Source organism: Ambystoma mexicanum, chromosome 13 (assembly GCF_040938575.1).
Source record: "Ambystoma mexicanum isolate Mex_15411 chromosome 13, UKY_AmexF1_1, whole genome shotgun sequence".
NCBI classification, from domain to species: domain Eukaryota; kingdom Metazoa; phylum Chordata; class Amphibia; order Caudata; family Ambystomatidae; genus Ambystoma; species Ambystoma mexicanum.
The window spans coordinates 831520846-831665024 of record NC_090938.1 but is presented as its reverse complement, the minus strand read 5'-3'; the positions used below and the strand labels follow the sequence as shown (position 1 = coordinate 831665024).

Sequence of the window (144179 nt, the reverse complement as noted above, 5' to 3'; positions counted from 1 at the left end):
AACAAAATACATTCAAATCCAAACATTCATACACATCCGACACACCCCCCACCCCCGCATCTCAACATACACACAAAATACATTCAAATCCAAACATTCATACACATCCGACACATCCCCCACCCCCGCATCTCAGCATACACACAAAATACATTCAAATACAAACATTCATACACATCCGACACAACCCCGCATCTCAACATACACACAAAATACATTCAAATCCAAACATTCATACACATCCGACACCCCCCCTCCCAACATACACACACAAACAAATCAAAACAAACCCGACACACAAACACAAACAGACCACTTACCGGAGACGTGCTGGAAGGCAGGCAGGCAGGTAAGCTGGAACGCTGGAATCGTACTACAGCTGGCGTGGTCCAAGGCTGAAATGCCTTCCGGCATCAAGCCTTATGGACCACACCAGCCGTAGTGCTGGCCCTCCATTGGTGCAGCACACATGCATTATGTGGCTCGAAGAGCGACGTGGTGCGTGTGTGTGCTGAGCCAATGAGGGCCAGTGTTTTGTCCGGCCCGGAAGACAACAAAGACTTTCTTAATAGAGGGCGGCTGCGGCCGCCCTCCATTAGGAAAGTCTTTGTGCCTCGCGGGCCGGACAAAAGAGCATGGCGGGCCGCAACTGGCCCGCTGGCCGTATGTTGTGCACCCATGCCATAGAGGGTGGCCAGAGTGAGGGGAAGAAAGATGGAGCAGGAGTCCCAATGGGAAGGATCTCAGTCTTGATGGCATTCAGGCAGAGATCATTGGAGGTACACCAGGACTGGAAGGCAGATAGGAAGTCGGGAATGATGTAGGCAATCAGGAATGATGGAGGATCAGAGGGAAGTATGAAGAAGTGTGTGTCGTCTGCATAACATTGGAACCTAGGGGAGAAGGTGGAAATTAGGTACGCAAGTGGGGCAAGACAGGAAGAGCCAGGGAGAAAGGTTGGAGCCATAGGGGACGCCACAGGTGGAGATAGAAGTGGAGGAGGAGAAAGAGCCCAGAATAAGCTGGGATGGACGGTCACTGAGGAAGGAGGTCAACCAGGCCAGTGCCGCTCCGAATTACCTAAGGTATCTTGGAGCTGTTTTCTGAGGATGGAGTGGTTGACCCTATCAAATGCAGAAGAGAGATCAAGTAGAATGAGAACAGCTGGAGAGTTAAAATCAAGAGATACGAGCAGGTGTTCAGAAGAGCAGTTTCCATGCCTCTGGCTGCTCAGAATCCAGATTGATGGTTGTGCAGGCAGCCAACAAATTCCGTATGCTGGGTCAGTTGGGGGAAGACCAGCTTCTCCAAGATTTTCCCAAGGAAGAGGGTGATAGAGATGGGGAAGTAGTTGGCCAGACAAGACAGGTCTGCAGAAGATTCTTTCAGGAGGGGGCGCACAAGGGAGTGCTTGAGGGAAGAGGGGAAAGATCCAATAGCAAAAGAGTGGTTGCAGAAATCAGCAGAGGCAAGAGAGCCACTGTTTTCCTTAATGGTTCTGGAGGAGCAGGGGGAACCTGTTTGGAGGAGATCTTCATGGAGCGGACCACTCTGGTGACCTGGTCAGGTGTGACAGGAGAGAAAGGCAGAGGGGGGGTGGGAGGCCAGAGGAGTCAGCAGGGTGAGAGAAGGGGAAGGGGTGAGTGAAGCAAGGGTGCTCAGGATGTCCTGAGTTTTTGCAGTGAAGTAAGTGGCCAGTGCGTTGCAGAGGTCCTGGGTTAGAAGAGGTGAGGAGGAGACTGCAGAAGGGTTGGCTTTTTCCTTGCAGATTTCAAAGAGTTCAGGCGTGTTGTTGAATGCACCAGAGACATGATCCTGGATGTGGGCCCTTTTCTTGGTGCAAATGGAGATTCAGTGTTGCCTTTGGAGCAGGCGACAGGCCCTGCCAGAGGCAGGGGGTGAGCCTAAGGTCTGCCACATCCGTTCTGCAGCTCTGCACTTGCGTTTCAGGGCTGGAAGTTTGCAATCGTACCAGGTGTTATGCTTGGAGGCATGTTTCAGGGCAATCCTCGTGACTGGGGCAAGAATGTCAAGATTGTTAGTGATGGCAAGATGGTGGTTGCTGAGAGGGGAGTCAGAGGTGGAGTTTGTAGTGGGAGTAGAGTGGGGATGAAGGTAGATGCGAAGGCAGCAGCTGACACTCCTTTCGTGAATGAGGTTGGCAGAGCTGGGGAGGTGCGGTCAGAGGGTTGAGATTACCCAAGTGAGAGGAGAGGAGAGAATGGTCTAACCAGGAGAGTGGGTTGATCAGTGGGGGGAGGGAGAATGAAACATCAGTGTGGATGATGGCATCGAGAGTGTATCCAGCCAAGTGGGTAGGGGCAGAAGAGAGAATGGAGAACGAGGTGCAGAGGTCATGGAAGAGAGTGGCTGCTGTGATTGAGGAGTCAAGGTGGAGGTTCAAGTCACCCAGGAGAAGGAGTTTAGAGGTGGTTGTGAGGAGAGAGGAGGAGAAATCAGCTCATTTAGAGAGGAACTGGGTGTTAGGGCGAGATGGCCTGTAGATGGTGGCAATGGTCAGAGAGGAGGAAGGAGAGATGACCAGCTTGCAAACCAGGCTCTCGAAGGAAGAGTAAGGCTAGGTGGGTATGAGGGAAGATGGTGCCCACTCAGGGAAGATCAGAGCAACCCCACCGCCAGTACAGTTAGGGCGTGGCTTGGAGATGATCTTATAGCCATCAGGGAGAAAGGAGTAAAAAGCAGTGACTGAGCTGGCCTTGAACCACGTCTCAGTAAGAGAAAGGATATCGAAGTCAAGGTCTTCAAGGAGGCAGATGTCAGCAGAGTGTTTGATGGCAGAACGAGCATTAAACATGGCTAGATGCAAAAGGTAACTCCCTTTGAAGGTTTTCTGAGGAAGGGTACCGGGGCGTGGTACACCAGTCGGGGGAATGGGGATAGACATAGTGGAAGAAGGAGTAGCAGGCGAGGAAGGAAGTTGATGAGGGATGGCAAACACTGGTCAAAGAGGAGGAGGTTGGGTTGAGACGCCTGAACCAAGATAGTGCCATTGTGATAGATATTAATGATACACCTGGATGATGAGAAGCCTGCCAAGAGTACTTCCCATCTAGTGCCACCATTAATGGGTGAAGATGTGAGAGGAGAGAGAGTAGAGATATGAGTCCATAGATCTGGAGAGCGGACAGAGAAGAGGATATCAGTGAAAATCTGTCTGGTAGTTGCGCTGACGTAGGTGTGTGCGATAGGTAGGCCAGGGTTAGTGGTCAGGATTTCTTTTATCATCTTTTTTCTTCCAGACTGTGCGAGAGGGAGGGTAGGTGATAGTATAGCAATTAGAAAAGATAAGGGAGATGGTGAGTGCCATAGGGCTCAACAAAGTCAAAGGGGACTACTTATGGGTATCTCAACTGTGTATTACCAAAAACCGTTTTCACACTGGGGAGGACACAGTTATAACGAGTGAGGAGGAGTTTGCCAAAAAGCCTAATTTGCTAATTGCGCTTTCCAAATAGTCTCTTATGCACATGTGTTGTGCTAAAAAACACATGCTCTACCGCATTGGTTGTTGCATGTGTTAGCTGTCATCCAAATGAAAAATAAACATTAATTTTAATAGGTTTTCTCTGGATGAACAAGTGCAGGTTGAAATTATAAAAACAATGAAGAATTTTTCTTCAACGATCTTCTCTCTGACGGTAGTTACAGGAAAGACCCCTGAATACTTAGGCAGGGGGTCCTTAATCCGAATGAGCATAGCCTGTGTAGTTCATGTTATGCACTAGGTATGATCGTTCTCTAGCCGACCGGTTTCTGTGGAACAAATTAGTGAGCCACATTCATCAGGGCTTTGCAGGGCATCTGGGTATGTGCCTGCTTGGAATCACATCTGTATCTCTTCAAAAACACTCCCTGTAAAGGTGACAAGGAGGAAGGGGAGAGAGAGTGGGCACAGGTAAATATCTAGTGCTATATCTAAGGATTGTCTCGAAACACTACATTAGTATATAATGTGGGGAGAAGGCTTACCCGCTCCGTGTGGTCTGGTAACTTAGCACGGTGGGTGAGACGGCCCGGAACCGGTGGGCCAAAGGACAATGAATACTGTCAATAGTGATGCCTAAGTGCATCGTTTCAGAAAAGCAACAGGTAGCATGATAATTGCTATCTATTTTAACCAAATTGAGTGTGTATCCTGTCTACAGCGACACGCGCTGCGTGGTCACTGATGGTTTAGCAAACATACACAAGAGGACATCCTAAGTCTACATATTGAGTCGCGTGTCTGAGTCAAGGACACCACGCTCGAGGAAAGGGAGTGGGTGGAGGAGGGTGGCAGACCCAGGCAAGCTGCGAGGGGCGGTCGCTTACCTTGGAGCGTTCGTCTCTGTTCGCGTAACGAACCGTTCGCGAGAGATGTATTTCTCAGCGGGCGGCGTTCGCAGACTGTTTATATTTCCATTGTGTGCCGCGCGCGCGCGCCTGGCTCTAACATGGCCGCCCCATCGGAAAGAGGCGGCCATCGCAGAGTCAGGCAACGCGCGTCGCGGGGCGCAGGGACATCGGCCAGCCGCATTGTACCTGGAGGGCACTGGTCACTGAACAGGTATGAAAGTCTGTTTCATTACTGTATGATCAATGGCAATAGCTCACATGACCCCGCAGCTCTCGCACAGCGCGAGCGAATGCGGAAGAATGCAATGAATGAAATCACAACATTATATCACAACATGAAATTAGAGGGATAACCACTGGTCCACTTTCAATCTAGCTCATAAGATTGCCAATGATTGCCAGTGTGTCGCTTCATTCAGCCCAAATTTGTCTGTTTTGAGACGGAAAATCCAAAGTTGTTCCCGTCTAAACAGCAAGTTCTGTATATTCCCCCCTCTGGTGGGGATGGCCATTTTTTCGATTATTGTCCATGTGAAATCTCCCGGGGTGTGCTTTTGGGCTAGGAAATGTTCCACCATAGGTGCCGTAATCTTCTTCGTGCGGATGCATGATCTATGCTCTGCAAGGCGTGTTTTAATAGGACGCGTTGTCATGCCTACGTAGCGTTTGTTGCAGGGGCATGTAATGATGTAAATCACGTTACTGCTGTTGCAGTTCGTGAATGTTTTTTGAATCCACGGGAGATGCCACCCTATATCAATAGAGGTGGTTCTCTTGGTGCTGGAGCAGGCATTACATGTGCCACAAGGAGTGTGGCCAGTTGCTGTATTCTGTCCCCACAGTGTGTTTGGTTTGGGTTCTATTTCTTTGTATGAATGTACAAGGGTGTCACGTAAGTTCTTCCTTCTTTTTAATGCAAACCTTGGGGTTTCTATACTGTGCTGGCCGACGTTGAGGATTGGCCAAAGTTTCACGATTTCTTTCTTGATCTTGTTGATGAGTGGAGAGAAGCTCATTACTGCTGTTATAGTGTTGTTGGCTTCATTCGGCTTGGCATGATGTTCCATAGTGACTTTGCGTGGGATGTTACTGGCTCGTTTGCGTGCCTGTTTGATTATACATTTTGGATACCCCCTATTGTGGAGTTTGGTTGCGAGGTCTGCTGATTGTCGATTGTAATCTAGTAATGTTGAACAGTTTCTCCGGTATCTAAGGAATTGTCCAAACGGTACGTTCCTTCTCAAACTGGTAGGGTGGAAGCTCCCATAGGTGAGTAGTGAGTTTCTATCCGTAGGTTTATTGAACACTGTGCTGTGGATGGTTGCATTCCGTATCTCCAGAGTGAGATCTAGGAAATGTACAGACTCTGTACTATGGGTCTCTGAGAATTTGAGAAAGGGGTTCTGACTGTTGAGCCATGTCATGAACAATACAAGCTCAGGTTCAGTGCCTTTGAAGATGAGTAACACATCGTCAATGATATCTAGACCATAATTCCAATTTGGGTAGCCATGGGTTAGGTGGATTGTAGATTCTTTCTTCTTCAAAGTTGGCTACGTATAAGTTCGCGAGACTCGGGGCGAATGTGGCTCCCATTGCCGTCCCAGAAACTTGTTCATAGAACGAGTTCTCATAGTTGAAGACATTTTTGGTCAAAGCAATCTCCGCCAATTGCATCACTAGGGTAACCGGAGTTTGCATGGGAGGATCTCTTTCTCGTAGTATTTGCTCAATGACTCTCAGTGTGGCCATTTGGGGGATCTTAGTGTAGAGGGATTCGATGTCTAGTGTCACCAGGATATTTTGTGCAGCATTAAAAGGGCGGTCCTTGATGAGTTTTAGAACGGCTGTAGTGTCCTTGAGATATGAATGCATTTTCACCACTTCTGGTTTCAAAAAATAGTCCACAAACTGTGACAGTGGTTCCAGTATAGAGCCTATCCCGGATACAATAGGTCTGCCGGGTGGTGGATTCCTCCCTTTGTGGATTTTTGGTAGAGCATAGAAAGCCGTTTTTTTAGGGTATTTAGGGTTAAGGAATTCATACTCTTTGTTACTGATAAGTTCCTCAGCATTGGCTTCCTCTAGAATGGGTACTATCTGCCGTCTGATAGCTTCAGTGGGGTCCGATCCAAGTTGTCTATAGCTCGCATGGTCTTGTAGGAGTTCCATCACTATTTGGTGGTATGCCATAGTGTCCATTATTACCGTGGCACCCCCTTTGTCGGCTGGTTTTATGGTAATAGCGTCATTGTTGGATAGGGATAGAAGTGCCTGTTTATTCTTCTTGGAAAAATTTTAAAATCCCGGCATACTTTCTGACTCCAGTTCCTCCAGTTTCTTCAGGAGTGCTTTCTCAAACGTGATAGACTCGGGTGTAATGGCATTAGGCGGGGGGTAGAAGGTGGATTTACCTCTCAGGGTGGTAGCCTTGTTTTCTTCTGGGAGCGTAATTTGCCCAAGATATTGTTTCAATCTGATTTTTCTGATGAGTTGGGCAATTTCTATCTTAGTTTGAAATGGGTCATGCTCGGCTGTGGGAACAAATGAAAGTCCCTTCTCGAGTAGATCTTCTTCATCTGGAGATAAGATATATTGTGAAAGATTTATCACTAGGCTTTCTGTTTGAAGTCTGCTCTCCTGTGGTCGTCTTCCAGAGTATCGATTCATTCCAATAGTGGCCCATTAAGATCTTTTTTTCAAAGAGGGCAAGGAAAAGCCAAGAACAAAGGGAGAGGCAAATGGCAACCGCAAGTGCATTGGCAGAATCTACCAACTCGAGTCACCCGCAGCAAAGGTCGCGGTCAAGGACAGGCAACAGCATCGAACGAATGAATCGATACTCTGGAAGACGACCACAGGAGAGCAGACTTCAAACAGAAAGCCTAGTGATAAATCTTTCACAATATATCTTATCTCCAGATGAAGAAGATCTACTCGAGAAGGGACTTTCATTTGTTCCCACAGCCGAGCATGACCCATTTCAAACTAGGATAGAAATTGCCCAACTCATCAGAAAAATCAGATTGAAACAATATCTTGGGCAAATTACCCTCCCAGAAGAAAAGAAGGCTACCACCCTGAGAGGTAAATCCACCTTCTACCCCCCGCCTAATGCCATTACACCCAAGTCTATCACGTTTGAGAAAGCACTCCTGAAGAAACTGGAGGAACTGGAGTCAGAAAGTATGCCGGGATTTAAAAATGTTTCCAAGAAGAATAAACAGGCACTTCTATCCCTATCCAACAATGACGCTATTACCATAAAACCAGCCGACAAAGGGGGTGCCACGGTAATAATGGACACTATGGCATACCACCAAATGGTGATGGAACTCCTACAAGACCATGCGAGCTATAGACAACTTGGATCGGACCCCACTGAAGCTATCAGACGGCAGATAGTACCCATTCTAGAGGAAGCCAATGCTGAGGAACTTATCAGTAACAAAGAGTATGAATTCCTTAACCCTAAATACCCTAAAAAACCGGCTTTCTATGCTCTACCAAAAATCCACAAAGGGAGGAATCCACCACCCGGCAGACCTATTGTATCCGGGATAGGCTCTATACTGGAACCACTGTCACAGTTTGTGGACTATTTTTTGAAACCAGAAGTGGTGAAAATGCATTCATATCTCAAGGACACTACAGCCGTTCTAAAACTCATCAAGGACCGCCCTTTTAATCCTGCACAAAATATCCTGGTGACACTAGACATCGAATCCCTCTACACTAAGATCCCCCAAATGGCCACACTGAGAGTCATTGAACAAATACTACGAGAAAGAGATCCTCCCATGCACACTCCGGTTACCCTAGTGATGCAATTGGCGGAGATTGATTTGACCAAAAATTTCTTCATCTATGAGAACTCGTTCTATGAACAAGTTTCTGGGACGGCAATGGGAGCCACATTCGCCCCGAGTCTCGCAAACTTATACGTAGCCAACTTTGAAGAAGAAAGAATCTACAATCCAGCTAACCCATGGCTACCCAAATTGGAATTATGGTCTAGATACATTGACGATGTGTTACTCATCTTCAAAGGCACTGAACCTGAGCTTGTATTGTTCATGACATGGCTCAACAGTCAGAACCCCTTTCTCAAATTCTCAGAGACCCATAGTACAGAGTCTGTACATTTCCTAGATCTCACTCTGGAGATACGGAATGCAACCATCCACAGCACAGTGTTCAATAAACCTACGGATAGAAACTCACTACTCACCTACGGGAGCTTCCACCCTACCAGTTTGAGAAGGAACTTACCGTTTGGACAATTCCTTAGATACCGGAGAAACTGTTCAACATTACTAGATTACAATCGACAATCAGCAGACCTCGCAACCAAACTCCACAATAGGGGGTATCCAAAATGTATAATCAAACAGGCACGCAAACGAGCCAGTAACATCCCACGCGAAGTCACTATGGAACATCATGCCAAGCCGAATGAAGCCAACAACACTATAACGGCAGTATTGAGCTTCTCTCCACTCATCAACAAGATCAAGAAAGAAATCGTGAAACTTTGGCCAATCCTCAACGTCGGCCAGCACAGTATAGAAACCCCAAGGTTTGCATTAAAAAGAAGGAAGAACTTACGTGACTCCCTTGTACATTCATACAAAGAAATAGAACCCAAACACACTGTGGGGACAGAATCCAGCAACTGGCCACACTCCTTGTGGCACATGTAATGCCTGCTCCAGCACCAAGAAAACCACCTCTATTGATATAGGGTGGCATCTCCCGTGGATTCAAAAAACATTCACGAACTGCAACAGCAGTAACGTGATTTACATCATTACATGCCCCTGCAACAAACGCTACGTAGGCATGACAACACGTCCTATTAAAACACGCCTTGCAGAGCATAGATCCGGCATCCGCACGAGGAAGATTACGGCACCTATGGTGGAACATTTCCTAGCCCAAAAGCACACCCCGGGAGATTTCACATGGACAATAATCGAAAAAATGGCCATCCCCACCAGAGGGGGGAATATACAGAACTTGCTGTTTAGACGGGAACAACTTTGGATTTTCCGTCTCAAAACAGACAAATTTGGGCTGAATGAAGCGACACACTGGCAATCATTGGCAATCTTATGAGCTAGATTGAAAGTGGACCAGTGGTTATCCCTCTAATTTCATGTTGTGATATAATGTTGTGATTTGTGCTTCTCTCTACATTGCATTCTTCCGCATTCGCTTGCGCTGTGCGAGAGCTGCGGGGTCATGTGAGCTATTGCCATTGATCATACAGTAATGAAACAGACTTTCATACCTGTTCAGTGACCAGTGCCCTCCAGGTACAATGCGGCTGGCCGATGTCCCTGCGCCCCGCGACGCGCGTTGCCTGACTCTGCGATGGCCGCCTCTTTCCGATGGGGCGGCCATGTTAGAGCCAGGCGCGCGCGCGCGGCACACAATGGAAATATAAACAGTCTGCGAACGCCGCCCGCTGAGAAATACATCTCTCGCGCGCGGTTCGTTACGCGAACAGAGACGAACGCTCGAAAGGTAAGCGACCGCCCCTGGCAGCTTGCCTCGGTCTGCCACCCTCCTCCACCCACTCCCTTTCCTCGAGCGTGGTGTCCTTGACTCAGACACGCGACTCAATATGTAGACTTAGGATGTTCTCTTGTGCATGTTTGCTAAACCATCAGTGACCACGCAGCGCGTGTCGCTGTAGACAGGATACACACTCAATTTGGTTAAAATAGATAGCAATTATCATGCTACCTGTTGCTTTTCCGAAACGATGCACTTAGGCATCACTATTGACAGTATTCATTGTCCTTTGGCCCACAGGTTCCGGGCCGTCTCACCCACCGTGCTAAGTTACCAGACCACACGGAGCGGGTAAGCCTTCTCCCCACATTATATACTAATGTAGTGTTTCGAGACAATCCTTAGATATAGCACTAGATATTTACCTGTGCCCACTCTCTCTCCCCTTCCTCCTTGTCACCTTTACAGGGAGTGTTTTTGAAGAGATACAGATGTGATTCCAAGCAGGCACATACCCAGATGCCCTGCGAAGCCCTGATGAATGTGGCTCACTAATTTATTCCACAGAAACTGGTCGGCTAGAGAACGATCATACCTAGTGCATAACATGGACTACACAGGCTATGCTCGTTCGGATTAAGGACCCCCTGCCTAAGTATTCAGGGGTCTTTCCTGTAACTACCGTCAGAGAGAACATCGTTGAAGAAAAATTCTTCATTGTTTTTATAATTTCAACCTGCACTTGTTCATCCAGAGAAAACCTATTAAAATTAATGTTTATTTTTCATTTGGATGACAGCTAACACATGCAACAACCAATGCGGTAGAGCATGTGTTTTTTAGCACAACACATGTGCATAAGAGACTATTTGGAAAGCACAATTAGCGAATTAGGCTTTTTGGCGAGTGCCATAGGGCGGCACGGGATAGGAGGAAGATAGAGGCAGGGCTGCACGGCACAGTACAAGCATAAACTCACCAGGCGGCCTAGTAGCCAAGAGAAGTAAATAAAAAACAAATGCAACGTGAACACTTTAGTACCGAACAAGGGTGAAGTGATGCTAAAAAACACATCAGGATTCGAATTACACCTGAAACACAGAATGCAGTGCGTAAGAGGTACAGAGATATGAAAAAACACACCAGGATTCGAATTACACCTGAAACACAGAATGCAGTGCAAAAAGAGGTGCAGAGATGTTACAAAAACACTCTAGGATTCGAATTACACTTGAAATACAGAATGCAGTGCAAAAAGGGGTGCAGAGATGTTCCAAAAACGCACCGGGATTCGAATTACACCTGAAACACAGAATTTAGTGCAAAAAGGGGTGCAGAGATGTTACAAAAACAAACCAGGTTTCGAATTACACCTGAAACACAGAATTCAGTGCAAAAGGGGGGCAGAGATGTCAAAAAACACACCAGGATTCGAATTGCAACTGAAACACAGAAGGCAGTGCCAAAAGGGGTGCAGAGACGTTACAAAAACACACCAGGATTCGAATTACACCTCAAACACAGAATGCAGTGTAAAAAGGGGTGCAGAGATGTTACAAAAACACACCAGGATTCGAATTACGCCTCAAACCCAGAATGCAGTGCAAAAAGGGTTGCAGAGAGGTTACAAAAACACACCAGGATTCGAATTTGCACAAGAGGCACAGAAATGTATGTTAAGAAGGATCAAGTACTGCAGGGAAGGACGCGCCTTGGTTCAAAGCAGTTTAGGTTAGTGGAGAAAGAAAGCGAGATCACAATGTCCAGCCATGACTCACAGGTATTCCTGAGGGGTGTACATAGGTCCAGAGGCCCAAGTTCGTGGGGTATCAGGCTGCAGGCCTGGTGGGTGTCCCTTGAGGTGCAAGATGAGGGGGCACTCCAAGGCCCACACAGGCAAAGACAGGGGCCTAATGTGGGCCTTGAGAGGGGGCCGGCATTCGCCTGCCAGCTCCTGTGATAGGCCAACAAAAGGAAGGGCAAGGCAAATCCTCAAGCAAGGCAGTCAGGCAAGGCATGCACACTGGCACATGCTATTTGGCGGTGGCCATGTTTGAATATGGAAAAAAGGCCAGAGCGAGTGGCCCAGCTGGCCTCTGTGCATGTAACACAGGCAATCTCCCCCAAATGCCTCTGTGGTGCTCCACGTTTGGAAAATGGCAGAGGAGGATAGTGTTAACGAAAATAATTTTGGATTGTTTTTTTTTAGATTTCCTTCTTCTTTTTTCAATATCTGGATCCCACTCGTCTCCTGAGATGATATTAGTGTCAGTAAAACTATTAGGCCATGCCCCAGCGAGGATGACCTAGTAGGTGTATTGGACACACCACTTCCGTGTCCTCGAGGTGGAATGGAGGCTGCTGGTTCTGCTGTGGCTGCCGGCGGAATAGGAATCTTCTTTTTTCAATCTCTGAATCCCAGAGAGCATGTTGTGGATGGTATCCCTCTACCACTGCCTTCTGCCCAAAACTAGTGTCTGGCGCCCATTTCCACTCCTGCGCCGGAATACCTCCTCACCCACCCACGCAAATCTAGCTATCTGACAACACCTGGGTGCTACTAACAGGCATGAGGGGCGAGCAAACGACAGTGGCAGAGCACAGCATATCACCACAGAATTGTACAACATAACATCTCATAGCATGACTTAGTGTGACATAAAAGCACAAGTACAAAGTGCACGCTAATGTGGTAAAACATGGGGGGAGGGCGGTGTTAGAGGTGGCCGGGCCTGTTGAGGCCCAGGCCGGCCCGGGCTCAAACGCGGTCTCCAGCCCGACCCTCATTTTGGGCCAGTACTCCGGTACGCCACGAGCCCCACCATGGCTGGCAAGTATAAGTGTGACTGTGCAGTCACTATCGCTTTGAGCGGAGAAAAAAAGCATTTCTTTCCATTTTGCCGGCGCTGCACGGGCAAAATGGAAAGAAATGCCCAAATATGAAAAACAAAGAAATCTGGGCCGGATGCCAGCTCTGGTGCCGAGAGGGCACCAGGGTCACGTGTATTATTTTCCGTTTTTTGCAATTCTTTCCATTTTGCCCGCGACATGGGCAATATGGACAGAAATGCACAAAACGGGAAAAAATAAATGTGGCCCCGATGGCGGCTCGCCAGGGTCACGTTTATCATTTTTTTCTTTTTCTGGGGGAGGTGGGAATTTCATAGGCTCAGCCCGTGGTGGGCTCCTAGAGCCAGGCGTGAACCCCAGGCTCGGCCCTGCCCATGAAATCCCTGGCTCCCCCAGCTCTAGGTGGTGTGCAAAGAGGCATGGGGTCAGAGGAAATATGGGGCTCAAGTGGAGAGATACCGTGAGACAAAGGACATTGAAGAGACGGGAAGAAGATATGAGGAGTTTAGAGACTGTGTGGGGAAGTCAGCAATGGGGACGCAGGGAGTAGGTGAGGGAAAGGAAATTAGGAACAGGAGTAGAGAAAAGACCACAAAAGAACATAGGAAGCACCTTCTGGGACAGAGAGATACCAAGCTGGGCAGAGAGGGACAGAGGCTGTCATGCTGAGTGAGACTTTGATTAATTGCCACCTGTCAAGGGTGTGGAAGCCCGGGCTTTTCTGATTTTTATTATTTAGTAAAATGATATGGGTAATCCGACCCATGAAACATAAAGTCCATGCCAAAAGCATAGTGTGTACCTGTGTCCCGATACATCAGTATCCTGATTTGCAGCACCTGCTTTAGCACTGACAGAGTAGGTTCAGAGGTCACAGATGCCCATTTGACACCTACAGTGACAGCCAAGCCTCTGCCGCGCGGGGGCTCTATTCAAGACATGCCCTCCTGTGCCAAAACTATGATGATCCTAAGTAACATATGCTGGTGGCAGCGTACAGTCTAAATTTTAATTGTGCCTGGGTTAAGGCATGGTGCATGCCACTAATAATTATTGCAGCCGAATGTATCCAATTTGACTGTGGCACAATTATTTGCGGCCGAATTGACTGTGGTCAATTCGGCCGCGAAGCCAATTTTGCCACGGCCAAATCCGGCCAAACTGAAACTCCTCATCACCCCCTACTTACATTTTCGGTGTCCACTCACTTTCTGACTCTGCGGCATCGGATCCGTCCCTTCGACACGGGTCTGATCTGACGACGCAGGGCCGTTTTTCTTTTTTTTTTCCTTCCCGTCCCCTGCCTCCAAACCTCCAGAAGTGGGGGACACCCCTTCCTCCCCCCAAAGGCCATCACTAACCAACATGGGGAGCGGGGGACACCCCACAACCCCCGCTCCCCATGTTTGGTAGTGATTACCCAAATTGATAATTTCCAAACGATCGAATGGTACTGGCTGAATTTGGCCAGATTTACCACATGGTCAACTGGAAACTATCAATTTGGGTACTACCTTGCAGCCTCATCCAATTTGATATCACCCATTTGTGAGCTCATTTGAGCCAGCTCAGCTGTTGAAGGTGATGTGTTTTCTGGCCGGACAGGCTGAGGCTGCCAAAGTGACAGGACAGGAACCAGAATGGCCATGCCCCCTCCTTGATCTATTTGTGAGGGTAGGCAATACCCTCCTCCAGGGACATACGCACAACAGGCAGCTGTCCTGTGACCAGGCATCAAAAAGAGTGCACCTATTCAGAGGGAGTAGCCTCACCCCAGGTTGCTGCATTTCTAACGGCCTTTGATCCTAGTGAAAAGGGAAGGGGGCGGGGTTAGTGTAGACCAGACCTCACTGTACAGTGACTGAAGACTTCAACTATATTGTTTCTCTCTGCCTCTCCTTTCTGTCCCTTCACTTCCACCTCTTCGAGAGCAATGCACTTTGGGTGTGATATCAGGGCAGGGATTGGACCTCTAATGCAGGCTGGCTCTAGTCAATCATATGTGGGATTTTGCCTTTAAAAGAAGGGGTTTCTCACCACTTCTTTGAATCATCTTTTGGACTTCAGCCCTTGCAGATTTTCTTTGGACCCTGCTGATCCAGAGTCATGTAGTTGAGTTGAAGGGAGGAGTTCCTAGGCAGAGGCGAGCTCTGTCCCCCAACCATTCCCAGGGACAATCGAGGGTGAATCTGCTGGTGTAAGATCTGCTTATCTGCCACAGTGGTACCCAGGAGCTCACCATGTTGAAGGACCCCTGGAGTTGTGTGCCAGCTGCCTGCGTGTTTGGGCGCACAAAGGACTCATCTTGTCCCTGAGCCCCTGGATCGGCACTCTCAGGACCTGTAGTGCCAAGACAGCCGAGAGCCTAGTGTTTTTCGCTGTTGAACTGCTTGGAATCGTGTTTGAAGAACTGTCCAACACATTTGAACAATCAGGATACTCCGATACTGTCTTTTGCACTCTTCCGATCTTCGAATTGCTCACACAGCGGCAAGAAGTCAGATTTGGTGCTGCCGGATCACCAAAAAACAAAATAACAATTGACTGCTGACTGCCTCCCTCGGTCCATTTGTGGGTCCTATAGACTGCTTAGGTCCGTTTTTTTCTTTTTAAAATGGTGGTGTTTAATTGCTTTTTCCCCTGGCATCATTATCCTGAGAGCTGCGTCTGCTCTCTGTGCACAGTATCTGTTCTTTCTACAGGGGCACGGTTTTAGTGTGTTCTAGTTATTTAATACTGTGAATGATTTAAGTAAACATTTTTATAAAACATTGATTGGAAATTCCTTTATTTTAGGGTGACAAGACGTCCCAGTTTTGCCAGGACTGTCCCAGTATTTGGTGCTCTGTCCCCACTTTCTCAAGATTATGTTTCCATTGGAAACTGCAGTGTTGCCTGTGTTTTGCAGTAGGTCTTCATAGCTGGCAGCCAGGAATGCACAATCTCACCTATGGTCACCCATTATTGACACTATTATTGAACTGTCTCTACTGCTAATGCTTTGAAGTGCTCTTAACTGAAAGTACCTTATATTGCTACTGCATTGATGCGTCACAACTGCACCACCTGCCTGATTACGCCGCTTTGACCAGAATTGCATTGATGTGATATAACTGAATAGCCCTGTGTGATGCGTTGTAGCGCTAGGCCTGTATGACTACATTTGCTGATTCTCTCAACAGAATGTATTTACCAGGCATTTACTCAGCCCTGCTGAAAGTAATTCTTCTCCTAATCTACTCATCTAGCTTCTCAAGCCACAGCTTCCGCACTGTCTCTATAGACACCCTACCACCCAACACCATGACTTACACCTATTCACCAACACTACTCACCTACCCATCCACATTACCCTACTTATCTATCCCCTGTAGTCCCTCTGCCAGAAACTCCAGACTACGTGCCAGGCTACCCAAACTATACAAGCCTCGTGCCAGGGACCTCCCTCACCACAAACCGACTAACTGGGCATCTGATTACATAGACTGACCACCCGACCCATGAGCAGACTTACGCAAAACCCAATCAACACTGCGGCCAAGCCCAAGCCTTACAATATAGCCACTCTACCTACCCCTACTAAAACCATTGCCCCTCCCATTAGAGGAGCCTTAATAAATGCATGCTCCCTAGTAGCCTGTGCTACAGACATAACAGACCTCATACTAGATAAAAAAAAAACTGGACTTTCTGGTCATCACTCAGTCCTGGCTCCACGCAGCCGCTGGTCCAGCCCTCACGTTAGCCATCCCAGATGACTACACTATCTTCAGAGCAGACAGAACAGAATCCAGAGGCGGAGGCCTCGCCATAATTGCCAAAACCCACCTCAACACGAGACTTGTTGCCTCAGACAACCCTACATCCTGCGAATCGCTAATAGCCAAATTGCCCCTCACCATTCACCTACTCTACAGACCCCCTATTCCTCTAGGCTCCTTTGAGGAGGACCTCACAACCGTCCTCACCAACAACTTAAAGAACACATCCCAGAGCCTTCTCCTAGGCGACTTTAATTTAGGCTTTATAGACCCCAAAACCCCCAGGCCACCCTTATCGACAACACCTTATCTGAGTTAGGATTTACCCAAAGAGTGACCCTCCCCACCCATAATAAGAGGAGAACCCTTGACTGGGTCGTGGACTATAACTGCTTGGCCTCCATTACAGCCATCTCGCCCCAGCCGTGGACTGACCACCATCTCCTCACTTTCTCCCTCGAGGCCTCAACCCCTACTACCAATAACTCACTAGCCTCAGCCATCCCCACGAGAAATAAAAAAAACATTACAGCTGAAAAACTCATACCCCTCATTCTCCCGACTCTAAACTCACTATCGGCAGCAATCTCCAACCCTCACTCCCTCGTTGATGGCTACAACAAAATCATGAGATCAGCACTAGATTCCATTGCACCTCTAGAACTTAGAAAAAGCAAACCTAAAAAACACCTGAACTCTTGGTTCTCCCCCCATCTGAAATCTCTCAGACTCGAGGAACGCAAAAGTGAACAGGCTTGGAGACAATCACCCTCAAATAATAAGCGGAACCTCAATAAAATTACCGCACTTTACAAAAAGGACATTATAATCGCCAAACAAGAGTCCTACAACTTGAGACTATCACAAGCCAACTCTAGCACTAAAGAATTGTTCACTATCATCAAAGAGCTGGAAACACCCATTCCAGTCCCTGACACCCGCGTGAAAGATAAACAATGGTGCACCAGTGTCCAAAACGCCCTCGCCAATAAAGTCACAGGCTTACAAGTCAAAATTAATAACAAAAAAGAATCTCTCGCCTTCTCAGCCCACGTTTCTAACACCGCCCCTTCTCCCCCACCCCATAACTACACACCTAAACCTTCCTTTCGCTTCAGCTTCTCCAAAGTCTCCACATTAGAGGTGGAAAAATAATTCTTAGCCTCAAACCCTCAAACTGCCAGGGCGACCCCTGCCCCTCACAAATCAAAGATGCTGCCAGAGACCTCTCATCCTTCATTACCAAGCTCATCAATGCCTCCTTCTCCTCAGGGACCATCCCCAGCAAACTCAAAGAGTCTTGGGTCCTGCCCTTACTAAAAAAAAAACCCTCTTTAGACCCATCAATACCTACTAACTACAGACCCATCACCACCGTCCTCTTCCTGCTCATAATACTAGATAAGACAGCATAGCTGCAAATACAACAATACCTAGAAAAAAACATCTCCTGGGAATACGTCAGTCGGACTTTAGACCCCAACACGGGACATAGACCGCACTCATCGACCTTAAAGCTCAAATTGATACCCTTAGAGACAACGGCAAAACGGCTCTACTACTTCTACTTGACCTCTCAGCAGCATTTGACTTAGTAGACCACAAAATTCTTTGCAACCACCTAGACTCGGCAGCCCACTTCTCGCAAGACGCTATCGGCTGGGTTGAATCTTTCCTTAACAACAGGTCAATGCGTGTCTTCTCGACTTGAGCCTCTGCTGACCCTATCCCCATCACATGCCGGGTTCCCCAGGGGTCATGCATCTCTCCTTCGTACAACGTGTTCATGAAGCCTTGATGATCTAGACGGTCTGGGTATCACCTACATAAATTATGCCAATGATACCCAGATCCTCATCCCGCTGACTGGAGATTACGACAAGGATTTGGCCTTGGTGAACAGGGTGTACCTCATCACCCAGACATGGATGGCCTCCCATGGTCTATGCCTGAATGATGACAAGACTGAGCTCATCATCCTTGGTACCACCCCTAACCTAGATAAACTGAATCACAATTACGCCAGCTTTAGTATAGGCAGCAATCCCATTAATGAAGCCAAAGAAGTCAAAACACTAGGGTTCCATCTAGACGCCACCCTATCCATCAGTAAACAGGTTTACTCCATGGCCTCCTCTACAGCCTACAACTGTAAATTAATAAGAGCAGCTAAACCTTTCCTCTCGACCCAGAGTTGCACTACCCTAGCCAGAGCCTTAATCCTATCAAAACTGGATTATTGTAACGCCCTATACATAGGAGCCAATAAATATGTTACAACGAAAATCCAGATTTTGCAAAATAATGTCCTCAGAGCAGCTTTGAGCCATTTCCAAAAAAATAACACTTCGAAGGGATTGTGTCCTCCGACGTATTCCTTATCTTTGATATATGTTTCCAGCTTGCTGGCCTCGGAAATTTTTTCTGTAGAGGGCTCTGCGCGTCGACGTCCGCCGAGTCGATGTCCCTCGACGGCCACCGTATCGGCACCGACGTCACCAAACACAGTTCTCAAGCTGAGTGGGAGGAATTCAGAAAGAAAATGTTAAGCGTCTTTGAGAACGCGGCCTCGACCCCCTCAAAGACAGCTGAGGGTGATACCCCGGGTGAAAAAACCAAAAAATCAAAACGCTGCGAGTCGCAGCACCCGGCGAAACATTCCACCCAAGAGCGCCATGAGCCATCGGGTAAGAAGGCACCCTCTTTGACGCCGTCGTCGAGGGTTCCTTCGACGCCGTCGTCGAAGATTCCTTCGACGCACGGGTCGGCGCCATCAACGCCGTTGTCAAAGGGTTCCTCGACGCATTGGTCGATCGACTTGACGCCATCATCGACGCCGACGAAAGAGAGGACCAGGGCTCCACAGCCAACAGTGTTTTCAAGGGCTTCCGGCACAACGCCGAGACCGTCGTCGATGCCCTCGAGTAGGATCCCGATCCTCTCCAATTCTTCGAGGCCCCTTCCAGTTTTTTCGGCGCCTTCGAGGCAAGTTACATCGGCGTCGACGACTTCGACATTTTCTCGTCCAATAACGACGAGTTTGGCTCCTTCAGCCCTAGAAATGGGCTTTACTCCATTTCAGAGATCAGAATACCCTGGTCTTTCTTCAATTTATGAAGAAAGAGAAGACTCTGACCAAGAAACTTTTGGTTTCCAGAGATCCTCGCTGCCTGCTGCAGAGGATTTCACCTCTGAAGAAAGGAGGCTGAAGGAACTACAAGACTCACTTCATGAGGCCAGTGGACTTGACACTTCCCCAGAAGTGGAATTTGTAAAGCCAGACCTAGGGAAACATGCCGAAACACCATATAGAACCCTGATGGCAAGAATAATTGAGTTTATGGGCTGGTCTGCGCCTTCTCCTGTTTTCCAACAGGATGATCTAACAGTTATATTGGACAAAGGTCCACAGGAGGACCCGGTGGTCCCCTTCCATGCAGCCCTGCAAAGAAAAATTGCATCCAATTGGGAGACTCCCGAAGTCATCCCAGCAGTCAATAAAAGACTGTCGACAAAGTATAGGGTAGCGGCTGCTGACCCTGTCAAAACACCCAACCCCAGAGAGCCTGGTGGTTCAAGCGGCAACTTCATCCAGCAGTAGGACTGCTTACTCTACTGTCCCACAGGACAGGGATGACAAGAGGTACGCCTCTATGGCAAAGAAAGTCTTCTCTGCCTGTAGTATGGCATTGAAGTCCATCAACGCCACCTGTATGCTCGCCAGGTTCAGTCACACATTATGGGAGTGTGCTTCATCAGCGGCTGACTGCATACCCGATGGAGAGGAGAAGGAAGCCTTCCTTAACATCATTCAAGATGGCAAAGATGCCATGTGCGAGTCTCTTCAAACTGGCATCGATTCCGCTGACAGTATCAGCAGGGCCATGGCGGCTAGTACAACAATCCACAGGCATGCGTGGTTGCGAAAGTCTGGCTTTGCTCCAGATGTACAGGCCAGACTTTTGAATATGCCCTTTGACGGCTCTTCGTTATTCGGAAAAAAGGCTGATGACAGTCTGGAAAAGTTACAGACTTCCAAGGCAGCAGCAACATCTTTAGGAGCTGCTATCCGCCAGACTCCTTTTCGCCCCTCAGGAACCTCTGGCAGAGGAAAGTCCTTTCGCTATTATTCCGCGTTCAGAAAAGGCAGAGGACATCTGGCTCAAAGAGGCCAAACAAGAGCCACCCGAGGTGGACGGGTCAAAGGTATTAAGACCGCAGCAGCAGCAGGTGCCTCTTTACCCTCGGCATCTGCATCAGCCGCCCCCAAACCACTCTGAGGCCTTCGCACACAAGACAACTGTGGGGGGCAGGTTAATTCACCATCTGACGGAATGGCAGGGTATAACGTCAGATGCTTGGGCGTTGGAGACAGTTGCCCGAGGTTACTGCCTACCTTTTCTACACATCCCTCAGAGTCATCCACCGGGGAACCGCTCCCGAAAAGTTCCAGATCCGCTCCTTTTGCAGGAAATTATGGACCTGCTAGAGAAAGGTGCCATAGAACCGGTACCTGTAGCGGACAGGAACAAGGGCTGGTACTTCCCCCTACTTTCTCAAACCAAAGAAGGACGGAGGACTAAGACCCATCCTGGACTTAAGAGAATTGAACAAGTTCCTCAGGAAGGACAAGTTCAAGATGGTAACTCTCTCTCAGATCCTTCAGGCCCTCCAGCTCGAGGACTGGCTGGTATCTCTGGACCTTCAGGATGCTTATTTCCATGTGCCAATCCATCTCAAGCACAGGAAATACCTGAGGTTCGCAATTGGCAACTCTCATTATCAATTTCGAGTTCTGCCATTTGGGCTGACCTCCACCCCGAGGGTCTTCACCAAGCTGATGTCGGTAGTGGCGGCGAGTCTAAGGAGCGAAGGGATCCACGTCTATCCCTACCTGGACGATTGGCTGATCAGGGCCGTATCTTCGGAACAGGCCCGGACCCAGCTAGATTATGTCTGCCTCTTCCTTCACAGACTGGGCTTCTCCCTTAATTTAAAGAAGTCACAGATGATACCATCTCAGAGACTACAGTTCATTGGAGCGGTCCTGGACACTTCCCTGGGAAAAGCCTCGCCACTAGAGCTGAGGGCTCAAGATATTCTACAGATGGTCACCAAGTTTCAAAATGCCCAACGTCTCCCAGCCTTCGACTGTTTGAGGTTGCTAGGCCTCATGGCATCCTGCATCTTCCTTGTGCCAGAGGCTCGCCTGAGAATGGGATCTCTTCAGTGGGCACTGAGAAGTCAGTGGTCACAATTCTCGGGGAGAATGTCAGACCTCCTCCGGATTCCGGACAAGGTAGCCCACGACCTTCAGAGGTGGGCCTATTCAGAGAACATCTTGAAAGGAGAACTGTTTTGGCAACCATGGCCGGAGATAACAGTAGTCACAGACGCCTCGCTCACAGGGTGGGGAGCCCATGCCCACGACTTGACCATCAGCGGTCGTTGGTCTCCATCGGAGTCCAGACTACATATCAACCTATTAGAGCTGAGAGCGATCAGACTAGTGCTGAAAGCTTTCCTGCCATCAGTACAGGGGAGAAATGTCCTGATAATGACGGACAACACGGTGGCCATGCACTACCTCAACAAAAGAGGAGGCGTAGGTTCACTACCACTGTGCAGAGAGGCAATGCAGCTCTGGTATTGGGCAATTCGGGAAGGAATCTCTCTATCGGCAGTCCATCTAGCCGGAGAGAAGAATTTGACAGCGGATGCTCTGAGCAGGCAGAGCACAGTCTCCCACGAATGGGAGCTAGCTCAGGAAGTCCTTCAAGAGATCTTCGCTCTTTGGGGAACCCCTCAGGTGGATCTGTTCGCCACAAGCACCAACAGGAAGTGCAATCTGTTCTGTTCAAGGGAATTTCCCCCGAGAGGAGCTCTGGGAGACGTGTTCGTAGTGGACTGGGAGTTTCCACTCCTCTACGCGTTTCCACCAGTCCCTGTTATTCCTCAAATGATCAGGAGGTTGAGAAGATTCCGGAAAACCATGATCCTAATTGCCCCAGACTGGGCCAGGAGAACGTGGTACCCGGACCTTCTAGATATGTCCATCTGTCCTCCAATCCGTCTTCCACCCAAAGAGAATTTTCTCTCGCAGAAGGGAGGTCAGGTTCTCCATCCAGACATCAGAACCCTCAACCTTCACGCTTGGCTTCTGAAAGGTTGAAGTACAAGGATTGGGATCTCCCTGATGACGTCATGGAGGTGTTGCTTTCAGCCAGAAGACCGGCAACAAAGTCTTTATACCGCTGCCGTTGGAACAAGGTTTGCAGCTGGTGTAGGGAAGAGAAGATCGACCCCTTTTCGTGCGGTACACCAACGGTGCTATCGTTTCTACTCTACTTGGCAAACTCAGGCCTTCAAGTTGGCACTGTAAAAGGCTATCTCGCAGCGCTTTTATCTTCAAGCGCACTGCGGAGGAACCATCGCATTTCAAAATTCCTTTAGTGGTACAATTTCTCAAGGGTCTGACTAATGTTTACCCTCCAAAACCATTCCAGGGCCCATTATGGGACTTAAATTTAGTCTTAAACTTCTTAATGGGCACTCCATTCGAGCCACTTCACTCTTGCGCATTAAGATTTCTCACACTTAAAACTGTCCTTCTTGTAGCACTAACATCGGCTAGGAGGGTGAGTGAGCTACAAGCTCTCTCCTGTAAACCCCCTCATACAATCTTCCACAAGGACAAGGTTGTCCTCCAGGTGAAGCCTAATTTTCTCCCAAAGGTGGTTTCTGAATTCCATATTACTCAGAAAATTTCCTTGCCTGCATTCTATCCTCCTCCCCATCCGGGGAAAGAGGAGAAAAGGCTACACAGGTTGGACCCTAGGCGAGCTCTCCGCTTTTACATCAGCAGAATGGCTAGAATCAGGCAAGCAGACCAGCTGTTTGTAGGATACTCCGGTCATAAATTGGGACTACCCATAACAAAACAAACCATCTCCAGGTGGATTATCAGGCCATCGTGGAATGTTATAGACTAGCAGGGAAAGAGCCACCACAAAACCTCAGGGCTCATTCAACCAGGGGTATCGCAGCCTCTTCGGCTCCCCAAAGAGGGGTACCGTTCCGAGACATATGTGCGGCTGCCACATGGTCGTCCGCACATACATTCACAAAATTTTACAATCTGGATTCCTCCACTGCTCAAGAGACCAGATTTGTCAAAGCCGTATTACACTCGGTCCATCCCTAAAGGGATACATAACACTATCACTCCCTCCTCCAATTGCATACCACTGCTATGGGAGTCTATCAAAGATAAGGAATACGTCGGAGGACACAATCCCTTCGAAGAACAAGTTACTTTCTTACCTGGTAACGTTCTTTCGATGGGATGTTCCTCCGACGTATTCCTTATCGCCCCTCCCATCCATACCCACAGTGATAACTTCCCTTGTGGTTGCAGCTTTCGCTCCTTCAAGGTTACTAACCAATTCAGGCATGTCTTTCTTATACTACAAAACGGAACTGAGCAACGGACGCAGCGCGTGTCTATTTATGGGCATGGTGACGTCGGCGCCGATACGGTGGCCGTCAAGGGACATCGACTCGGCGGACGTCGACACGCAGCGCCCTCTACAGAAAAAAATTATGAGGCCAGCAAGCTGGAAACGTATATCAAAGATAAGGAATACGTCGGAGGAACATCCCGTCGAAAGAACGTTACCAGGTAAGAAAGTAACTTGTTCATCTCCAACATTAGGAGAGCCCACAACTGGCTCACCACCACCGACAAAATTATGCTCAAGGTTGCCTCCCAGGCGCACAAACTTCTTAACAATGCAGCCCCTCGCTGCCTTGTCGACAGTCAAAGATACACCCCCAACCGATCCTCCAGAACTGCCAACGCCAACCTCCTCACAATCCCTAGATTTAAACGCACCAAAACTGGTGGCAATAGTTTCCAGGTGAAAGCAGCCCAACATTGGAACTCCATGCCACCTTCCTTAAGGACACCTTAAACCTACCCCCACTTTAGGCACAACTACATTCAGTGGATAAAGGAAAATGACTGCTAACCTCACCCATGCTTGCCTTCCTTATGCACACTTTGTAAATTGCTCTCTAAGGTTTCTGCCTACCTATGTACATTTTCTAAATTGCTCTCTAAGGTTTCTGCCTTGTTCTTGTACATTTACTCACCTATGTACCCACCTGTAAATTACAGTGCAGCACTGTAACCAAGCTCAGAATAACCTTGTTGCTCCTGCGCTGTTACCCTTGCGTCTGGCTTGCAATACCAATGAATAAAACAAACAGAAGAAATTCTGCATTTTAGAATTTAAGATTGCTTTAGTTTGTGATAAATTGATTATAATATGTGTTTATTTGAACAGTAACACTTAAACCCCATTCTCCAAAGGCTACTGAAAGTGTAGGGCCTTGAAAGCCACTTTGAAGAGTCAGTCCTACTTTTATGTTAGTTGCCCTTTCCTGGTTTTTTACTTTTTTTAATCTGGTCACCCTACTTTATTTGGCATTGTTGTACTTCGCGGCCCAGGCAAAGTGTTTCCACGTGAATTCGGGACTTTTCGCTCTAATGCTCTGAGTCACCAATTCTCCAACACAAACCACGTGTTTGGCCATTTTAGAGCTGACCCCAGTCTGCGGCCGAAGAGACAGGCCTAGTGCCCCAGAGTGCAGGCTGCTGAAGCACACGAAAGAGAGAACAGAGGAAGAAGAAACCGTCGGAGGGCAGGGGAGCTGGGGGTTGAGAAAAAGGGACAGGAAGGGAGACAGTCTGCAGAGCCAGGGAGGGGAGACTTCCAAGCTACGTGACTCCCTGCCACACAAGATTCTTACGTGGCTTCCCTTCTAGCTAGTAACATTCTCTAACAAATATAGCGTCAGCCTGACATATTTGAAACTATAAAAACAAGCTGTCCCCTTCTATTAGTTCCTATGTGACTTGTTTTCAAGGCTGACAAACACTGAGCACGTGCACTTGTTGCGAGCAGCGGAAGCCCCGGCCTGGTTCCTGGCACTCTGCTCCCTTCATCTGCAGCCCGCCCCTCGTGTTCCACTGTTGCAAACGCTCTGCGGCCCGCCCTGCCCGGCCGTAGCCTGGATGCACGACGGTAGCCATTGCTGTGTGCCCCTGGGAGCTTGGTCTCTTATCCCCCCCAACCAGGACAGGTGCAACACTCAGCGTCAGAGTTCACACAAGATACAAGGGCCACCATTCTGGTGAAGCAGTGATGGGGACTGTGGCTACAGCTCACAATCCATGCAAATGTCCCTGTGAGGTCATGGAAAATGCACTGGTTTATGTTCCTGCATGGCCCGCTGGATGCTCCTGCATGGCTCCCTGGATGCTCCTGCATGGCTCCCTGGATGCTCCTGCATGGCTCCCTGGATGCTCCTGCATGGCACTCTTGTTCTTTTAAAACTGGCTCGTTCGTTGTGCTTCTGTGGAATGTTGAATTGTACAGCAGGGAAATTGCGTGGACAGTCTCGGATCTGGCAGCTCGACGGTTCAAGCACGAGCTGTAGTTCAAGGTGTTCAGACGCAGGCAGCAGCCACAAAGCTGGAGAGGGGGCGACGGTGCGAAAGAGACTCAAAGAGCGCAGCAGGTGCCAGAGGTAAATTCACTTGACTTTACAGTGCCAGGGGACGTGTATCCCCAGATAACCTCACAGGGCAGGAGGTCTTTTCTGTGAATTCCCCCTCACGATGAAGTGTGCAAAGGAACATCCAGTCGCACACACTCTCCCTCAGGCTGAAGTGTACTCAGGCACTCTCTCTCCCTCAGGCTGCAGTGTGCCGAGGCACTTCCAGGCACACACTCCCCCTCAGACTGAAGTCTGCTGTGGCACTTCCAGGCACACACTCTCCCTCAGGCTGCACTCCCCCTCAGGCTGCAGTGTGCTGAGGCACACATTCTCCCTAAGGCTGAAGTGTACTCATGCACTCTCTCGCAGGCTGAAGTGTACTCATGCACTCTCTCTTCCTCAGGCTGAAGTGTACTCATGCACTCTCTCTTCCTCAGGCTGAAGGGTACTCAGGCACTCTCTCTTCCTCAGGCTGAAGTGTACTCAGGCACTCTCCCTCAGGCTGACGCACACTGAGACACCCTCTCTCCCTCAGGCTGCAGTGTACTCAGGCACTCTCTCTCCCGGAGGCTGAAGGGTACTCAGGCACTCTCTCGCCGTCAGGCTGGAGGGTACTCAGGCACTCTCTCTCTCCCTCAGGCTGAAGTGTACTCAGGCACTCTTTCTCAGGCTGAAGGGTATTCGGGCACTCTCTCGCCGTCAGGCTGGAGGGTACTCAGGCACTCTCTCGCCGTCAGGCTGAAGGGTACTCAGGCACTCTCTCGCCGTCAGGCTGAAGGGTACTCAGGCACTCTCTCGCCGTCAGGCTGGAGGGTACTCAGGCACTCTCCCTCAGGCTGACGCACACTGTGACACCCTCTCTCCCTCAGGCTGAAGTGTACTCAGGCACTCTCTCTCCCTCCGGCTGAAGGGTACTCAGGCACTCTCCCTCAGGCTGACGCGCACTGAGACACCCTCTCTCCTTCAGGCTGAAGGGTACTCAGGCACTCTCTCGCCGTCAGGCTGAAGTGTACTCAGGCACTCTCTCGCCGTCAGGCTGAAGGGTACTCAGGCACTCTCTCGCCGTCAGGCTGAAGGGTACTCAGGCACTCTCTCGCCGTCAGGCTGAAGGGTACTCAGACACTCTCTCGCCGTCAGGCTGAAGGGTACTCAGGCTCTCTCGCCGTCAGGCTGAAGGGTACTCAGGCACTCAATCGCCGTCAGGCTGAAGGGTACTCAGGCACTGACAAGCACACTGTGGACCGCCATGTGTCCTGGCTTCTTCGTTCGCATTGGTTGCAAGCTTCCAGGTTCTTCCATCTGATTAGCCTTATTGGCCCCAGACACATTAGGTGAAGGGTCACCCCACCACTTTTCTCTTCTGCAGCAGTTCCCATATTGCCAGGCTTCAAGTGGAGTTGCTGCGGCCACGAGCAACGCACGGGAGGAGATTTCAAGATGGTGGAAAGGGCCTTTCCTTTTTCCCCAGAGCTGCCGTAACTCCACCCTGGTCCTGCATCCCTGGGGGGACCAAATGTCTTACTGCAGTCATCTTCACACAGGTCCTACATCCCAGCGAACCAAGGGCTCTTCCTTCAGCCATCTTCTCCACCCAGGTTCTGCATCCCAAGGGTCTTACTGCAGTCATCTTCTCCACCCAGGTCCTGCATCCCAGGGCACCAAGGGCTCTTCCTTCAGCCATCTTCTCCACCCAGGTCCTGCGTCCCAAGGGCTCTTACTGCAGCCATCTTCTCCACCCAGGTTCTGCACCCCAAGGGTCTTACTGCAGTCATCTTCTCTACCGAGGTCCTGCATCCCAGGGCACCAAGGGCTCTTCCTTCAGCCATCTTCTCCACCCAGGTCCTGCGTCCCAAGGGCTCTTACTGCAGCCATCTTCTCATCCCAGGGCACCAAGGGCTCTTCCTTCAGCCATCTTCTCCACCCAGGTCCTGCGTCCCAAGGGCTCTTACTGCAACCATCTTCTCCACCCAGGTCCTGCATTCCAGGGCACCAAGGGCTCTTCCTTCAGCCATCTTCTCCACCCAGGTCCTGCGTCCCAAGGGCTCTTATTGAAGTCATCTTTTCCACCCAGGTCCTGCATCCCAGGGGACCACCAAATGCCTAGTGTCTTGAACAGACCACCCCTTGCCTGGTGAACAGCTTCCAAGGGTTTGTTACGCGTTCAGCCCAATATTTGGTAGTCCTCGCCGTCACACCCTGATAAGATGTGACCCTGTTCCCAGGGAATTAGGAAGGGCTTCCTGGGATGAGCAAAAGACAACCAACATCAGCTCTAGAGACTGAGGCCTTCCCAGCAAATCGCCCTTCCACTTCGGGATCCAATGAGTGCAAGACCAGTGCAACAGCTACATTTCTGTTACAAATGTGCTGGACAAGAAGTAACTTTGTTTACAACCCTACAACCACATTCTACTCTGGCATGAAATTAGTGGGGTGCCAGGCACCTGCCCCAATAACTGACCAAGCATTGGCCACGCCAAACAGTTCCATCAAGAGCCTTTGAATTGAAATACAGTCCTTTCCTGCCAGGCACTCGTGGGTCTTAGGACTTCCCTGGACAATAATGCACCTCCCTGGACAATAATGCACCTCCCCTCGCCCTTACCCTTCCTTCCTAAAAGGGTCAGGGGTGGCAATAGAACTCTGCCCATTAGTAAGGCATCTTCAAAGCCAGAAGACACGGGCCACGGCTGCACGCTGGCAGGCGCGTGCAATGTGGCTATCCAGCTTCTCAGCTGCGGGTGTCTGTGGGCTGTGCACAGCACACGTGTGCATGCATGCCCTGTAGAAGTAGCACGCTCGCACACCACAGTACATACACAGGAGACAGCGTGGGTGTCATGCATGCTGGACATGGGTCTACCTCTTACGCTCATAGAACAGCTAGACCGTTCTATTCCAAATGGAGGTTGTTCGATTCATTGCCGGGAAAGCGACGTCTGCACTTTTCACGTCGCTAAACTCACGTGAATTCTGCTTTGTCACGTGAGCTACGGCATTACGTATATAAGTAGCGTGGAAACTTCACTCCCTGCTTCTGATCGAATCATTTGGCCTTGTGTAGCTGAACCTCCGATCTGCGTCCTTGCAGTTTTCCTCAGCTGCTTCTTGGGCCTTCTATAGTGTGTTTTCCGCCACACGCTGATTCCTGGAGCTTTGTTCGCGTGTAATTCCACACGCGCACGTTGTCTTCAAACGCAGCTGTCCTGGGCTGAGTGTATCCTGTTAGCGTGCAAATCCACAAGCGCACGTTGTCTTCAAGCGTGGCTGGCCTGGGCTGCGTGAATCCTGTTCACGTGTAATTCCACACGCGCACGTTGTCTTCAAACGCTGCTGTCCGGGGCTGCGTGTATCCTGTTAACGTGTAAATCCACAAGCGCACGTTGTCTTCAAGAGCAGCGGACCTGGACTGCGTGAATCCTGTTCGCGTGTAATTCCACACACGCACGCTGTCTTCAAGCGCCGCTGGCCTGGGCTGCGTGAATCCTGTTCGCGTGCAATTCCACAAGCGCACGCTGTCTTCAAGCACGGCTGGCCTGGACAGCGTGAATCCTGTTCGCGTGTAATTCCACACGCACACGTTGTCTTCAAGCGCGGCTGGCCTGGATTGCGTGAATCCTATTCGCGTGTAATTCCACACGTGCACACCATTTTCTTCGCGGCTGTTCAGAACCGCGTGTACTTTGTTTATTCCACAAAAGGGCGCTATTTCCGACTCCTGCATTTGTGATATTAACAGGTGGATTTATACATTTCTATACTTTTCTCTACGTGGGAAGGAAGCTTTTCAAGGACTGTTGGAAGGTGACAGTGAACAGTACTTTGGACGCTATCCTGACGGTGCAGCAACCCGGTATCTAGCGCGAGCCTCATGCCGTTCGGGATAAGTCTCCCTTACTAATCTTCCCTTCCTTGTCGTTTGTTCCAATTCCGGATTTTCCTCAAGAGACTTCTGCTGGATTCTTCTACACCAGTCATAAGGTCAGTGTGTGAATTAATGCCAAATACTGTTCTATCATAGAGTCGATTTGGGGCAGTTTCTTATGATACTTTATTTTGTTCTAGGCTGACTTCCTATACTTTACCCACGCCCTTTCCAGTAAGCCATCTCTCTGCCTGTTTCATCAGTCAGAGAGTCGTATCATTTGGAAGGTCTAAACTTGACTTCACAACTATCAAATCGTGTGAACAGGGATCCGGAAGACCCTACCATCTGTATCCTTTTGAGTACCGTATCCTTTTCAGTCAATACTTTGGTGCTTTATGACAGTGGGTGCTCGGCAGAGGACTATTTCTTGCAGAAAACCGCCCTCACTTTGCTATAGAAACTTGTTTTTTTAAATGGAGACAGCACCTTTGCAGGCGGCGTCCTGTCGCAACTCTTGGCACACAAAGTCTCCCGAATAAAGAGGCGTCAGTCCTCTTGCGGGGGGCAAGCACACGCAGGCACGCCTTCCCTCCCACCAACTCGCTCCTCTTAAGAAAGAACAGGCGGTCTCAGCTCAGACACGGACTTTGGTTTTATTGGGTACAAAGGCAACAGGTTTCCCAGTGTTCCAGCAGAGCTGGCAATCCCCACAATCACACCACCTAACGCTGCATGTTGTAAAAAAAAAAAAATTATAAAAACACATAGTGGCTTTACCCACATCCTCACCCACCCTGCTGAAATGCCCTCTTCAAACGTTAGAGAATCGACGAGCAGCACCTGTTCACTTTTTAAAAAAAAGGGACACGTGTGTGCCGAGAGGTGGTTAGTAATGCCAGGGGAATGAGAGGGGATGCATGTTTTCGGAGGGTGTAGAGGTGGTTAGTAATGTCAGGTGAATGAGAGGGGATGCATGTTTTCGGAGGGTGTAGAGGTGGTTAGCAATGCCAGGTGAATGAGAGGGGATGCATGTTTTCGGAGGGTGTAGAGGTGGTTAGTAATGCCAGGTGAATGAGAGGGGATGCATGTTTTCGGAGGGTGTAGAGGTGGTTAGTAATGTCAGGTGAATGAGAGGGGATGCATGTTTTCGGAGGGTGTAGAGTTGGTTAGTAATGCCAGGTGAATGAGAGGGGATGCATGTTTTCGGAGGGTGTAGAGGTGGTTAGTAATGTCAGGTGAATGAGAGGGGATGCATGTTTTCGGAGGGTGTAGAGGTGGTTAGTAATGTCAGGTGAATGAGAGGGGATGCATGTTTTCGGAGGGTGTAGAGGTGGTTAGTAATGTCAGCTGAATGAGAGGGGATGCATGTTTTCGGAGGGTGTAGAGGTGGTTAGTAATGTCAGGTGAATGAGAGGGGATGCATGTTTTCGGAGGGTGTAGAGGTGGTTAGTAATGTCAGGTGAATGAGGGGGATGCATGTTTTCGGAGGGTGTACACACACTTTCCAGCAGATTGGGGCTGCCCCTGGTGACCACCAACCTAAGCCTGCCAGTGTTGCAGTGCAGGTAAGTCAGAATACAAGAACAAACCCCCTTCCCTCCTAACTGGTCATTGGGTGCAATAATCATGAGACCAAAAGCCAGGTAAGGTGGAAAAACTTCAGCCGCAAGCTTTATTGGACAATAAGCCATGTATAAAAAACCAAAATAACAAAAAACAGAAGGTAAAAAACATTTTGGGGAAAATGGGATCAGGTGAGTGGGAACCCTACTCCACTGTAGGGCCAACGCAAGGCTGATCCCTGCTGCCCCCTTATGGGGTATATGTCCCCTCAGGTCCCCCCAAAATAGACCCCTATGTACACCCCCTTTTGGGCAAAGTTTTGTACCACGTCGTTGAGGAATAATTCCTTGTTATTTAATGTAATGGCCCCATGTTTGATGAACCTGGGACCTGTGTATGTGCAGAAATGACCCAAAGCCTTGTTTCACTTTCTCCTGGACATTTCTACCGCTTTGTTGGACTCGGCTCCTTGCCAATGTTGTCGGGGCAGGATTTCAGACAGCATAACCTCTGCCTGTTGCCAGTACTGTGTAATCCTCCCGGGTGGAGGTGTCAAAAGTGACTTTCTGCCCCACTGCGCCAGATCATTGCCCCCAAGGTGTATTACCAGGAAATCAGGGGGTGGGGTGCTGACCCATAATAGGTCGGCTAGCTTGTCATGCAGATCCCCCAGCTCATGCTGGGCTTGCCCCACCAATAAGTGACAGTTCCCTGAAGGTGCAAGCCCTCCTGTGTGTCCTCCAACCACATGCTTGCCCTCATCACGAAGGGGTGGCCCACAATCCACGCTGATTTAAATGGAGGTCTCCCTTTGGGATGAAACAAAAAAGGTGCGGGGGCAGTCTGTTAAAATTAAATCTTTAATTTATTTTTTTATATACCCTGAATCCTATCCCCCAATCCCCTTTATTACTTTATCCTCTAAGCCTCCCATCCAGGCTGAGGTTGCTTCCCCAATCCTGAAGGAGTGTGACCCGAATTCTGCCGGCTCCCACCCCACCACCCTTATCACCTTCTTCCGTACTGTCCTTAGCTGGCTCTTGCTTTGCATCTGTCCCTCAATTCCTCAAAATCGTTTGGGGTTGGGTGTATCTGTGCACCCCTCTTTGCAAGAGGGGTGCACAGATGTAGAGAGTGTGAGATGAGAGGCAGTTCCATGTGATAAAATCGCATCAAAAATGCAGTGGTTTTTGCACCATGATCCATGTAAAACATGCAGGGTACACCCCTGCAACCCCCGGACCCATTATACCCTTTAAGGAGAGCAGGGGACACCCCTGCTCCCCTTAAATGGTATAATGGGGCACACCTTTACCGAGTCAAACCACAGAATTTTTGCCATGATTTTGTTTTTACCGTGACATTTTTGCCGCAATTCTATTACCCGATACCTGAGGCATGAGGAGAGTTTCTAGTATTAGAACCAAGGATGACCTGGAATGACCTTTACTGTGTCCCACTGGTCTTCCATTAAACCCTCAGGAGCCGTAGAACGACCACCAGCATGTGGTGAGAAGGGTATCATCCATTAAACCCTCAGGAGCCGTACAACGACCACCAGCATGTGGTGAGAAGGGCATCATCCATTAAACCCTCAGGAGCCGTACAACGACCACCAGCATGTGGTGAGAAGGGCATCATCCATTAAACCCTCAGGAGCCGTAGAACGACCACCAGCATGTGGTGAGAAGGGCATCATCCATTAAACCCTCAGGAGCCGTAGAACGACCACCAGCATATGGTGAGAAGGGTATCATCCATTAAACCCTCAGGAGACGCAGAACGACCACCAGCATGTGGTGAGACCATTCAATCATTAACAGATGTCAGAGAGAGGCGGTGTAAGGGGGACCCTGAGAGGGGACATTAATTTAGAAGGTGAGTACCTGAGCCTGTAAAATGATTACTCGCACTGAGATTCAAATAGTAAATCCTAAAGGTTCTGCAGTGGTTAAACCCTGAGGGCAGCGGGGCTATGAAAAACAATCTTAGACGATTCATTTACCTCCAAGGATGGGAAGGCCTGTGATTGGGAACCTGAGTATGAACATGAGGCTGGGCAGGCTGAAATTATGAACCGCTGGGGCTGAGACTCACTTGCGTAATATTACCATTTGAGGTTATACACATTGGTGCCCGAGAATATGGAATGAAATATTACCCTTGAAATTAGGAGGGCCAATGACAATTTGAAATTATGCATTACCCATAAGTTAAAAAGGGATGAGCCCGAGACCCTGAGCTTGAAGATGAATCAGAGTAAAGCCCTTCCTCTAACAAAAGGTGTAACGTGAATTAAGTAACCCTTACGTGAAGATCAAAGGCGATTTCGAGTTTTGGCTCCTCGAGCTAAGCCAAACTATCTAGCGGCACAGACAGTATAAAGAAGGCTCATCACTTTTCATGATATTTGCAGAGAGATCTACATGTCCCCATGTCATCACAATTGCCACTCTTCCTGCAAGACCCAAATGAGGTGGGTTAGACCATCTATTTAAACATATGGACTTACTTTCAGCACCTTTAGTATATGCAGTACATGCTAGCCAAGGATGCCACTGTTCTGATCCCCCCCCCCCCCACGCCCCTTTGCACCAAGTTGGTGACTACGTGCAAATGCAGTCATATAACTTCAGGTGATGTCACTTCCTATATTTGCCACCCCCCCCCCCCCCCCCCCCGCCCCTGGAAAATTAATAAGCCTGCTTCCCTGCCATGAAGTCCCTTGGGAAATGTGCCAGGTGACGCCCCAGAACGGTAAGATCTGCGACACTCGGTGAGAAAAGAGCAGGTCGCAGACCGAAAGAGTTGCATGGCGAGATCCGGAGGAGGGCCCCCACCCCCGGCCCACCCCGGGGGACACGTCGAGCTCTGGGTGACTTAATGAAAATTAAGCCCGCGCAGGTGAAGATGCACAGGGAAGCCTGGGGCTTGCCTCCTGCCAGGAAGCAAAGCCTTCTTGTATTAGAGAAAAAAGCCATTTATACAGAAAAACAGATGATGCTTAATTCAAAGCACGCGAGAGTGCCACACAAACATTCGACACTGTCGCTGCACATTAAAACAACTCTGCAGTACGAGGAGGAGGGGGCGTAAAACTGGCATTAAAAGCACAAATTTGACTCGGAGAAAAAGCTTGTCGACATTCCAGAGGGAGGAAAACGTTTTTTTACTCAAACGACTGAAGCAAAATCGTTTTCAAGTTTGCAGAAAACATTTTCTGAAAAAAGGCAACAGCATGGAAAGCTTTTTAACAATCGATGGAGCACGCAAACACAAAAAGAAAACAATACAAAACGCTACCCCACATATATATAAAAAAAGTTTAAAATAAAACGTACAAGATTTTTCAAATGGTCAAATTCTTGTCGAACAACTTGTACTGCACTTTGAAAAGTTCCAATAAAAATACACATCCTGAGGAGTCAAAATGGTAGTACAAGGCCATTTCTGATTTTGGCACATGTTAAAAATCTCTGTTGACCAGCCATAAAATAGCATTAAGATAGAGCTCAGGACGTTTTTCGCTATGCAATGGTGCCATCCAGAGGTAACTTCGAAAAATGCAGGCCTGGACACCCGGTATTGCCTGTTCATTATAAATATTTATTTCTGACAAGAATCGGATTTGGTGTAAAAAATAAACGAAAAGTATATGAGGGTAACTGCTTACGTTTATTGTGTGCTGTTTCCATGCAGAGACTCTGCGAGGGACGGGCCTGTAAAGTGATTGTAGCCCATGTGATAGGGTGAGGGGGGGGGGGGGGCAGAGCTCAGTCACTGGGTCACAAGGACAGAATATGGAAGGGAGGCCACTGGAAAGCAGAGTCAACAGGGCACCAGCTAGCGCCACCTTCCATGCAATGCCCCAGCTGCTCTACACCCCCACGTGCAGGCACCGGGGCATACGCGGCCACCGCAGGGGGCATGCAGACCGCTCAGGGAGCAACGCAGCCTACGACGAGGCTCCTGAAGCACAGGAGGACCACAATCTACACCATCTACACCACACGTGCAGGCACCAGGGACTATGCGGCCACCACCTGGGTGAAGCAGACCACTCAGGGAGCAATGCAGCCTACGTCTAGACCAGGCTCCTGAAGCACAGGAGGACCACAATCTACACCACACGCGAGGGACTTTAATAATAAACCAGTAATAATGAACTGAGCAAATAAGACGACTCACTCCCCATACAATGAAACAAGCCTCTTCACCAGGGTTGCCACACCCTGGCTCTTAGGTGGGTTTATAGAATAAGGTGACCAGGTCCGGCCCTTAATTTGAGCTGCCTGAGACAGGAGCTTGCACAAAACGGAGGTGAAGATGAGGGTCCCCATAGCAACAGTAAACACCAGCAACACTAGTAAAAGCGCGTCAGCACCACAGACCCCAAATGAGACTCTCTTTGACACGGATACTCCAGTGAAGCCTTGGCGCGTGCACCACAATCTGTCACAAAGTTATTTAAAGTGTGAAAAGTTCTGAAATAGCAAAACAGCTACAAAATTGTATTTTTAAAACGGTAGAAATCCAATACTGTCACCAGAGAAGCCTTTCTGGCACTTTTACAAGAAAATGACATTCTTTTAGAAGTGCCTATATTTAACCAAAAGTAAGGGGACAAGCCAGCATTCCTGGCCCCCAAAAGTCTTCAAGAGATGCCTTTCCTCTGTTCTCAGAGCAACACGAGAGGACCTTTTATTTTGTCACCAATGGAAACCGAAGCAGAGAGGTTTTCAACTTTACTTCGGAAACGCTGGCACCGGTGCCTCCAGCAAGACAAACCATATCTGTGAGGTTTTTAAAACAGCCCTTTAGTTTAGCACAGATTGGCATGTGCACAGGGCAGCGCTGCCTGCAGGGGTGCACACTTGCTATGATGGGGTGTGTGTGTGTGGCATTAGCATTTAGCATGTACAAGGACAGTTGGGGGTGTTACCGCCCGACAGACATTAGGGCAACGCTCCTTTCTGGAGACGACATGAAAAAACATTCTGTTATTGTCCCGATCACTAGTGTCCCTTTAAGACAAGCTGGCAGACAAACAAGACTTTAAAAAAGGGCTTGACAGGAAATGCAAGGCCCACTGTCTGAAAGCAAGGTCAGGCCACTTTGTGGGCACGGCTGCGCATGAGGAAGGGGCCGTGGCTCTGCTCCTCACGGGAGAAGATGAGGAACTTCTTGTCGAGCTGGGAGCGCAGGTATTCGTAGTCCCTTTGGTCGAGCCCATGGCCCCAGGTCAGGTAGAGGGTAAGCAGAATGGCCAGCATCAGCCGGTCCAAAGGCAGGCAGGGCACGGCCCAGAGGATGAGCAGGAACTCCAGGTAGACAGGGTGCCGCAGGTGGGAGTAGAGCCGCACGGCGCGCTGCGACTTGAGCTCCAGGGGGTCCCCGAGGCCCAGGCAGTGGTAGTACACCTGTCAAGAAAGAAGAGACGGGAGTCAAGGGATTTAGGTGCAACAAGCATTCCAGAATTATTTCATAGTACAGCAGAAAATTGCACACAGACATCCAAATGATCGCCAATTCTAAAGGCTAAGCAAGCAGTGGCTCTGTGAGATTATAGCGCCTCACATTGGTTTCTGCATTCAGAATGTTATCACACCAGTTGTAGGGTCCGTAGTAAGTGGCAAAGGTGTGTTTCTCCACCAAATGATTGAGATATATATTTCTAGACTAATAATGTGAATACAAAAATGCAACATTTGTCGAAAAGATTTGAAGGGTAACTTCTCCGGCCCCAACCATAATAACTCAGAGTGGTGTCAAAAGTTTAACATTGCAAGCTTCCTTCAAGGCATTTATTATCAGTTATTTTAGGTAAGTTACACCCCCCCCCCCCCCCCCCCGTGTTGGGAGTGGACTTTCTGGGTGAAGCGCAAAGATGAAAAGTCATCCTCGTGCATAATCCAGTTCAATCCTTTGTGCTCTCTCTCTTTCTCTCTAGGGTCGAAGATCAGAGAAAAATGGAAGCAACTCGCCTGGAGAGTTCGCTTTAGTGCAGTGGACAGAATTAATTCCCAATTGGAAGAACTGGTCATGCATTGAGCGCCAGGGTTGGATTGGCCCCTCAGCCTTTCGGCCCGTGGCCAGGCCAAATTCGTCCCTGGGGAGTGGGGGCTGGTTTCTGGACATGCCTGGGCCGGTTTGGAAGAAGAAAAAAAATGAAAAATAAATATTTTTTTCCCACATTTTTCTCTCCAAAAAGCCTTTCATCCTTCTTAGGTCGATAAATGAGTACCACCACAGGTTGGCGAGATATTGGATCCATATTTGTTCTATAAAAAAGCGATTAAGCGTAAGTGCTATACAATAACATTATCATTTGGCCTTGGAAGTCTGCTTGGATTCACAGTGATTTAGTGTACTTAGGCACAATACTATTTGATGCCACTTCCTGTTTTGTCAAGGAGTGAAAAGTCGTGTTTCATTGCTTCCCAGGATGTCACTTTGGGGTGGGAGTCAAATGACATCACTTCCGGTGATGTCATCAGTGGTCAAGTGCCGTGAGGGCCACTTTTTTGAGGCGAGGGGTGGGCTACTTTTTTTTGGGTGACCGGGCCTATTTCTTGTCCCAGTCCGACCCTGTTGAGCGCACGCCTACAAGAGGGCCCCTAGCTTCCAGGTGCAGTTCTCACTTCTTTTTGCACAATTCTCGAAAGCTCCCCCAGCATTGCGAGTAAAAAGCTTCATTGCCAAACATGTTTCAGTTACATACAATAGTAAAATGAGCTCCACCCTCAGTGAAATGGTGACCCTTGCACCAACCCCTAGAAGTTTGGTTGAATACAGCAACAGAGGCCGACCTGCACTCTGCATCATCTTGTACATCCGAATTAAGTGAAATCTTATTAGTACCCGGGGAGTGTCAATGAGCTTGTAACAAGCAAGCACACTGGCCCTAGCCAGGTCGTTACCAGCCCGACAAAGCCTTTGTCCGGCCAGAGCATTCACGTCCTGGCCATCACGGAAGGGGAGATAGTGGCCATTGTTTTTTACTATTACAACGTGCTGGGGTACTAACAGCAATATAACCCTCAGAGAGGGGGCATTACCGGATGGGTAATGCCCCTCCCCCCTCGTGTTCTATTGCTTAAGTAAAGCCCTAGAATGGGAATGTTGTGTCCGTTTACCATCCAAGACTCCGGAACCTCCTCCCCAGCAACATCAGACTCACCCCATCACTTCTACAGATGTGAAAAGAGCTCATGAAATTCCTTTTCAAGGAATGGACCGAGCCTGGTGTTCTTGGCCCCGCCTCGTTCCTCCCCAGGTTGCTTGGCGATCCCCTGCTGCCAATCGACCGCCCTCCCGTGTGCCCTCCCCGCTCCCCTTTTCCTCTGCTTCCCTAAACTGTTACTCAAAACTAGGTCAACCCTCAATAAATAGCCTAATACTAATAATAATGTCTGACGTGTGGCACGTTTGACCCAAAAGACGCACTCAAGTGGGTCTGGAACGGCCATCTTCTCGGGCAATACTTTTTCAGATGAAACGGGACGGGGCACGGGAAGAGGATGGCAACATGGGCTTTCTGTCGCATTCCCAGATTCTTTGTACAGCGCAGCGCTCGCCCAGATGCATCCTGAGGCTGAAGCGCTACCTAGCCTGGCAACTGAAAAGGACTGAGGAGAAAGTCCAGCAGTCGCAGGTATTCTTAGTAGAGCAGGAAGGGTGGTGCAAAGCCTTACTGACTGGCAGGAAAAGGAACATTCTCCAAGGTGCAAAGAAGGGAAAAAGGGGGGGTAACAAAGGCGTGAAGATTCAGGGGGAGTTCAGATTTTCCCAAAAGACAGACTAGTGCCATAAATAAAATAAAAATAAAACTTTAAAAAAAAAACGATGAGCCACGCAAACGGGTCTTCAACCCAATATGGCGGTCTACCGGCAACCCACCAATGACCTAAGAGGCAGGAACATGCAACCGTGACTGGACAGAGGGAAGACCACTGGGCCCAGGACACCCTTCATAGGTCGCAGCTGACCCCCACCCTGGAGCACCACCCAATGCCCCTCCACTGCTACTTTTCGGTCGTATTCTCCCTGTATCGCCTATCACACGCGGTTGGTCATGTGGGGGGTGGGGGGGGCAATGCTTTATTTGGGGGATTCAGTTTGACCCATGATCACGGCTGTGCTCGTTTTCAACGCGTCAATGCCACACGGCTATGGGCATGTTGGAATTTCTTGCATGCAATGGGACTCAATGCTGATCCCCACCTGTAACCAACTGCCTTGGGATAGTCTAGCGTCATGGCAAGAGACCTTGTGCAATCACGTTATGCGCAACGTCACTCAAAACTCAGAGCTACGCCGTATGCAGGCAATCCCCATAAATACACCTAGGCAAGAAAATAGCCTGCCTCAGCCAAGCCCTTTCATGACAATCTTTATTTGAACAGAGTCTTCATAAACGTATATACAATGTTACTGGTGCTCATTCGAAATTATATATTTTAGATTCAATACAATTCCTATAGATAAGAAACACCATGATTGTGCACATGATTGTGCAAACAGTGTGGGTGGAAAGAAATGGGGTGGACGCGCAAGGAGAACTTTTGGTTCAAGGCTGCTGGTCTGGAGTCGCTGGAGTCCCTTGTAGGGATGGTTCCTGGTGCACAGATTTGGTTTAAAGGGCTATGGCGACCGCCCCAGACAAGTTGAATATTCTGCCTTTTTGTCCGAAGCCTTGGGTGCTGCTCCATTCCAAGCTGGTCAGGCCATTGATTGGATTTATTTTTTCAAAACAAAGGGGGGGTCTGGGAAACTCTCTACCAGCACAAACACAGCCCAAGGATCTGTTCTTGGGTGAATAACCCCTGGGAGAGACTCTACCAAGTCTTTAGCTCACTGTCCCTTTCACAGAGAAGAAATGTCCCCGCATATCAGTCTTTGTCCTGCCCAGGGGCAGTCCAGCACCGAAAAGCCTGGCAATTCTCGTCTGAACAAGAGGATTATTTTAAGGAGTGGGCACTGGCCTGATTAGAGTGCAGTCTCTCAAAGTCCTTGGCAGACAAGTTTTCAGTAGATTTGTGACACGTGTATGTGATTTTAGGCAAATTCCTGGGTTTCCCAAGGCACATGACGAAAGCCTTCGCTGGATCAATCCATAGACTTTGCGGGGGCGGTTTACATATTCAGTCTTTATGGTGCTACCATGACTTGCATTTCTCTGCTTATATATCTATTAACGTTTTGCTTCTATGGACTGCTGGATTATGAGACCGCCCCCTTCTCGCTATGGTAGAGGCCCGCTCTAGCGCCACCTCTTGTTCTACGATTACTCTAAATATGAACCACCCAAGCTTGTCTGTCACGGCTTTCCTAAATAGCTTTCCAACACCCGCCTGAATCTGTTCCAGGAGAGGAAACATACATTTAAAAACAAATTATTCATACAGTGGGTACTTCAAAAACACATAGGACTTAGCGCAAAAGCAGGACTTGGCGCAAAAGCAAGAGGAACTGTTAATCAAAATTCAGCCAAGTCTGAATTCCGAACAGGCTTTTCTAGACAAATCAGAAATGCGTACAGAATACTCTTATCCGAGACCCACTGCAACCCCCTTGATGGGTTACGCTGGAGCAACCACAAACCCCTTGAGGAGTTACGCTGGAGCAATCTCACACCTTGATGGGTTATGCTGGAGCAATCACAAACCCCTTGATGGGTTACGCTGGAGCAATCACAAACCCCTTGAGGGGTTACGCTGGAGCAACCACAAACCCCTTGAGGGGTTACGCTGGAGCGACCACAAACCCCTTGAGGGGTTACGCTGGAGCGATCACAAACCCCTTGAGGGGTTACTTATTTATTTATTTGCATTTATAAAGCGCACAGAACTGCCCTGGGGCATCGTGGCGCTGTTACAGCAGACTTAGTCATGAACACAAGCATAGTAATGTGTTTACAGATGTAAACCGAGTTACAGAGTACATTTCACATTGGTAATAAACAGTGAGCTTAAAGGTTATGCTATGCTGTGGTTACAATGCAAGCATGAGAGTGCATGTGGTAGACTTTAGCGGAATAGGAGGGTTTTGAGGTTTTTACGGAAGGTATGGTATGATTTTTCGTTCCTTAGTGAGCTGGAGCGATCACAAACCCCTTGATGGGTTACGCTGGAGCGACCACAAACCCCTTGATGGGTTACGCTGGAGCGACCACAAACCCCTTGATGGGTTACGCTGGAGCGACCACAAACCCCTTGATGGGTTACGCTGGAGCGATCACACATTCAAACTGACCACGTATGAAAAGGAATATGCACATCAGGGAGATTGACAGCACTTCTTTTTGAGAAACCATGTCAAAAATGAACCCTCCCCTCAGCCCCTCGCTGCATGACCTCAGTCTGCTGCACTCTGCTTGGTTTTCAAATTTTAATCAACTACAGCAATTGATACATGGTTTCAGAAAAGAAATCAACACGGTTGACAAACACAGCAAGACGCGATACAACTCTTTTCATACAATAAGCAGATTGCAGGATACACTGTTCAGCAATGTACACAGTGTTTTCCTTTAAAAAGATAAACACAATCCTCTGCTCTGCCACACCGTGGGGTGTGTTGTAGCATGGGTACCGGGGGGTGGGGGGGGGAAGACTCCTTTTTCCTTTCAGTGTCTTCCCCCACATCCTTCAATTTCCCAATTGCTACATTGGTGATCAGTTTATCGGAGAACAGGGTTTAGACAGCTAAGGCTTTTTGATCACATTTATTTATTATGCACTAAAAACCTGAAAAGGCTGCAAAGAGCAGAGAAAACCGAAGAGTCCATAAGAAGAGAAAGAACACCATACTCAGGACAAAATCAAAGCAAGAAAACATTATCATTGAAATAGCAAAGTCTTGAGTCTCTTCTTAAATGTTGGAAGATCAGAAATAAGCCAGAGTTCAGAAGGGAGCTGATTTCATAAGGTAGGCACTATAACATAGCAACCACGATAGCATACCAACTTAAAATGTGGCATCTGTAGCAGTGCTTTGCCAGATGATCGCAGCAACCTGCCCGGTTTGTAAAAAGTAAAGCAATCCTCAAGATATTGAGGACCGCAGCCATATAGGCCTTTATGGGTGATGGTAAGCACTTTGTGTTACATGCTGGAGTCTCACTTTCTTAGCATAGGCGAGATAGGCTGGCGACACGAGACACCGGCGACCAACCTGGCAACGGTATTCTGAACCACTTGCAAACGTTGGAGATCTGTCTTGTTGATGCCAAAGCATCACCATAGTCCATCTTGGAATGGACGACTGGCCTGGCAATAGCAGCTCTATGTTGGCAAGACAACAGAGGACTTAACGGCCTTAAACGTCTAGATAATGACTGCATGAACTAATAGTAGCCTTTACATGTCCCGCCACAGACATTGTGGCAAGAGTGACTGCAAGGGATTTGGCTTTGCCCAAGGTCTTGATGGAAAAAATGATCAAAAGGGAAAGTTATCATTTTGCTTGAAAAGTCTTTCCCTGGTGGAAGATGCAAGTAAATGTTGAGACGCGCGCCATTAGCATTCATCCACATCAGCACCTTTGAATGAATCTGGTTCAGTGCTGCGGAGTCCCTTCCAATGGGACGTGAAGGCCATCCGCGTGATTCTCAAAAGCGGTGGAGCCGTAGTGGAGCCCTGAGCAACACCACAATCAAGAGGAAGATCGGGAGCAGAAAACTGTCCCAACACAACCCTGAGCGAACGTTCCATCCTTAAGAAAGGACATTATCCATCTAGAAGCTTCCGTACTAAGTCTACAGACTTTGATTAATCCGTCACCCATGATCTCAAAGGCTACAAGATTAAAGGCAGCCGAATGTTCAATAAAGACAAGACCACCTGCCTTGCCAAGATTGAACAGCTGAAGAAGGGCTGACTGAGGATCGCGCATGACTGTTTCAGGTCCTTACGGCCTCCGCTAGCCAGACTGGTGTAACCCGCGAAGATTGTTTATATGCAAGATAATCGGGACGCTTGAGAAGAAATGTGTTACTGATTGGCATATAGCTGACCGGACCAGTTGCATCCAAACAAAGCTTTTTCAAAGTGGTGTTCCGCAAGTATCTTCGAGTGAAGTGAGAACATTATTGTAGACAAAAGCACACAGCACTGGAAAGAGGAGAGTAGGTCTTCAGTGATCCGTGGCGCAGGTGCTTCTGCAACCTCATGTTCACCAACATGTGACTTCAATGGACAGAGGATGACGCAAGAAAAGAAGAGTCAACATTGCATTCATCCCGAAGTGCCTTGATTTTGCCACAAGGTTTATTTGGAATGGAGGCCACCACTCGATGCTAGGATCAGGGGAACCATTATTAGATACAGCAGTCTTCTTGCAAAGTATATTTAATTTGTCGTAGGTCTTTCATAACAAAACTTGCAAACGTTTATTTTATTGGTCAGTTATACCGAGCTTAACGCCAGACTCCTGTATAAACATCTAAACTGGCTTCCTGGGGTGGAGGGGTACCTCAAAGTACATTACGGGTGTAGTCTGGAGGGACACAACACAACTCAACGCACACCTACCTGCTTGATGCCCATCAGTTCTGCGTAGTCGAAGACTAGCACGATGCTGAAAATGACGAGCCAGGCCAGGAAGTGAAGGACGAAGCATAGCAGAGACAGCCAGGTGTTCCAGGGCTCCGTGCAGGCGTTCCAGAGGTACGGCCCATGTGCCACGGGCTGCCAGTATCTGATCAGCACCTGCAGAGGAAGGGAGAGACCAATTCAGAAGAAAAGTGGGGCTCCGCTCCTGACCCCTTCATAAAGTCCCCCCCCCCCCCCCTAGAAGACGGGATATCACAGACTGGCAATGCTCCATAGCCTTATCTTGGCCCACAGGCATAGCACAGCCTTGGCCCTGCTCGACTTCTTCCATTATGTTCCATTGCACCCAAGCCCCCCCCCCCCAGCCCGTGCCACAGATCCAGAATTGAGTCACCATCTCCACAAAGCCCGGGCGCTTGTTCTTCTCAGAAGCAGGTGTTAAAGAGGCCCATTGCCTTTTGCAATTCAAGGAGTGAGTCCACTCATGAAACTCTAGGCCATGAATGGCAGCTACATTGCAGGCGTGAACTATATGAAGCGACCAATGGGAGGCCAGGGTGTGGATCCTAGCTATGTCACAGATGTTATCCGGATGAAGGCACCAACGAGGGCCGGAGTTGGATAGCGGCTACGCCACTGTGGTTATCTGGCTGATGGGGTCAATGGGGATTTGTGAGGGGGTGGGGGGGGGGGGGGGGTAAGCTATGGCACGGGTGCTACCTATACGAAGGAATCAATGAAGGGCCTTGGGTTCAAAGACACCCATGGGTGGGGTGTAGTAAGGAGGAGACGCTAAGTCACAAGGGTACGGAATAGGGGGTTCGTGGGTGGAGGGTTGCCATATGGAGATATCACCCCAAAGTCTGGGAGAAAGTGATACTTTGTTAGAGACCTTTAAGACCAGACTTTCCCCATCTCTCACTGCAGCTGGCAGGGGAGGGGGGGGTGGGGTGGGTGCGGGACTGAGGCACCACGACGGCCAAGGAGACAGGCAGGCACTCCTGCTTGCCATGCGCTGGAGAACAGCACCACGCTTCACCAGCTGCGGGGGGCCCATCCTGGACATTTCATCAACTGGTGTCTTGCATTTTCTTCCCGTGTTGGAGTAAAACCTGGTGCTGGGCGGGGGGGTCTCAACACTGGATGTTCACAGAGCGCTACAGGTAAGCCCTGCCATAGGTTCTGAAAGAAAAGACTCCGTGATGCACCGACCCAGGTCCCACTGCCACAAAAGCAAAGCTGTGACCCCACTTCTTTCAAAACGCTCAGTTATTACTGATTTAAAGAGACAGATACACATTTTCATATAGATTCGTTCCCCCCCACACCCCCACCCAAGGAAAATACTAGTTGCAGGGACATTAAGGGGAGAACTTAACGCAACAAACCCCCCAAAATTCAGCTAAAACCACCTTAACTTCTTTCCTCCCTTGTGCAGCCTAGGACCACAATGACAACATCACAGATGACATCCCTGATGACATCACTGATTAGAACACTAACCGGCCATGGTCAGTGGCCAGGGCCTTCTGCCATGCCCACTGTATATTGTAGCACCTTAATGGCCCAAGGCCTTCATCCATGGCCAGTGGCCATGCCCTTCAGACATCCCCCACTGTACATTATAACACATTAATACGCAGTAGCCGTGACCGTCAGCCATGGCTAGTGGCCACAGCCTTCGGCCGAGCTCGCTGTATATTTTCAAACACTAACGGACCCCTAGCCATGTCCACTGCATATTTTACAACACTAACCAGCCACCAGTCAAGGCCTTCGGCCATGGCCACTGCATATTTTAACACATTAAGGGGCCACTATTGGAGGGTCTTCAGCAATGGCCAGTGGCTACGACCTTCGGCCATGTCCACTGTATATTGAACAACACTAACCAGTCACTAGCCATGTCTTCGGCCCTGCACTGCGCCCACAGCCTTGGGAAAGACCACAGCCCAAAATATTATTTAGTTAATTAAAGCTTTTACTTGCAAAGTCAATAAATGATATTATGTCCGATGCCATCACACATGCAAACAGTGGCGTAATATATCATGTAAAAAGTGATGTCATCAGTGATGCAATAGACGTCGTCACCAGGGTGGTCACCATTGTGGTCATAGGCTGCACAACAGGGGGTGCGAAATTAAGGTGACTTTAGCTGAATTTCAGGGGTTTTGTTGCGTTAAGTTCTCACCTTAACATCCCTGCAACTAAAGTTTTTTTCCTTGAACTTCACGGACTTTGTTATTACATAGATTTTTTTTTTCCCGCACCACTGGCCAGCGGCCATGGCCTTTGAATTGATATTTTATTTCTATTGCGCTCATACACAAGTCTTTTAGAGCGCGACAAGGCAAGGTAGGGGAGGGGAGGGGAACAACACGATCTTACTAGGCCCAGTGACATTGTCCACTTTACATTTTAGAACAACCAGACCACTAGTCATGTCCTTCGACCGTGTCCACTGTCCATTTTAAAACACAACAATAGCTCTATATTTAAAAACACTTGCAACCTATCGCTCAAGGATGTTATCAATCACTGACTGATTTTGACCGTTTTCGCAGTGGTATAACTCACATTTTGTATGCAACGCACAGTAAGATTAAATTATTTGCCAAGGATCAGACACTTTGGTTAAGCAGTGTGCTACAAAGCCCATGCTCCTACAATTCAGAAAAGAACTCGAGACTCACCTCTTCAAGGAGTCTCTCCTTCACAAGACCTAGGCCATCACATCGCCCCTCGCGCCACCTGACTTGCTAGACGCCTCCCACCCCTCTCCTGCCCGACACCCGGTACAGCTGTACTCCTCCCTCTGTATCCTACCTCCTGCTGTAGATCTGTTCCGTTGCCACTGAAAAGCTCGGTGTTATGCACGCGTACTGTTGTGCACCTCTGTAAAGCGCTCAGTTATGTATCTGTATTAGTTTATACCTCTGTAAAGCGCTCCGTTGCTTCTCGAAGCTCGGTCTGCACTCAAATACAATAATAACTAATTTATGCAGCACGGAAAAGGGAAAGAAAATTACCCGCTGCAAGAAAAACATATACCCAGGCACTTTTGCCCCCATAGCGAAAATCCAAAGCCGGCCCCCATCTTAAAGTGAAATATAGAAATGTATTTCAATTGACCTTCCCCTTAAAAGAAAGTGCTCAAGACTCAATAACACTGTGCTTTTAAAAAAAAAAAAGCAATGACCACCAGAAAAATAACCTGGGAGAGGAAATGTTCCAATAAATACGCTGGCAAAGTATAAAAGGTGCTCACCTTTTAAACCCAGCAATCTGTAGTGAAATACTCCCTGGAAAACAAAATCCCAATACGAGAAAAGGGCTTGTGGTTTTATGGGCAAGTGCCTGCTCTGGGGACATAACAACCTGAGCAAAATCCTGGTTTCCAAATACTTTAGCAAGCGTGCCAACCTCAAAAAAATAAAAACCCAAAGGGTTGCGTCTGCCGTCTGAATAAAGTTGCGCTGTCCACCCACACGGGTCCTTCACTTGTGCCCCAAAAAGCAGCCACAATCAGGGGAAAATAACTGTAGCAGCGTCCAGGATTGCAAACTCTCTTGCCACACCCTGGGCAAATACTCATGACTTACTTTCCCTCTAATCATTTCCCCTTCTCAGCCCCCCCCACCCCGCCCATATGTCTGGCTTTCAATAATACTCTGCATTATAAAGATAACTTGAAAAATCCACATAACATAGTGTCATTCAAATATATAAATCCGTATAGAGCTTACGCAATAAGTGTGCAATTTTGCCATTATCCCCCCCCCCCCCAATCTTGACTGGCAGACTGTAAATACCAGAATGCAATTCAGCAAAAGGCATCAAAATTGGTCTCTCAGTGAGCAATGGGAACATAGAAGATCTTTAAACCATATTGGGGCATATTATATAACAAAAAGATTATTTGAGTTTGCTTTGCACGTGCAAGCTGGATTTGCAATTCTTCATACATTAGCAGCGCTGTATTTATCTTATTTAATTAAATGTTTGTAACGCGCTTCATGCCCAAAGGCCTTAGAGCGCACATCTCTGTACCCGGCGATCGCTGCTCATTTCATGTGGGCCTCATGGCAGCTTGACCTTTATAGTGCAATACTTTCAAGGACTGACAGCAGCACTGTTTAATAATAAACAGTGCGGATGCCGCGAGTTTCCCTAGTGTGTTATCAGCTATTTTCACACAGCATCCTGGTCTGTGGAGTGTCTCCCATACGTGCAGTAACCAGGATTGACCATGCTTAGCTTCAAAGCAAGGAAGGATCCATCCCCCTTAGGCCATGTTGCTCCAAGTGGTCTTGTAAGTTGCGCTCGGACAACATGGCCCGAGGGGGCTGGCACAGGTCCCGGTTTCTGCATGGATTGGAGCCCCACCAGGTCACTGGCCATGACCAGTGATTTTGAGCACCTTCCCTCTCTTGAAGAGTGCAGCCTGTCTGTCTACTGTGCACAGAAGAAAAAAAAATAAATTAACACCCTCCCGCTCAAGTGCTGGGTGACAGAACAGAGGAACGCTGTCTCTATTTTACAGCAGACGGCTGCAGATTTCGCACTAAATCTCTGCACAGCAAAGCACGATTCCCAAAAATCTTTCTTTTTTTAACTTAAGTTAATATATTATACAATATGTACATGCTATGCACGAGAACGTTTTTGTTGGTGAAAATTAGCTTCTTTAACTCAAAGCTATAAAACGCCCTGCTTCCTTTTCTCAGCGTCTGCAAGCAAGCCAAGGTAGGCCTGGGCTGTTCATTTGAAGCTGCCTTCACTAGTCAAAAATGTGACTTATTCTACAACGACACAGCCCACATTCCATGACAGCCACAAATAAACTGCATTTCTTTAAAACAAAAAAATCCCAGGCACATAAAAAATTGCTCCCTTTGAACTCAATACGCCAGCCCTCACTGACAACATAAAAAACATGTACGTGACAAACATGTAAAGAATATTTACATACAGATTAATCTCATTTCCACCCTTCCAAAACTCCATAATACTTTCACTTTCCATGTGAAAAACCATCTACTCGGGCAAGCAGCAAAACGCCGCCCATTCTCTAGATCACACCTCTGATTCCATTTTTTCAGTTTCTCCACAATATGCAGCAAAATTAAAACCCACTTGTATTCACCATAAAACACATTATTTTATACATGTGGCACCAGTAGAAAAACATCTCTATATGGCACAAATAAAGCCTCACACACTAAGATCTTCTTGCTCTTGCCTAGCGAAGTAGTCATCTCTCAAATCTGTCCCCTTTCCAGCATTCATTACTCACGTAATTGTATTTCTGATGCTTTTATCTGCCTACATTCAAATGCTATGCATAGGCCATCATCTTTTGGTAGTCGCAGAGTATTACATGATATGTTGTCAAAATTCGAGGGACGTCGACAGGGAGCGTTAGTAATACTATCCCTAGTGCGAAGTCTACTGTACCCATGGTCTTTCAGGCATCGAGGACCCTCAGATTGTTTTGTTTCTGACATGAGGTAGCATGAAGTGTAGCACGAGTACATATGTAATAAAGAAGAAAACCACGATTGCACAAGAAACATCCATGCACCTTTGACTCCAGGAGGGGGGGGAGGGAGGGAGGGTGGGCGCATGTGAATGTACGCAGATACAAGCATCAGAAATAAGATCGTCATGAGTAATGTATGCCTCCTAAGGCTTGTGGATCTGCTTAGATCACATGCTATGCATAGATTAGCGAGCAGTATCTGGAGAAGGAGGTGGGTTGTGAGAAGGTACACCAGCAAATAGTTGTTTTAGAACTACTTTTCCCACCTGTGAATGTATATTAGAGTGTGAGTCAATGCAGTTATGCTGCGTTAAGGTGTGCATGGAACTTCCAAGTAGCTCCTTTGCAAATAGCATCTAGGGGGATGTTTGTAATACATGATAGAGTAGCTCCTGTACCTCTGTGAAAGGTAGGATCTTTTTGGATAGTGAATAGCAGAGCTGTATGCATTTGACTATCCATCTGAACAGAGTATTCTTAGAAATGTGATCACCTTCTCAACCTGGTGCTATGAAAACAGAGCTGGTCTGTTTTTCTTGGAGGCTGTGTTTTCTTTACGTAGACCAAGATCACCCTCCTTACATCTAATGTATGGAGGCTTCTTTCAGCCAAATTCGATGGATTTTGGAAAAAGTAGGTCATTCAATGGACTGCTTTACATGGAACTTGGAGATGAATTTAGGTGAAAACCTAGGATGTGTTCTATGGACCACCTTGTCTTTGTGGATTCTAAAGGAGTCGTCTTTTAGGGATAATGCCTGTACCTCACTGACTCGTCTTATTAAAGTGATGGCTACTAGAAATGTATGTTAAGGGTTTTAGGCTGGCCTTGTGCATAGGCTGGATGGGCAGACCCATGGGTTTCAAGAGCACTACAATAAGGTCCCAACCTTGTGGAGGGTTAGAAATAGGAGGGTTTAACCTCTTTACTCCCTCCATGAATGCCTTGATAACAGGCACTTCCCACCAAGACACCTTGTTCTGCCTAGTGGTGCATGCAAACAAGGCCGCTAGGTGTACTTGATGGAGTTAAATACTAGGCCAGAGTCTAGTAGATAAACCATGCAATGTAGAATGTTAGATGGTGAACATTCAATTGGATTTAAGGACTAACCTGCACCATACCACGAACCCTTTCCACTTGTTGAAGTAACAGTGTCCGGTGGTGGGTTACCGTGCCTCCTTTAGGATATCCATACATCTTTGAGGAAGATTTGAGTGACCAAACTTTGACTTTAGAGCCAATCTGCCAAGTTCATTGATGGAGGATGTGGATGAGTGTTGTCCCCTCACGCTGTGACAGCATGTTGGGTTGGAGGTGCACAGAAGCTTGATTGGGTCACACATCGCCAGTGGGAGCAGATGTGGAAATTAAGGTTGCCAGCAATCAGGATTCGATTGACTGGTTCCGGGTGCATTTTGTGCACTATCCTGATCAGGAGTGGTGTCAGTGGAAATCATAAGCAAATTTCCCTGACCAACTCATCCACAGGGCATCCCCCTTGGTTCCTGGTTGAAGAAACCTGGACGCAAAGTCAGGGCATTGTACGTTTTGGCTTATGGATAACATCTAAGGAAGGATAAGCCCCACAGGAAGAAGATTTCATTTAGAATCTCTGTTGAATTGCCACTCGTGTTCCTCTGGCAGTGGGTTTCTGCTTAGAGAGTCTGCTAGAGCATGGAGTTACCCTGGAACATGTTGAGGCTGGGAACATGTTCTGCTCGAGTGTCCACGTCCACATCTTTTGGGATAGCCTGGACTGGACAGACTTGAGTGTGTACCCCCTTGGTTGTTCATGTAAAACATGGCAGTGGTGCCATCTGTGCGGACGTGCACTGTCTTACCTACTAGATGCTGCTGAAAATCCTGTATAGCCTTGACAACTGCCAGAGGTTCTAGGAGGTTGATGTGTTTTGGTGTGTTGGTGTGTGTCTGTCCCTCCATAGGCTGTCAGGTGTGTGGTGAAGGTAATGGGGGTCCCCATTCGGAGAGTGAGGCATCTGTCAATATTATCGCTTCAACTGCTGGATTGCGAAAGGGTTTTTCCTTTTAGCAGGTTGTCCCTTAATAATAATAATAATAATTATTGACCACTAGCGAAGAGCCTGTACGTAGGTTAGCAAAACAACCACTAGTTTGTCCCACTGACCGCTTGCCTGAGACCATTGTTTGCTAACCACTCCTGCACTGGGCGCATGCGCAGTCGTGCGTGTGGAACTAGGTGTATGAATGATGCCATCATTCCGAGCAAGCGCATTGCCTTGCGTCCGGTTATCTGGCCCCTCCCTTGTCTTTATGATTGAGCTCAGAAATGGTTTTGTTTGGCGGGGGACGAGACTTGGTTTTTTCTTGTTGATGGAGAATCCCAATTGGAACAGAAGGTGGCTTGTTCTTTGGGTGTTCCCCAGTTATGAGCCAGTCGTCTATATAAGAGTGCACTGGGATTGACTCTCTGCGTAGGTGCGCTGCTACTACTGCTAGTACCTCTGAATACTCTTGGAGTTGAGGCCATCCCAAAGGGGAGCACCTTGAACTGGTAGTGTTCTCCCGCCATTTGGAAGCGCAGATACTTTCTGTGCGCTGGGAACATTGAAATATGAAAGTATGCATCTTTCATGTCCAATGTTGCCATGAAATCCCCGTTTTAAGAGGGGAATTACCTCCTCGTTTGGGGGAACTGACCCCTTAGGATCGCAAGTTGGAATACCAGGGGGTTTAGTCATATTATGGTGGCAGAGTTGGGAAAGTTGTCTTTAATTTTGAAGTCTTTCTTTTGCAGGAGACCTGGCTCGGCTGCCCTTTACGTGTGGAGGGTTTTCACTTATACCAATCAATGGCCAAAAAGGCCCCAGGGGTAGACCTTCTGGGGGCTCCTGATTGGGGAGAGCCTAAGAATTAGCTCACGCCTAGTGGTGTTGACGCCACCGGGGGGGTAATGTACAGGCGGTAGAGCTGTGGGCAGACGTTAGCGGGGAGACTTGGAGGATGCTGCTTATAAACATTGACGCACCCCGTGTCGGAAACATATGGAGGATGTGTATGCTGTGTTAGAAGAGGCCTTGGTTGTGTGTAACGGGTTCCCTGCAGAGCATGCTATCCTGTTGGGAGGTGATCTTAATGCTGGGTGTTTAGACACATTGCAATGTGCTCCCTACATGAACAGTGTGGGGTGCTGCAGGGGAATAGCAATAGAAAGGGAAACAATGGGTTGCATGCTTGAGATACTGGGACCTGGTCATGTTGAATGGCAGAACCATGGGGGAATATCCCGGGACATTATACTTGGGCCAGAAAGAATGTCAGGCTACCCAAGATTATTTCTTTGGGAATAATGCCTGCCTTACTGCTACTAAAGAAATAAGGGTAAATCCCTAATGACCGCAGCGACCACAATATACTGGCCCCCACTATTAATCTCTACCATATGGCCTTTAACTTACAAGGTTGCACCAGGCTGCAGCTAAATCACAGTATGATGTAGGACATTTTATTTGCATCGCACTCATACACAAGTGTGTCAGAGCGCGCCCAATGAATACGGTGCAACCGTACTCATTGTTCCGCCAGACAAATCCATAAAGTGGGAGCGTTTGTTGCAGACGTGTCCGGTGATGCTATTGAGAGCTTGGCCGCCCTTGTAATGAGGTTGAAAAATGGCTCAAGGATTTAGCTGTAAAAACGGATTCCTGTCCAATGGGACCCCACTTGTTCTGTAATAAAACAGTCAAATTTGTGATGCCAAAAGAGAGATGCACAGGAAATTAAGAGCAGTGTGAGGTGGACAGTGCCCTGTGCTTGAGAGGATTAGAAGGGTGAAGCTTATTTAGAATAACTATAAGCATTGTCTCAAGCACTGGAAGCTTTCAACACAAAATACCTATTGGCAAAGTATGTTTATGGTACTTAGAAGAGGTAACAAAGAAAATATGGCCATGTTAGCCAGTGCTTACAGCGACAGTAGAGTAAATATATGAAACCCTATCCAGGAAGATAAGTGGATTAGCCACTTAAGCGAGAAAGGAGGCTCCTTGGTTGGGGTATTCCTCCCCTCAATTCCTGACTGGGGGCTGGCCTTGGGGGGGAAAGAGATCGAAACTATAATTCCTCCATCAAGAATTCTAGGGCCCCCGGGCCAATGCTTTATTAAAACAGAACCCTAGTACATGGGCCAAAATTCTTTAAATCCTGTTTGCCAGGGTGTGTAAAGTGCAGGATCCCAGTTTCATGGCAGCAGTCTGTGCTTGTACCAATTTACAAAAAGGTGTGTAAAGTGCTAGAATTGTCAAGAGCAGCCTAACGTTAAGACTCTCCACAACCCATAACACAAATTCTTGTGAATCTCTCAAGGCCAAACTCACCATCGCTATCAAACTATCACCATTCACCTCATATACCGACCACCAGGCCCTCTAGGTTCCTTTGATGAAGATCTTATGAACCTACTATCTGACAACTTAAAAGACTCTTCACTATGCCTTATCCTAGGAGATTTCAACCTCGGATATAGTGACTCACTACACCCTAATGCCACACAAATTAGTAACTCCCTTGAGGAACTAGGATTTACCCAAAAGATCACAGAACCCACGCATATTAAAGGAAGGACCCTCGATTGGATCGCTGAACACAACTGCCCAACCTCCATTACTTCCAAAATGCCTCAGCCTTGGTCCGACCACTACCTGATCTCCATCATAGAAGCCACACCCCCCATGATTATGAGCAATATAGCTCCTGCCGCGCCTACCAGAAGAAAAAGAAATATATTCCTGAAAACCTTATCCCCCTCATCCTCCCTACACTAAACTATCTCAGACCAGACCGACCCAGCCACCATGGTAGAAATGTACAACAAAGTGATGCTCGCATCTCTAGACGTCATTTCACCAATGAAGGTCAGAAAGAGTAAACCCTGCCAATACTTAAACACCTGGTTTACGCCTCATTTGAAAGCCATCAGACAAGAGAAACGTCTAAGCGAAAAAATCTGGTGATCAAACCCCTCAGACATCAACAAAAACAATCTGAATAAACTAGCCACCCTATACAAAAAAGAAATTATTTTAGCTAAACAAACCTCCTACAATTCCCGAATCTCCCAAGCAAAATCCAATACCAAAGAATTATTCACCATCCTTAAAGAGGTACAATCCCCCATCCAAGCACCTGACTCCTGTCTGAAGGATACAAATTGGTGCACAAGCATACAAAATGCCTTGGCCAACAAGGTAACACTCCAGGTAAACATTAACAATAAAAAAGACACCATTACTGCCGCTAAGACTGACATCAATGGTACTACCTCTAAGACTGCCATGAACCTCTTACCACCACCGTAATCCACTTTAAATCCACCCACACCAACTACCCCCAGCTTCCTGTCCAGCCCAAATTATAAAAGACGCTGCCCGTGAACTCTCCCCATTCATCACAAAACGTATAAACGCTTCATTCACATCAGCCACCATTCCTAGTAACCTGAAACATTCCAGGGTCCTCCCTCTCCTTAAAAAACAAACCCTCGACCCCTCCATCCCTACTAACTACCGCCCCATAACTACAGTGCCATTCCTACTTAAAATCCTGGATGAAGTAGCATACCTACAAATTCTGCACCATCTGGAGCAAAACCCACCTCCTAGGAGTTTGTCAGTCTGGCTTCAGACCTCAGCATGGTACTGAGACTGCTCTCTTAGACCTTAAGGCACAAATAGACACACTGAGAGACAAGGGTAAGACAGCACTCCTACTACTCCTCGACCTCTCAGCCGCGTTCGACTTGGTAGACCACTCTGTACTGTGCAACCACCTGGTCTCCGGGGCCTGCTTCTCCCAGGAGGCAGTCGCTTGGCTCCAGTCCTTCCTTGATAACAGGACAATGCGAGTCTTCTCGCCCCTAGCAGCTGCGGAAACTGCACCTATATCATGCGGTGTACCCCACGGCTCCTGCGTATCGCCCACTCTGTACAACATCTTCACAAAGCCCCTTTTCGATGATCTAGACGGCCTGGGTATCACCTACACTAATTATGCAGATGATACACAGATCCTCATCCCGTTGACGGGAGATTATGACAAGGATTTGGCCTTTGTGAACAGAGTTTACCTCATCACCCAGGCATGGATGGCCTCCCACGGTCCATGCCTGAATGATGACAAAACAGAACTCCTCATTCTAGGTACACCATCTAACATTAAAAAACTAGGTCCTAAGTACGCCTCCCTCTTAATTAACAACATTACTGTGACCAAGGTAGTTAAAACACTTGGCTTCTACTTAGACTCTACGCTCACCTTTGATAAACAAGTAAATGCTATGGCCCCAGCCACATCATATACTTGCAAGCTAATCAGAGCAGCCAAGCCCTTCCTTTCACCTAATGACTGCATCACTTTAGCGCAAGCCTTAATCTTATCCAAACTGGATGACTAACGCTTTAACAAATACATCACATCCAAAATTCAGACCCTGCAAAACAATGCCCTGAGAGCCGCCTTAGTATCCGTAAAAATGCCCATGTATCTGACCTCAGGAGATCCGTCAATTGGCTCTCTTCGAAAGATAAAATCCTCCTCAAAACTGCATCTTTTGACACATAAATGTCTTAACCAAGCAGCCCCACAATACCTCACAGCTAGATTCACCAGACAAACAGCTTCTCGCCCCCTAAGAAAAGCCAACTCAAACCTCCTACTAGTACCTAGATTCAAGCTCACCAAGTCCGGCGGGAGTCGTTTCCCTGTTAAAGCGGCACAATATTGGAACTCCCTCCCCCCTGCCTTAAGGGAAGATCTCCCCTTCCCACAATTCAGATCTAGTCTCATTCACTGGCTAAAGGAACATGACGTGCCTACCTCACCTGCTTCCTTCTTAGTACCTATTGTACATTTGAGACCTCATTGCTTTTGCTATATGCATGTGCTTCACATTTATTCATGCTACTTACTGTATATATCTATTCGCCCTGGCTGTTTCATGCATACAGCATTGTAATCGTAGCTGTACGTATTTTTGTCCATTGTGTAACATAAGCTTAACAACCCTCTTTATGCTTTCGCGCCCGAATACCTCTGGGTCTGGTGCGCAATATAAATAATAAACCAAACAAAAGTGCAGGCAATCCAGTTTCGTGGCAGCAGTCTGTGCTTGTACCAGTCTACAAAGGGTGTGTAAAGTGCAGGAAATCCCAGCATCGTGGCAGTAGTCTGTGCTTGCAGCAGTCTACAAAGGGTGTGTAAACTGCAGGAAATCCCAGCCTCGTGGCAGCAGTCTGTGCTTGTACCAGTCTACTAAGGGTGTGTGAAGTGCAGGAAATCCCAGCCTCCTGGCAGCAGTCTGTGCTTGTACCAGTCTACAAAGGGTGTGTAAAGTGCAGGAAATCCCAGCCTCGTGGCAGCAGTCTGTGCTTGTAACAGTCTACAAAGGGTGTGTAAAGTGCAGGAAATCCCAGCCTCGTGGCAGCAGTCTACAAAGGGTGTGTAAAGTGCAGGAAATCCCAGCCTCGTGGCAGCAGTCTGTGCTTGTACCAGTCTACAAAGGGTGTGTGACGTGCAGGAAATCCCAGCCTCGTGGCAGCAGTCTGTGCTTGTACCAGTCTACAAAAAGGGGACCAGTCCTTGCTGGAAAACTACAGACTTCTGTCACTTTTGGATGTTTCAGGATACATCTTCTCCACATTCGGCTTGATGGTTTTGCAGAACTGGGTGGAGGAGACTCCACTGTTACACCCAACGCAAACTGGTTTTCGATCCATAATCTGAGGATTATGGACGCATTGTTTCGAACTGCTTCCACCCCGGAGGGCGGCGGGTGGGGGAGGGGGGTCTACTTTGTACGTCATCTATGCAGACTTCCGAGCGGCTTTCAATGGTGTTAATCGTGGAAAGTTATGGCCTAAAATGGAAAATTGGGGTTGTCCCATTTGGCTTCTGAATGTTCTTAAGGGGCTCCACTTTAATACACAAGTAAGAGTGCGCCTGGCTGACCAGGGCGACATGTCTAAGTTGTCACGATTTTTAGGGGGTAAAGCAGGGCGCTCCCTGGCCCCCCCCTCCTGTATAATATATATATGGCGGATCTCCCTTTGCATTTTACTCCTGGAGTTTGGTGCTTTTCAAGAATTGAGGACTGTCCAATACCATGTATGTTATATGCAGATGACCTGGTAATGTTCAATCATACATTCGCGGGCCATGTCTGACTCCTTAGTAAACTATGCTAATGAAAAGGATTTAACTACCAATATGGGCCACTAGAATATGTGGCGTACCCATACTTGGGCCTGGATAGGGGTACCAATAGATCATACACTCATATAAGAGAGGTCAAGACTATAAAAGGCATTCTGCTTGACCCATTTTGTAGAACGATTTGCAAATCATATGGCGGGATAGCCCTTAGAAGGGATAATTACCTTATACACCCAGTGTTTTTGTCCCATGGTCCTATATGGCCTGGATGCCTTGGCCATGGGTGAATTTAAAAAATGGCTGGACACCATTGAGGGATATTTTGAGGATGTGGATGAGTGTTGTCCCCTCACGCTGTGACAGCATTTTTGGAAGTGGATTCTAAAATTGCGACCTTCGACGCTTGTCTAGTATCTTAGATTGTAGTTGGGGGTGGTCTCCCTGAAGGGTCAATTGATGGTTAGACAAGGGCCGCTTCATTTAAAAATGTGCACTCATCCAAAATGTCAATTACTGGCATTGCTGGGGTCCTTTAATGGAACCAGCTGTGGGCATAGTGGAGAGGAATTGGATAGACTGATCACTGCGCTGTGCGGAGGTACTGGGTGGTTACCCGATTACAAATGTGGTACTAGGTTTCCCATAATAAAACATGAATAAATGTGACTGGACCAACAACTACACACATTTATCAACGTTGCACACCTATAAGTATGTCGCAAATGTCACTCATCGGTTTTTCCAAACCCAAAGATACGAGACAGTGCCCTAGTCCTGCGGTGCAGTATTTCTCATTGAGATTACGGACAAACCAACTACCCTTCCCCTTTGTTTTGTGGTGAAAACCTTAAGATCCCAGTACAGCATAGTATCTGTCGAATATGTAAATCCTCTGGCGTATTACAAACAGCAAAACATGTATTTACGGAGTGCAGACTTTTGGGTTCAGCATATATGACTATGTTGGGGAGCTTTGTGCATAATTACGATTCGATAAGGCAGGATGATTTTGGGAATTTCTGCCTTAACAGTGAGAGTGAAAGAGTGCACCCGACTTTGTACCGATTATGGTGTGTCATTGCAAACACGTTATCTAATGCCAATGGAGAGCGGCTTATGTAATGCATTCTTTATTTTTTATTTTTTTTATTTTTGGTTTCAAACTTTTTCATCTCGGTCTTTGGGATGTGTTGTGAAAAGAAAATTTGGAAGAGAAAAGAAAAAAAAAAAATAAAGTTTCTTGAGATTTAAATCAGGCACTTCTGTTAAGTTCCAGTATGGTAGAGAGGAACAGAGAAATTGTGTATATGTATTTGTTGTTTTTTCCACTGAGTATGGCGGCCCATCTTTCTTCTGTATTCTTTTGTTGGGATGAAAGTTCAAAGAAGGTACCAAATTGTTTGCGCTGGGTTTACATTGAAGGGTCTGTTTGTAGGTATTTTTCCATGCAATGGTGTTTATCCAATCATTTTGTAGAAGTTTAGTTTTGGCATATTGTGGGCGCATGGTTAGATGTTCCTCAGATATTGTATAAAATATGTATGATCAAATTACCTTAAATGTTTCTCATGCTCCTTGATTACAGCTTCCAAAGCACTTAGAACTTGTAGAGTGGTGCGTTGCAGTATATACAGAGGACTGTTGTCTCCTACTGGTGTCCGGTCAAATGTTCGAATGCAAAGGGTCGAATGACCTTTTGATCGAAAGTAAAATGACCGAAAAAGGATCAAATTTTTTTTAAATGTATTATTCTTTTTTTTTTTTTAAGTTTAGCATATATAAAACACTTTATAAAAAGAAAAACAGGGGGGGGGGGCGTTGGGAGGCGGAACCCCCCATAAAAAAAAAAAAAATTCGACCCTTTTTTTCGGTCATTTTACTGTCGAACAAAAGGCATTCAAGCCTTTTGTTTTTGAACTTTTAGCCTAGAACCCCTCCTACTTGCTAAGAAGGAACAACTTCTCTGATAACATTGCAGTGGCTGGATTTGGCGTGGCAGCACATGGAGGTGGTCCCGTAGGAGTACTGTCCAGGTAGTCTGCAACTGAGCACTCAGTGCATTTCACTTTGGTAGCTTTAGCCTTTGGTACATTCCCAACAGTGGTAAAGAACTGCCCCACCCATGATTCTCTCTGGGTGCTAGAGGTAGGCACTTCCTCTACCTCATCTTCTTGGTCCTCTTCATTGTCTTTGAAAGTACTGCGCTTTTTTTGTTGTGTAGGTCCTCCAGCTGGTTGTGGTGGCGGCTCTGGTGGAGGAGGGATGGCACTAGCTGATGCCATTTTTGAGAAGTTTTTCTAACATTCTTCCAAGTATGTGCTTTGTACTAGATTTTTAATGGATAATGAATAAGTATAGGTGTAGGGTACTTTTTAGCTTGAAAGTTCATAGATCAGTAGAAAATGCAGTTGCAAACTGTCCTCTAAGCACGGACCCAATCGCGAAGTGCAGACGCGTTCGCGGTCACTTCATCATACCGCATGCGAGCGCATGGTCATGTGGCAATGTCCGGAAGGTCCACGATGACGTCAGGCATTCGCGGACGTTGACAGACGCAAAAACAGTGGAAAAAGTCCCAAAAAGTGTATAGAAGTGTTAAAAATGATGCTAGAAGGTGGGAAATAGAGTTTTAAGGTGAACCTTTGTAAATTGGACAAAAATGTTGCTATATTGGGTAAGTATGATATTAGTAAGTTGTAGGAAAATAGCACACAGGGGTAAAAAGCCATGAAATTCACTGAGAACTTTGTTAAAGGGACGTTATGGTTCCAAGTGAAAGCAAAAAACTTCAGAAATTCGGCAGTTATGGTAAGCTAAGCAACCATAACTCACGCCACCACGTGCACTGGTAAGACTAACTCCCAGGACATTAAAGTTGACATCACAAATGCATGGAGCCCTAGCCCCGGGAATGGAGCCCTAGCCCCGGAAATGCAGATCTAGCATGGAGCCCTAGCCCAACGGGAATGGAGCCCTAGCCCAACGGGAATGGAGCCCTAGCCCAACGGGAATGGAGCCCTAGCCCAACGGGAATGGAGCCCAAGCCTGGAGCCCCTAGCCCCGGGAATGGAGCCCTAGCCCCGGGAATGGAGCCCTAGCATGGAGCCCTAGCCCCGGGAATGGAGCCCTAGCCCTGGGAATGGAGCCCTAGCATGGAGCCCTAGCTCCGGGAATAGAGCCCTAGCCCCGGGAATGGAGCCCTAGCCCCGGGAATGGGGATCTAGCATGAAGCCCTAGCATGGTGCCCTAGCGCCGGGAATGGAGCCCTAGCATGGTGCCCTAGCGCCGGGAATGGCTCCCTAGTCCCGGGAATGGAGCCCTAGCATGGAGCCCTAGCCCCGGGAATGGAGCCCTAGCCCTGGGAATGGAGCCCTTGCATGGAGCCCTAGCTCCGGGAATGGAGCCCTAGCCCCGGGAATGTCTAGGGAATGAAGCCATACCCCGGGGAATGGGGATCTAGCATGGAGCCCTAGCCCCGGGAATGAAGCCCTAGCATGGTGCCCTAGCCCCGGGAATGAAGCCCCTAGCCCTGGGAATGGAGCCCTAGCATTGAGCCCTAGCCCTGGGAATGGAGCCCTAGCATGGAGCCCTAGTCCCGGGAATGGAGCCCTAAATCCGGGAATGAAGCACCTAGCCACAGGAATGCAGACCATAGCCCCGGGAATGGACCCCCTAGCCTCGGGAATGGAGCCCTTGCATGGAGCCCTAGCCCCGGGTATGGAGCCCTAGCCCCGGGAATGGAGCCCCTAGACCCGGGAATGGAGCCCCTAGACCCGGGAATGGAGCCCTAGCATGGAGCCCTAGACCCGGGAATGAGCCCTAGGTCCGGGAATGAAGCCCCTAGCCACGGGAATGGATCCCCTAGCCACAGGAATGGAGCCCTTGCATGGAGCCCTAGCCCAGGGAATGGAGCCCTTGCATGGAGCCCTAGCCCCGGGAATGGCGCCCTTGCATGGAGCCCTAGCCCCGGGAATGGAGCACTAGCCCCGGGAATGGAGCACTAGCCCCGGGAATGGAGCACTAGCCCCGGGAATGGAGCACTAGCATGGAGCCCTAGCCCCGGGAATGAAGCCCTAGCATGGAGCCCTAGCCCCGGGAATGGAGCACTAGCCCCGGGAATGGAGCACTAGCATGGAGCCCTAGCCCCGGGAATGAAGCCCTAGCATGGAGCCCTAGCCCCGGGAATGGAGCCCTAGCATGGATCCCTAACCCCGGGAATGGAGCCCTAGCCCCGGGAATGGGGAACGGAGCCAGCCAACCATAGCAAAACTGCATTTGGCCATTTTTCACAATGCGAGGAATCGAGGGGGGCAACTTACTTTGCCGAAGTGGCTGGGTCGCAACGAGGTTGCGCGCAGAACAAAGGCCTATTTGAAGGTTTCTGTGAATTGTTTTCCGCCCCCCCACCCTCTCACAGGACAGGTGCGTGGGGCAGGGGGACAGGGGACCCGGGTGCATGTTGCCCAGGCTTGCCCCGGTACGTGCTTAGCTGTAAGGGGTATAGGTTCCGCTCCCCAGTTCTGCACACAGGAAGGGGTCCGCTGGTGAGACCCCCTGGCACAGGAACAGGGTATTCATTCCCACTGGTCTCTTCAGGGGGGCACGGTGGCCGCGGCCTACACCTCGAGGCCACTGATGAGGACCCCTAAGCCCAGGCATTGGGGGCGTTTCAGAGTTCTGCTCCAAGGAACCAAACTTGTATGCCTCAGGCGTGTACAAGCGCCGACAAGCCTGCCACTGGGCGGGTGCACATCCCACGGGGGTGCAGGATGCCCAGGCTTCCTGTGGCTGCCTGCACACATACGTACAGCACGTCCTCCCCACTTCTGAGAAGCACCACCGCAGAAGTGGCGGCCCCGCCCTCCCTTCCTTCCTGTGTCTCCACAGTTGGCAGCAGCCTGCCGGGCGTGCTTTACCCCTCTGCTTCTCCGCCGGAGCCAGCTGGAAGCGGGGAGCAGTCTGGCTGGCACAGAATCCGCACAGCTGGGAGCCATGCAGCGCATGCCTAGCTGGACGCCAGCTGCCACCGGGAGCTGCATCTACATGCCATACACACAGAGAAGAGATAGGAAAATAACACTGATAAGGTTACTGCTCCACTACTGCAAGTCCTGAACAAATGGACCCAGTAGTCACAATGTAAAAATACACATACCACTTTATTTCATATATTGCATAAAAGAACCAATCTAAAACAAATTTATATCACCCATACAACACTGCACAAGATACAAAAAACACTTGTGTATGAGCGCGATATAAATAAAATATATAAAAAATTCATAAACATGAAGTGTACACTTAGCTTATTCTAGAACATAACACAGACAACGGAACACACATTGACATAATGATCCAATTCATCCCATCTGCGTGAGAAGAACTCAACATGTTTCTGTCCCTCACACCACTTCGGGAGGACATTCATCAGGGGTTATCCGGTTTCATCTCTTATTGACTTTCCGAATCTCGTGTCTTGGGTGACATTTCTCGTAAAAACATCAATACCACACATATCCAATGCACAATTCCATAAAACAAAAAGTGGGAGAGAAAAATCGAAAACGCAAGACACCAAACATTTCATATCCGAATTCTATTGATACTTCAAAAATGATTCCACCCATATGTGCTAAATCATCATATGTTTGTGAACACACAAACAAATATACCTGCTCTTCATGCATAGCAAATATCAATTTAAGATAGAATAAGTGACTTTTCCTCTTAAATAGGAACCTCACTTCTGCATAGCCTTCAAGGTTGGCTTTTAAAGCAACCCTACAAAAAAATAAGATGCACCATAAAATCACCTATGTTTCCTGCAACAACAAAATACCCATCTTGCTAAGGTCAGAGAAAAAGAGGGAGTCTCAATACATTGGCTTATACCTTGCATATGTGTCAAACACCAATCCTCCTACTAGGATCAGCGGGATAAGATGTTGTTGTTCGCCAGAAGGACAGCATCAACTCGATATGCCACAACCATTGTTATTATTTCATCCTTTTAAAACAGAAAAAAACAAAAAGCAGAAGAACAACTTTAGCAACCAAAGATTGCCATTCTAAAAACAATCTCCGGAGTGCTCCAATTTCCACCAACTATCCAGTACCACAAATGTAACCAGAAAAAAAAACAGAACCACGGGAGGAGAGGAAACAGCAGGGCATGTAATAGAAACAGAGAGGAGGGTAGCCTGTAATATACATCCTGCCCCCACACATTCCTGACATAATTCTTTAACAGTGATGCAAGTAAACCAGACTTGGATATACAACATGATGCGTGCGTATTACATCAAGGGTCCCTCGCTAGTGTTCCAAGCTGTTCAACTAATAAAAGTGCCACACATCTCACCTCGTACGTGTACATCAGGTCATCCCTAGGAAACAGATTGAGCGTACCGCGTTAGGCTTAATAAGAGGTCGAGCGTCGCATGATGTCGAATTAACCCAACGAAAGTGATGTCGGACTATCCTCTCCTTCCCAAGTCCCCATGATATATTAAAAATAAAAATACTGCTGTATTCATAAAAACAAAGATCATATATGAAATGATCTGTCACTGAGGAGATCAAACAGCCATACAATTCCTCACATAAAAACCGTCATGCAAGCTGTTCGGCTCCCGTCTCATCTAATCATTGGCTGTTAACCCAAAACTTCACCGGCCCGTCGACCAAAAAGACGGACCAACCCACAATAACTTGGATGCTTGTTCAAAAATGGGTGGCTATGTAAGACTCACTGTCCCAATGACCACAACATTTACAGTGCAATATTCTAAAACTTATTTTGGCCATAGGATGGACCACAGTCTCATGCCAATGTGTCATATCTTCGCGGACACTTATAGAACACAGGTATTTGGGCACACCTGTCAAAAAAGGACTGTACATATTCCTGCCCATTTAACATACTGAAACTCAGGATGTGTTGTTGACATGTATTAGCGGACTACATACAATGTATACGGTTATAAAGTGCAATCACCAACTCTTCGTATAAAAAGGAGACTTCTTAGTGTATACAATATGTCAAAAAATGAATGGAACACCGTATCCCTATAGCCCAATAGGTAGTACATTGAAAAATGTACCTCAAACAAAGAATCACAGTCATAGGATCATGAGATAAATCCACCACAATAAGTGGGGCTAACATCATGCCACTCCATCTCTTCATTTAAACTACAAATATGGCTCAGTGTTTTGAAAATCATTTCTTTTCTGCTATGTTTTAGATTGATTTCTTCCTTACTAGAACCCTGAATCTTTCAAAATCGCCCATGTGAACTCTTCATGTGTATGGCCTTTTTCTATAAAATGTTTACCATAGGAGCCTGTAGGATTTTGCCTTTGATGCAACTACGGTGCTCTATTAGTCGAGTCTTGCATTTTCTGTTCGTCTTTCCTATGTAATGCAGCCCACATGGGCAAGTAATCATGTACACACTTTTTCACAGTTACAATTGCTAAGTTCTCTAAGATGCCAATTGTTTTGTATGCCAATATCTACTTCAGTCGTCTTCATCGTATATTCACAGATTATGGATGGACCACATGGATGATGACCAATCACTGGAGGTAAACCCCACAGCGTTGTTCGTCTCATCACACCTGAATGTTTCTCAGTTATGTCATTCTTGATTAGAAGATTCCTCCAATTCTGGCTTCTTTTGTATGCTACTAAAGGTGCATGTTTATCATTGTAACAAACTTTCTTCCACATTTTAGCAATCACACCTTAGATTTTAGAAGTCAGATTAGAGAAGGTGTTGACAAACACTGTCCCTGTTTTGCTCCTCACTTTCTGGGGTGCTTTTTCTATGATGGCCCGTTGATTATTGTTGCATGCTCTTTTGGCCGTATTCTTCACCAATTTCCTTGGGTATCCTCATTCCAACAGTTTATCCTGTAATACATTTCAACTATCTTCATAGTGCTCTTTCATACTGCTGTTCCGTTTGAGTCTTAAAAAATGACTAAAAGGTAAGTTGTACTAATGTGTTTCACATGATAACTAGAGAAACGCAAGGCATTTCCATCTGTAGCCTCACTATTCGTCAAACACCTGCCTGATGAAAAATTGTAATAGCCAAAACATAAATTTCCAAATCTCCATCTCTTCAGTGAATTTCAAAAAGGCATTCTGCTGGTTGAGCCACACCATAAAGGGGTCTGCTTCGACTCTGGTACCCTCCCATACAATGAAGATGTCGCCTATGTACCTAGACCTTTGTAGCATGTTCTTTTTGTAAGGGTTGTTTTCAGTGTTGTGTATTGCCTGTATGTGACATGCTCTGTGTAGGTGTGGTTGGGTAAAAGGGGGGAGGTCTGTTGTGTAGTGCTCGTCTGTTGTGATGTAGCTAGTGATGTCCTGTGGAATGTTGACGAGTGAATGGTGGAATGTTATGAGTGAGAGTTCTGAGTGGTGGCAGTTACAGCTGGCCTGCCTGGGAGATGGGAGCTGTTAGGGAGAATTCTGTGTTTAGGCTGAATTTCCTAACGTAGTGAGTCACCAAGCAGCTTTGCTGGATTTCTGGAGTTTGTTTTTTTCCTCCTGCCAAGAGAGAGTCTCTTTTCCTCACACTCTTGGACATGATTTGAGGGGTTACTTTGACTGTTAATGTGTTTTATGGTCTATGGGGTCTGTTGGGTGTCCTGACCCACGTTTGGACTATTATGCTGCAACATTTGGTGCTGTGGGCTTAGAAAATCCAAGATGGCGGAAAAGCCCACATTTGCGCCAGAATCCAGGAGAACCGTGCAGTTTTGCGCACACCAAAATGGTCCCCTGACCTGCCACCCACCAGTGCAAAGAAAGATGGTTCTGTTCAAAATCCGTTTTTATTAATGTCAAAAATTGCTAAGATCATGGGCCCGAAACCACCAAACAAAAATCCAACTATGGTTGAGTGTTTTACTTTACTCTACTGCAGATCCACATCAATGCCATGTCCAGCAAGGGTCATATACTATCAAGTAAAATCCTTTCCTTTTGAAATGTATTAATTCAAGACAGCTGTCAAAAATAGGTGCAGTACCGGCATTGGACACTGACCGGCGCTGGCGCTCTATAAATCCTGACAGGAGAGCTGTCTTGCAGAACTGTGCAGTGAGCAGAAGGGGGTCTTATGTAATTAAAAGTTCAAAAGACTTGCTTTTCCTGAGAACCATTAACACCTCAGAGACACACACAACAGCCCAGGAGATCACATGGCCCTGTTGATTGAGAGGGAGGAGTTTCCCCTGCAGCTTGCAGGACCCAACACAATAGACCCTTTCAATTGAATAGAAATGCAGATTAGGGTGTAGCTGGCAACAGCTGCCCTGCCAAGAAGGAGAGGCCTGTGATCTCTGACTCACCAAGCTTCTGGGGGCGGGCCAGACTGGATTGTGGATTCATATTGCAGCAAATATAAGTTTAAGTTAAATTGCTTATAAAATCTTGTATTAAGCTCACAGGAATGTACAATTTGGGGGTCCTTAATATGGAAAATGCCCTCACGATCTGAGACCAAACTCCACTTTGTGCAGTGTTCTGGGACCGAACCCCGATATTAATATTGCAGACACTGTGTTTAGGATAGAGACATAGTAATTTCCAGTAATATGCTCAGGGAAGGGGTGCAGGTCTGTGTAAATTTTGAGGAAAAACCAATATGGCGAAAGTCACTAAAAAAGCACAAAATGTTGTCATTTCTTAACCCAAGCTCTTAGAAAGATCATAGTTGGGCGAGAGTGTACCTTAAATTAATCTGTGAAATGTGTATTTAATTTCAACGACGTGTGTATCTGGGAAACCTGTTAGTTAAGAAAAAAATCATTTTCTAAGTAAATGCAAAGGGGAGTGTTCTTTCTGTATGCCATAAAATTAATGCCTGATGACACTCCATTCCTTCCCCCAATCAAGGGAGAGAGGAGGACTTGGCCAATAAGTTGTGAGGGGCAGGCTTAGTTATGCCCACGCACACACCCACTTGCAGAACACATAAAAAGAGACTGCTTGGACAGGCAAGAGATTCATTTTCCATTTTCTTGCGGAGCATTTTGCCAGACCACACAACATCTAGAAGGAACATCCAGAACTTAGACTCCAGATAGACTACAGAACTTAAAGCAAAGGCCTAACCCACAAGCTGAGAACTCTTCTCAGCAGGCCTTCAGAATCCAGCAATCCAACCAAACCATTCTACAGCCGGGCGAGCTGTTGGATTCTTTGCCAAGAACGTTTGCCAGAACCGGTAGCAGACCCAGAAAGCAGTGCTGTATCCAGAGAGACCAGAACCAGAGAGACCCAGACCAGACCGCTGTGAAGTGCAGAGCAGAGCTGACCCAGAGAGCTGTGACTTCAGAACCACCCGCCAGGAGACCAGTCTAAACCTGATCAGACCTTGACAGCCTATTTCTTTTGATTAAACACTTTTATTGATATTATTGCATAATACACAAAAAAGAACAATGACCCTGCAGGGGTCCAACAACCAATAACATCACAAAAGAAAATAAGGTCCGTCTTTCAACAACGTAAGGATATGTTAACAATTACTTGTACACTCTTGCATTGCAATTACATTCTGGCCACCGGCCTGTGTCATACAAAAGTTTTATTGTGCGTTCTCCCACTTTTCCCAGATTTTCCCCGCTTTCCCCAGGACATCCTCTGGCCGCATATACTCTTCGCTCCATCGCAATGCATGCATCTACATCATCTATCCATTGTGCATGCTCAGGAGTTACATCCGAACCCCATAGCTTGGCAATGTTGCGCTTGATCAGTGCCGTGGTGGTTGCAAACAGTAGCTTATCAGTGCGAGACATCTCACCCTCGTTCTCGACACCCAGCAACATCAATTTTGGATCTCTGGGCACAGTCCGACCCAGTACCTTACTAAGTGTGTCGCAGCAGCGTTGCCAGTATAGCGTGATGTGCAGACAGCCCCATATAATGTGGAAAAAGGTGCCCTCTTCCTGGTGGCAGCGCAGGCAATTCGGGTCTGTGGATTTACCCCATCGGTACAATGCGACCCTTGGATAGTAGACTCTCTGCAGGATTTTGAGCTGGACAAGGCGTAATCTGGCCGAAATGGCGGTTTCTCTCGGGTACATTAGGATTGTTATCCAGTCTTCAGGCAGTATTTCTCCCACATCCCTTTCCCATTTAGACTTTAGACTCGATAGCTCCGGTGTGGCAAACGAGGTGAGAACATTATACATCACCGAGGTGATTTTGGCGTCTATGCTATCTAGGACCAGGTTCCTCTCTATGGGGGTGCAGTCTGCCATGTCCCGCAGGTCAGGCAAGGACCAATGTAGGGCATGACTTAATTGCATATGCCGGTATCGGTCAGTGACAGGGAGGTTGAATTCCTCCACCAACCTCTCAAATGGCACAATTCCCCCGTCCCGAATCACATCCCCCACTTTTGTTATTCCCGCAGTTATCCAGGTCCGCCATTTTGGGAGCTTGTCCAGCTCAGGGATGTGTTTATTTACCCACAGTGGCTGTACCGGTGTGGTTTTCCCTTCCCAGTTTATATGTTTATGTGCCTCTGCCCAGATTAATGCCCGGTGAGCAGCCATTGTTTTGGTAGTGTTGATATTAGTTTTCTGGTATAGGGACTCTAGTGGGGTTATGCTCGCTCCATCCAGGGTATCAGATTTAACGTGAGGTAGCGAGGGGTTGCCATGTAATAGGTCGTTTATTACTGCCATCTGACTCCCCCAATAGTACGTCTGTATACGCGGCAATCCTATGCCTCCCTCCCAGATGGAGCGCTGCAGGATGTGGAGCGCTATTCTCGGGTGTCCATTGTTCCACAGGAGTTTCCGGAGGATTCTGTCAATTTTGTGAAACTCCCGTCTGGGGATGTGTAACGGGGCATTTTGGAGTATGTACAGGAATCTAGGTAGTGCCATAATCTTAAATAGTGCTGCTCTCACCAGTAGGGTCAGTGGCAGGGCGTTCCAGTGTTTGACGTCCTTTGCAAAGCGGTTTATGATTGGGTGGAGGTTTTTTTCCTACATAATCGTTAAGTTCGTTGTTATCTGAACCCCCAGGTAGCGAAACTGGTCAACTTCTATACGAAAGGGGCAATTCTGTATCCCTACGCTACCCATCTCTCTCAGTGGAAACAGTGTGGATTTCGACCAGTTTACCTTCAAACCACTAAAGGATTCGTATTCCTTCAGTAAGCGTATCACTGCAGGACAAGAGGTTATGGGGTCTGATAGATACAGGAGCAGGTCGTCTGCATATAGTGAGACTTTATCCTCCCAATCATTTGTCCACTGGAAGCCCTTCCACATTTGTGATTCTCTTAGCAGACTCGCCAACGGCTCTATGGCAAGCGCAAAAAGCATTGCAGACAAGGGGCAGTCCTGTCGTGTCCCCTTGCCCAATTTAAATGGCTGCGAGAGCCACCCATTTACTCTGGTCATGGCCTCTGGGGACTTGTATAGCAACTGCATCCATCCCAGGAATTGGTCACCGAAACCCATTTGACGCATTATTTCCCACAGTGCTGGCCAGTGCACCGAGTCGAAGGCTTTCTCAAAGTCTATTGCTAATAGCGCCAAGGGACCCCGCAGGAGGGAGGATTTTTCGAGTGCAGCGTGCAGTCTGTGTATATTCATACGCGTAGACCTCTGGGGCATAAAGCCGCACTGGTCTGGATGTATAAGTGACAGGATAACTTTCTGCAGTCGATTCGCTAATGCTTTCGCCAGGATTTTGGTTTCAGTGCTCATTAGCGAAATCGGCCTGTACGAACTACATTTCTCTGGAGGCCTATCTGGTTTGGGGATCACTATTATAGTTGCCCTTCTTAGGTCTGGGGGGAGCGGTCCTTGCTCCCTCGAGTGTGTGTACATCTGCAGGAGATGTGGGAGTATCGCACTTGGTTCTATCCTTTTCCATGTCTCCACCGGGAAGCCGTTCGGCCCCGGTGTTTTCCCGGGATGTAATTGTGACATGGCCAACCCTAGTTCCTCTTCAGTAATGGTTGCCTCCAGTAGATCTCTCTGTGTGCCCGTTAGGCTAGGAAGGGTGATCCCGTTTAACACGGAGAGGTCAGTGGGGGCTTCTGGTGACCCATAGAGCGTTGCATAGTAAGCTGCGAAGCCATCTGCAATAGCCTGATCTGTCCACAGTGGTTCTGAATTGTCAGGTTTGATCATCCTGACCTGTTTGTGCCCTTCATCCCTGCGCTCCAGCCAGGCTAACATTTTACCCGCCTTATCTCCAGTCTCATATAATCTGGCACGCATCGTAGTGTGCGCCTGTTTAGCGTTGTCTAGGGCTACATTGTGCATTTTTTTTGGGCAAGGACCAGTGCTCGGTTCGTTTCAGGCAGGTCTCGCGCCAGATGTGCGCGCTCTGCACGTTCCACCTGTTCTTCAGCCTCTTTTACTTTTTGTATTTGAGCCTTTTTGTGCGCCGTTTTCCAGGAGATAATATCTCCCCGCAATACCGGCTTATACGCTTCCCACAACAATCCTGGGTTATCAATTGACCCTGCGTTTAGTTCAAAGTAATTGGTTGTGGTTTCTTGAATACGTTCTACAAGCTCCGGGAAGCCTAAGTAATAGTTATTAAGGCGCCATGAAGGTGGAGGGATTGGCCTTGACGTAGATAGTTCTATTAGTAGGGGCGAGTGGTCAGAGATGCCACGCGGGAGTAGGGTGGCGTTAAGTACTCTATGCACCTCTGTGGTTGGAACAAAGAAATAGTCCAGTCTAGAGAGGGATGCATGGGCGCCCGAGTGGAAAGAGTATTCTCGATTCTCGGGTTGAAGGTCATGCCATACATCCCTCAGTCCCAGTGCTGATGTGAAGGTGGCTAGCCTTGTGTGCATGTCGGGATTCCTGCCCCTTAGGTGTGTACGGTCCATACCCAGGTTCATAACATCATTAAAGTTGCCACCAAGAATTAGTGTGTCTGAGGAGTCCTGTACTATCAGGGGAGTTATCTCTTCTATGAGGTTTGGCAACAGCGCTGGTGGTGCATAAACAGCTAGTATTTTTTTTTTTTTTTTAATATTTGTTTAATTTTTACGTTTACAACCAGCAGGGCCGAGAACTGGCCTCATACAACAACTTTTAGAACGCCCCCCTTCTGTCAATACCTCCCTCCCCCCATCCAACTATCAAGACCGTTACAAGCTGCACCGCAAGGTCCTTATATTGTTTCATTCTGAAGTGTTCGTGTTGTCACTCGAGGAGTCCATCATCTTGGGGGTGAATAGCGTCACCGTGAGTTCCACCCATTGGAGTAGGTCATACTTACTCGCAAAACGATGCATCGCCATGTGTTGGAAACGCCCTCAAGCCCTGCGCATAGCCACATGGTGGGAAGACCTCCGGAGATGGACACAGGCTGAAACGGGGGCCTGGGAGAGCGCTCGAAACAGCTAGTAGTGTTATGGTGCGATTCCATAGGGTTCCTGTCATATGCACGAATCTGTGTCCTGTGACACACTGGAAAGTATGAGCGGCAGCTTCTTATGGATCAGTAGGAGGACCCCTCTGGAGCCTGAAGTAAAACCAGAGTGCAGTGCTGTGCGATAGTTGCCACGTTTAAATAGGTTGCATGTGGTGCCCTCCAGGTGTGTTTCTGTGAGCAACGACACATCCGGCGTTTGCCTGTTTAACGCTTGGGTGACCAGTCTGCGTTTTATCCCACTACCCAACCCATTGACATTCCATGTCAGGAGACGTAATGATTTTGTATTAGATCTAGCATTCTTCATCTGGTTGGGGGGCGGGTTACTGTTGGGCAGTATATGTAGGATTCCGGGAAAATGCACGGTCCGTTTCGCCGTGTGATGTGGGTTCGTAGGAGTGAATATTTAGTGTTGTCGGACCATACATGAACAAAAATAAAGACAAAACCCAGAGAAAGAATAAGAACTCCCCCTCCCCCCAACTCCATCCATCGTTCCCCTGGAGGCATTTACTGCCCCGGTAGTGTTACCTAACCCCCCCCCTCCCTATACTCCCACCCAACCTGGAGTATCTGTCGCCCGAAATTTGAACAGAACAAGTAAACCTTAACTAAGCCACCCTCAGTGGCACATGAACTTCGTAGATTTCACAGCACCTGTCCGTGGTGCTGTCGCGGACTTCTTTAGTTTTAGTCTTAGCTCGTGGGGCGGTTGGCTGTTCGGCCACTGGCCTGGTTGTATTCCATGCGTAGATTGGCGTGGGGGGTGAGAGATTTGTGGTGCTCCTAGGCTTAGTAGCTTTGGCATTCTGCCCAAAACTGCTCCCATTTCATATTTCTTCCCGCAGCGATTTCCTGGTTGTGGCCGTTGCTGTTGGCCCTGTTCTGGCGGACGTTCTGGGCGAGGACTATTGCGTCTATCCCTCCTTCTTCCCTCCGTGTTCCAGTCCCCTTCTATGTGCCGTTCGGCCCAGTTCCACGCCTCTCTGGGGTCAGTGAAGTGCACGGTCGTGCCCCAATGGAATATCTTGAGTTGGGCAGGGAAGAGCAGTCCATATTTGACACCCATTGATTGTAGACGTTTCTTGAGCGGGTCAAATGACTGTCGTGCTTTCTGTACCTCCCTGGTGAAATCGGGGAAGAAGGCTATTTTGGATCCGCTGAATGTGACCGTGCACTTCGATTTAGCCAGTTGGAGTACCGTGTCCCTATCTCTATAGTTCAAAAATTTGGCAATTACTGTGCGTGGTGGAGCTCCTGGTGTCACTTTGCCAGCTGGGATGCGGTGGGCCCGCTCGATAGAGAAGAATTTAGAGAATGCCTCTCCATCATAGATATTCGTCAACCAGTCCTCAAGGAAGAGTTCCATGCATTCCCCTTCGGCTTTTTCCAGTAGGCCGATTATGCGGATATTATTGCGCCGGGATCTACCCTCGCTCTTGACGGCCTATTTCAACTTTAGAGTGCAAGTACTCAGCTAGATCTGTGCCAGAACCAATCTCTTAGTTTAAAATAATCAAATTCAAACTATTTTAAACTATTTAGAACGGCATCATAAGAAATCGTGTGTCCATTCTGCAAAACTGTTACCTGTCATTCTGAGCTTCACTTTTATTTTGAGAATCTACCTCCATTAAATCGTCCGTATCTTTTGAACAGCGCGTGCTAGGAACGTGGTTTAACTTTCATCTTAAAGCTAAGCCGACTTGCTACTCCTTATAGTTCCCCCATAATCGCGATCGACACTCCGGAAAAAAGTGCCGCGAATTGACAGTTTGCTTCATTTCAACCACGTGTAAAAATATCTGTCTTTTGCTTCCATTACTGAATCCCGTTTTCAACCCGATAACCATCCCTGAATCATTGGTAGGGCTGACCTGAACTGATTTAAAGTATCTCTCACTCACCCTGAACCTCTAGAGGGAATTAAAAGCATTTTCAGCATATTTTTCACTTAATTGCCACCACATTTAAAAGGATCTTGCCTGCTTTAAAATCATACCCGTTTTCCTCTAAGCTCGCTGGGGGGAACTGGAAATTTGTATTGCATTTTGTGTTCCTGAGAATTGTGTGCTCCATCTTGCATAGAGGGGGGGGGGGAATTGTCAAAGAAAAAGTGATCATATTATCTTTTGTTGAAATCATATCAAGTTTATTTCTGTGCTGCATTTTTCCCTCATTGCTTTTCCTTGAAACCATAAAAGTATTTTCTGCTACCTTATCCTTCCTATACTAACTTTTGTAATTAAATCAGTGTGCTAGTGTAACATCATCTATTGTTGATCAACATTATATGCCTGTGATATCAAATATTAAATTATAAAAAGTGTTTGTTTAATTTTTCCAATAAATCTTTTAAGTTGCAAAACACACCTACTTCTTGGCTCAGAGAGGTCAGGGGGATTCAAAGAGAGGGGCGTTATATAAGGGTTTATCATCCAGAGTATAACTGGTCATAAAATATATAAATAAGGGCTTCCCTTGGACGCCCCAGATGAGGCACTGACTTAGTGGGATTGCTGAATTGAAGTCACTTAACAGATTGGGGGCTCGAGCCGGGGATTCCGGATTAGATCTATCACTTGTGCAGATTAATACAGTGTGCTGACAGGATATATAAATTCTGTTGGATCACCACGCCGTGTTACACTGTAAAAACACCCCTCAAAGGAACACTCTAAGGAAACGGTCTGTTTTGCAAAATAAAATACAAACTTCTGTAAGTCAGGAAGGAAATCAATTTCCAGAATGACGACCTTGCCAGAGAACACCTCTTACATAAGCTATTTGTGAGAGGTGAGTGGGCTCATGAGGACCAGGCGGTCTGGTTGCAGGCAATCGCACCCCAGATCACTGAAACAGGGTCAGATATATGGAGAGATCAGTGTCCCTTACATGTGTCCGAGTGAATTATATATGGCCCCTAAGGCCAAGGATGAGCACAACAAGATTGCCAGGGTAGCGGCATATTTATATTTACATATGGGAGCCATACAGGCAAATGTGCTGAAGGCCAAGATCTGGCAAATAGGCAACTGATGGCATTAGAGAAGGCCCAATCTGACCTGGTCTCTTCTGAGCAGAGGCTGCACAGGAGCCAGAAAATGAGGCTCTCTGTCAGCGCAATGATAGGCTCCAACAACAGGTAGCGATGCAGGAGAGACTGATCGAGTCTAGTAAGGCCTTAACTGAGGAACTGAAAGCGCAGGCTCTTGCATTGCAACAGGGAGCAGGGGCTGATTGAGATGAGGTTCGCTGGGAAAGGGAAACACCGGAGCATAACCTCAGGATCCCTAGTACCCGAGGCCTTCATCTCTCCCAGTCCCTGGACTCTGCCACCCCCATATCCCCTGGTGCACATGAGCCCAGGGCCACAGGGATGGTAGATTACTATCCAGCCAAAAGTATGGGACTCATAGGCCAGTACCACCCAGGAATGGATGGGCGGGCATCCAGGTATGGGCACCCAAGTACAGTGCAATTTAGTGGGGAACCCCAGGAAAGTAGGCCCACTAAGGGCATCCTGAAAACCTCTGCCCAGTTAGGTCGGGGGGGAGGGGGGGTACCCATCAAATCCTGGCAGCGAGGAGGGATCTGAAGACTCCTCTGAGCGGCCCAGGACACAGGAGACTAGGTCCCCACATTCTGCCAGCCATTCTCAGGTTCGCAGAATCCGGAAAAACCTGGAAGATCAGACGGGCACCTCTGGGAGCAGTGGTTCTGAATCAGAGGATGAATGGACCAGGGTTACCCCGAACCAAAAAGGCCAATAAGGCAAAAGGGCCTTGCTTAAGGACCCCTTAAAGCAGATCAAGGCAATAAGGAGTGTCATCACCCCTTATCACAAGAACGCCAAGTATTCTGTTTGGGAACACTTGGAGCTTTATGAGCAAATGATGGAGACTTTCCATTTGAAAGACAGCAGTAGCTGCATTCAGTATGTAAAATGGACACTCTCCCCAGAATACTCCAGTTTCTTTGCGGGGCTGGAGGACTAAAATCATTCAAGATGGTCCACCTACAGGGCGGCCATCTTGAAACATTTTTCTGTTCACAGAAATCCCCAAGAGGCTCGCAAGACAGCCTACAATTTGCAATGTGGGGAGGATCAGGCCCCACAAGAATTTGTTCAGGAGTTAAAGCGTGCTTTAGCGCAGACTACAAAAAGGGTACGCACGGACAGTAAAGAATTTGTTAATACGTTTTTCCATGCCTTACCCAAATACATAATGACCAAGCTTGTGAGAGATTTTCACAAGAAAAGATCTTTAGACTGGGTCATTGAGCAAGCCACCCGCATCTATGAGGTGCAGAAACCGGTGGAAAATAAGAATCAGCCCAAAAACCCCAAAACCAACAGCACCCCTGCTGCTGCCAAGGTGGCAGAGGTAAAGGTTGCCCCTGTTTTAGATTTGGAGATGGGGGGGGGCCTAAAAACCTGCCTGCACCGAATAATTCTAAGCCCAGAAGGCCCCCGGGCCAGTCACAGACAGGGAGTCAAGGAGGTAGTCCCACAAATGGGGTCCCTCGCTCCCCTGACTATGTAAGTCCCTGCTATAACGGAAACAGTCCAATCCTGGGTTATGTGTGGACTCCTCTGGCCCAAGGGGCGGCGGGGGAATCCAACCAAGCGCCCAACCCAGGGAACTTCCCTCCTAACTTCCCCCAGGAGGGCAGAAACTCACCAAATCCTGGGTAGAACTTGTTCCCCAGGTAGAACTTGTCACCCAACTTCCAGCCCCAAAATCATCCATCTTTCTTTCCCCAATTCCCTGAGCCCAGACAACCGAATCCGGGAGAGGGGAGGCCAAGGGCGGAGGGGTACCCAAATCTTCCCAACCCAGGGTACTACCAGAGAAGGGATAGCTACCCTTCCTGGGATCAGCCCAGGGGAGAAAACAGAACCCCGTATCAGCCTGAGCGGGTTTCCCAACTTGAGCGCCAGGTCCAAAATATGGCACAGGAGCTGGGTCGCGTGCTAAGGGCTCAGCAGAACCCTCAGATGGGTATGCCGGCACAGAATGCACCGAACTCTGGCCCTGGTGCTCCAGAACAATGACGGGGGCAGCACCCCGATAACCCACCGTTTCACAGGGAGGAGGCACAAGGGGAAGGGGGGTGTAAAGCCTTGGAGGAAGCTTCCTTCCCCACTTGTAAAACAGCCCCTGGAAATCCAGGAACCGGAAACAAAATCTCCTAACCCCGAAAGTCTGCCACCCAAGGAGCAGAGGCGGTAGGAGAAACAAAGGCCCAAACAGACCCATTTTGTGGAGGAGGTACAGGTCTTCCAATTTGAGGGAGAGGGATCCTCAGAGGATCTTGGGAAAAGGATCTTCTCCTTCAGAGATGGGGGAACTCCTCCCAAGGAAAAATGGGTCCCAAGGGATTCCAACCCAGACAGGGTAGATGTGGGGATTGAGCTGTCGCCGCCCATCATTCTATCCCAGAACCAACAATACCAAAAACCCCTGGTTCAAACCCATCCTGGTGACTGCCTCCAAAAGGGGGGGGGGGGCGGCCCGAACCGGAACCAGGGGAACCCAAAACCGCATCCATAGACTGGGTAGATGTGGGGATTGAGCTGTCGCTGCCCATCATTCTATCCCAGAACCAACAATACCGAAAACCCCTGGTTCAAACCCATCCTGGTGACTGCCTCCAGAAAGGGGGGGCGGCCCAGAACCGGACCAGGGGAACACAGAACCTCATCCTTATCCGATTGCCAACTTTTTCTTTCCGATTCCCAAAACTCCCTGCCGAACTCTGCCCAGATCTCTTCTCTCTCAATGTCCAAAACCAGAAACCTAGTTGTCCAAAAATGTGCATTAACTGTGCCCCCTTACAGAGAAGGAGGGAAGATACTATGCCCCGGTTCAAGTACAGGGGCAGGCTACAATTTTGGCACTGGTGGACACTGGATTCCAAGCTACCCTTTTGTCCAAAAGGGCCTTTGATGAACTAAATGTAGGAAGGGGGGAGAATTACCGAATTCTTCTCACCTCTCTTCCTGGACAACTTCAAAACTTTGACGGGAAGGAAATTCCCGTCGAGGGGACTGCAGATTTGGACATCAAAATTGGGCAACACAAGGTGAAACACCCGGTCATAGTAGTGACTCCAGAGGGCACCCCTTGTTTACTAGGGAATGACCTCCTGAGAAGGTGGTCACCCCTAATAGATTGCGTAAAACAAGGTCCTCTGGACCCAGACTAGCCGACCAATAAAATTAATACAGAGTGTCAACCATGTTAGTTTAAACGGCACCTGCCACATGGTTGAACAAAAATCTGACCAAGTAGAATTTCACTTCCAGAACAACCAAATTCCAGATGTGACAGTAATAGCAGTAGGACAACAGACTGGTGATGGGGGATCCTCTCTATTTCTGAAAATCAACCTTCCTTCCAGTTTAAGGTTGTATTCCACACTGGAAGGAAACTCTGAAATTCTTTACTAATCCACAATCAGACATTCTCACTCCGACAGTCCAGAAAGATGTGAAATCAGCTCAGAGCCTGGCTGATATTCAGCAAATTGGAGAGCAGTTGTTCATTGTTACAGACTTGATGGTAGTGCAGAGTAAGGATACCTCCGTCCCCAAGTACCGCACAGACAACACCAGAAATACTGCCTGTGTGGTCTTTGAGGCCACAGGTGAAGTGGTTCGTAGGCCTGGACTCGGGAACCGCCGGAAAAGGACCCCTCGAACGCTGTAAGGCAATAGGTTATAGGATAAGCACAAAGCAGTTGGCAAGAGTAGAACCCCAGGGAAATGATCCTAAATGGCTTACCTAATGTGTTGGCAAAGATGTTCAATAACAGCAGAGAGGCGTTGGGAATTCCCCAAATGGTTGAGGGCAGATGGTGGGTATGCAGACAGGCAAGCACCCAGCGTGAAGGCCAGAGGCCAAGAATCCAGGACAAGAAACAAATCCGTAAGGCAAACCAGGGACAGTCCAAGGGTCAGGCAGCGAGAAAACCAACAGTTCCAAAACGAGGTAACAAGAGGCAAAGGCACTAGGAATCCAATGTAGTAAGGTAGTCCGGCAACTGGTGATCCAAAGTCAATACTTGGGCAAGGCAAAGGCAATCCGTGGTACAGAAAACGTGGTCGAGAGAAATCCGTAGAGTCAACAATGAAACGAGCGTCACGGAATCCAGGTGGAAACAGCTGTGAAGCGACGCTCATTGACTTCCGGACACTTTTATCCAAGGAAGGCGCATCACGTGATGGGGATGACAGAAATCACGTGATACGGAAGTATTGCTGCAATGGAAATGGAGAGTCACGTGACGCGCGGATCCTCCGAGGTCCATTCAGGGCACCTTGGTGACATGGAAGCCTCCAGTGTAGCTGCCAGGAGCGGGAGGGAAGGTAAGTGCCAGGTGTATGAGAAAACCCCCGGGTATGATGACTGAATGGGCGCCTGAACATGCGTGCAATCGGGTGTTTATGTGAGCGAGTGGGACGGCAAGAGGCCGAGGGTGGGGGCGTGGCAACCGCGGAGGGGTTGTTAGGTTTAGGAGACGTAACATTCATCCCTGTTCAGTTAAATGATGGGAAGGACTCTGTTCCCGCTCAAGTGTGTGTGTGAACAACAATCAGCGAAGCCATGTTCCGCCAACTCTCAAAAGATCCAGCCATTCCCACATTCAAACTGATAGACAAATGGGAAATGGATCTGGAAACACCCATTTCCAAACATTTCCTGCCAAGCAGGTGTATGCTCAAAATCTCCATTGGCAACAAGAGCATAGTCCATAATTGTTGGGTCGGGCGGAACGTCACTGACGCCTTTTACTTAGGCAGTGACATTCGCAATCGCTTTGCCATTAGTTTGGACCTAACAAACTTCAAAGCTTGGTCCCGATTAGCAGATAATCCCATGGGCTTTGATGATCCAGAAAAAGCATTTAGGTCAGCCCAATTGCTACCTTATGCAGTTGAAATTCAGGTTAAAGAGGAAGTCACCATCCCAGAAAGGACCCGACAATTCTCCCTGGAAGTGAAAGTTAAAAGAGGACAAACGTTGGAAAAACCCTGATGCTTACATACATCTAAATGCTTCTCTCCAACAGCAAGGGTTGGGGGTAAACCCAACTCCATTAGTCAACATACAACATGACACCATTCCAATAGAGGTGGATAACAGCGACTTAAAGAGCATTACTCTAGCCGCAGGCACCATTATTGGAATGGCGGTTGATGACCGACATTTCTCCATTGATCTAGGAAATTAACTGTTAGGACCAATCCCCAAGGACTGTTTTGACAGTGACAGTGATGACAATACAACACCAGACAGGATCTTTACCCGGCATGGGGGGGGGGGGAGGGGGGGACTTCCTGGTGTACACTTCCTGCCCTTATGGTAAGGAAGATGTGACTTGTGACTTCAGAAGGGATGAGGTGATTTTCCAGGTCCATGAGGGCTGCCTTTCCCACCTGAAGCCACCAGTCCAAATCAGTACTCTGACCAGGGACTTCTCCACCCAGCTGGAGGAGGCCGCTGAGATAGCAAAACCAGAAGTCTTTCCAGGCAAAACCAGAAGTCTTTCCAGGCTTCAGGCAGATGGTGGAAGAGAGTCAACCTAGCTGACGCCTGTGTGAGACTGGAGCAGAAGCAAAAGTTGAAACAAGTTTTCTTGGATTTTCAAGATCTCTCTGCGGTAGACTCATATGACTGGTCACACCAACAGCCACACAAAAATTCCCACAGACCCTGGCATGACTCCAGTGTTTGTGAAGCAATATTGCTTGCCTCTCGCATCAATGGAGTCCCTTACTGAAATAATTAAGAACCTTGAGTCCCGGGGAATAATCAGTCCACAGCACCTTCAATAATCCGGTGCTGGGAATATTGAAGCCAAACGGCCAGTGGAGACTCTGCGCCGACTTTAGGGAGCTCAACAAACGGGTCCATACTTCCCGATGGCCTCTTGCCTACATTGACCAAGGGCTTGCCCAAATCCAGGGGTCACAGATATTCACTGTAATAGACCTGACCAATGGTTACTGGACCGTGCCTGTCAGTAGGGAGGACCAATACAAACTGGCTTTTACCTTTGGGGGCCAGCAGTACACATGGACCCGGACTCCCTTCGGATACCTCAACTCCGGCAATGATTTCAACATTTTCCTACACAAGGCCATGCCTGACCTGGGTGCGAAGGGTAACCTGGCTTATGTAGATGATGTCCTCATCAAAAGTTCATCTGTGGAGGAACACATAGCGGAGATCCGTTATGTTCTGACACAGTTGAGGGCCGCCGCAGCAAAACATTCCTTTCAAAAAGCACAGTGGTGTAGAACCCGTGTTAATTTCTTGGGGCATGAGATTACTCCTCAGGGTCTCTGCCCCCAAGAAAAGAAAGTGGAAGCACTCCAGAAACTGAAAGACCCCACAACTCTGCAGGAACTAAGGAGCCTTCTTGGACTGACTAATTACAGCAGAAAGTTCATTGAAGGCTACGCAGAGATCACTAGACCCCTGATTCATCTCTTGAAGGGGGGGGGGGTCAAGTGGGAATGGGGTCCAGAACAATCCGAGGCAGTAAGACAGCTCAAAAGAAGCCTCTCACAAGCGCCTTGCCTAGTTTACCCTGTCAGAAACAAGGAGTTCTTCCTGGAGACAGGGTTCTCTAATACGTGCTTGACGGCAGTATTATACCAAAAGCATGACAAGGTCAATAAAGTAATCTCCTATGCGAGCAAACCTTTATCCTCTTTGGAGGAAAAATTCAACGATTGTGAGAAGGCACTCCTGGCAACAGTGTGGGCATTGAAGAATTACCGCCCGTTTATCCAGGGGGAACAGATCATAGTGGAGACTCCACGCCAGCCTCTGCAATATCTCCAAAGTGACAGCATCCGGGCCGGAAATGTGAGTAATTCCCGAATTACTTCCTGGATCCTGTCAATGAAAGGCTTTCCTGTGGGGGTCAGATATGGCCAAAACAAGAAGAGCCCCCTCGCGCAAGGTCTGGCTGACTTGCATGATTGTGCCAGAGAAAACTGCCTTGAGGACGAAAGTCTAAAAATCAAGTACAACATGGAGGCATACCTTAATTCCCCACACAAAGTCTTTGAAAAAGACAAGTGTGAAGGAATGCCCACTGTATGTGGATGGATGCTCTTACCATGTTGACAACGGGGAAAAATAGCTTGTGGCCGGCGTAGGGAATGCATGGGGGAAGGAGTCCACAGAACCCTCTGCTGGGTACAAAATTGGTCCCCGAAGTAGTCAGATGGCAGAATTGATGGCTGTGTATCAAGCCATCCTCACTGCTGTCCAACATCAACTCCACGAACTGGTCATAATCACAGATTATGTACGGAACGGGTTTGTGGAGCACCTGGTTAATCGGAAAACCAGAGGCATGTTATGTGCTAATAACAAACCCTTGAAACATGGGAAGTTAATTCAAAACATTGATGATCTGGTCACCTAGAATGGGATGACCATCTACTGGAAGAAGATCAAGGGTCATTCCAAAGTAGAGGGACCAGACAAGACTAGAAATGACTTAGCTGATCAGCTGGCCAAAACCGGGGCCATCCAAGGGGATCTAATAGAGATTGAGTCCCTGTTGGGGGAGATCCAGGTCACTGCTATCACTAGATCCCAGACAAATGCTCACAATGACCTTTCAACTGCACAATGGAGTAAGGAGACCCCAGATGCTGATTTGATTACGGCTCAAAAGGGGGATCCAATAATTGGTAAGTTTTACCAGCACATTGAGGACCCTGAGAACTTTCCCCTGATGGATACCGATTACATTGGTAAAGAGGACCTTAGAGTGTTGATGAAATGTCCAAAAATGTTCCGAATCCAAGATGGTTTGTTGGTAAGGAAATCCCAAGCTGGCCATGATCAGTGGGTGGTCCCTACCTCATTCCGAAGCCGGATGTTAAGTCACGCCCATGATGCGACCACTGCCGGTCATTGGGGGTTTCATACAACACTTGAGATCTTGAGAGGTTGCATACTGGCCACACATGGGGCAGGACCTCGACCAATACTTGAAGGGGTGTCTTGTGTGTGCACAATTTCAGCCAACATCCCTCACACACCGTGCGCCTCTCCAAAAGAGGGGGATGATACTGCCATGGTCAGATTTGCAAATCGACTTCATAGGCCCCGTGATTCGCTCCTCAAGGGGGAATAAGTACATGTTGACGGTTACATGCTTGTTTACCAAGTGGGTGGAATGTCTCCCGGCCCCAAACTGCAAGGCAGAAACAGCAGCTGCCCTGATGATCAACCACATCTTTTCGCGTTTTGGTCTACCCCAAAGGATTGAGTCAGACAGAGGTAGCCATTTTACCAGCAAAGTAATGACTAAGATGTGGGAGATACTGGGGGTTAAAAGGAAGCTACATATTGGTTACCGGCCAGCCTCTTCTGGTGCAGTGGAGAGATACAACAGAACCATTGTGAGCATCTTAAAAAAGTGTGTGGCAGATTCTGGGCCAAGTTGGGATATCCGATTACCTCTGGTCCTAATGGCCATCAGATCTACCCCTTCATCTGCAACTAAAATGTCACCGTTTGAGCTGATGACTGGACGCAAGATGGTGCTTCCCCAGCATTTGCTCTACAGGACCCAAGAGCAGACATTGATAAATGCCTCCACAACTCATGAGTATGTGGAGAATTTAAGGAAACACCTTCAACATGCTTTTGCCTATGCTCAGCGGAATCTAGAAAGATCAGCTGATAGCATGAAGACCCATTACGATTTGAAAACCACCATGCAAGAGTACAATGTAGGAGACCGGATTTATCTATACAATTTCCAAAGAAACCAGGCCAAACAGCAAAAATCTTTGCCTACATGGAAGGGACCTTTTGAAATTATAGACAAGATCTCCCCAGTTGCCTACAAGATCCGCATCCCCAAAGGTATTTTGGCAGAAGGGGAAGACAAGTGGGTCCATATAAATCAGTTAGTGTTGCCATACCAGGCACACTCTGCAGCAACTGGAGGAGTCCTCTGCAATACCAGAGGGGGCCCCTCCAGAGTAATTCAGTTCCAACCCTAAAATATCCCACATATAGTCTCTAAAATATTATGATTCTTGAATGAAAATGTCTTCTGATTATATCTTGTTTTCTTTTAAAAATAAGAATGTAAATGTCTATTGATTTATAAAATGTATATGCCGACCCACTATATCAATAGTGGGGGAGAAATGTCTACGAATTGGTATTGCCGCTTTGCTTTGTCATCCTAGGAGAAAGACAACCTGGAGACTGACCACGGAAGACGACCTGGGGACCGGGAGGAAAGATCCAAGAAGCCCGGGGTACCGCCTAATACTCCCATCAGGACCGGCGAGGAGAACCGATCGATCCACCCTGATGGAGGAAAAGATGCTGAACTTTGTCATCTGCGGAATCGGAAGAAGATGATGTGGACATCCCAGCGCGTGGATCAAAACATCCTTTGCACCCGACTGCCCCTCGACTCGAAATCAAAGAGCAGTCAGGCGGGGGGCTTGTTGGGTGTCCTGACAGGAGAGCTGTCTTGCATTACTGTGCAGTGAGCAGAAGGGGGTCTTATGTAATTAAAAGTTCAAAAGACTTGCTTTTCCTGAGAACCATTAACACCTCAGAGACTCACAACAGCCCAGGAGATCACATGGCCCTGTTGACTGAGAGGGAGGAGTTTCCCCTGCAGCTTGCAGGACCCAACACAATAGACCCTTTCAATTGAATAGAAATGCAGATTAGGGTGTATCTGGCAACAGCTGCCCTGCCAAGAAGTAGAGGCCTGTGATCTCTGACTCACCAAGCTTCTGGGGGCGGGCCAGACTGGATTGTGGATTCATATTGCAGCAAATATATGTTTAAGTTAAATTGCTTATAAAATCTTGTATTAAGCTCACAGGAATGTACAATTTGGGGGTCCTTAATATGGAAAATGCCCTCACGATCTGAGACCAAACTCCACTTTGTGCGGTGTTCTGGGACCGAACCCTGCTATTAATATTGCAGACACTGTGTTTAGGATAGAGACATAGTAATTTCCAGTAATATGCTCAGGGAAGGGGTGCAGGTCAGTGTACATTTTGAGGAAAAACCAATATGGCGAAAGTCACTAAAAAGCACAAAATGTTGTCATTTCTTAACCCAAGCTCTTAGAAAGATCAGAGTTGGGCGAGAGTGTATCTTAAATTAATCTGTGAAATGTGTATGTAATTTAAACGACGTGTGCATCTGGGAAACCTGTTAGTTAAGAAAAATTCATTTTCTAAGTAAATGCAAAGGGGAGTGTTCTTTCTGTATGCCATAAAATTAAAGCCTGATGACACTCCATTCCTTCCCCCAATCAAGGGAGAGAGGAGGACTTGGCCAATAAGTTGTGAGGGGCAGGCTTAGTTATGCCCACGCACACACCCACTTGCAGAACACATAAAAAGAGACTGCTTGGACAGGCAAGAGATTCATTTTCCATTTTCTTGTGGAGAATTTTGCCAGACCACACAACATCTAGAAGGAACATCCAGAACTTAGACTCCAGAACTTAAAGCAAAGGCCTAACCCACAAGCTGAGGCCTTCAGAATCCAGCAATCCAACCAAACCATTCTACAGCCGGGCGAGCTGTTGGATTCTTTGCCAAGAACGTTTGACAGAACCGGTAGCAGACCCAGAAAGCAGTGCTGTATCCAGAGAGACCAGAACCAGAGAGACCCAGACCAGACCGCTGTGAAGTGCAGAGCAGAGCTGACCCAGAGAGCTGTGACTTCAGAACCACCCGCCAGGAGTCCAGTCTAAACCTGATCAGACCTTGACGGCCTATTTCAACTTTAGAGTGCAAGTACTCAGCTAGAACTGTGCCAGAACCAATCTCTTAGTTTAAAATAATCAAATTCAAACTATTTTAACCTATTTAGAACTGCATAAGAAATCGTGTGTCCATTCTGCAAAACGGTCACCTGTCATTCTGAGCTTTACTTTTATTTTGAGAATCTACCTCCATTAAATCGTCCGTATCTTTTTAACTTTCATCTTAAAGCTAGGATTAAGCTTTCCAACAAGCCTACAACTGACTTGCTACTCCTTATAGTTCCCCCATAATCGCGATCAACGCACTCCGGAAAAAGGTGCCGCAAATTGAGTTTGCTTCATTTCAACCACGTGTAAAAATATCTGTCTTTCGCTTCCATTACTGAATCCCGTTTTCAACCTGATAACCATCCCTGAATCATTGGTAGGGCTGACCTGAACTGATTTAAAGTATCTCTCACTCACCCTGAACCTCTAGAGGGAATTAAAATCATTTTCATCATATTTAACACTTCATTGCCACCACATTGAAGTTCCATGTGCAGCACATCACTCTGACATTGGTGACCCGATATGTCACATTGTACATAACTGTATATTACTGCCCCATAACTATGCAGGAAACAGGCACCTGTTTCCCTTTGTTCCTGACCTCTCCTTGTACTTACTTGCCTATTGTAACACGGTTGATGTCTTTTTTTTCCCTACTTATCATGTACCTGTAACTAAGTTGAGCATATCCTTGTATGTTTGCGCCCGGATGCCCCAGGGAATGGCGCGCTATATAAATAAACTAAACATTTAAAAGGATCTTGCCTGCTTAAAAATCATACCTGTTTTCCTCTAAGCTCGCTGGGGGGGAGGGGACTGGAAATTTGTATTGCATTTTGTATTCCTGAGAATTATGTGCTCTCCTTCCATCTCCTTATCTTGCATAGGGGGAGGGGGAGGGGAAATTGTCAAAGAAAAAGTGATCATATTATCTTTTGTTGAAATCATATCAAGTTTATTTCTGTGCTGCATTTTTCTCTCATTGCTTTTCCTTGAAACCATAAAAGTATTTTCTGCTACCTTATCCTTCCTATACTAACTTTTAAGTAATTAAATCAGTGCTAGTGTAACAACATCTATTGTTGATCAACATTATATGCCTTAGTGTGATATCAAATATTAATTTATTATAAAAGTGTGATATATATATATATAGTTTAATTTTTCCAATAAATCTTTTAAATTGCAAAACACACCTACTTCTTGGCTCAGTGAGGTCAGGGGGATTCAAAGAGAGGGGTGTTATATAAGGGTTTATCATCCAGAGTATAACTTGTCATAAAAATATATAAATAAGGGCTTCCCTTGGGCGCCCCAGACGAGGCACTGACTTAGTGGGATTGCTGAATTGAAGTCACTTAACAGGTCTTTTACTCCATAGGGTCTCATGTGTTTTTACTATGTGTGTTACCCAGCACCCTCAGTGCTGGGACACAGGGGTGTCATAGTGACACCCCACCATAGACTCCATACCCTGGGACTGACTACTGTCTCCCAGGGGATGTAAAGTCACCATTGGCTTTACTAGTCCCAAATTATTAACAGAAACCAGTACAAACCATCATATTGTGGACGTACTGGTCAGGGCAATTTGATTGCCCCGGGGTCTGTTATGCGAGGGGGCACGTCTCCGTCCCCCCCGATCGGGTTTTGGCTGGTGGCAGTGGATACTACTTTTTATATTCGACCGCGAATATATCTCTATGGGATTTTCCCCATTGTTCGAGGCTACCAACTTTAATTATTTAATTCCTATAGCCTCGAACATACTGCCGGGTTATTTATTTAATAGTAATCCACCGGTTGGTATTTTTTGACAGAACTCGATTCTAAAATGGCGTTTGTGTTCTCTTTTGTGACTCCAACCCAAGTCGAGCTCTTTGTTCCACCTTTTGGCGGGCTTCTCCACAGAAGCCTCCAAAAGTGGTGCCACTCTGTCTGGGTACCACAGGGGGCATGGGAGGGGGTTTAGGCACCCTGGACTGAGTTGCCTTGGCAACTCAAGTAGCACTCTGTTTGATTGACAGCTAGGCTGAATGAATGGGGGTTTCTTGCATAAAAGCAGGGCTTTTGGGACTGGAACTTCAGAAGTCGCCACAGGACCTGAGAAGCTGAGCCGACCTGCAACGACACCACTGGTGGAGCCCTGCTGAACCGTCTCACCACTTCCCGACGACAGAGGAGATCTTCTTGCCGGAGAGTCTCTTCCCCTTGAGCTGGTGGGGACAACCAGTTCGCTTTCCTTTTTGCCTACCAGAACGTCTAGTGGTCGAATTGCCCGTGCCAAGCACCCCGGCAACCGGATAGCCACTTACCACTGAACCGCGAATAAAAGGACCACTCCTTTGAATCGAGAAACTCTGCGGCTGGTTTCTTCCCTGGCAGTACAACAACCCCCTGCTTTTCTCCCCGACAAGATCTTCCCTTCTGCCAGACGAAGGACCAACTCGCAACCGCTGCCAGGAACAACTGCCCCCGCTGGAGTGTTCACCATTTCAAGGTACTGGGCTGCCTCTTGACCATCTAACTGGTCCCTTTCTTTTGGTCCAACTTCTTTCTGAACCTTCGAGACTTTTGTGCACTTTTTCAACCGTGTGACCTTGGACACATTTCGTTCTGATCCTAAAAGTGGATCTGGCTTTCTGAACTCTAACTTCACGGTTTGATTCTGCCTTCCTCTCTTGCTGTGTTCTTTTGAAAGTGTTGGGATCTGTTTCAATGTATGCTCTGCCTTTCTCTCCCTTTTAAACCAAATTATTAGAGTGCCATCTGCGTTAAGCGCTCACCGCTGTCTGAAAATAGGTGGGGCTTTACTTAAGAGTTGTCTAATATTCTTTTAAGGGAGTGTATATACTTTAGTAACTGTTTTTGAACTTGCTTGAGATTAGCGCCAGTATGTTTTGTTAGATGTGTTTTTAAATAAATAATTATATATCTTTTACACCAAAGCTCTGGTCAGTGTTTGCGTGTTCTACTGTGTGTACCTGCCCTATTGTGTATGCTCTGTATTCTGCCTTGAGAAAAGTCTGACTGCTCAGCCACAGCTATCAGGTAAATCTGGGTGGTGCAGACTGCTACCAATTGGGTTTACTGCCAACTCCTGTAGTCTTAAACTTTTTGCAGTGGTCCCTAAGGGAACTGCACAGGTTTCTGCCTAACAGGAGCCGGTGTTGTCCTACCTAATGTCCTGTGTATTCCTTATATGTCCTGAATATGTAACTGCAACTAAGAAGCTGTAATAAATCTACATGAAGTAGATCATAATCAGCTTGGAACCCACTTCATTTCATTTCATTGGCGACGAGTCAGTCTCTGAAGGTGAACCTGCGCTACCAAGGTGGAGAGGAACCAGCGTGAGAAAAAAAACACTGAAGGACCCTGCGATGGGGGGTGCAGGAAGGACAAGAAAGACTGCAAGAGGAAGGACAACGCCGCCCCCAAAATCTTAAGTCCCATCATCCAGGGCGCGGGGGAAGGATCAGGAAAGGGTCCCCTCTTCACAAGTGCACAGCTGTGCCTTAGCCAGGGCGAGTGCTGTGTCCAAGGGGCTGATTCTGGCAAAGCAGCATTTGGTTAAAGAAGGTGCGACCCAAAACATCAAGTGTGGTAGAGGAAGCTGTCCTAGTAATAGCTCAGCAGTCCATAGGACTTGGGGAACGCTGGTCCGAGGATTTTAGGACTCAATCTACAAGAAGTGGTCCACGAGACAAATGTGACTGTCAGTAGCTCGTAGTATTTGTGAGTGCTGCGTCTGGGACATGTGGGATTGAAATCGGGCCATGCGAGGAGAGGTCCCGGATGTGTGCTACTGAAATTGGGCCAGGAGAGGAGAGGTCCGCGCACATCCCGTCACTACGGGCATTTGGTAATCAGAGCAAGTGTGGCGATTTGACCGTTGGTCATTGGAGTTCCGCTCTCTCCCACTTACACATGGACAATGATGACGTTGTCCTCCAGCCCATGGAGTCGGCGAAGCATCGAAACGTTGATGTCCCGGTGTTCCGGAAAAGCATCAGATGACGAAATCACGATGCGTAATGAGACTGGTCGGGAAACAAGTTAAAAGGCTCGAGGAAAGGACCCTGTGGAATCGATATAACGTGATCGCCTCACGTGTATGGGACTTGGAAGGAAACTGGTCCCGATTATTGTGATTTCACTGCTCCATGTTTCGGAGCCACTCCGCCTACCCAAGGCGTTCTGTAGCGGTCACTGGGGCATACGCTGCGCTGTCTCAATCGGTGAGATGCTGTGTGGCAGTGCTACGTCGACACAACCAGGGGAAGAGTGTTGAGATCTCCGCCTCATGAAGAGTGGCATTCATGGTGGACAGTGATGAAGGCATGCCACTCCGTCTCAGTGAGGCGTCAGGTAGCGGCCAACAATTAAGGTGACTTGTGGGGTGTAACAATACAGTTGGGTATGGTAGTTTGTATAGAGCGTAATGCTCATTAGTTTCCAGATAGCTATGGCCAACGCTGGTTTTGGAATGTGAAAAGGTTTCCAAAGTGATGTCAGGGTGGTGGGGAAGTCCGTTTGTGGATTTGGGATCTGTATATGACCCATTCTAAGCGGACCAGGCACTCTGTATATGAAGAATGAAGTACCGTATTTGAGGTGCTTATGTGTGCTTTATAATTACAGGAAGGTGCATTTTGCAGAAGTGGAATGGTGAATTGTTATGGTAGGAACCTGCATGCACCGCGAGTATGTGAAAAGGTTCATGGTTGCACCGAGTACGTGTGTGATAGCTTTAATCATTTTGAGGAATTTTCAGCAGTTTTGGGCATGTCATTAGTGCCTACCTTCGGCTATGGACTTTTAGGTCTATGTTAAGAGTCTAAAAAGGCTATGGACTGTTAGGTTAATACAAGTTTTGGGTATTGGTATTTTGCTTCACTTTGGCAAGATATGGTTTTGGGCATGTCATTAGTGCCTACCTTCGGCTATGGACTTTTAGGTCTATGTTAAGAGTCTAAAAAGGCTATGGACTGTTAGGTTAATACAAGTTTTGGGTATTGGTATTTTGCTTCACTTTGGCAAGATATGGTTATTGCATTTGTTAAAATGCATATCCTTTTACTGTGTGTTGTAGTTACAGCAGAATATATTGTTACAGCATTCTATGGTTTTGGAGTGCATGTCATAAATCGGACTCCGATTAATTGGCGAGCGTCAGTGAGAGTTTGGTAATGGATTGTACTTGCAGTGAGCATGGATTAGGAGTGTGGGTCTTTTTGGATATGCGAGGTAGCAAGTGCGTATGGTGTAAAGACAATTTAGCTAAAAGTGTGGCGGTGTGCAATGCATGGTTCGTGCCGTTTGGGTGATGTCAGTGGGAGGTGTTGTCTTCCCGTGTGGGTATTGTCTGGTTTACAGAGTTTACCCGATTTGGTAAAAGTTGAACAGCCATGCAGTTCTAGAGTGAGGTAGCACCTCAGCTCTTTTAGTGCAAGGAGGTTTGGTTTTTCTAATCCATGTTTGGGCTTTGGTCTGGTTTATGGAGTTTATCTGATTTTGGTAAAGGTTGAACAGCGGTGCAGTTGTTCTAAAGGGAGGTAGCACCTCCTCTAGGGATTGTTACCCTTCTCATCACGGGGGACAGTGTGTAGCTGGAGGCAAGGGGGCGCATGGCTGGGGACGCCCGGCAATGACCCATTGGAATGGGGTGTGGTGGCATCCTGAGGTGATGAGAAAATTGTTTTTCATGTTACTTGTGGTGTCGAGTGTCGACCTCGTTTTATAGTATGGGTCCGACTTGTGTGAGGATGTCCTCTGAGCCGATTGGATCATTTAGTCTCACCAGTATTTGTTCATGGCATTGGAGTGTGTGGCCACCGTTCTCAATGTGTTTGGTAGGTTTGTTCAACCTGCTCTGGTGGAATGCGCTCGGTTTGTGGAATGCGCTCGGTTTGTCGAGTCGATGGGAGTGTGTGAACTTAGTGATGCTGGGTTTCCTCGATGCAAGTTTCTTGCTGGTGTGAGGTTGTGGTTGGCTTTTTGGGGGATTTGAGGCCTGATTGTGCCCTAGAGTGGCAGTCTTGAGGCCTGCTGGAGTTCCAGGGTGGCAGCCTGGAGACCCTCGATATATGAGGCAGGGGCGGGTGGCAAAGAAGTTTTCTGGTGGTGTCAGGACGTAGGTAAATTAGCCTGGTGTCTGGGCGGGTTTGGTCCTGGGGAGAGAGCCCAGTTGTCTGTTTGTGGCAGGAACAGACAGAGGGAGCATGGTGATTTTGTGATAGGTTCAGGGAATGTGGTTCGTTCTGGTGTGTTGTTTTGATGGTGGGGATTTGCAGTGGAAGTGTTCGTCTGCGGGTGGCATGTCACGTGTACGTGTGTTTTGGAAGGAGGGAGGTGTGTTGTGTAGTGCCTGTATGTGACATGTTCTGTGTAGGTATGGTTGGGTAAAGGAGGGAGGTGGGTTGTGTAGTGCTTGTCTCATGTGATGTAGCCAGTGATGTCACGTGGACTGTTGAAGAGTGAATGGTGTAATGTTATGAGTGAGAGTTCTGTGTGGTGGCAGTTACAGCTGGCCTGCCTGGGTGATGGGTGCCGGTGCCTAGCTATTGTCCTATATGTCTTCAATGTGTAACTGGAACTTAGAAGCTGGAATAAACTTACATGAAGTAATCATAATCAGCTTGGAACCCACTTCATTTCATTCAGAGTAGATTATAGATTTCCTAAACATCTCAACATATAAAGTTTCTAAATCGAGGGCCATTGCCATGGCAGTACCTTCAACCTGTTGGTAATAAATAGCAAGGAATTGGAAAAAATTAATTCTAAGTGCAAATTCAGTACACCAGAGAACAAAACTTTTACTAACCAGGTGACCATCTACTCTACCCATGAGGACCACTTAAACCACAATGAAGGTCGCCTTCCGGGGAATCACAGTATACAAAGACTGAATATCCAAACATGTGAGGAGATGGGTGCCTGGAGTAAAAATGGACCCTTCAATCTTGTTAATGGCATCTGTGGTATCCCTCAAATCACTCCTCATTTGAAGTACAAACGGTCTTAGATAGTGGTCAGCGAATTTGGACAAAAGCTGCAAAATAGAGCTCACCCCAGAATCAATGGGCCAGCCAGGCGAGTCGAGGGAATTTTTTATGCAAAATATAAAACGCAGGAACTCTGCCTTTCTCCCTCATCAATAAAATCAGCTTCCTGTTTACCAATCATATTGTGGTCAAAGGCACGCATTACCTTGTCTCTGAACACACAAACCATTTCTTCTGTGGGTTCTTTATCATGGACGCAGTAGCTTTTACCCGCAGATAAAAGTTTATTACATTCCTGGATATAATCAACGATCAAGGAGTGCAATAGCTCCACCCTTATCCGCCTGTCGCACAATCACTTGATTGTTCCTAGCTAATTTAAGCATAAGGTCCCTTTGACCCTTACTAAATAGGTTTCTCTCTCCATCAAAAACCACAGATTCAGGGGAGGGACTATGCTCCGGAGCATTAAACGTGGGAAGATTACGTACTCCACTACAATTGGTGTTTTCAAACATTGGTTAATTCAAAAAAAGAAATTCTGATGTAATTTGCGCATAAACTGTTGAAATTCAGTTCTGAATTCAAAAGGGTCCTGGTTCTTAGTGATCACAAAGTACAGACCTTTGTTGAGGGTTCTCTCCTCTGTAGAGCTCCACTTATAGGTGGATAAATTGACTACCATAGTTTTTGGCTCCGACAGAGTTCTTATAGGGTCGTTGTTCCAATAGCCTCTGTGGGCACCTCGATCTAAAAAAAGAAGAGGTCCTACTTTGTCTAGATCGATTCTGACCCCTATATCCCCTCCCTCTTGTGTTGGTGTCTTGTTGGCCTGTGCCATCGCTAGTACCGACTCCAGAGCTATTGTTCCCATCATCATTAGAGCTGTATGAGGTATCACTGAAGCAAACTCGTCTCCTATTGTTAGGTTCCCTGGGATTATCATCAAATTTGTGATTTGCCACTATATACGGAAAAGCTCTTTCATGATGAAAATTCTGAGAGGTCCCTTTACATTCTCTTAGGGTGGAATCATTCTTGAAATCTAGCATTTCTTTCACATATAATTGAAATTTGCTTTTAAAAAGGGATCGAGATCTAGGTTTTTTTCATATCCTCTTGCATTTTAAAGCTAAATTGGATTTCAGCAGGACACAGAGAAAACACAATGCTGCAACTGGGCACAGCTAGATTAGTGGGAGTCCAGATGAGATGGGGCGAGAGGTGGGACAGTCCCAGGTATGAAGGAAGAGGATCGATCAAGTTAGTTGAGGGAACTGACCTTCAGAGAAATGTTAGATACTCCATTCTTACAGCGTGTCCGGAAAGTGTGGTGTTCCCATCAGCCTCCATGTGCATGTGTGGGGTAGGGAGGGGGGTGTAGGAAAGGACCCACATACCCGGCCAGGCAACAGACAGGGGAACAGACAGGGCCTTAGAAAGTGGGCCTTTGGAAGGGGGGGGGCAGTGTTCGCCTGCCAGCTCCCGGATTGGCTGCTAAGTGTGGATGAAGAGCCAATCAAAAGCAGCCTATGTTTCATCTTGTAAAATCAAAGGCATTGTAACACAGCAGCCATTTTGGAATGTTGCAACAATCACAGAAAAAGAATGGGCCAAAGTAACCTCCGGATTGTGGATCTGTTAAACAAAAATGACCACTTGTATTGTTCACACCTTAGCCCCTGTTTTTGTTAAAAAGATTAAAACCGAAACCTTGGGCAATACATGGTTTTCAAACAATTTAACTAAACTTCAGAAAATAAAAAGACAATGTGAAAGAGTCTGGAGGAAATCTCCTTGTCAGGAGAATCTTTCTACATACCGAATCGCGGCCACTAACTAAAAACTCCAGTATTTCTGCCAAACGAGATCACTTTGAGAATGCAATGCTGAATCTCACCAGAGAGAATTGTTCCCTGTCCTCAAGAAGTTTGGGGGAAAAAACAGCTGTCGCCCTGTCATTACAAAGAGTGATTTATGGTGTACCGAAATTCAACAAGGCTTTGCCTTGAAACTCAATTCTCATCAAGCCAAGATCAAAGCTCGTTGACAGAACCTTGGCCTACATGACAATAATGAGAGTAATCCTGAAAATAAGATGTCTGTAAATCACCCTTTAACTCATGAGTTTAGCTTTAATAAAATCTCTGAGGACGAGTTGATGAAGATTGTTAAAAGTTTTACACCATCATCCTGCCCTGGTGATGTATGTCCAGCCAGTATTATTAAGGATGTCATCGGTTGTCTGGCTCCTCTTATTACAAAAATTGTCAACTCCTCTAACCCTCCTTAGTTGTGTCTGCTGCTCTTAGAAATGTCTGGATAACCCCTATTTTGAAAAAGGAAACCCTTGATCCCAAGGTTGTGAGCAATTGTCGCCCAATCACTAATGTACCCTTTTTACTGAAGGTTTTGGATTGAATAGCATATTTGCAATTCCAGACCCACATAGAAACATTCAATCTCCTAGGTACTTTGCAATCTGGCTTCCTTGCCATGCATGGCACGGAGACCACCATGCTCAATTTAAGAGCCAAACTGACCAATATTGCGGACTAATGTCAGGTAGCTTTGATTATGCTGGTCGACCTCTCGGCGGCTTTTGATCTCATCGATCATGCTTTGTAGTCGAGGGATTGGATCAAATATCTAGCTGCTCTTGACCAGCCCCTTCATGGTTGGCATCCTGCCAGGTTGACTTCTGAAGGATTTCAGCATCTGCCAGACGTACTTTCCTGTGGTCTCCCACAGGGAGCCTGCCTTTCTCAGACTTAGTTTAGTTTGTCTATCTGCCCTCTCTTTGACCTCCTGGATAGTGTCAGCATTAAATACACCAATTATGCCAATCATACCCAGGAGCTTTTCGAGTTGACGGGTGACTATGACGAGGACTCACAAACCATTAATCAGGCAGATCATGTAATTCAAAGATGTATTAACCTCAATCCTTTGGCCTTAAATAGTAGCAAGACCAGGCTCATTTATTTTTTATTTATAATTTATATAGCGTAGAACCACTGACCCTAAGGCTTAAGGGCGCTAACAAGCAAAACAAATAAAACGTTCACAAAGAAAGAGGTCACGGATGATAAAAGTTATACCAGAAGGGAGGATCTCAGACCAAAGAAAAGGAGATTAATTAAACAGATAGGTCTTAAGTCCTTTCCTAAACACTCTATTAGAGCTTTCATTTCTAAGTTGAAGTGGAAGACTGTTCCACGCAATGGGAGCCGCAGAATAGAAGGATCCACTCTTTGTCTGAGATAGTCTGCCGTTTGGAACGACAAGTGGAGAGAGGCCATTAGATCTGAGACTATAGTTACTGGTCTTAGGTTTAAGTTCTTCTTTAAGGTAGTTGGGACCAGAACCTGTCAAGCAGTTGAAGGAGATGGACAACAGGCAAAAGAGGATACGTTCCTTAATAGGAAGCCAGTGAAGTTCCCTTCTAGATAGAGAGATATGGTCTGATCTCTTTTTGTCCATAACAACCCTAACCGCATTATTCTGCACTACCTGTAGTCTATTCACTTCACATTTTGGAAGACCAATGAGAAGACTGCTGCAATAGTCTATCCTAGAGCTAATCAATGCACAGGCCACCGTCTCTCGACTAGTTAGAGAGGAAGGGGCGTGCATGAGAAAGTAATTTAACGTAGTATGAGGACGAGGAAACCAAATTACTGACCTGGGCTTTCATACTCAGATTACAGTCCAAGTAAATCCCCAATGTCTCATGTTAGTTGGTTCTGGTGAACGTCTGTCGAAACTTAACTCTAGGTACTGTCAATTCACAATTGCAGACTCTGTAATCAAAATATGTCCTTGGGTAAAAACCCTCGGCATCTACTTGGATGCTAACCTAAATATGAAAAAGCAGGTCAGCCACATTAAGTCTTCATGTGCCTATACAACCAGGTTAATTAGACAGATTAAGCATGATCTGTCGGATACCAATGGTGCCACGCTTGTCACTGCACTTGTGAATTCAAAAATGGACTTCTGCAATAGTCTTCTTGTTGGCACTTCCAGAAATAATGTGAATACCTTACAGGTGGCTCAGAACAGTGCTGTTAGAGCGGTGTGTGGACTTGCTAGAATGGATTGAGTCTCTCAAGCTCGAAGATCTCTGCACTGGCTTCCGGTTAAACATTGTATTTCTTACAAAACACAAATGTGTGATAAACCAAGTTCCTCCTTACTTGACGAGGAGAATTTGGAAAGCCCCAGTCATAGGCTCTCTTCGATCCAATGGTCTCTATAAATTGGCCCTGCCTCACACTAAGCCCAAGAACTTCAGTGGTACTAGTCTTGACGTTTCTGCCCCTCCCTCTGGAATTTTATTCCACCTGAAATTAGAAATATTTCAGACTTATTTAACTTTAAGAAGGCCATAAAAACCTCTCTTTTTAATTCTAAAGATTAATAAGGCAAAAAACCCTGAGGGCTTTAACGAAGGCCCTGGGTGCATTAGCGAACGCTGTAATGGCCCGCAGGTGTGGGGCATATTGCCATTAGTACCACGGCCTGTTAGACCGGGGTACTAATGGTGTTTTTCCGGTTACGAGACATGCTGCATTTCACAGCCGAATACATGTTTTTATTTTTTTAAATGCCCATCACGGACAGGGAAACGTAGTCCTTTTTCCCCTTCAGTGGTGGCCATGGTAAACAAAGAAAATGGCCGCCATGGAAGGGGAGAAGGGACTACATGCCTATCAGCTTGCTCGTAACAAGTTCATTGACCCTTGCCGGGTACTAAGGTGTTTCCTCTGGATCTCCCAATCTGATTTGAACAGAGTTACGTTTCCTGACCCTCTCCCTCTTCTGCTGTTTGTATTGTTTGCTATTTGTGTGCACTGAGGCCTTGGCGTGTTGCGCTCTATAAAAAGGTCTTAATAATAATAATAATAATAATAATAATAATAATAATGATAGTTGGGACACATGAAGGTCCTCAAGACAAGACAGGGAAAAGAGGTTCCACACCTTGGAAAGGAAATGGGAGCCAAGAACAAAAGCTACCAAAGCACCAAAGAAGTCTCCATGGTGCTTCTTGAAGGATTCTAGAAAAGTCTGCCTCCAACCCTACAGACATCCACATGCTGCATGACCCTGGTCTGTCCTAGGTCTTCCCAGATGGCCAATTCACATGCAAACCCCCCTCCTCAGCGGGAAGTCACCTACCAGTATTCCCAGATAGCTCCCCACAAGCACAGGCCTGCATTACTTCCCAGGTCGAGCAAGTGTTGGTTATGGACTTGGTGCCGCTGTATCATAGATGGGCTAGTCTGGAAAAAAGGTCAAACTAGCCCCCTTCCTCGATTTGATGGACTTGCCAGCCCTTTCACCGAACCCAATGGGCAGTTGTAACTATGGGGCGCCCCTGTCAAGTATCATTGAGCCTCACATGTGCACAAGTAGGACACTCCAGGTGGCGGCCATTAGGGCACTCAGCCTTAAGATATCCTGACCAAAGTGGCTCTTTACAAGAGAGCCTTACAACGTTGGGTCCAGGACCAGACACACAACACAGGTAGAATTGACTCCCAATGACGAACAGGACAGCAGCACATCCATCTACCAGCAGCTAGGGTTCTACATCACTTAAAGCAGCGAAAAGAGGCACACTCACCTGGAGGGAGGCGGCAGTGCAGGCGACATACAGCGACCGCTGGAGTACCCCAAAGCCCCGTGCCAGCCATCCTTTCACCAGCTCACTCGCCATCAAGCTGTGCTGCACAATGAAGAGAAGGACGAGACCCGCATTCATCCCCAGGGGGTGCAGCACGCGGGGGTCCTGCAGGGCGCCACTCCATTCCACACGCGCCTCTACTGCGGAGAGAAGAGGGGATACCACTGTTCAGTGAGATATCCAGCAAGCAATGTGTGTACATGCATTCAATTTCACAAAGCTTTAATGGCAGGTACCAGGGACACAGCTCTGCTAAAGCTTGCAGAGCAGCCATCAAACTATACAGCTCATTGTACCTGGGACCTCAATATTCTGCTGGGTTTTCTCATCACCTTTGCCCTTTCTGAAGTCCATGATACTACCTTTCCAAGCCTTCTCAAATTTGGGGCACTATGAGAGGATAGTGCCCCCAGTTTTTCACCAGACCTGGTTCACATGTTTGGAGATCAGGCCTTGCTCTGCTCTCAAAGCATCTCTTCACTTAAATCCTGCTCAGCAAGAGAACTAAAACCTGCAAAGCCTTCACTATCCTCCCTCTCCAGCTTCCCGCCCTCCTACCAGCAACCCATCCTTACTACTACACACCTTCCGTCTTTAATCCCAGCATCTCCCACTGAACTGGTACCCATCCAGAGGGCAGTCAATCCTCCCGGTGCCCCTATTGACCCTTTTGTCCCACAGAGGCTGATCTCAAGAATCAGCTGGTTTCTCTCCTCCCATACTACTCCAAAATCCTTCCCTGAATACCTTTAACGGAACTTCCTCCTGCCTGGATACCAATGACTTGTGTGACCTTCTCCAGTCTGGATTCTGCAACCCTCACCCAGTTTCAATTCCTTAAGCTCGGCTCACCTTCGTAAACTCCAATGATGCTTGCCACCATGGCTTGCTCTGAACAGTAGACCACCTCCCTCTCCTTCAGAACCCTCCGTCCTTGGGATCCAGGGCCCACTTTCGACTGGATGGTGCAAGCACTAGGCAAACTAGGCTGCTGCCTAGGGTGCTAGCAGCGGGGACACTAAAGGGCAGTTTCCCCGCTGCTTTCACAAACTACAAAAGTGATGTAAACCAATCCGAGTTACAGTAGCCGCGTGATGCCCGTCCTGCAACTAGGGTGCCCGGCTGCACATCACAGCGCTCACGTTTCTAGGAGTCTCTCACATGGCCGTGGGAGCAGGGCCATTGCCCATTGAGCAGCACAGCACATGGTCCGGCTCAAATGAAGGCACAGAGGACAAGAAGGAGGAGGTGTTAATGAAACCATGTGGTCAGGACCAGGGCACTCCCACCAGTTAAGTCAAAGGTCACGGTAGAACCCTCCTGTAACCTCTGACGGCAGAGCATGGCCAGGCGAAGTGCACCTCACAGGTAGGAGCAGGAGGGTGATGGGGAGGGTGTAGGAGCCTTGTGCAAGCTCAGCTGCAGAGAGTTAAAGGGCTTCACGGCGTGCGGTGCCTGCAGCACATGAACTCTGACATGTTCATTAGCATGAACTGGAAGAAACATTTTAAGCAATGCTGGAAGGGCTGATCCATAAGCAGGAGCTAAAGGCAGCCCCTGGGTATCCAGCATTAACCAGTGGCCAGGAGCTTCCCCTGCTACCACTGGGGACCTAGGAGCTAAAGGCAGTCCCTGGGTGTCCAGCATTAACCAGTGGCCAGGAGCTTCCCCTGCTACCACTGGGGAACTAGGAGCTAAAGGCAGTCCCTGGGTATCCAGCATTAACCAGTGGCCAGGAGCTTCCCCTGCTACCACTGGGGAACTAGGAGCTAAAGGCAGTCCCTGGGTGTCCAGCATTAACCAGTGGCCAGGAGCTTCCCCTGCTACCACTGGGGACCTAGGAGCTAAAGGCAGTCCCTGGGTGTCCAGCATTAACCAGTGGCCAGGAGCTACCACTGGGGAACAAGGAGCTAAAGGCAGTCCCTGGGTATCCAGCATTAACCAGTGGCCAGGAGCTACCACTGGGGAACTAGGAGCTAAAGGCAGTCCCTGGGTGTCCAGCATTAACCAGTGACCAGGAGCTCCCACTGGGGAACTAGGAGCTAAAGGCAGCCCCTGGGTATCCAGCATTAACCAGTGGCCAGGAGCTTCCCCTGCTACCACTGGGGACCTAGGAGCTAAAGGCAGTCCCTGGGTATCCAGCATTAACCAGTGGCCAGGAGCTTCCCCTGCTACCACTGGGGAACTAGGAGCTAAAGGCAGTCCCTGGGTGTCCAGCATTAACCAGTGACCAGGAGCCACCACTGGGGAACTAGGAGCTAAAGGCAGTCCCTGGGTGTCCAGCATTAACCAGTGACCAGGAGCCACCACTGGGGAACTAGGAGCTAAAGGCAGTCCCTGGGTGTCCAGCACTAACCAGTGACCAGGAGCCACCACTGGGGAACAAGGAGCTAAAGGCAGTCCCTGGGTGTCCAGCATTAACCAGTGGCCAGGAGCTTCCCCTGCTACCACTGGGGACCTAGGAGCTAAAGGCAGTCCCTGAGTATCCAGCATTAACCAGTGACCAGGAGCCACCACTGGGGAACTAGGAGCTAAAGGCAGCCCCTGGGTGTCCAGCATTAACCAGTGACCAGGAGCCACCACTGGGGAACTAGGAGCTAAAGGCAGTCCCTGGGTATCCAGCATTAACCAGTGGCCAGGAGCTTCCCCTGCTACCACTGGGGACCTAGGAGCTAAAGGCAGTCCCTGGGTGTCCAGCATTAACCAGTGGCCAGGAGCTTCCCCTGCTACCACTGGGGACCTAGGAGCTAAAGGCAGTCCCTGGGTATCCAGCATTAACCAGTGGCCAGGAGCTTCCCCTGCTACCACTGGGGACCTAGGAGCTAAAGGCAGTCCCTGGGTATCCAGCATTAACCAGTGGCCAGGAGCTACCACTGGGGAACTAGGAGCTAAAGGCAGTCCCTGGGTGTCCAGCATTAACCAGTGACCAGGAGCTCCCACTGGGGAACTAGGAGCTAAAGGCAGCCCCTGGGTATCCAGCATTAACCAGTGGCCAGGAGCTTCCCCTGCTACCACTGGGGACCTAGGAGCTAAAGGCAGTCCCTGGGTGTCCAGCATTAACCAGTGGCCAGGAGCTTCCCCTGCTACCACTGGGGACCTAGGAGCTAAAGGCAGTCCCTGGGTATCCAGCATTAACCAGTGGCCAGGAGCTTCCCCTGCTACCACTGGGGAACTAGGAGCTAAAGGCAGTCCCTGGGTGTCCAGCATTAACCAGTGACCAGGAGCCACCACTGGGGAACTAGGAGCTAAAGGCAGCCCCTGGGTATCCAGCATTAACCAGTGGCCAGGAGCTTCCCCTGCTACCACTGGGGACCTAGGAGCTAAAGGCAGTCCCTGGGTATCCAGCATTAACCAGTGGCCAGGAGCTTCCCCTGCTACCACTGGGGAACTAGGAGCTAAAGGCAGTCCCTGGGTGTCCAGCATTAACCAGTGACCAGGAGCCACCACTGGGGAACTAGGAGCTAAAGGCAGTCCCTGGGTGTCCAGCATTAACCAGTGGCCAGGAGCTACCACTGGGGAACTAGGAGCTAAAGGCAGTCCCTGGGTGTCCAGCACTAACCAGTGACCAGGAGCCACCACTGGGGAACAAGGAGCTAAAGGCAGTCCCTGGGTGTCCAGCATTAACCAGTGACCGGGAGCTACCACTGGGGAACTAGGAGCTAAAGGCAGCCCCTGGATATCCAGCGTTTACCTGAGATTGGCTACAGTCCCCCTACCTGGTGTCTGCACTTACCGTTGTACCTGCCATCTGCTGCCCACACTTCTTGTTATTGTTTAGATGCCATGTACAGCACTGTCCCCTCCCCTTTCCCCCTGGCACCTTCCCCCTCCACTGCACTTGCATGATCTCACTCACTTGGCCTAGTAAGATCGTTGGCTCTGTCCTCTCTCTGTTCCCCCTTCCTTGCCTCGTCGTGCCTTGAAACACGTGTGTATAGGCATTCATGCCATATCATAACCAGTGACCAGCAGCTGCCACTGGGGAACGAGGAGCTGGTTCATAACGTTCTGCAAACCAGGCTTCCACATAGGATGCACATGTCTCCGTTTTTGCATTTATTCCTCCCATTAAAGGTTCAATGCTGTATAGCGGTGTCCTAAGGTTCATTTATAGAGTGTTCCAAACCCACATATTGAAATTCACATGGGTGCGTTTGCTCGGCATCAGGTGCCCTTTGGAGTCAAAAGTAGCTCCTGGTGGATGTCGGTGTCAAGCTAACCAGGCTCTTCTAGGCTAAAAGGTGGTAATACATACATCCCAACGGCCCTCTATTTCGATCCCTGCCAACTCTCAAATAGATGCAACGCGTGTTTATTCATGCAACTTAAGGCCTTCATGAATAAGTGGATTTTATTTTGTGCGCATGAGCTAGCATTTCTTGGAAAAGATGCCCAATTCATATGTGAACCATATTGGCCAAGCCCTGCTACCTTTGCCAGCATATTTATAAGTTCAAGATAAGCATGCTGGCTGAGAACATGTGCATGTTGAGGGTAAACAATCTGTCAAGGTTTTACGAGGGTCTTCTGGTGTTAAAATGCTGGTCAAAAGTGTAAAACAATTTGAACGCTCTGGATCACCATACTAGCAATTTAATGTTGGAAAAGATTCTGACCCGAAAGCAGGGAAAGGGACACTAATAAGCCACAGAAGGCAGCGAATATAGAGACCGCTGATGGCACTTTGCCTGCAGTGCACTTGCCACAAAGGGCCACGTGTGCTCTGGACGAGCTGCACTGTCCTGCAATCTTAGGTCTTGCTCTCTGGTAGTCCCTTCCCACCTCCTTGGACAGCCTGAGATTGGCTAGTGGGAGTGGCGACTTTCTGTGTTCTGTTAAGTTTGCACAGTGCACCCCCTGTACTTGCCACCCTTCCCAGTCAGGGTAGAGGGTCATCTGAAAGAAGAACGCACCACATGCATGGGGGATGGCGGCTGCCTGGATCTCGAGCGCATGCTGTACCTGTTCTTTGTGAGTGGACCTGCCACTGCCACAGCCTGTGCTCTGCAAGTTGCCTGTTGGGGGAGCTTGCCCTGGCTCCGACCGTGCTGTACCTGTACTGGTTTAGGAGGAATAACTGCACCGGCCTTGCATATGCTTTACCAGTGTGCGAAGGACGCTTGCACTGATTCTGTATGTGCCACACATATACCATTTTTAGTGGAGTGTGCAAACGTTGCTCTGACAGAGTGCTGGACTTGCGCATATTTTTTAGGGAAACTTACACTGGACCTGGCATGCTGTGCCAGTACCCGTTTACATGGGACTTGTACTGACCCTGCCCATGCTGTACCCGCTTGTGAGAGAAGCTGGCAGTGACTGTGCATATTTTGTATCTGCAAGGGAAGCTTGCTGGGCCCTGCCCATGCTGTACCCGCTTGTGAGAGAAGCTGGCAGTGACTGTGCATATTTTGTATCTGCGAGGGAAGCTTGCTGGGCCCTGCCCATGCTGTACCCGCTTGTGAGAGAAGCTGGCAGTGACTGTGCATATTTTGTATCTGCGAGGGAAGCTTGCTGGGCCCTGCCCATGCACCCTTTTGAAAGGGAAGCATGCAGTAGACTTGCCCACGCCGCACTTGTACTCGCTTGTGGTGGAAGCATGCATTGGCCGGCCCACTCTATACCTGTACTTGTTTGTGAGGGACGTTTGCATGGATATTTTTTGTGAGGTCACTTAAAGTTGACGATGCTGAACTGATTGTGAGAGAAGCGTGGTCTTGCATAAATGCTGCATCTGTTTGAGATGGAATCTTGCACTCGCCCTCTCCACGCTACATGGAAGCATGTGGTGACCCTACGCATGATGTACCCGTTTGTGGAAAGCGCCCTCTGGCCCTGCCTTGCCCGTGCAGGGCCTGATCATCTTTGAGGAAAAAGGAAATATCCTGCTCTATGTTGTACCAACTTGAGGAAAGCCCGTCCTGGCTCTGCCTAAGCTGTGCCCGCTTCTCTCTTTGGGAGGGCAGCATGCCCTGGTCCTGTGCATATATAACTATGGGCCTCATCATTAAGGGCTGGCCCAATCATGATTTGGACAGAATGTTTAGAGTTTTACCTCCAGCTTTTTGCCCGTGACCCGGCACAAATTGCGTGGGGCCGAGAAGCAGTAACGCTATTTGCATTGGCAGTATTACTGCCAGGATACCGCCATGGCCATGATGAGGCCCAGTAGGTGCTGTATCCGTGAGGAAAGATTGTACATTTTGAAATGTGTAGCGCTGCCACTGGACGATGGCGTATGGGTTTCTGTGAGGGAATTTGTAGCTATTGCTTTCCATGCTGGACTGGTTTGGTGGGTGGTAGCAGCGTGCAGTGCTGCACATTAGAATGCATCCGTCCAGTGTGGGATGCAAGTTCTGATCTTATATTGTGTGTGAGGGCCACCTGCTCCGATGCCCGCAGTGCACCTTTCCTGTATGTCGGGAAGATTCAACTTCTGCTGCTGTCTTTTCTGTGTGTGAATAAAGTTTGCACTGTTTGCGCCAGTACTGTACCTGGTCATTGAGTTAAGGAAGAGCCATGGCGCACATACATGAAACACCACTAATGACTTTATCCAGCAAACCGAGTAGTACCAGGAGCACCTTTATGGGAACTTTGTGAGGGATGGCAGATTTTAAAGAATATTGGGTCAGTAAAATCGGTTAAAACTCCAAGCTGCACTTGCAGAGAGCACCAAGGCCCCGATTTACCGTGCATCGCATCGCGGCCTGGCTCTGAGGCGCAGCCAGGGCCTCATCTTCAGATATGTCAGGGACACGTGCAGAGAATTCCTTTGGAGTCACAGTGATGGAGAGAACAGGAGGGAACCAATACACCCCCCCCCCCCCCCCCCCCCAAGTCTGTGCTACACTGCCCAAAGCCTCGGGATCCCACCGGGGGAAGAGTCTTTGCCCTGGCCCATTACCGCCTGCCGCAAGGGCCATATCTGAAGATGAGGCTCTGGCTGCTCCTCAGAGCCACACTGGACGGATGCATTCTAATCTGCAGCACTGCACGCTGCTACCACCCACCAAACCAAGTTCTGATCTTATATTGTGTGTGAGGGCCACCTGCTCAGATGCCCGCAGTGCACCTTTCCTGTATGTCGGGAAGATTCAACTTCTGCTGCTGTCTTTTCTGTGTGTGAATAAAGTTTGCACTGTTTGCGCCAGTACTGTACCTGGTCATTGAGTTAAGGAAGAGCCATGGCGCACATACATGAAACACCACAAATGACTTTACCCAGCAAACCTTTCTCCTTCAAACCCATTCAGGAAAAAGACATCATCAACATAATGAGGAACATCAAGCCCTCGAACTGCAAAGGTGATGCATGCCCAGCCTCCATTATCAAAGACTGCACGGAAGCGCTAGCGCCCTTCCTAACAGCCTTCGTTAATGCCTCCTTTACCACAGGGAAAGTCCCCGCCTCCCTCAAGGAAGCTTGGGTCCGCCCTCTCCTGAAAAAACCAACTCTCGATCCCACCTCCCCCAACAACTACAGACCTATCACCACTGTCCCATTCCTCCTCAAAATATTGGACAAAGCAGCCTACTTGCAGGTCCAGCATTTCATTGAAGAGAACAAACTCCTTGGACTCCGCCAATCTGGCTTCCGCCCCAGATACGGGACTGAAACCGCCCTACTTGACTTGAAAAACCAAATGGACGATGCTAGAGGCATGGGTAAACCAGCACTTCTCCTACTCCTTGACCTATCCGCGGCATTCGACCTTGTGGATCATGGCGTCCTATGCCACCACCTTTCCTCCACCGCCAAATTCTCCCCAGAGGCCAGAGCTTGGATCACCTCCTTCTTACAAGACAGAACCATGCAAGTATTCTCTGACCTAGCCGCCGCATCCCCAACTACTATACTTTGGTGTACCCCAAGACTCCTGTCTCTCCCCCACCCTATACAACATCTTCACACGACCCCTCTTCCTCATCCTCGACGCTATGGGCATCTCATACACCAACTACGCCGACGACACCCAGATCCTCCTCACTCTCACAGGTAACTATGACACCGACTCCCTGACCCTCAACAACCTCTACAACACCATCCAAGCCTGGATGGCAGACAATGGACTATGCCTCAACTCTGACAAGACGGAACTCCTCCTGGTAGGTTCCCCCCGACACACTAAAAAACCTAGATGCCCAATTCAGTCACTTCACCATTGACACCATCAAAATTCCTGTCTCAGATTCTGTCAAAACTCTGGGGGTTTATCTGGATTCCAGCCTATCCATGGACAGACAAATCAACGCAATAGCCTCCGCAGCTGCATATCATGCCAAACTTATCAACGCAGTCAGACCCTTTCTCTCCAAAGAGAACTGCACCAACATAGCCAGAGCCATCACCGGCTCTAGGCTAGACTACTGTAACATACTCTTTCTAGGAACCTCCAACAAAAACTTAGAGAGACTACAAGTAATACAGAACAATGCTCTCCGGGCAGCCCAAGGCATTGCTAAAAGAGAACGCATCTCTGAAGCCAGAAAACTAGCCCACTGGCTCCCAATAAAGGAAAGGATCGTATTCAAAGCCCTGACACTGACCCACAAGTGCATTCACCTCACTGCTCCAGCACACCTCTCTCAAAGGATCCACCCCGTCTCCACTACCAGGCCAACCAGATCACCATACACCAACATGCTCTCGGTGCCACTAGTAAAAAGAGTAAAAGCGGGCGGATCCAGCTTCCCCTATCACGTGCCCACTCACTGGAATGCCCTACCTCCCACTATCCGAGGGGTGGCCTCCCTCACCACCTTCCGCAAAACTCTGAAAACTACCCTCTTCACATAAGGCCCGACACATCAGCACGAATACTTATCATATGACCCGCTGCACAAGTTGTAATGTAATGACCAAGTGCAATATCTGTAACAACAGTATGAAGTTGTGTAGTATTCACAATGTGTCAACGACCGCTACCACACCTGCACCTGTGTAACTAAGCTCTTGCAAGTAACAGCGCCTCAGTGCCCCTGGGCTGCTTGCGCGCTATATAAATATAAATAAATCGAGTACTCCCAGTAAAAAATTACAAAAAAAAATATGGATTATGCTGCCCCTAACCCCCAAAACGGGTTTCCCTTTGTTTAGAACCCCACCCCAACCCCCTCTTTTAACCCCTTATCCCACCCCACCACATATATAATTCAAATTCGGTATTTTAATAGCGGTTCGTTATGACCTATTGGGTAAGATCACTGGACACCATCCCGGGTACCTGGAAAGAGGCAGCGGAAGGGGGGCTTCCAGCAAGCAGCGCTAGCAGGGGGGCAGCAAAGCTACTGGCATCCACTCACACATGCTCTGTGACTTATGCCACTGCCTTTAGTGGAGGCACGGGGGGAGGGTACTGCAAGCAAAGCCAGCGGCAGTGCCCCCTTCACATTGGGGGTGCTCGATGAGAGCCAGTGGAATGGGGGGCGGGGGGAGGGGCGCAACATGCATGTGCTCAGGGGGAGGGGAGGTGGAGCGTGAGAAGGAGAGGTCAGAGGGTCACAGATGACCAGCGCCTGTGTCGCCGATTCTTCCTGCTCTGGTCCCTGTGTCCCACCCAGGCGCTCGATTATACATTATACGTTTCTAAGAGAGAGTGGCGTCACTTCACCTGGTTATGATGAAAAGGTACAAAACACGATGGAGAACGTGCTGGCCATGACATGCACGTGGAGTGCTGAGGGCATGTCTGGGATAAGGGGGTGGCAAACCCCCATGCCCGTACCCCATCGTCATCTTCCACGAGCAGGCGCTGCTTGCTTCCATGGTTTGCCGCATGCCAGGGTCTCTAGTACTTCGCCCAGGCTGAGCTAGGATGCTAGTGTCCCTGCGCCCCAGGAGTACACCTGGAGCCCCCCCAATGCTTCCCCCACTGGCCTGAACACAAGCCCCCTCTAAGAGAGCACAGAGGGGCTGCCAGGCGGCCACTGTCTCAGCCCTGCTCGCGTTCAGCCCAGGAGAGCTGGGGGTCTCCGCCCTACACCGGGGAAGTGGGTAAGGTGCACCCGCATTCCCCTGGCATCATCGCCCTTCCTGCAAGAGGTGGCCGCCTAGGGCCCTCGAATTATAGACCATTGGGCCTTTTAGGTACTGCCAGCAAGATCTAGGCCACCTTTGTTACTGCGGGACTTGCAGCGATGACGTCAAAACACGTTACTTAGTCCTTTTCAAACGGGGTTTCGGGCTGCCCATGGCCATGCGAATCCCTATGGCCATTCCCACCTAGTTCCTGCCCCCCCTCACCCACACTACCCAAAACACATCCTAAATCGGAACTGTGTGCACTCAATTTTATCAAGACTTGACATCAAGCTTTGCACTCGAAGTACCTTCAAGTGGTTTCTCAAAGCCGTCGGCTGAGAGTCAGTGAATTAATTAGAGCTGTGAACGTGCTAGTGGTGTAATATAAAGGTCTTAACCAGGTCGGCCTTTGGCCACTCGATTTTTTAAGCACTGCATGTGTCCTTCAATCAAGTCCTGTTAAAAACAAGCATTGGCAAAGCTAACAGTTTTAGCTTGTGTATGAGTATTCGGTATTTGCCAGACACTGCTATTAGATGCAGAGGTATTCGCAGGAGATGCCATCAGTGACCAGTTAGTACCACTACAGCAGTACATGGCAAGTGCCTTTCCAGGCGTACACAAAAGCCCAAACTGTTGGCATTGCCAATGCTAGTTATACATCTAGGCAACTTGTGCTTCTGCAGTTGCGTGAGCTGTTATGGAATAAAATGGCCAAGGGGAACATACTGAAAGGGTTCTTGAAAACTTGATTAAAATTGCACAGCAACACTTCTGTGCGGCTGAATAATCTGGCAGATCCGGTTGTTCCTGGACCTCAGTCGCGGAGACAAGAGGGAGGACTCCTGGAGACTCCTGCACTACGATTCAAAGGTCGGCGGCAGCAATGGATACAGTTCAGATCAGCAACACTTCGCAGTTTCAGCTTCTCAAAAATAGCACAACCGCGGTTCTCAGATACCTTGTGGACTTTCTTCCCTTCTGGGGTCCAGCACTGTTGAGGTGGCTCAGGCTTGGTTAGTCCTGCTTCAAGGGAGTCCGGGGGATCTTCCTGGAGCTTGGATCAGACTTAAAAACGATGCACTCGATTCTGGTGTTCCTGTCCCCTGCCACTCAGTTCCTGCAGCAGCAATGGAAGTACAGCCAGCAGAGAAAGGGGTTCCAGTCGAGTTCGTCTTGGGGCGGATTGGTCCCACCAGCCCAAAGGGAGACGTTGTCCTTCTCTGGTCGATCAGAATTCGGAGCTTAAGCACAGTAGCAGGGCTTCACCGGGCAAACCAACGGTCCAGGGGTTGCAGCAGGCGTCTCTTCCAAGTTCTTCTTTGGATTCCTTCGTCCAGGGGTCAACTCTGCCTTCCAAGCAAAAAGCCTCACCTTTTATGCAGGTTTCTCCCATTCATTCGCAGCCTAGCTGTCACTCACTCAGCAGGGTGGCTGTCCTGCTGTCCTCCAAGGACAAGCAGCCAGGAAATCACCTTTAGGTGCATTCAAGTAACCAAGAGGACTAAGCACAGGGGTCAGGAACCTCCCTGCTTCCTGACCTGCCAGACAAGCTGGAGCCACAGGCGGGCTTCAGCAGTGAACCCCCACCAAAGACAATATGAACAAAGGGACCAACCCTGGTTTGGCACGGAGAGTACATTTCAAGAAGGACCTTTACAACAAGAAATGGCGAAAAAAGACCAAGCCATTTTGGCAAAATGGGCACCCATGGGCGCAATACTGCAGCTGAGGATTCAGCCTGTGGTAAAAAGTCACAATGGTCGGAAAAAGTAAACCACTGCCACCAGCCATTAATTGTAGAAAGGATAACATAAAAATGTTACATGAAAAACTAGACAAAGGGGATACTATGTAACCCCTCCAGCACCCTATGGTAAGAAAGCGTGTGCTGGGTCTAGAAAGTTACATTTGTAAGTTAAGTGAATTTCACTTCACTGCTCTTGGAAAAAGTAGTTTATCCAAGAGAAGGTATTTAAACCTTTGGGAAATCTAAGAGACTTTCCCGTGTCACTGCACTGAAGGTGCTGTGTGTCACAACGTAAAAAGAAGATGCGTATGGAGTTCAAATCAAAGAAAAATACATGAGTGGGAAAAAGGTCTCACTCTGTCTAGGACACAAATGAAATGTCTTAAAGTCCATCAAAAGAGCTGGGGGTCTCTAAGGTAGAAGGGAAATAGCACATTTCTGAGAATTCTCCCTAACAAGCATAAACAGTGAATAGTGTACTTAGCCCAGTTGCGTTGTGTTGTGTTGTCACTCCGGTCGCAGCCCAACACACGTCCTTTGCAACCTTGCTATGTACATGCACCGACCTTGCTAAACAATGTTTCCGGCAGTGTTCCCTAAGCCCAGAACTGTGCAGCGCTCCCATGCATGGAACAGCACAAGTCTACACCAATGGCAGGAGAGTGCTTTAGAAATGACACAATGCAGTGTTTTATGGTGAATAAACGATATTGGCAAACAATAACATTAATATCAACTGCTGATATCCATTATGCTGCATTCAGCTGCAGGGTGAAGCTGCAGTTGGCAGTTTGTGGCAGTCGGCGGACAAGAAACCCTGAAAAAGATTCAGAACTGGAACGAAGCGGCTTGGTGTGCAGTAGGGGTACTTGGCATTGCAGCTGTTCTATCGGCATCGCCGGTAACTGGTGAGTGACTCATTGTGGGGCTACAGAAATAATATCGGAGACTTTCTGAACTGGTAATTCCCCCATTAGAGCCGCTTTGTGCAATTCGGTGTTTATAACTTAGAACTCCCCAGACCCTGCCCTTTCTCACGTCTGCTTCGGTTCTGTGCGTTTTCAAAAGCGTCCCTCAATGGTATACCACTTGAGAAGCGGAGCAGTGATGGACGAATTAAGGGCTCCGCAAATATGCTGGATACCCCCCTGGTCTGCTTTCTTCCATTCATAGAGTAGCTGCAAGTACTCGATCGGTGCAAGGCCAAGTACATGCACATGGTACGACTCAACGGGGCCAGGTTCACTGGTTAAAAACAAATCATGCAATGGCGGACAGTGACTATGATGGAGGGGCAAAGGGTGTGGGGGGGGGGGGGGGCTATACGATGCCTTTAGGTCAATGTGTGAGAGCGACTCTTACAGCCACAATTATGAAAAAGAAAATCCAGGACTATTTCCCCAAAAGAAGAAGCTGCAACCGGGGGGACATGGTCCCTAGGAATATGTGGATTAGAGTTAAAAAGACAGGGCGAGGCAGGAAACGATCAATTAGTCGCATGTCCAGCAGACAGTGAAACAAAGTATGGCGAGCAATACAGCCGATTCATTGAATACAAACCTTTTTTCGAGCCCAATCCCCATGACTGCTAATCCGCGAACTCCATTGGTGAAGTACAGTCTAAACAAGGGAAAGGTCGCGTGGGAAACGCGAAAGGGCTGCAAACCTCCGATGTGACGCTCCAGGCCTTGAACTTTACTTCCTTGGTAAATGTATTCGAGCAACTCGAAGTTAAGTACAGATGCACTTGGGGCTATTCATGGAATTAACAAAGGAGGTCGGAACTTGGGATTCCTCGCTGTTGGGACTTAGGGCCTCATTACGACCCTGGCGGTAGGGGTTTAACGGGCCGGTAGAGCATCCGTCCCCGTTAAACCCCTAACCCCTCATTACGAGGTTTGCTTGCGGGACCCGGTAAGGACACCTGGTAAAAAGGCGTCCTTAGCAGGTCCCCCGAGCAGACCAGGATGCAAACAACGGGCCCGTCATTAACGGGCCCGTTGTTTGTATCCTCCCCATTCCCATTGAGCCCTATGTGGGCTCGAATCTGAATGAGGATGTACAGGATCTGGGTTCCTGGAATGGGGAAATACCGGGACCTCCAAGGTCAGAATGGCCCGGTATTTCCCCATTCCAGGAACCCTAACCCAGTACCCGGAATGGGGGTAGCCATGCCGCAAATAGCAGCATGGTTACCTCCAGGGTCGTAATGAGGCCCTTCATGTAGTTACTTCAGATATCCAGGAGCTTAAGTTGGTCACAGACTGGAATGCGTGTGATTTAGTGAATATAAAAGGACAAGGTGGCGGATTTGTATGTAACATTGGAAAAATAGTTGATAAGGTGTGCGGATTCGAAGCCCATTAGGCCCAATCAGTTTGAGCAAGTGGCTGCCGGGGCAGACGTTTCCCCAGAGAAGTCCTCAGTTACGATCTTTGACGATACCCCCTTGTCCGACTCCGTTTTGGAGGAGTTCATGAGGTTGGCCCAAGTGGTAGAAAATGAGGACCAAGTGACGGGTGAACAGAATGTTAAGGAAACAGAAAGGCTGCCGGTGAATAAGAGAAAAAGGCAGTGTTCTGAGAAAATAATTGAGAACCAGGTGATAACAGCGATGAGAAACACGTGTGGAAGCCCCGAGAGGATTTACAGCCCAAAGCTAAAAATCAAAAAGCCAAAAGAATTAGCAATACTGTCACCGCAAGCTTTGTACAAGCTCTCTCAAACCCTACCCCACAGGTGGAACAATCCGGAAGCAGACGTCAGAAGTGCTAAAAAAAATAAAAAGCCAAAAAAAGAAGTCCGTCCATGCAAAATTAATTCAGACAGAGGTGGCTTTAGCAGTGCTAAAAGACTGTACCCCTAAAACACAAAACTCAGAACCCCTTGGAAAAGTGATCAAACTAGCCCCGATATTGCCAAGGAAAAATCCACCCCACCCCCCCAGCAAGTGGTTCATTTGGACTCAGCCCCAGTAATAAAGAAAGACTTGGTATTGCTGCACGGGCAGTCGAATTGCAAGGTGTATAATCATCTAAATGGGGGGAGGGGGGGGTTTGTAGTGAATCAAGAGTCCATGCCTGGTGCATTTGAAAGTTCGTATGAAAAAACAGTAGAGAGATCCCAAGTACCGCTCAAGGCGGCGTCCTACCTTGATTTGGGAAAACAAGGCTAGTCAATACATAGAAAGGCAGAACACTGTTTTTTTGTCAACAACTATTCACTCATCAAAATCTACATATGTTTATAACAGGTTGTCAGTTTTAATTGTTTTATAAAAATCAAAACCATAAAACATATAAAATACATCAGACACTCTAAAATGGTGCACATATGTAACAAAGCACAAAACATATAACAATTTATAAAATATAGAGATATCAATCTATGTACAAACCTATGCTGTAATTCCTTATCAAGATCGGGGTTGTGATACTAATGGATCACTCAAAGTTTTTCTCACTCAATCTAGTGTTCAGTTTAGATTGGGACACTCCCTAGATGGGATATTCAATGCTACCATACAATTTAGTATCATTTCTAAATTGGGATCTCGACATGTTTCAGTCCTCCTTGTTATTGTAGGGACTTTCTTCAGGAGTAGTCAGGAAAATAGTATTTAGAGTAAGGGCAGTTGGTCTGTAATCTTCTTGTTTGAAGATTTATTCAGTAGAAGAGCATTAGCTGTTGACAAAACCATAAAAAAGAATAAGAATTATCCAATGTATTCTTGGGGCACAGTTCAATGTGTCAATAGGAGTTCAGGATCAATAAAGTTACCTGGACTTCTTAGTGTAGGTGTTATCCACAACTGTTGGATGTGTTTTCGTAATGAAAGGGAATATATTCCTCTTTAGCATGAAACACATTAGTATATGTTTACAAGAGAGTCTTAAAATCAGTCTTTCATCTTTTGGGTTGAGCTAGACAAGTTAGTAAGATCAGGCATTAGTATGCTGTAAAGGTCCTGTATGCATGTATCATTCCGTTTAGGACGAGCTTGATAATCCGTGCAATTTGTTAATCATTTCTACATTGTTACGATGTACACTCACACTAGTAAGCAAAATTATGGCTTACCTCATGTGAAGTCTTATATTATGAAGCCGCGGTAAGATTAATGTGTAGATTGGAATCTATAAGAAGCTTCTTAATTGCATGGCATTATGACATTGCAAGTAGGAGAAAGCAGGAAGCCGGTAAGCATGCCGGAAAATAAGGTCCAAACTGCTGTTGAAAAAAATGGAAGGAGCAGTTTGAGTGGGGCTAGTTTTGTTTACAATTAAGAGCTCGTACTCGATCATTAGTGGTTCTATAAATAAAGGGCCAGAGTTGTAGTTCTGCTACTACCATCTACGATACTTTGTTTATGGATTTTAAACATTCATCTATGTTTAGCAAATGTTCGTATTGCTCCCTGTAGGGAAGCAGTAGTAGCTACACTAGCGTGCAAGATTTTATTCTATTTGGCAGTAAGTTTACCTGTTAGTTCCGCTCTATTGTGTGTCCGGTTTCTTCTTCCTGTTTAGTTAATCCGCTCTAGTCCGGACCTCATAAGGTGAAAACACTGAATCCTCCGTGAGACCACCGAAAAAAGGCCAGGGACGCCCGCCATGTTGGAAAGGCTTAATATAGGTAGCTGTTAGTCCCTTTTTAGTGTTTGAAAGGAACACTAGCCTAATGTACCGTGTTTAACGTGGTGACTATCATAGTGTAACAGGGAGTTCTTCTCTGTTTTTTATGGTAGGGTTTTACTAGTAGATGTGAAATATGGTTAAATCGAGAAAGTCTATAGATGGCTTTGAATGTTGATGGTGAACTGCAGATGTCGGTTACAGTTGTTAAGCCAGATTAGAAATTCTTCTGATTTTTCTATAGTTCCTGTCCAGATCATCAGGACATCATCAATATATCTAGCCCATGATTGAATGTGTTCTTCAAATGGATTAGTCATGTATATGAACGGTTTGAGTATGAAACTAATCCTGTTATATCTTCTATTTGCTCAGTAAAACCTGAATAGCACCCTTACCACAGTGCACTAGGCTAGTGTTCCTTTAATTTCCTCAAACACTAAAAAAGGACTAACAGCTACCTATATTAAGCCTTTCCAATATGGTGGGCGTCCCTGGCGTTTTTTTGGTGGTCTCACGGAGGGTTCAGAGTGTTTTCACCTTATGAGCCCCGAACTAGAGCGGATGAACTAAACAGGAAGAAGAAACCAGACACGCAATAGAGCTGAACAGGTAAACTTACTGCCAAATAGAATAAAATCTTGCAAGCTAGTGTAGCTACTACTGCTTCCCTACGAGGAGCAATACGAACATTTGCTAAACATAGATGAATGTTTAAAATCCATAAGCAAAGTATCATAGATGGTAGTAGCAGAACTACAACTTTGGCCCTTTATTTATAGAACCACTAATGATCGAGTAAGAGCTCTTAATTGTAAACAAAACTAGCCCCACTCAAACTGCTCCTTCCATTTTTTTCAACATCAGTTTGGACCTTATTTTCCGGCATGCTTACCGGCTTCCTGCTTTCTCCTACTTGCAATGTCATAATGCCATGCAATTAAGAAGCTTCTTATAGATTCCAAACTACACATTAATCTTACCTCGGCTTCATAATATCAGACTTCACATGAGGTAAGCCATAATTTCGCTTACTAGTGTGAGTGTACATCATAACAATGTAGAAATGATTAACAAATTGCACGGATTATCAAGCTCGTCAAACGGAATGATACATGCATACAGGACCTTTACAGCATACTACTGCCTAATCTTACTAACTTGTCTAGCTCAACCCAAAAGATGAAAGACTGATTTTAAGACTCTCTTGTAAACATATACTAATGTGTTTCAGGCTAAAGAGGAATATATTCCCTTTCATTAAGAAAACACGTCCAACAGTTGTGGATTTTTTCTACTGAAAAACAAGAGAACACCTACACTAAGAAGTCCAGGTAACTTTATTGATTCTGAACTCCTATTGACACATTGAACTGTGCCCCAATAATACATTGGATAATTCTTGATTCTTTATGGTTTTGTCAACAGCTAATGCTCTTCTACTGAATAAATCTTCAAAACAAGAAGATTACAGACCAACTGCCCTTACTCTAAATACTATTTTCCTGACTACTCCTGAAGAAAGTCCCTACAATAACAAGGAGGACTGAAACATGTCGAGTTCCCAATTTAGAAATAATACTAAATTGTATGGTAGTATTGAATATCCCATCTAGGGTGTGTCCCAATCTAAACTGAACACTAGATCGAGTGAGAAAAACTGAGTGATCCATTAGGATCACAACCCCGATCTTGATAAGGAATTATTGATATGATTGATAGCTCTATATTTTATACATTGTTATATGTTTTGTGCTTGGTTACATATGTGTACCATTTTGAGTGTCTGATGATGTATTTTATATGTATTATGGTTTTTGATTTTTATAAAACAATTAAAACTGACAACCTGTTATAAACCTATGTAGTTTTTGATGAGTGAATAGCATTTGAAAGTTCTGAATGCAACAGTTCCACCCCGGACCTGTCTAATTCAAAAGGAGTCTTCAGGGTCCTCATCTTTACGTCCTTATGCCATGCCAAGATTGTGGCTGAAATCTATGAAGCAAAAAGGTGGCTGCCTGAGCCTTGCACCGCAGTATCGCGGATCTTTACCTCCTATCAAGTGAGGACATTGAATTTGTTTGCTTCCCCGATAGAAAGGACGTATCATTGGCGGAACTAGGCCTAAAGACTAAACTAGCGGCTGACGCCATTTTGGCTCTTTGCACTTCACGTGATATTATATTGTGCCTCTTTTATTGTATATATTGGCCTAAGCCCAGTCGCTCTGCGAAAGAAATCCATGTTGCAAAGTTCTGATCGATTTAGCCGCCATTTTAGGTTCATCTGCCATTTTGATTCTCACTCCAAAGTCACCCTGTGTTCTAAAATGGTGGACAGTGTTCTTCGGTTTGTAAATTGGCCGTCCTGACCTCTTCATGTAAGTTAATGTCTAAACTGCCCGCAGGCCAAATGTTAGGGTCATGTAATGAGACCTTGTCCTTTGTTGACCTGGAGATCAAGGATTACCTGTGCCAACGAAACTGATCCGCGAGCATATGTTAAGCACAATGTTGTTTAAATACTGAATGTGAACACTTGTTGAACTGCATTGTATAAAACATGTACGAAGGCTTAATGTTAGATCCAAAGGTACACTGTTGCCATTGTGACTTATTTGTGTATAAACTAGGAATAATCCATATGCATATAGGTGAATAAATTAGAAGTAAACGCAGCACGGACCCCTAGCCCAAGGAATGATTAACCTGTAGATGGGCTGGACATCATGTTAGAAATTGTATAAAAAGAGTGTGTGTTCGGATGTACAGCCCCACTCACTTTTCACACTGAAAGGGCTGGTATTCGCTGTGATGTACTGAGGGCCAGATAGCTATCTGATACTTTGTTCCTTTGAAAACTGTTCAGTTATAGAATAAAGATCTGTGTATCTTTGTAAACCCGTGTTTGGTGCATTTTCTTTTGGGGTACTGAGCTTCGATATGCTCTTTTTGCTTTTAAAGATGGCACCCGAATAGGGACCCTCAAGATTGATGCCAGCTCGTTGAAGGTTGACACGGCTATCGGACCGGGATCGGACGGTGTAAAAGTGGGCCCCTTTCTTGGATGAGACGCGACACCTCAGCAGCGCTGCACGACCCGATCCCTGGACAGTGAGCAGGCGGTCCGAGTCGGCATCTTGAAGAGGGTCCATATATCGAGGCGGGCATATTTGCTGAAATCTCCAACCATGAGGAAATCTTTGTTAGAAAACTTTGTAATCCGATCGGACCTCCTTAGGATTTGATCAGGTGAGCCGTGACCCCGATTCCTAGGTATCCAGATCATTTGTTTTGGCACATTGCACTCGCGAGTTCAATTATTGACAAGGTAACACCAGTATTCTGATATGCCTGGGAAATTGTCTGCTTTAGGGCATTATTCCGCAAGGACAGACAATCTTTGGAATTTGGCCAACCGGCACCAATGGAGGGGTCGTCGGCGTGTACTATGTACTGTAAGCACGGCACTGGTAGTATAGTATTGAATGATATTTGGCACAGACAAACTAGACATGCTTCCGAACTTCCGTGGCCAATCAATGGTAGTTTTGAAATCCCTCGTATTGAATACTTAGAATCTATATTATTGAAGAAAAAGGCTAGACCTGCAGCATTTGATGTATTACAGAATTGGAAGAAAAGCTTTGCAGCAGCTCAAGAGTAGAGAAAAGCATGCGCGCTGTCATATGACAAACACCAAAAAAGCGTTGTTGTATGACCAAAAAAAACAGTCTGAGTCAGTTAGGAATATGGATAGGGCTTTTTCACTTGGGATTCAGAAAATGTACCCTTCTAAAGACTTTCATGCTTCCGATGAACTTATCGATAAACTATTAAACTAACGAAGGTCTGGTGCCACTGCGCCACCTGCGTATGTTCCTCTTCCTGCTGCTTTGCCTCTTCCTGCTGTCATTCCTCCTCCTACTCTTCCACTCCTATTGTTCCTCTTGCTGTTCCTCTTCCTCCAGTCGTTGCTCCTCCACCCGTTCCTCCACCTTTGCCTGCTGTACCAGTAATAGCACCTCTGTTCCCTGATGTTCAAAACCTGCCTACTCTCCCTCTTCCTAGTGGTTCGACACTGCTTGTAGTAGATCGGGAAGCGGGATCGAGGGTTGTAACTCGTAATACTGTGTCTTCAGAGAAAAATTGGGAGTTAACTGCGTGGGCTAAGCATTGCATGGAGAAGGGTGAACAAGCTGATGTTTTGCCACACTTTCTAATATAGACAATCTTCCTGAGAAAAACGTTTTTATTGAGGGATTAGGAATTCATTTATGTGTAATGTAGAACAGGCTGAATGATATAGATCTCCCACAAGGATTGAGGGATCTGAATACTTTAGCGTTCTCTAGAGATACTGCGGAGAAGGTGCTAGAGCATGTTGAGAGGATTCTTGAGTATAGAAGGAAGCTGGAAAGGTTACGGAATGAAGATGAAGATGGCGATAGCTTGGACGTTATGTTCGTACAGAAACGGTTCCTTCCTTGTTGGAAATCGATAACTGAGGAAACACGAATTTGTACGAAAGATACGATTAGATGGATCTCAGACATGTCTAACTCCCGTAGAAGTATATGACACATAGTCAGTATACGCTAGAAATGCAGAGGAAAGTGATACAGGTAATGGTAGAGTACCTACAGGATGAGAGTGTAAAAAAGAAGATTTGTTGTCCCGCAGAGGTATTGGAGTATTTATAAGAGGGCTTTTTCATTTGACACTTCTCCAGCTGCTTTAGTGCTCAATTTGTCTCAGTTGCTTAGTAAGCGTTAGGAGTTGCCTATTTCTCAGTTGCCTATGGGAGAGGTCCCTCCGACATTTGTCCCAAAAGTCGAGGTTCCAGCGGATGCCGGAACGGGTGCGCAGGCTTATGATATTCCTGCACATTATGTGTCACAGTTTGTTCACGTCCCGTTCCCAAGACGTGAAGTGAACACCATTAAACAATCTATTCCCGACATTAGGAAGAATCCGACAGGGTTCTACAAAGAAATAGAGTCTGTCTTGCAATCATCGGTATTCACCTTAAGCGATATCGATTTGTTATTTCCCTTACTCCTGCCTGTCGACTTGTGGAAACAGATTAGAACTGTAGATGATGTACCAGGGCTAGGAGATACATGGACTAACATGGTTAGACTCGATGGAGAAAGGCCTGCTGGCAAAAGACCGCCTCAGGTAATACTAACTTTGCCTGACAGAATAGTTACGAAATTGTAAAGTATAATTCCTGAAAAGAGAATTATTTGGGACAAGCTTACTGCCTGTGTCCAAGGGAAGTCTGAGGGTGCTACCGAGTTCTTTAATCGGTTTGAACAGGTATTTTCAAATTTCAGTGGACAAGACAGGCACAGAGTCTGGGAAAAGATTATTTGTGGACAAATTTGTACGTGGATTGCTGCCTGACACCCAGTCGCAAATTATGTCCTCCGAGAGCACTTGGCAAGCGAAGTCTCAGTCAGAAGTGTTGCACATGGCTCAGTACTACAAGAATCGTGTCAATAACGAACAGGAAAGAGTTGAAAAGAGAAAAGGCGACAAAGACGAAAGTACTATTGCAGCAAATTGCTAGAGGGCAATTTAGAGGTCAGTACGTTCTGCAGGGAAAGGCGCCCTTGGGTCCTGTAAACATTAACCAGTGTGCTTATTGTAGACAGGAGGGTCATTGGCGTGTACAATGCCCGATCCTCCAGCAGAGGTCAAATAACACATTTGGAAATATGGGAAGACGATCCAGTGGTCCCCCAGGTATAGGGGGTCCTGGTAGAGGTCAGTTTTCACAGGATTCACAGCAACCTTTTTCACAGGACAATCGGGGATCGAGTGTGGATAATAGAACCATTTTTGATCATCCCTCTACTGCTTACCTCTCTGAAGAACTTCCTTTTGACGACATTCTGTTACGCTAAGATTGCCCGAAACAGGGTTTGGAACTGCCTATTCCAGTTAATCAAAAAAGGTCCCTCCGTTGAGATGTTAGTGGGAAATGGGAAACATCCATTTTTGATAGATACAGGGGCACAGAAGTGTTCCATTGACCATTCGCGGGTTCCAAACATTCCACTGTCAGGCCAAACCAATGTTTTTGTAGGGTTTTCTGGCACACCAGTTGTCTGTCCAGTTTCTTCGCCGGTACCGATTACTATGGGTCTATTTTTCGGACCATTGTCCATTCCTTTTGACTACGAATTGTGGAGAGAATGTGTTGGGGTTGAATCTGTTGAAGGAATTAAATGCGGTAATTCATTGTTCTTCTGATGGAGTGCGTTTGACGATTTCACCACAGCAACTTTCTGTCTCTCAATTCTTGACCAAACCTTTGCCGCCAGAATTTAATGATGTTCCGGAGTGTTTGTGGGCTATTGATGATAAGGACGTCGGAGTCTTGCAAATTGAACCTGTTAAGATCATCTTGAAACATGGAGTAAAGCTGCCACGTATTCCCCAGTATAGGATCACGGTCGATGGTGAGCAAGCCTTGAAATGCATCGTCTCCGATTTTGTGCATCGAGGGGTGATTGAGGAAATTGCAGGCAGTTTGTGCAATAGTCCGATTTTACCCGTGTTCAAGAAAGGCGATAATGTAATTCCTTTTCGTTTCATAATTGATCTACGTGCCATCAATAAGGTCATCGCTCCACAATTTCCAATTGTGGCTGATGTGACGACAATATTAACCATGATCCCGGCTTCAGCTACTCATTTTAGTGTTGTGGATCTAAAGAACGCTTTAAGTATTCCTATACACAAAGACAGTAGATACTGGTTTGCATTCACCTTAGGGGGACGTTCGTTTACCTTTACCCGTGCACCGCAAGGTTACAAGGAAACTCCTAGTATCTATAGTAGGGCTTTGAAAGAGCAGCTCGTTACCCTTGAGTTGCCCTATACTTGTACACTGCTTCAATATGTTGATGACTTGCTTTTAGCTGCCGACTCAGAGAGCGCCTGTAAGGAGGGCACTGTGTTGTTGCTTATTCATTTGGCTAAAGATGGGCATAAAGCTTTGCTTTAAAAATGTCAATACTGTTGTCAGGAGGTCGCCTATTTAAGCTATCTCCTGTCAAAGGAGGGAAGAAGGTTGATGCCTGAACGGATAAAACTCATTTCTAGCATGTCTGTCCCAAATACGCAGAAGGAAATTAGAGCCTTGATAGGTATGGCTTCTTAATGTAGTCAGTGGATCCCCAATTTCTCACTAGTGATTAGACCAATGTTGGCTTTGACGAGGAAGGGCATTTCTTCGCCATTGCCGTGGAACTTGGAACACCAGCAAGCATTTGATCTGCTCAAGACTGCATTGTGCTCGGCACCAGTTTTGGGCACACCAAACTATGAAAAGGCCTTTGTGTTGTATGTGATGGATGTGCTTTGGCTGTATTAACGCAGGAACATGGAGGGAAGAATAGGCCGTGCGGCTACTTTTCTTCCGCCCTTGATCCTGTAGCCCGCGCTTTGCTAAGATGTTTGCCAGCTGCTGCTGCGTCTGTAAAACAGAGCGAGGGAATGGTCCTAGGCCATGCTTTAACCCTGATGGTACCTCACTCTGTAGATGTTCTACTGAATAGAACACAAAACGCAACACCTCACCTCCGCACGATTAACGAGATATTAATTGATCTTGTTTGCACCGCACATACAAATTAAGAAGTGTTGTGTTCTTAATCCGGCTGAACTTTTACCTTTCCCGCAAGTGTTTTGCGATGGCTCCTGCTTCAAACTTCCGGATGGTACATCCACAGCTGCTTATGCAATCACTACACTGAGCACGGTCGTGGAAACCAAGAGAATCACACATAACTCAGCGCAGGCCACAGAGATTATAGCATTGACCCGAGCTTGTGAACTTTCCGAAGGGCTTACAGTAAATATATATACTGACAGTATGCCTTTGGGGCGGTTCACAACTTCGGTAGAAAGAGGTTTCTTGACTTCACATGATACAAAAATTCAACATGGCTCCTTGATAGTACGGTTGCTCTCAGCGCTTGCACTCCCTACTCAGCTAGCTATCATAAAATGCGCAGCGCATCAGAATATTGTAGATCATGTAGGAAAATGGAATGCTTTTGCTGACCAGATAGCCCAACAGGCTGCCACTGATCTCTCTTCTGAAACGTATATTTCAAGCGAAGCCACAAATGCCTGTACTTTGGATGAGGGTATTGATTCTGTAAGGGATATCCAAGCCGATGCCACATTAGAAGCTAAGAAGTGGGCTGAGGGTTTGGGGAAACTGGATGATGATGGGTGTTGGGTGGACAAAGTTGAAGGGAAGTGGTTACTGTGACGCATATATTATGATTATGGTTGTTATGGCTCATGGTCCCACCCATATATGTGCTAGTAAAATCACTAAAATGTAGCAAAATGTTTGGGTAAATGAAAAAAATCCCTAAAGTAGCTGAACGCTTTGTTCAGGGGTGCATGATTTGTTAGCAGTATAATGTGGGAAAGGGCACATCAAATCCTAGGGGTAGTTTTGGTCCACCTTCTGTCCCTTTCGAGGTTATTCATTTTGATTTTTACTGAGATGGAGCGTTGCAATAATTTCAAGTATGCATTAGTTGTCATCTGTGCTTTTAGCAAATGGGTTGAAGCCTATCCTGTCAAAGATGCCACAGCTATGACCGTGTCAAAAACTGTGTTAAAGGAATATTTTCCAAGATTTGGGTTGCCAAGAGTCATCTGGTCGGACAATGGTCCACACTTTATCGCTGCAGTAATTCTGCAGATATGCGCGGGATTACAGATCAATAAGCAGTTCCATTCGGCTAGACACGCTTAAAGTGCTGGACTAGTAGAAAGACAACGGCATCATCAAGAACAAGCTTGCTAAGACGTGTGCCGGCACCAAACTAAAATGGCCGGACGTCTTACCGATCGTGTTGTTGTCTATGAGAACGAACCCTCAAACTAAGTCTGGACTCTCTCTCCCTTTGAGGTGGTCATGGGTAGGCCAACTAATATTTGGAATGCTCCGAAGTCTCGTTCTTTACGGGACCTCGAAAATGTACTTCTCTCTCACTATTGTGGCCAGTTAACTAAAAATCTGTATTTGATTTATCACCAGGTGCGAGAGGCTTTACCTGTACGGTACGAGGGTCCAGGTCACAGCATACGACCGGGAGATTGGATCCTCACGAAATCGTTTGAGCGATCTTCTTGCCTCGCACCTCGTTGGCGGGGCCCCTTCTAGGTTTTGCTGGTCACACAGACTGCTGTGCGGGTAGCAGGCCGGAAGCATTGGATACACGCGTCGCACACCAAGAGGATTCCACACCCAGTGCCACACGATACAAAAGATACAGAACCCCTCATCAATGCTGTAACCAACGATCACAAAGCAGCAACCAGCCTCGAGAGTGCATCAGAGACTCTCCCTGAGCCCGTGAGGTCTGGGGAAACAGCCATTTCATCTCCACACTCTCCAACAGTTTTGCTTCCGGAAGTTGTATCTGCTCTTGCTGCCATTCATTCGCCACTTCCAGTGGGAAGTGATGACCCATTGTTCACAGATCACTCAGTACCAGGCACCACAAGGTACGATCTGCGTCCGAGGAAATAGACTTACTGCACGGTTCGTCTGTGCCATCAAGGAAAATCATCGAAGGGCTCGTCTTTTTGGCCCGATCATTTGTACATAAGGGGATCCTGTTGGGAAGGGTTTGTGGCAGGACTAAGAAAACGCTCGGCCTGGAGGTCGCCAGCAAATAACACTGCGCTTTTGTTTGAAGAATACAATGCCTGCAACCGCTCTCGCACGCACAGAACAGATAAGAAAATGTGTGACCAGCTGCGAAAATGGACAATCCAATATACGGGCCCCGAAAACTTATTGCTGTCTTGTGATAATGTTAATTGGTTTCACAATAGTCATTGTCTTAGGTTTCTGGTATCTAGAAGAAGTACATCCGTTTGAGAATGTGCTACCTACTGAAAATGTACCTATTGTTCCCACTCCTTTCGTGCATCAGCATACTCGGTCTCCCAGAGACTGTCAGCACAGACAGAGTTATCACAAAAACACACTATTACTCATCATGAATGCTACACATGCCATTTTTAACAAATCTCATTGTTGGGTCTGTTCACATTTATCGCAACATGGGGATAAGGGGATAGGTTGGTATATTCATCCTTTACCTTTGACAACTGCATGCTATGCTTCTCTTAGAGAACTATTCTTTGGCCGATGGAACGATAGCATCTCAGGGAACTTCGATGGGACTAACTTGAGCGCGTTTGAAAAACGTGTTCTGACACCCCTGGCATGCTCGCTTTTTGCAAATAGGAGTAAGCTTAATGTTGCTTCTATTAGGCCTTCTGATAGACTGTCCCGCCCTTTTCAGTCTTTGATCTCTTTCAAGATGGCTCCTATAGGCAATAGGGATGCCATGCCTCCTTCCTACACTGTTAACCATAGCCCCGATTCAGTTTCTTTCTGCATACAAAGGAATGGTACTCAGTTAATGGGTGATTTTAAAGGTTGCGCCAACGTTGCGAATTTGACTGGAGAGGACAGACCTTTGTATGTAGGCGAACCCGTCTACTTAGTTTGCAGTAATATAGCATTTCCATGGTTACCCAGGGATTGGTAGGGAACTTATTATTTAGGGATTCTGTTACCTGGGGTATTTATTGCGAGTACTGTAGAGATTTCAAAGGCTCGTCTGCGGCGAGACGAGAATGGTGACACTTCAGCACAAGTCCTGGGCGATGTAGCTAAATCCTTTGTGCCATTTTGGAGGCAGATAATGAACTCTGAAGATATCAGGAGACTAGCGAGACTACTGGAGAGGACCACTGACATACTCTATAATATGACTTTAGAACAGAAAGCAATAAGGTTAGTAGCACTTCAGAACCGGATGGCATTAGATGTCATCCTGGCTAAGCGTGGTGGGGTATGTAAATTGGTGGGGTCCGCTTGTTGTGTTTTCGTACCAGATTCCTCCCCAACTGTCTCTAAGGCAATACAGAATCTGCATGTCCCAAGTTCAGATGTGGCTGTTCCCGAGGGAAACTGGGATCTTAGCGCTTGGTTCTGGGACTTCTTGCGATCTTGGGGATGGAAACTACTTTCGGTCTTGCTGATTATTTTAGGTATTCTGTTTCTTTGTTGTTGTATACAATGTCTTCCTGGTATGTGTTCAATGCTAGGAGGATGTTGCGCACAAGCGATGGGTACATTAGGGCATAAAGTATACGCCCCAGAGAACATCTCCAATGAATATGTGCTGAAAGAAATCTTATTATCTGATCTTATGGCAATTGATATCTCCGATAGTGATTCAGGATGTATGGACATTGAGACGTGGAGTTACTCGTAAAGTAACTAGAAGTGGTTTAGCGCTTGGCTTAGGCCAAAAGGAGGGTTTGTTAAACGGGATTTATATCGTGCCTCTTTTATTGTATATAATGGCCTAAGCCCAGTCGCTCTGCGAAGAAATCCGCGTTGCAAAGTTCCGATCTTAGATCGATTTAGCTGCAATTTTAGTTTCATCCGCCATTTTGATTCTCACTCCAAAGTCACCCTGTGTTCTAAAATGGTGGACAGTGTTCTTCGGTTTGTAAATTGGCCGTCCTGACCTTTACATGTAAGTTAATGTCTAAACTGCCCATAGGCCAAATGTTAGGGTCATGTAATGAGACCTTGTCCTTCGTTGACCTGTAGATTGAGGATTACCTGTGCCAACGAAACTGATCCGCGAGCAAATATTAAGCACAATGTTGTTTAAATACTGAATGTGAATACTTGTTGAACTGCATTGTATAAAACATGTACAAAGGCTTAATGTTAGATCCAAAGGTACACTGTCATTGTATAAACTAGGAATAATCCATATGCATATAGGTGAATAAATTAGAAGTGAACGCAGCACGAACCCCTAGCCCGAGAAATGATTAACCTGTAGATGGGCTGGACATCATGTTAGAAATTGTATAAAAAGCATGCGTGTTCTGATGTACAGCCCCACTCACTTCTCACACCGAAAGGGCTGGTATTCGCTGTGATGTACTGAGGGCTAGATAGCTATCTGATACTTTGTTCCTTTGAAAACTGTTCAGTTATAGAATACATATCTGTGCATCTTTGTAAACCCGCGTTTGGTGTATTTCCTTTTGGGGTACTCAGCCTCGATATTCTCTTTTTGCTTTTACATAGGAGGTTAAATACCTCTATGGAGCGTATTGAATCTACATCCAATCCTGGTAAACTAAACTATCACAACAAAAGGGGACAAGCCTCTGAATGAGACTAAGACCAAGGTCTGGTCCATGTTGCCAGAAATATTAAGGCAGATCTCTGAGAAATTGGGTGATGTGGAGACTTACAAGTTGGAACACTCGAGGTCTGAACTCTTTCAGAACAAAAGCCATGAAGAGTCTCATTGTCCACAAGGCCTTCTGGGGCCTCAATACCTTCAACTCTCTCTTCCTAAATATCTTCCTTAGCAAGCTCTTCGCTCATCCGTCTCCAACGCCTTTAGGGTCAGTCGCTTCGACAAGCAACGAGTTGGTGCTAGATCTTTCTTCAGCTGGGGCCTCCCTCTGCAACAGCCTCCCTGTCTCCCTGAAACTTGAGGAGAACCATCTGTGGTTCCGGAAGCACCTCAAAACCTTTCTCTTTGCTTCTGCTTTTTCTCCTCCTCTCCCCTGCTGATCTCCTGGCCGATACTGAAACTGCACTACTTTACCTAGCCACCCTCTGACCTCAGACCTAGGTCCCCTCCGCCGCCAGTCGCACTCCCGCACTGCTCTCCTGGCAACCCTTGCACTTGGGACTGTTCTCTGTATCCCTAGAGTCCCACTACCAGCACTTGACACCTGATGCCTGCACTTACCCTCTACCCTTACACTTGTCATCTGCTGGCCATACCTTACCATTGCACTTTGTCATTTATGCTTCCTGCGTACTGCACTTTCCCCCTTCCCATGCACTTGCACGATCTGAATGACACCTAGCATAGTATGATCTTTGTTCGTCTTCCCTCTGTACCCCCTCCCTTGTCTCGTCACGCCTTGAAACACTTGTGTATACGTGTATAGGCGCATTATAAATGTCACATCATATCTTTGGTGAAAATTACTTCTTACTGCAAGAAACATGGATGAATGACAATGTTCAATTGGACGGATGCACCAGACTGCACTATAAAGAAATGCTCAGTCCAGCGGGCGGTTTGACAAAAGCGGTTTTAAATTCCTTTGCTTTAAATATGGAAGCGATTCCATTTCGGGTGAAGGGTTTGCAAACCATTATGTTAAAAATTCCTTCGAAGGCAGGAGAGAAATGGGTGGCAGTGATTAATATCCACTGGAATGCCGCTTGAGGGGGGCACTTCTTTTTTGGAAAATGTATCTGAACTTCTCCCGATGATAAGGTTACAAAGTGAATCATTTGAAATTATTCTGGCAGGAGATTTAAATGCCTAATGTGTAGCAGCATGTGATTTGAATGGGGTAAAAGTGCAAAAAAAGGCTTCATGTTAGGGTCTTCAATGGTTAACTTGTCTAGCCGAGGGGAATCTAACCCTGGTGAGTGGTGTGATGGAGGGGATGGGTCACCAGTTAAAACTTGGAGTTGGGGGTTTCCTCATCTACACTTGACTATGTCTTTCTGCCTCCGATGCGGCTCTTTCCAAGTGGGGAAAGGGATAATAATGATCATCACAGTCTCTCATGTGAATTTTAGTGGGAAGCAACATTGTGAAGAAGAAAATTATACACAAAGCTTACAGAAATTGGGTACGAGGCCAAAAACATCTGCTCCATCAAAGAGATGGAGAATTAATGTTGCAGACCTTGTGTAATAAGAACTCCTGTAACTTCTGGGAGCTGGTTAATCATTCGAAAAAGTCACAAGTGGGCATGCAGTGTGGTGTGGTGGCGTGGCAGAGATGGACTGGTATGCTCATTTCACCTAGATGTGTAGGAAATATTTACATGAAATTCAGTATAAGGACAGCCCCTGAAGTAAGTGGTCCTTGGAAACATCAAAGGGCACAATAGTGGAATTGATCCTGAAGTCTTCCGCATCCAGGGCTTCGGGTCCAAACGGATTCACCAATGCAATTATGTAGCAAAATGTGCCTCCGACGTCAGAATTGTTATTTGCGGCTCTTTGAGGAGGTAGCCAGGGAGAGGCTATTTCCTGTATCTTGGAAGTCTTCCTTGGAAATCCCCATCTTCAAGGAGGGAGATTGGGCGATTACTGGGAATTACCGCCCGATGTCCCTCCTTGATGTAGAATATAAAATCTTTGCGGGTTTGATCATGAGAGAATTGGAGGGTTGGGTCAAGATCCTGGGAAAATTCCAGTCCAGATTCAGAAGAGGCTCATCAAACCTCTCGGGATGGGCTGGTTCTGAATGTGGTGGGAGAGAGGTCTTGGGTGCAGGGGGAGGGGGTAACACGCTCAATGGTGCCTGAGTCGATCTCTCAAGGGCATTCAAGACAGTGAATAGAGAGCGACTTTGGTCACAGTTGGATGTTCGGGGGATTCCGAGGTCACGCTTGGCAATCGTGGACAGCATGCATGAGGATATCTCTCCAAGGATCAGATTAAATGCACTCTGCCATTAAACCATTCCGGTGAAGGTGGAGAGAGGGGCGAGATAGGGTGCTCACCTACCTCCCCTTCAACCATTATCTTTCTGATCTAGATGGTCATCTTGTTTCTGCAGCATTTGCGCGCCCTAATATAGATGATGTGAAAGTAAGATGGCTGGCATACGCGATGATATTTTGCTGTTGGATCATTCGCCAGTGGGGTTGCAAAGATTAATAGATGCTATGGGGGAATATGCAGCAGAGAATGAACTAAGTAGAAAAGCTGAAAAATCAAAAATAATGATTTTCGTAAAACCGGGAAAGGTGGTCCACAGTCGAAAGTGGGCTTTAGGGAGGAACATAATCCCGGTTGAGAAAACGGGGACATACTTGGGTTTCAGGATGTATGCTTTCCCAACATTTAAACAATTGGACATGGATAAGAGTACTAAGATATTCCAATTGGCGTGTCAGACGGGAAAAATGCTATCAACATATTATAAGGTCTCTCAGATACCGCTAATCAGATTCTAAACAGCAAAAAGTCTGCCTGCTCTGCTTTACAGGATTGACACCAAACCTTTACTATGGCAAACGGACTGGGAAAGAGTCCAGGGTCGGCTTTGGAAAAAGACCCTGAGCCTCCCTAAATCCCTTCCCATTACCAGTTTGAGATTGGAACTGGGGATCTCATCTCGAAGGATGCATGTAGAATGGCGCAGGATTTCATTGTACAGGGTAATGTCGGTTCCCCTTACAGATCCTCTATATGATAATATGGCACGGTTGCTAAACAGAAATTCCTCTGGTAAGCTAAAACAATGAGTAGTGGGTATTCTGGAGGAATATGAAAGCAATGAAAAAAACTTTAGCATAGAATCCAGTGTATATAGAAATGGGTGCTCAAATGAAGAGATTGGATCCGCACAAAAGATGGGATGCGACGTCTGAAACCGGCTAAATCCTTTCTCTGGATTGATAACAAAAATTGGGAATTATGCCAAGGTATCTGAGGCTCTTCCTAAGCTCAAAGATCAGGCAAGAATTTCCAAGACTGTGCATGTACCTGATCCCGACTGGAGAAGTGATTTGTTATGGGAAACAGGGGGAACCTGAGGTGGGAGGGTGCAATTTATGACATTAAAAAATAACCCAGTCAACATTTTGCTGGGTTGTAGTGGTTCATGGGAAATCGGAAGAGTTCTCTTTAGTACATATCTGGAGAGTGAAAGGATCATACATTCGGATATGTTTTGGGACAGGTTAATAGCAGGAGAAGAGGTAACCTTTAAGGTTATTCGAGGGTTGCAGGCTTTGGGGTTCGCTTTAAATTAGGAAATTTAAAGTTAAAGAATGAATCTATTTTACAGGCATGTATTTATTGTTCTTAAATGGAATTTAATGTTGTTTTAGTCTGAATTTTTAGAATGTATGTTTGTAATATTTACAGTGTGAATGTTATTTGATAACTTCAGCACGCTGTATAAAGATTTTTTAAAAAATATGCTGTACCTGTGCACAGCGCCGCTTGGTGGACACATTGATTGACAGCTAATAGTGACCATAGTTGGTGCCGATCTGAGCATGTGTGGGCCGCCACCCAAATCCTACACACTGGCTATAGAGGGCTTTCTGCAGGGGAGAGAAATTACAAGATTGCAAACAGGCCAGGCCCAGGCTAGGATGCTGCATACACATTATTCATGAGAGATGCTAGCAATCAGTTGCTTAATTAAGAGGGATAAGAAGGGGGAGGGAGAGAACCAAGTTACATATAGCTGTACACCCAAAGAAACCTCTGGCGCGGGCTAAGGTCAGAGAGAATAGCACCTGGCCTGCGGTTCTTAAGCTGGCATGAAAGGTGCAATCTGTTTTTTTTGTTTAAAATAAAGGAATGCTTAACATAATCATGCTGCAGAAAAAAGGGAACTTATATCTAAAATATACAAATTAACGAAATTAACTAAAAATCGGTCAATGCAGGTTTCAGTCGCTCAGTTCTTTTGGAGGAAATGCAGGATGCTTATGTATTAATTGTATACAGTCAGTCTAATGCCAAGACCTCAATCTAATTATCTGTTTAGAAAAAAAATAACAAAATATATCACACATATTATTCTGTAAACTTTAATCTTCGGAGTAACGCAAAAACACTGCTCTAGTGTCAAATCGGAGGCCCACTAGGATTACTAAATACTGCACTTCTCGCACACACAGCAACCACGTGCGTTTACCTGTTTACAGGTATATAATTCCTATTTGACTCACTGCTGCTTTGTATTTAACATTGGTTTACCTCATTGTCTGTATGTATATTTTATGATGACTGCAACTAAGCTTCGAAAATTCTTGTAAATGCTGCGCCCTGATACCTTTGGGTACTCTCGCGCATTATAAATAATAAACATAACATAACAAATGTCTCAGCCTGGTTTCTAAACAAAGGCGAGAAAAATGGTCATCGTTTTCTTAAGCGTTGGGAAAATAACCCAGACCAGGGGCCCCCAGCAGCGTTCCGCCCGTAGGAATGTTTGGATCCTGTCCAGGGAGGAGCCCCGGCACACTTGAACCCCCTGTTAACATAGCATGCGACTTACAGCCCTGCTCAGGCAGGGGATAACGGTGACGCATAACTATTTAAGACATTCAGTGCATGATGGTGGAAACATGGCTGGTATTACCATTAACGCAAGAATAGGATTATTTCCAGGGCCCGTGCCCTGCTCCTGCATTAAATGGCGCATTTAGCAGGATATGTGCCAGGCAGGGACGCAGCGTTAATGTGAGCATTGGGGGCGCATGCAGTCACCCGTGTCCTACAGGGTGTATTTGGCAGGATATGTGCCTGGCACGGCCGCAGTGTTAGTGTGAGCATTGGGCGCGGTGTGGGCACGGGGGTCCGCCCGCACGCACGCACTCACCCGGGGGCTGGGCGCCGCTGAGGTTCCGGAAGACGGCGCTGAAGGAGAGGAAGCGGATGAACTCGAGGCCGCTGCAGAAGGCCAGCAGGAAGGAGGCCAGGGCCAGGCCGCCCAGCGCCAGGGAGCAGAGCCAGCGCCCGGCCGCCATGCGCGCGCCGCCGCCCGGGAGCCGATGCACGCCAGGCCGGGGATGCGGGCGGGGAGGCAGGGAGGGGCAGAGGGCAGGTCCGGGGGAGGACCAGACACCCAGGGGACAGCCCTAACCCCGCCCGGGGCCCCCGGTCGGCACGTTCTGCACTTCTAATGGGCTACTTATGCAAAATAGCTTCTACAGCCAGTACCCCCCACCCCCCTCCCCGGTCTTAGCTATGTGCTCTTTCCCCCGCCCCCAAACTGATGACACATCCAAAGCCCATGCCAACCCTCAGAAACACTCAGTGTGAGTGGCGGGATTAGCTCACAAGTGCACAGTGTGGAGTAGCTCTTCCTGCGGTGCATTCTGGTACACGTGGTCCTGTCTTTGCAGCCTGTGCAAGGACCAGAATGCAAACAGAAAAAAGCACTACAAGCGAGCAACTCGCACAGAACAAGCATGCAAACGGGCTGCTTGTGAGGAGTTTTCAAAACCATGTACACATCTATGTACGACCAGACTATGGTGACCAGAATGTGAAATAGGGCCTTGCCTGCTTTGATGACATCTCAGGCAGGGAGGCCTACACTGCTTAACAGGGGTGTTGCTAGGCCTGGAAAAGATCCGGTGCTACGCTAATTTTAGGACTGTCAGGACTGGGGGCTAGCTAGCCTTTTTGGTTGTAACCCCATAGCTTCTATCCAGGACTACAACCAAAAGACCCGGGGCTATAGCCCCCTCTGCCCGCTTAGGAACGCCTCTGCTGCTTAAATAAAGCACGAACACAACGGCTGATGCAAACATGTTTCTTTATTGCACCGGTCATTAATCAAACTAACCTTTCCCTTTCGTCCTGCCAACTCCCTTCCCGATCTCATTTCCTTTGTCCTGGCCCAAACAAAGGCCTTCCCACACAACAATGTGGGAGAGCGCGTAACCCGTATTCACAACATGACCTCTCCCCCTTTTTAACATGTCAGTTCATCTCGCGGCTTACCCCATTTCTTCGATCAGTCTCTGAGGCTTGATGCAACATCTCTGGGGTCGCATTGGGCGATTGTGCACATCAGGCGGCAGTGGTTCCTACACTTCTCCACTGCTGGCTTCTTTTTCTGACTGCTTGCCATCCCCGAGGTAGGAGTCATCCAAGAAGAGGTCGTCTTGACTGCTGCCCAACGGTTCCCAGGCTGTGAGGAACGGCACAGTGACTTTCTTGAAGAGGGAGGAGCTTCGCGTTACGGACTGCTGCTGCTCTTCGCTGGCCGTTATCATGGTGCCCTTTTTGCTGGTTACGACCAACCGTTCGGGTGCAAACACAGGACATTCTTTTCTCACTTTTGACTGTTGCACTAGGATGTGGTCTCCTAGTTCTATGTCACACTCCTTTTGCACTCTCTACACCGAGAGTCTGATTTGTCGTTCATTTTTTCTTTCTCTGCTTTGTCTCAGGTCCTGGCCTGTTGTTTCAGAGGTACTGTGGGCTCTTGCTTGTTACCTTCTGGTAGTCATGTTCTTGCTATTCTGCGGAACATGAGATCCGATGGGCAGACTTCTGTGGTGCTGTGTGGAGTGTGCCGAGATTCGCACAGGAGTGATCTAATGCTTGTAGTGTGCCGAGATTCGCACAGGAGTTGATCTAATGCTTGTTGACGATTTTGGCAATTTGTAGTTTTCTTTTGATATTGGCCATGAATCTTTCAGCGATTAAAGGCTGGTGAAGGGCGGGCCGATATCTGACTTTATGATCTTTGGTATCCCGTATGTTGACAGCATGCGGTCCAGTGCATGGATGACACAGGTTGCTGCTGTGGATTCAATGAGCTGGACATCTGGGAAGCGTGAGTACTCATCATTCAGTACAAGAACATATGCACCGTTACGTAGTGGCCCAAAGAAGTCTACGGCCAGTTCTTCCCACATGCTTTCCTAGAGTGGGGACATCTGCAGTGGGTTGGGATGCGAGGGCGAAGCGACCTGAGCGCAGATGGTACATTTGCCTATAATGTCTTCTACTATGGCATCCAGTTTGGGGAACCATATTTTCTGTCGTAGGAAGCATTTTGTGGATACTACCCCCCGGTGACCCTTGTGCATGACCATCTTCTCTCCAAGTGTCTCTGGTATTCTCACTTTACATCTCGATGATGTGGTCATCTACGGTGGTGGGTTTGTCCTTTACCAGCTCCATGCATCGCACTCCATCCCTCACAGACTCTGGTTCACTTCTGGCCTGGTTCCTTAGGTGGGTTGTCTTCCCTGTCTTGATGCAGTGGGCTACGATTGCGAGCACCGGGTCTCTTTGCGACTCGTTTGCTAGAGTGATCCAGTCGACGGGCAGAGGTTGTAGGTGATGAATTACATAATTGATGCATGCGTCTACAATGGAGTGGCCTGCTTGTGCTGGCCCTGTGGGATGGCTTGACAGGTAATCAGCTGGGTTGCTTTCATTGCCTGGGCTGTGTAAGATGTCAAAATTGTAATCTTGCAGTCTTAGTCCCCATCGAGCTATCCTCTGTGGTATTTTTGCTTTCGGGTCCCCATAAATCGTCAGGAGGGCCTGGTGGTCTGTGATAACTGTGAATGCCCTTCATACGGGTATTCTACCATCTGATCTATTCACTGTTCTGGAGAGATTCTCACCCTGGTTGATGTTGCGCCAGAATCGCCGCTAGGCCAAAGTTACGAGCATCAACAGTTACTTCTGTGCACATGTTCAGATCGAAATACGCCATGCGTTCAGCCGAGGCAAGGTCACTCTTTATTTATACAAATGCCTCTTCTCATTGCTGTGACCATTGGAATACCCTGCCTTGCTTTGTGAGTTCTCTGAGAGGAGTACTGATGGTCGCAAAATCTCGTAGATACTGGCTGCAATAGCTAGCCACCCCTAGGGAGGACATGACTTCGCTGACGTCCTTGGGGGCTGAAATCTCAGAGATGGCAGCAACCATGCTTGGATCAGCACTCATGCCTTCATATGAAAAGATATGTCCATAGAATTTGAGACGAGATTTGCGAAAGGCGCACTTGTCACGGTTTAGTGTCAGGCCGGCCTCCACAAGCGCTGTGCAGATCTGTGAAAGGTACAGTGAGCTAAAGTGTGGCTGCGGACTCTCGAGTGGGTACCTTCCCAAAGAACGGGTCAATGGGCCATGTTTGTTCTCGCAGAGGGGCGCCTATGACTACATTTTGATTGTTTCAAGGGCCTTAGGTCTAGTCAGCCGAAGTTTACCAGGGTCATCCAGACGTGATGCCCTTGCTCACTGTGCCCAGAGAGGCACAGCTCCACCTCACTGATGAGGCCCAACAAGTCTGAAACGCGTGCCTGGGGTTGCTGTTGGTACTCTTGTTCAGAATGGAATTGCCATTACATTTCGGTGCTGGACTGCCCATGTGGGTGGGACAAAGACTGATATGCAAATGGATATTTCCCATCTGTGAAAGGTGCAGTGAGCTTAAGTGTGGCTGCAGACTCTCGAGTAGGAACCTTCCCAAAGAACAGGTCAATGGGCCGTGTTTGTTCTCTCAGAGAGGTGCCTATGCCTAAATTTTGATTGTTTCTAGGGCCTTAGGTCTAGTCACTCTAAGTTTCCCAGGGTCATCCAGACGTGGACCCCCTGCTCATTGTGTGCTCTGAGAGGCACAGCTCCACCTCACTGATGAGGCCCAACAACGTTGAAACATGTGTCTGGGGTTGCTGTTGGTATTCTTGTTCAGAAGGGAATTGCCATAGAATTCTGTTGCTGGACAAAGACTGATATGCAAATGGTATTTCCCTTCTGTGAAAGAAACTGTGAGCTAAAGTGTGGCTGCAGACTCTCAAGTGGGTTCCTTCCCAAAGAACAGGTGAATGGGCCGTGTTCTTTCTTGCAGAGGGGCGCCTATGATTATATTTGTATATGTTAAAGTGGGTCTGAGCCCGGCAGAGCGAAACCCGGGGTGTGCAGTAAATCATCTGAAAAGTTGTATATGTGAAATCCTAAGAAGAAAGGAACTTTGACGTTTGTTGTGTTGCATCAGGACCTCTGAAATAAGAGACTTTGAATGGCAAAGAGACTTTGGCACAGAAGCCCTGATGTTGAGGTTCTGAACTGTACCCTCGTGCTAGAGAAGCCAGAGACTGAAAAGCTTGAGTGTGCCGCCTTGTCCCATGCTGAAAACGTGGGGAAAGGAAGCCAACGGCCTGAACATCCTGACATATCATTTCTTGAACACTTCTTTCTGTTACATAACATTGTTTCCCACACTATTTGTATTTATAAGTAAGGATTGGCGATAGGTTTAACAGTATAGGCCCTTTTATTTTGACAAGACACCACTAGGACTACGTTATTATTATTTGATGGTCGTAGCTTGCTCCCAGTTGTAGATTTAGGATTAGATAGGCGTTTTTCAAACCCAACCGAAGTTCAATAAACACCCTTGAACTGTGGTCACTTGTGTCTGCCTTACTGTTTGATACTATGACAGGCCACACAGGCAAATTCACAAAGCTGTACAGCAGTTTTGGTAGGAGTGTCATTTTTATCATTGCCAGCCTGCCCGCTAGTGATATTGGAATATGCTTCCATTTGTCCAATTTATCTGCCAGCTGATGTTCCTGTAGCAAATAGTTATCTCTATGCAGCAAGCCTTTATCCCTAGAGACGGACACCCCTAGGTATTTCATGTGTTCTGGAGCCCATTGCAGCCAGTATTTCCCACGGGGTCCCGCAGTGGCATAAGTCAAGGGCAATATCTCAGACTTGGTGTAGTTTACTTGAAATCCTGAGTATTCACGAAACCTCTCAATGCTTCCATCATCGGGTCTAGGTTGATCTGTGGGTCCCTAATGTATAATTAAACAGAAATACGAATTCCTCTGCTCTTATGCCGCGCCCTAATGAGCTGTGCCGTATGCTCTATTGCAACCGCAAACAGAATAGGGGGAAGTGTGCATACTCAACGGGTCCCTCTGGCTAGATTAAAGGTTCCAACAGCCTATCATTCAGCAGTACTCTAGCTACCGGATGCACATATAACACCTTCATGTTCCTCCCCAGTGCCACATTTTGATAACATTGCAATTAGGAAATCCGAGTCCACCAAACAAAAGTTTTTGGCGCATCTAGTGTGACAGCCACTGCCGGCACATCAAGTGAGATCCTGTACAGTACGTCCAATAGGCGGCATATATTTTGTGACGTGGATCTGCTGGGTACAAAGCCTGCTTGGTCCTGGTGGACCACGTGAGGCATTAAGGGTAAAATAGTCCGTTCCCTATAACCTTTTTTTTTTTTGTAAAACAATTTTATTGATTTTCACAACAATATAATGTACAGATTATCCATTCACATAATCCGAATCAGAATGCGTCTGCTTATTCCCCCTTCCCACCAAATGCCCCCTCCCAATAACCCAGCCTAGTCCACCCACATGACCTCTACCGCAGTTCAACAGACTGTACTCGGTGCCCACCTTAGCCTCTAATTCCTCATTGTATCCCTACCCGCTCACCATCTTCGATATCTCTGTGCCCGGAGGCTGCTAATTCCACTAACATGTGTTTCCAAGAGTCCAAATCTACATTCCGCTCCTCCTGGCCTCGGTGGGCTGCCTCTTGCCCCATAGTGAGGTTTCCGCTTTCGTCCATTTCTGAAGGTCCCCCCACCATAAAGGTACTTCAGGACTCTTGTGTGCTTTCCACCCCATCGCTATTCTGCGTTATGCCAATATATATGCCAGATCTTTCAACTTACTCACATTTCTCGCCTGCTTCGGTCTTGCAAAGCTGCCCAGCACACAAGCCTTGGGTGAACTAGTATCTAGTGTAATGCCCACTCGTGCTAACGTTTGGGTTATCTCCTCCCAATATTGTCTAACCTTCGTGCAAGCCCAGAACATGTTTACTAGGTCAGCATTAATTAATGCGCATTTCGGGTAGGATTGTTCTGTTGCGTTACTAAATTTGGCTATTTTATTCGGGGTCAGATACGCCCTATGAGTCACAATTGGATCAACTGTAGCTATGTGTTTCTAGACACCTACTTGTGGTAAGCCATCGCTCTGCTCCATACTTCATCAGTCAATTGCTCTTGCAATTCTACTTCCCAGCTATGCCTTGTCTGCGCTAGCATATCTCCGGGTCTTGACATCAATAACTCATATATACTTGACACTTCGTGCCCTCCCTCTGACATGTTGTAAAATGTTTCTATCGTCTTGTCCTCCGCCAGTTCCCCCTCAGTTCCTGGCCATTTCTGCTTTAGACTGATGAGGAGTCCGGTATTAGTGAGATGTTGGCCCAATTGTACTCCTGTAATCATCGCGAGTGCCATGAAATTCCTCGGTTTCCCTTCTTGTAACACATCCCCCACTTTAGCCACCCACATTTGTTCCCAGTACTTTCTAGTCTCAGTTGTGTATCTTCCCCTCTGGGTGTCACCACCGGGATCTGGGGGAGTATGGTGTTCCTTTCCCCCACAACTTGCAAGCCCTATGCCACATTGCCCTGCCTAGCCTTAACAACAGAGGAGGCCACTGGTCCCGCGGCACAGCTGACCGTATCACCTCTTTCAAAAATAACTGAACGCATGCTGCTTATAGCAGCTGTGTGTCTTGAGTCTGCTTGTCGGACAGCCATTTGGCCATGAATTGCAGTTGGCTCGCCACAAAATATGCTTTGAAATTTGGCACTCTTATTCCGCCTTGTTCATACAGGCTCTGAAGTTTTGAGAGTGTCACCCCACACCACATGTTATGCCATAGGAAGCCCCAAAATATACTATCAAGTCTCCTAAAAAAGGCTTAGGGATGTCATACGGGACATTGGTGAAGTAATGGAGGAGTCTCGGGAGCACCACCATCTTCAACAGTGCGGCTCTCCCCAATAATGAGAGCGACAACCTGGCCCAGAAGGTCATGTAGTTCTGTCTACCGCTTTCAGTGTATTATTTATGTGTTCTGTTCTAGGAGAAAATATCCACTCCCAAGTATCTGAATGTATTCACTTCCCATTTAATCAGTAGCACCGGTAACCTGTTTGCGGGTTTCCCTATGTATCCCGCTAGAGGGGACAAGCACAACTTCTGTGCATTGATTGTGATACACGATAGATCCGCATACTGCCCCAGCACGTCTAGAACATACTGTAGGTTGGTTTCTGGATGTCATAGGTACAGTAGCATGCCATCCGTGTATAGGGAAATCAGGTTCCGGACCCCTGGTGTAGCTATACCCGCATCACGATATTCCTTTCATAGATACACCCTAATGGTTCCAATGCTAGAATGGAAAGCATCAGGGACCATGGACAGCCCTGCTTTGTGCCGTTGCTTAACCGCCACTGTTCTGAGGTAAGTGTGCCTGTCCTGACCCAAGCCGCCAGTTCACTATATAGCAACTGTACCCATTTATATATGTGGATCCCATGCCAAAGCTTTTCAACACTGCCATCAACCACGGCCATCTAATAGAGTCGAATGCCTTGGCTGCGTCAAGTGAGGCCACTGCTAACTGTTGTGTGCTACCTTGGGTATAATCTATGATGTGATGTAGCCTCCTAAGGTTGCTCACAATATTTCTGTTCGGCACGTACCCTGATTGGTCTGGATGTTGAAGCCTAGATATGGCCGGTTTAAGCCTGTTGTCCATTAGGGCTGTGAGGATTTTCCCATCCTGGTTAAGCAGCGAGTTAGTATCAGGCTTGTTAGGCTTCAATAGGGGGATAATGATTGATTCTCTCAGGGACCCCGGTCAGTATACCTCTGTCTAGTGCCTCGTTGAGGATAGCTAGCAATGGGGGCATGATATCTGTCATGTATTCTTTGTAAAATTCACTGGGCAACCGGTCTTCCCCTGGCGCTTTGCCTGTCGGCAACTCCCTTATTGTGTGTTCTAATTCTTATATAGTTATGGGGGCTTCCAACCTGTCAGCCGCCTCTGCATCCAGCTTTGGGAGATCTATCTGTGAGCGTGCCTCTTCTATCTCGGATCTGGCATTCCGAGGTCTCTGCATATAGCTCTCTGTAGTAGTTGTGGAAGCATTTATTTATACCTTCCTGCGTCCCACACATATTCCCATCCCCCCTACATTTGTATGTATCATATCCCGTTTAGTTTCTCTCTTGTATAGCCAGGCTAGCAGGCGTCCAGGCCTATCTCCTTCCGCATGCCTTCTCTCGACATATTTCTTGTAATTCAGCAGCCCTAGCCTATCCCAGTGTTCTAGGCATACTTGTTTCAGACGGTAAACCTCTTGGGCCCTTTCTTTAGATCTATCCCCCGACCGTTCTATAGCTTGAGGTTTAGTTTCTGTCCTTGTGTAGGTCTCTTCTGATGGTTGTTTGCATTCCTTTTTGTTTGAGCTATTGCTGTCCCTCTAATCACCCCTTTGAAGGCTTCCCATATGTGCCCTCTGATTCCACACTTCCAGTGTTATGTTTGAAGTATTCTTTCACCCAGTCTCTCGGATGTTCCCGGAATACTGTATCCCTAAGTGATTTACCTCTAAGCCTCCCTGTCGGGATCCTTGCTCGAGGGGCAAAATATTGCCACGTGACCACTAAGGGAGCATGATCCGAAAGTACCCGTGCTTTATATTCCTCCCCCTTAAATTTTCCCAGTGTCTCTTCCCCTGTGAACACATAATCCAACCTAGTGTATAAATCCTTAGGAGCAGTGTAATGTGAGCATACTCTGTCCTGCGGGTGTAGGGTCCTTCATATATCGGACAATTTGAATGCATGCAGCAATGTGTTCAAGGCTTTAGCCAAAGGGGCTGGGTGTATGAATTTGTCGTCCGATCTGTCCATTGCCAGGTTAAGCGTACAGTAAAAATCTTCCCCCATATTAGTGTACCATCTCTGTATGAGCTGATCTTAGGATATAATAAATGGAAATAGGCTGCTGTGTCCTGATGCGGTGCGTATGTGTTTGTAACACATATTTCCTGTTGTTCCACCAGACCCTGTATTATCATTTTGCCCTCTGTATCTTGAAAGGTCTTGAGGACTCTGACTGGAACCGTCAGCGCCACCCATATCAGGACCCCTCTGGCATATGCTGAATATGATGAGCCTAGGGTTGTGCCCCCCCACTTTTTCGCTAGGGCTTTTTGCTTCTCTCTGGTAATGTGTGTCTCCTGCAGGAGATCGATATCAATTTTCTGGCGAATCAGGTAGGTCATAATTCTATAGTCATATAATGATAATTCATAGTGTCTTTTTTTCATCGGTAGCATGTGAGCGAGCATCTGTTGCTTGCAGACCCTTCCAGGGCCTTCTCATTTTGTAATATCTTGGCCTTGTTGCCCCCCAGGCCTGCCGTGTAACCTCTCCTTCCCCGCTCCCTTCCCGCGACTTCCACTTCCGTCTTGTGTTCCCTCCCAGCCCGCCCCCTTCCCTGATTGGTGATTGTTAAGGAGAATCATATACAGTACCCTTTGGGAACACTACATACAATTACGACTACAAGTGTCAGTACAATTTCACCTTTGGTACAAGCCTGTACTACACAGTAATTGTCACACTCACCTGTGTCTCTGCAGGAGCGATGGATGAGCCTCCCTTGACCCCGAGTTCTCACTTCCCCTGTTTCACCCGGAGGAACACCTGTGAAATATAAGATGCACACTCAGACCTGGGTTCACCTGATTCCCCTGGGCCCCTTCCCTTCTCTCTACTATGTGCTGTGCTGTCCCCTAAGGGCTTACCTTGGTTTTTAGTGGGGTGTGCACTCCATCCTGCATTCACAGGGGTGCGATTCTATGGGATTTTCACAGCCTTACACTCATAGGGATGATGCCAATGTCTGTTTGCCGAGTTCTGATGCCACTCGCTGTGATATGTCTTCACAGCGAGGCAGAGGGTTCCATGTGCTAGTTTCTTCACTAGCAAGAAAGTCCTTTCCACAAGGCGAAGGTTGCGCGGCGGATTTGAGAGTCCGGTATTGTTCGAATTGTCTTTATTTTGCCAAAGGTATCTTGGGTGAGTAGCACTGCGTGTAGAACTCAGAACCGCCGGTAGGTATGTGCGGCGTTATAGGTTCGAGCGCACCTAGTAATATCTCTCCTTTCCCTTGCAGGAGTGGATTATGGAGTGCTTGTGCCACGAGTCTGGGTTCAGCGCTACTGGAGAGCCTCGGAGGTCCGGTAAGTATGCACAGAGGCTTCGGTAAGGATGCACAGTGTTACTGGAGCGAGCGCAGTAAGTAATGTCTCCCCTTTCATTTGCAGGAATTTCGGTAAGTATGCACAGCGTTACTGGAGCAAGCGCAGTAAGTAATGGCTTTCCTTTCTTTTACAGGAATTTGGGCGCTCGGACTACGAACCTGGATTCCAGCATAGCGGGAAGATTCAGTGAGTATGCGCAGCGTTACTGGAGCGAGCGCACTAATGAAAGTTCTTCTTTGTGCTTACAGGTGCCGGTGTAGGTTTCACCTCGTGTCCGGGGAAAGCTGCGGCATGGAGAAAGCACAGAGGTTGATCCGGAGCAGGTAAGCAGAAGCAGGATGATCCGGAGCAGGTAAGCAGAAGCAGGTTGATTCGGAGCAGTTAAGCAGAAGCAGGATGATCCGGAGCAGGCAAGCAGAAGCAGGATGATCCAGAGCAGGTAAGCAGGAGCACGGTGAGTGTGTTGCTGATGCAGCTTACAGAAAGCAACATGAAGCACTGGAAGAATCTTGGGTGTGGCTCATATGAGAGCTCATGGACTTTCATGCACTTCCTGTTTGGCAACAGGAAGTGGTAACCAGGAAGTTACTACAAACACCAGGAAGGAATTAAAAGAAGGTATCTGCTATGGGTTTTTTGTGTGCCTATGCCAGGCCTGCCAAAGCCTCCACCCAGCTTGCCCCGACTACATGCCTGGTACCCATGACAGTAATGTGGTATCAGTGGCTGAGCAGCCAGACTTATCTCAAGAGTAAAGTGAGCAGTAGAACAGGTTACACAAAGGACCAACCAATACAGTGATTCAAACACTTACTCAAGGTTTCTTGGTAAAAGAATATACATTTATTTACACAGTCATTTGGAAAACATTCCACTAGTAAGAGCAGCTCAATATCACAATCTCATATAATACAATAAACAACCAATCAGTTTCTGAACAAGTTCAGCTCTCCTGAAGTGGGAGCAAAATGGGACTTCAGATACTTTAAAAAGGGGTAAAAAGACAAGGTTATAAGAATCAACAGCATACATACTTTCATAGGCAGGACAAAGGGTTTCAGTTCACTACAACCAGCAATTCAATTCAATAGGCCTGGGCCAAAGTCAATGGTTCAGAGTCTTGTATAGTAAAGTACAGTTCTGGAAGTAAACGGGTAAGTCTTTGCCACGGATCTTAGAAAAATTTGGTCAGATGAAAAGTTAGATGTTGGTTTAGGGAAGGACAAGCCTTCAAA

General features: G+C 47.4%; 1 protein-coding gene across 2 annotated transcripts; it reads right to left on the bottom strand.

The window, feature by feature from the left end:
- Window positions 1-31563: 31563 nt before the first annotated feature.
- NRM (nurim) lies at window positions 31564-133003 on the bottom strand. 2 transcript variants are annotated; one of them, XM_069635321.1, is made up of 4 exons: window positions 132662-133003; window positions 98712-98908; window positions 44016-44192; window positions 31564-36902 (listed from the first exon to the last, which is right to left on the bottom strand). In XM_069635321.1, exons 1-4 carry the CDS (start codon window positions 132807-132809, stop codon window positions 36588-36590), a joined length of 837 nt encoding a protein of 278 aa, XP_069491422.1. In that variant the 5' UTR covers window positions 132810-133003; the 3' UTR covers window positions 31564-36587. The 2 variants fall into 2 exon arrangements, with proteins under 2 accessions (XP_069491422.1, XP_069491421.1); XM_069635320.1 differs by having other exon boundaries at window positions 98712-98911; window positions 132662-133000.
- Between the last annotated feature and the right edge of the window lie 11176 nt (window positions 133004-144179).

Excerpts from the sequence above, each read along its gene's own strand:
- NRM (XM_069635320.1), bottom strand. The coding sequence starts at position 132,809 with ATGGCGGCCGGGCGCTGGCTCTGCTCCCTGGCGCTGGGCGGCCTGGCC. Across the intron at positions 98,912-132,661 it reads CAGCGGCGCCCAGCCCCCGG|TAGAGGCGCGTGTGGAATGG; the intron begins GTGAGTGCGTGC and ends TTCTCTCCGCAG. Across the intron at positions 36,903-44,015 it reads AACTGATGGGCATCAAGCAG|GTGTACTACCACTGCCTGGG; the intron begins GTAGGTGTGCGT and ends CTTTCTTGACAG.